The 131,306-nt window shown below is 35.0% G+C and overlaps 12 protein-coding genes and 1 pseudogene across 13 annotated transcripts in view; 10 read left to right on the plus strand and 3 right to left on the minus strand.

Moving 5' to 3' along the window:
- LOC18613347 (mavicyanin-like) overlaps positions 1–684 on the plus strand; it is a 2,398-nt gene extending 1,714 nt beyond the window's left edge. The window contains exon 2 of the mRNA XM_018115099.2: positions 145–684. Coding sequence (XP_017970588.1) covers positions 145–527 — 383 coding nt within the window. The 3' untranslated portion in view covers positions 528–684. The remainder of the gene's footprint in view (positions 1–144) is intronic.
- Positions 685–28,526: 27,842 nt separating this feature from the next.
- On the plus strand, positions 28,527–29,208 carry LOC18613351 (chemocyanin-like). Its single transcript, XM_088810331.1, has 3 exons — positions 28,527–28,695; positions 28,794–28,942; positions 29,047–29,208. The coding sequence occupies exons 1-3, from the start codon at positions 28,527–28,529 to the stop codon at positions 29,206–29,208; spliced, it is 480 nt and encodes a 159-aa protein (XP_088666457.1).
- A 3,410-nt stretch (positions 29,209–32,618) lies between these two features.
- LOC18613353 (mavicyanin pseudogene) lies at positions 32,619–33,744 on the plus strand (annotated as a pseudogene).
- Positions 33,745–36,502: 2,758 nt separating this feature from the next.
- PLP9 (PATATIN-like protein 9) lies at positions 36,503–38,286 on the plus strand. The gene is made up of 2 exons (XM_007050547.3): positions 36,503–37,588; positions 37,810–38,286. The coding sequence occupies exons 1-2, from the start codon at positions 36,659–36,661 to the stop codon at positions 38,032–38,034; spliced, it is 1,155 nt and encodes a 384-aa protein (XP_007050609.3). The 5' UTR covers positions 36,503–36,658; the 3' UTR covers positions 38,035–38,286.
- Positions 38,287–53,161: 14,875 nt separating this feature from the next.
- Positions 53,162–58,280, plus strand: LOC18613355 (ARM REPEAT PROTEIN INTERACTING WITH ABF2-like). Its single transcript, XM_018127290.2, has 19 exons — positions 53,162–53,472; positions 53,575–53,729; positions 53,836–54,008; positions 54,090–54,210; positions 54,288–54,362; positions 54,448–54,542; positions 54,674–54,749; positions 54,906–55,013; positions 55,219–55,347; positions 55,442–55,510; positions 55,685–55,744; positions 55,904–56,027; positions 56,160–56,299; positions 56,832–56,895; positions 57,045–57,124; positions 57,352–57,416; positions 57,502–57,619; positions 57,723–57,847; positions 57,959–58,280. The coding sequence occupies exons 1-19, from the start codon at positions 53,229–53,231 to the stop codon at positions 58,053–58,055; spliced, it is 2,118 nt and encodes a 705-aa protein (XP_017982779.2). The 5' UTR covers positions 53,162–53,228; the 3' UTR covers positions 58,056–58,280.
- A 386-nt stretch (positions 58,281–58,666) lies between these two features.
- Positions 58,667–62,823, plus strand: EMB3129 (GTP-binding family protein). Its single transcript, XM_007050553.3, has 9 exons — positions 58,667–58,958; positions 59,049–59,177; positions 59,291–59,407; positions 59,515–59,658; positions 59,749–59,835; positions 60,239–60,354; positions 60,842–61,023; positions 62,007–62,064; positions 62,315–62,823. Exons 1-9 carry the CDS (start codon positions 58,803–58,805, stop codon positions 62,436–62,438), a joined length of 1,113 nt encoding a protein of 370 aa, XP_007050615.3. The 5' UTR covers positions 58,667–58,802; the 3' UTR covers positions 62,439–62,823.
- Position 62,824: 1 nt separating this feature from the next.
- Positions 62,825–65,456, minus strand: CYCP1;1 (cyclin p1;1). Its single transcript, XM_007050554.3, has 3 exons — positions 65,053–65,456; positions 63,771–64,183; positions 62,825–63,452 (listed from the first exon to the last, which is right to left on the minus strand). Exons 2-3 carry the CDS (start codon positions 64,169–64,171, stop codon positions 63,197–63,199), a joined length of 657 nt encoding a protein of 218 aa, XP_007050616.3. The 5' UTR covers positions 64,172–64,183; positions 65,053–65,456; the 3' UTR covers positions 62,825–63,196.
- Positions 65,457–73,711: 8,255 nt separating this feature from the next.
- On the plus strand, positions 73,712–77,735 carry RANGAP1 (RAN GTPase activating protein 1). The gene is made up of 3 exons (XM_007050557.3): positions 73,712–73,871; positions 74,109–74,184; positions 75,755–77,735. The coding sequence occupies exon 3, from the start codon at positions 75,766–75,768 to the stop codon at positions 77,377–77,379; it is 1,614 nt and encodes a 537-aa protein (XP_007050619.3). The 5' UTR covers positions 73,712–73,871; positions 74,109–74,184; positions 75,755–75,765; the 3' UTR covers positions 77,380–77,735.
- Positions 77,736–78,232: 497 nt separating this feature from the next.
- On the minus strand, positions 78,233–80,576 carry CSP41A (chloroplast stem-loop binding protein of 41 kDa). 2 transcript variants are annotated; one of them, XM_007050559.3, is made up of 6 exons: positions 80,120–80,576; positions 79,892–80,013; positions 79,467–79,569; positions 79,245–79,383; positions 78,775–79,031; positions 78,233–78,570 (listed from the first exon to the last, which is right to left on the minus strand). In XM_007050559.3, exons 1-6 carry the CDS (start codon positions 80,495–80,497, stop codon positions 78,388–78,390), a joined length of 1,182 nt encoding a protein of 393 aa, XP_007050621.3. In that variant the 5' UTR covers positions 80,498–80,576; the 3' UTR covers positions 78,233–78,387. The 2 variants fall into 2 exon arrangements, with proteins under 2 accessions (XP_007050621.3, XP_007050620.3); XM_007050558.3 differs by having other exon boundaries at positions 78,775–79,052; positions 80,120–80,569.
- Positions 80,577–81,125: 549 nt separating this feature from the next.
- On the plus strand, positions 81,126–82,910 carry LOC18613360 (GRIP/coiled-coil protein). The gene is made up of 6 exons (XM_018115191.2): positions 81,126–81,262; positions 81,370–81,531; positions 81,643–81,765; positions 81,887–82,123; positions 82,221–82,385; positions 82,477–82,910. Exons 1-6 carry the CDS (start codon positions 81,218–81,220, stop codon positions 82,786–82,788), a joined length of 1,044 nt encoding a protein of 347 aa, XP_017970680.2. The 5' UTR covers positions 81,126–81,217; the 3' UTR covers positions 82,789–82,910.
- A 1,441-nt stretch (positions 82,911–84,351) lies between these two features.
- LOC18613361 (uncharacterized) lies at positions 84,352–86,914 on the minus strand. Its single transcript, XM_007050562.3, has 5 exons — positions 86,753–86,914; positions 85,682–86,101; positions 85,486–85,569; positions 85,268–85,339; positions 84,352–84,744 (listed from the first exon to the last, which is right to left on the minus strand). Exons 1-5 carry the CDS (start codon positions 86,798–86,800, stop codon positions 84,559–84,561), a joined length of 810 nt encoding a protein of 269 aa, XP_007050624.3. The 5' UTR covers positions 86,801–86,914; the 3' UTR covers positions 84,352–84,558.
- An 823-nt stretch (positions 86,915–87,737) lies between these two features.
- On the plus strand, positions 87,738–99,705 carry FZL (FZO-like protein). Its single transcript, XM_007050563.3, has 11 exons — positions 87,738–88,394; positions 88,636–89,189; positions 89,304–89,372; positions 95,098–95,295; positions 96,111–96,242; positions 96,784–96,870; positions 96,986–97,426; positions 97,538–97,705; positions 97,855–98,085; positions 98,672–98,787; positions 99,061–99,705. Exons 1-11 carry the CDS (start codon positions 87,893–87,895, stop codon positions 99,341–99,343), a joined length of 2,781 nt encoding a protein of 926 aa, XP_007050625.3. The 5' UTR covers positions 87,738–87,892; the 3' UTR covers positions 99,344–99,705.
- Positions 99,706–103,147: 3,442 nt separating this feature from the next.
- LOC18613364 (protein FANTASTIC FOUR 2) lies at positions 103,148–104,646 on the plus strand. Its single transcript, XM_007050565.3, has one exon. The coding sequence runs from the start codon at positions 103,501–103,503 to the stop codon at positions 104,467–104,469; it is 969 nt and encodes a 322-aa protein (XP_007050627.1). The 5' UTR covers positions 103,148–103,500; the 3' UTR covers positions 104,470–104,646.
- Positions 104,647–131,306: the final 26,660 nt, after the last annotated feature.

Here is a 131,306-nt window from a genome sequence, read left to right on the forward strand (position 1 = left end):
AGTTACTACCATTTAAAAAAAGTTTTAAGCTTTTGACACCACTTTGAAAAACTAAATCCTTTTGACTTGTAGCTTTGAAAAGACGTTTAGAATTTTTTTAAATTACCACCTAATATTTTATTTGACTGCCATTTTTCCATGCAGTTTTCGCGTACAACAATCAATTCCACAACGTGATGCAAGTGACCCACAACGACTTCCAGTCCTGCAACGGAACATCTGCCATAGCCTCCTACAACTCCGGATCTGACACCGTAAGCCTCAAAAGGCCTGGCCACTACTATTTCCTTTGCGGTGTCCCTGGCCACTGCCAAGCCGGCCAGAAAGTTGATGTGTTGGTCACACCATTGTCCGTAGGCCCAAGTGCAAGTCCGAGCCCTTCTCTTTTTGGTCCAACGCCTGCAAACCCACCTTCAGAAATGTTGGCGCCTGGACCCGCTCAAAGCAGTGCTTCGTCTCTCACCTCCTCCGAGCTTTCCTTGGCATTGGGTCTCGTTGCAGTTTATGTCTTTGGTTTTGCCTTCTAGACGAGTGGTCTTTACTATTGTGTTTGTATCGGGAATGCTTGACATGATTATATCGGCGTAGCATCATTATCATATGGGTCCTATGGTATTAGGCTTGTTTAATTGCTAGATGTAATAAATGTTTAAAAATATAATATACTATAGCTTTGCTTTTTCACCGTTTCTCCATTTTGCATTATCAAAAATTTTTGTCCATTGTTGTGAATCTAACTCATTCATATTCATTCCAATAAAACAAAAGAATCATAAATCTCCAAACACAAGGAACGCTGATAGAACCATTATATTACCTTATCATGTTCAGCTCGTTGGATATTTCATAAGATTTTTATCTTACATTATTTAGGTACACAAAATGTTAGTACTTTATATAAGTAAACTTATTATAAGCTTGTTGTAAATAAGAGAAGAAAGTGGATTTCTTGTTGTTCTGATAGTTTGTGCAAATCAATCGGGAAGAGTTTGTTAAATCCTATCTGATTTGGTATTCTGAATATTTGATTTGGTCTTCCAAAATAACGTTTCAACATTTTAGAATATTTGATTTGGTCTTATAAAATATTTTATCTTGATTGTTTAACGTTATAAAGTATATACCAGCCTTCATTTCATTCTCAATGCACCAACTATTCTCTCTTCTTCTTCTATACTCTCTTTCTCTTCTCTACTTTACTAAGTTCTTTCTTATTTAGAATTTTCTACTGTCCTTGTATCCCTGATAGTTTATGCAAACTAATCAAGAAGAGTCTGTTGAATCCTAGGAGAAAACCTCTATAGTCCTTTTGCATCGAGTTTCATACTATGAAAATTATCTTTAAAGACTCTTCTTTTCTACGTTCTTTCTTATTTAGAATTTTCAGTTATTCTTGTATCCCTAATAATTTATGCAAACTAATTAAGAAGAATCTATTGAATCTTAAGGATAACTACTACAGTCCTTTTGCATCAAGTTTCATATTCCGAAAGGACGAAAATTATCGTTAAGGACAATGTATCACACCTCAGACTAGTTCGAGTTGATATCTACTTTGAATTTTCGTCAACAATTTTAAGGATAATGGATTCCCACACAGACAATGTTAATGCCTTTGTTGTAGCTTCCACCACCATTGTCAATGGTTTTACCCAATAACCATTGTCGTCATTATAAATATTGCCAATCTAATGCCAGATAGAATCCAATATCGTTAACAGAGGTACAATAATAATAATAATAATAATAATAATAACACAATTGGCACCATAGCTTGGTTGGTTGGATCTATAGTTTGGTGAGTGGGTCGCACCAAACTATTTTAGTATAAAAAATGCATGAAATGTGATTTTTGAAAATGTGCAATTGTTAAATGTTATATTCTGGTCCATATGTGAATATTTGTATTCTTTATGTGTGGATTGTGTATAGATTAAAAATATGTTTCAAAAGTTATGTCCTATCATATCTATATACTTAAATACCATGCTAGTATGTAATTGCATGGGAACAAGTGTCGATTTAAAAAAAAATGAGCCTTGTTTGGTGAGTCATTATGATTGAAATATGATGCTAAATATATTAATGTTTGGTTGGAAATATGATCGTGAACATGCTTGAAATTGATAACTTGGTTTTGTTTGACAATTGTGACTAGTATCCAACAAAGTATGCAATGTAAGTGGAATTGGTTAGAAATTGTGTATTATTGAACTTGTATGATCAATTAGAATAAATATGTCTTTGTAAACATGGATTATTTATTGATTTTAAGGTTGTGAGTACGTGTGAAGTCAAAGGAAAATAAAATCTGACCATATATGTCACCCAAGATTTGATGTAACATTGTAATGGCAAAACTAACTAGATAATAATGATATGTGGATCTTGGATGGTGGAATTATAGTTCTAGTCATGTAATCCATAAATTGATATATATATATATATATACATATATATATATATGCATATATCTAGATGTGATGTGATGTGATTATGGTTATGTATGATATCATTCTACATTTGGTTTTAGTGAAAGTATGGTGTTATTCAACTAATGATCTAGATAAAGGGGACTATACCTCTATCTGAGTGCTATGTTTATTGTGATTATGACAATAGAAGTGCTGCACGTTATCTGTATATATTAAATATATGAGTTTGGAATTTTTACTACTCCTTTAGGCATAATGTTGTGAGTTAATAATAATGTTGTACTTAGATTAAATATCAACTTCTGGGTTGACAGAGAAAGCCAATGTTATTTTTGGTTGAAAAATTATAAGATGTGGACGTGACCTAATACTAACACAAGAACATTATATTGAGAGGGTACTTATAAAGTTTGGACATTTTAATATCACACTTGTAAATACTCCTTATGATGCCAATATCCAATTAAAGAAAACTAGCGGTGATAGTGTGGCTCAGTCTGAGTATGCTCAAGTTATTGGGAGTTTAATGCATTTGATAAATTATACTTGACTTGATATAGCTTGTGCTATGTGTAACCTGAGTAAATATACACAAAGTCTTAATCGAGATCATTGGATTGCTTGAGTAGAGTAATGAAATATTTGAAAGATACCATAAACTATGATATTTTATATAATCAATTTTCCACTGTATTAGAAGGATACAGTGATCTTAACCGGATCTCAAATTCAGATAAAACAAAATCCACAAGTGGTTATGTATTCACCCTTGGTAATTGTGCTATAACTTACAAATTAGCCAAATAAACAATAGATGCTAAATTTACAATGAAATCAGAATTTATAGCTTTGGAGTTGGCTAGCAATGAGTCTGAGTGGTTAAGAAACCTTTTAGTAGATATTCCATTGGAAATAAAATTAACACCTTTTGTGTCTATGCATTGTGATTACCAAATGGCAATACCCATTACAAAGAAAAAAACTTTCAATGGTAAGCATAGAGATATTCATTTGAGACATGATGTAGTAAAGCAAATGTTTAAAGATAGAATTATGTCTATTAATTATATGAAGTTAGAGTTGAATTTGGTCAATCCTCTAACTAAATCCTTAGAAAGATAATTAATTAATGATACATCGAGGGGAATAGGACTTAAGCCAATTGAGAAAAATCAACAATAATGGCAACCCAACCTATGTGAGTGGTGATCCTATGAATTAGGTTCATATGGGTAATAGCAAATTATTTGTTAATAAATTGATGTGCTATTAAAATTATTGTCCCTACTATGGTGTGTGAATAGTGCAAGATTACAATGTAAGAAAAATTGAGTTAAACTCTTAATGAATTCCATATTCCTTATAAGTGGTGTATTAAATTGTAGTGTACACTTGATGGAATCACTTATATAAATGTGGAGTGGGGTCGCTCCTATGAGAATAGTGACAAATTCTGTAAAGCACTTATGAATAACTAGGCATGCGCATGCCCTATTCACGTAAAACAGTGTTAAACAATAAAAATTGTGCGGATGTAATGTAATTGATGGAAATCATATTTCACATAAAGAATTTTTTGTTCATATAAGTTATAAACTTCACCTAAATTTTGTGATTTAGGTTTCATTCTTTACAAGCTTGGTTCATAGCTTAAAAAGCACTAGTCTTAATGTATTACACTCGAGTGAGATTATATCCAGCAAAAACTTTATATTATAAAATTTTATGAAATATGTGAGGGATTATTGGATATTTCATAAGGTTTTTATCCCCCATTGCCTAAGTACACAAAATGTTAGTGCTTTGTATAAGTAAACTTATTTTGGGTTTACTATAGTTAAGAAAAAAAAGTAGCCTCGCGAGCACATGATATTGGGCCAAGCCTTGAGAAAATGCGAATTGCCCCTACACGTGAGTATACACGTGGGCTAAGCCCAAGTGATATTTTGTACCTTGGTAGTCAACTGTATTTTTACCTTACCTTGACTCATTCCTTTTATTATGGTAAAAAGAGGAGAATTGGTCTTTGATTCCATAATTGATTTGGTATTCTAAATATTTGATTTGGTCTTCCAGAATAAAGTTTCAAAATATTTGATTTGATCTTATAAAATATTTTATCTTTATTTTTCAATGTTATAAAATATTTTATTATGATTTTTTTAATGTTGTAGAAGGTTCTTTTGGTAGGGATAGAAAACGTGTTACAATAAGTAAAGCGAAATGAACTAAAGGAGATAGAGAGAAAGATTGGAGCAGTCCTTGAAGTGTACATGTTTTGGTAACAAGCGGTTAGGAATAAGAAAGGTGAAGAAAGCAGCAGAGCATGGCAAATAGAAAATACTGAGTCGAAAGAATAGGTTGAAGAGGTTTGAGAGAATTTTGAAGATAATCTCTAATGGGCTTTTGATAATTTCTCATTACCTTCCAACCTCCAAGGCTCTCATATCTATACTAAATAAGAACACTTTCTTAAAAGTAATTGAGGGAACATGTTCAATTATGGAGAACGTGCTTGTTATGGAAGAGCATGTTGAATAATGGTTTCTGGGATGTTAAGAGAATGACCATGTAGTTGGGTAGTGGAGTAGTGACATTTGATAGTGCACCACGTGTACTCTTAAAGAAGAAAAAAAGAAAAGGGTAAAACACATGTACTTCAAGGAAAGATTAAGAGAAAGTTCTCTTAACTATCTCCATATTTAAGCCACCAAGCCAAGCTTTCAAGAACATCCCAAACGTAAAGATAACTCATGAACCCTGCCACTCGTTTTGAGTTACTTTCACTTCCTCATATGGAATAGTTGTTCTATGCTTGTTCCTATTCTGTAGCACAATACTGCAAGAACTAATACTTAGTAAAATTTGGACATCTACATTTTGCACCGTGCATAAAACTTCTTATAAAAAGTTTCATGCATAAAATAAGAAGATGCACATAAAATAAGAAAAACAATACTTTTATATATTTTTGTTTTAAAGAATAAAGAATCGCTTACAAATTTATGCATTTATTATTATTATTATTATTATTCCGTTATGTGTTACGCGCTTGGGAACGTCTTTAGGCGCTTTCATGCTTGAAATGCCCCTAGGCACTTCAGCACGTGGAACATCCTTTGGCGTTTTCGTTCTTGGAACACCCTTAGGCATTTCTATTGGGAATGGTATGATCAGATTAAATGCAGCGGAATGAAACAAAAAATTGTAAATGAATAACAGAAGCATGTTGCACCTACCATGGATCTCCTTGGTGGTTTTAATACAAACAAAACCAGAAGAGAGGAATAATCAGAAAAAATAAAATTACCTTTACCAAGCGATATGGCTATCACGATGGTACCTCTTCTTTGTCCAACCTATGAACACCACAAAGGAAGCAAAGAACCTGAGCCACTTAAATGCTTGGCCTTTAACGGTTGCATACATGGTTGCACTTGAACCTTCACAAAAAGTGAGCTTTCTTAACTATTCCTTTGTACTAGCAAGGTGGATAACAACTTGTCATCTCCACACAATCACACTCATCCTAACCAAACCACAAAGTTGAAAAACTATTTTTCCAAGTCACTTAAAAAAGTGTGCAATGAGGCTTTTCTTGTTAGTTTTTTGACAACACAAAAAAACTAACTTGTCTGTTTCACTTGTATAATGAAGGGTAGCTAAAAAGTGATATTTATATCTAGGTTAATTAACTTCTTAAATTGTAAATAACGCCTTAATTTTATAACCCTTTATAATATTAGCCCAACACTTAATTAAACCTTTTTCAATTAAGTCATTGTAAATTAAAATTAAATTAAATTTACTTTATTTGTTTGCAATTAAGGTTTTAATATCATAACTAATTATAATATTAGCTTTATGCTTAATTAAACTATTTTAACTAAGTTCTTAAAAGTTAAAAATCTAGTGTATGATTTAAGTCCAACTTAAATTATCACACTCCCAAGTTAAGTCATAATGTAACTTATTGTGCATAACCCATTAGGTTCCTAACATGTTTATAATTAAATTGAATTATAATTTTTATTAAATTGATTAATTCAATTTTATAGACCAAGATTTGCGTATAGTAATGCATCATGGCTATCTAATTGTTAAGAGAGTCAAAAAGTTTTTTGATAACCTTTCAATATACAGTCTATCAATTTAATTTATTCCCTCATCGTATATCTCGAAAATGATAAAAGCATGGTACAATATCTACTCTTATTGATTTTCAAATTCATTCTTGAAGTTAAATCATTAGCTTTATAGAGACTTATAAAACTTTTTTTTGTAATCTCTAAGTTGTCTTGGCCAAGGACTTCAACACGTTAATATCAACCAAAAACTGTTATGATATGTCCCATAAATCACTTGGGGTGATGATTCTTTTCTTGACTACTCATTTCCCTTTTCATGCTTCATGCTACAACCAACCATGTCCTGTTTTGGCATCCTTGGCAAGACTCGTAGGGATATGATTAAATATATAGCATTCCACATATAAGACAACTTGATGTATCAAGTTTAAAGAGTATTTGTACGATTGACACATGGAAAATATTTGCATAGACATTAGAGTGAGATACTAAATGCATTTCTCATGTTGGGTCATGTTCAGTGAACTTGTTCATGGAACAAACACCTACATTCTAATTCCAAGCATCTCTATACTTCAATCTATGAGATCAGTTACTTACTTTCCAAGTAAGGAACATAGATTGCACTAATCTTTTAGCATTATTCATGTCCAGTCTCAACAATACATCAACCAGGAACATTAGAGATTATGCTTTGATGTATAGGGATCTTATAATTGTAACATAATACAATTTTCTTGTAAGGCATATTAATCTCATGGACTTCATCCAATAAACTTATAACCAATATCATTGATGTCTTATTGATGAATGAAAACCTTTAATCATTCAATGTGAATGATATGATTGTATGATTGGAACTAAGACTTAATAAATCTCAATTGGCTGCAGGTCTTAGTTCAATAGTTTCTACGTTTAGAACACCTTTGGGCGTTTCAGCAATTGGAACGCCCCTAGGCGTTTCTACAGCATTTCCACGCTTGAAACACTTCTGGGCGTTTCTATGTTTGCCCTCTACATGAAATTTTTTTTATTGTATTTTATGCATAATTGGAGTATTGGATTAATATCAAACCTTGTGGGCAAATAAAGCTATTGATTTATAAAATAAATCCTCTAGATAATAAAGAGTTCATAGCCTTTTAATGATAGCACGTTGGATATTATAGAAATTGATTTGGCGAAACTACTGTGAGACCTCGACCTTCACAGACATGTAACGGAGGTAAACCCTATGATGTGAAATAGAGGTAGTTTGGTCATTTTCTTGACGAGCTCCTAGAAGTGGGTTTTCTAATATTATTAAGGCCTAAGGCATAAATGAATGATGAAAATGAGGATAAAATGACGATGAAAATAGAAATAATGATTATTTCTAAGGTAGGGGCAAAATGGTTATTTTTTATCTAGAGTCTAAATTTTTAAGTTTTCATGAACCTGAGTATTTCTAGACTATTATGGACTTTATCTCAGTGTCAAAAGAGTAAAAAGATTGCATAAAAGATTGGAGAAAGACAAAGCCAACTTGTTAAGGGCATTCTCGTAATTTAAGTGAAGTTTGGATAAGCTTAGGCTATAAATATCTCATTTCTCAAGCAGCTTCCTCATTTTTTCAGCAGTTTCTTGTTCTTCTTCCTCCCATCTCACGTTTCTTCATCTTCCATGGAAGCCTCCCTTAAAACTTCCATGACTCTCTCTTTCTAGCTTCAATTTTCATGCCTTTGAGCACTTTTTCATAGAACCTTTTGTGCTCTATCACTCTCTCACCTTAAAACCCTTAAAAAGTCTTTGTTTAGCATTTTTTTCTCACTAACTGAAAGTTTTAGAGAGAGAAAAAGGGACTTGCCATAGTAGCTTGAAAACTCTTAAAAAGGAGTTCAACTATAAGTCCACCAAGGTTAGAGATGAGTTAGGGTTGATTTTAGGTGGTTAGAGATGGCTAATAATTAGAATTGTGGGCTGTTATATTTTTTATGATTATATTATGTGTGACAGGTTCCAACGAGGCCTCACATGTCTGTTTGAAGCAATAATCGAAGTTAGAGTCAATTAAAGATTCAACAAATATCAGTGAGTGAACTTGCATTTCAAAATTTCTTTGGGAAATGTAAATGTATTTGGATGAAACATTTGAATGATTTTATCCAACCTTTCTTTAAAAATGTGTGCCGAGAAACAAGCTCTTGATAAAATGTTTTGATGTTGTGAAAATGTGAAATGTGTGAAAGGATGAATCCATGTGCTCCTATATTATGTTGATATATATATATATATATATATATATATATATATATATATATATATATATATATGAATATATATTGTGCATTGATGAATAATGTTGTGTGATGATGTTGAAGTGTACGAGTAGGGAGGGCACACATGATGATGTTGAAGTGTGCGAGTAGGGAGTGCACACATGATGATGATATTGCATTAAGCTGAATGTGGTGGGATGGTATGCATGATGATGTATGTATATATATGTGTGTGTTCGTGTGTGTGTGTGTGTGTGTGTTATAGAAAGTTTATGAAACTAATTGTGATTGTGTTGTATGTTGTCATTGTTAATTGCTCCCAAATTGTTTTTCATTTCAACAAGAAAATAGCTTTTGATATAACAAGACCCCTTTTAACCAAATTGCTCTATTTCTTGCTACAGCGAGATTCATTTTTGCTGCAGTGAGAAGCTCTCGGGTTGAAGGGGGGTTACACTGGCCTGATTCTCATAGCCGCGAGAATGTACTCTCGCCGTAGCCAGAAATTTGCTAAAGCTTCTCACTGCAACGAGATTTATTCTCGTTACAGCAAGAAACTCTCAAATGGTTCCAAATTTTTTAGTGCAGTTCCTTCACTTTGACATGGATTTTGACCATCTTTCGGTCAAAACTAGGCAAAGTTGTAAACATAGAATTGTAGCCCAGCATCTTAAGTTTCTAATGGTCAAAAATCATGTCAATTGGACTTTTGTAGTACGAGATATGCTTAAAAAACCAAAACATATGCAAATCAAGAATGTTTCTCGCTGCAGCGAGAAACTTGCTGTCATGCTTGCTATCTTGCTTGTTTTTGACATATTTTTCACCCATTTAACCTTATGGATTGATCATGGGTTTTTGCAACACTATGAGGTTATTAATCAAAGTTTGAAATGAGGGGTTTTTAGTAAGAAATTAAATCAATTGCATTGTTTTGAAACAAGTGCATCATGATTTCCAAGTTCTCCTTATCGATTGCTTGTTCCCTTCTTATATTCACTCACTAAGTTTTATACTCACATTTTTAAACTTCATGGTTTCATATTTGGAGGTAGTTGGGACCTAGATTGAGTGTCCACATATACTCGTCTTCTTGGTAGGTACTATGGCATCTCAGTAGCGGTACCTTCACTTAAAGTCACTCCACTAACGGTTGAAAGTCTTTTGTCTATGTACACATATATGTAATGTAAACTATTAAAAGTCATGAGGAACAAGATCTCATAAAGAGGCTTGCTTGAGCCTAGTGGGCTATGCCCATTAAGCCCATGCATCGATCATGGCCCGAGATTTGGGCTGTGACAACTACTTCATGCCATTAATTTATAAAAAGGTTGAAGGGGCCTAAAGCCAACTCTGTTACATACAACTAGGTGATTTAAACCTAGATAAAGTACTTGAACATTGCAAACGTTTGCCAACAAAGCCAACATTGGAATCTATGGAGTGAATTGTACAAGCTTTGAATGAAAAACAAACAGATTGTTCAATTTTTTTTCAAGGTATTTGTCTAAATTTTACTTAACTTTTTGTTTTCTTTCTGGTGAAGAAGCAAAGTTTTGGAAAGAAGAAATCATGGATCATTTAAGAACCTCAAAGGGAAATATTCAATATAAATAATGAAATAGAGTCATTCTTAGAACAAAGTTTCTAGTTTTGAAGCCCACTAGATTGGGAAAAAATTATACATATGAATAAACTATATATGAATTGGATAAGACTTAACAAAACAGTGGAAATCAAGAAGACTACATACTTGGTAACAAAATGTGTTGTTTAGATACACGGTATGAGAAATTCCTCCACCAACTCTCTTCAAACTTTCTATGCATTTTTTTTTAGTATGATCATAGGAAAAGTTCAAGACAGGAGAGAGAAGTAGAGATATATGTGGAAAAACAACAAGATGTAGAAAAGTATTCGATAAGAAAATTTAAAGTATTAGATTCCTACTAAGAAAATAATTCCTCAAAGACTACAAATTGGAGAGAATAGTTTTATGGAAATTCATAATCAATTTTTCTATAATTTCTTTCTAAGGTTTCTTTAAACAAGTAAGTTCTTTTTACAACAATATTGTATTTTATTTATACAATTTCTTCTTTTTTTAATTTTATTATTACTTTTTTTATTTCATTTGTTGTAATGTAACTTTCATAGGGAAGAAAGGAAAAGAAAAAAATTATTATTGCTGCTATATAGCTTTCCTTAAATAGGAATTTCTTTTACATATATGTTTAGTGATTTATGTATATATATTCTTTACTTGTTTTGTTTGGCATAAAGATAGAAATAAACAAAAAAACAAAGGGCAAAGATAAAAATAAATAAATAAACATGGAATATTACTATAATTTTGAAGGATGTAATAGTGCATAAGTAGGAATGACAATGCATGAATACTTATCTAGTTGTCTTTGCTGTTCGTGTTTGTAAAAATTTTATCACCTCATCTTATGGCCAAGACTTGTTTTACCTCAAAAGTTCGCTATGATGAGCTTGGTAGGGCTACTCTTGGAAAGAAAAGGAAGAATACTATTACAACTCCTCTTTTTAAGAAAATGGCAAAATGGAGAATTGAGATAATGGTGTCGTCAAGGAAAAAGAAGAAGATTGCTCCTCTTTCTAAGAAAATGCTAGTAGGGAGAATTGGGATGAAGTTCAAATTTGAGCGTGGTAAATTCCCACTTTGGGTCACTAAATTTGGATCCAAATCACTATGGGTCCACAGTTAGGATAATGGGTAGAGAAAATTTTGAAGAATTTCATTTACTTGATTGCTCTCAATAATGCTAGAGTCCTTAATGTTGTAAGAGTCACCACTAAATTTCGTATTTGTAGGGAGACTAGAATTAAAGTATGGCATGCTATTTCTGCAAGGTGGAGTACTTTTTCACATACTATAATTATGCTTGAAAAAAGTTTATTTGTACTTTTGAAGACATGTGCATTTTTTTTTTGGAACTTCCTTATGCTGATAGAGACAACTTTTGTTCCATTTTTTTTTCTAGGGAAGAGAAAAGTGTTAAGAAATTCTTTATGGACTTATTTAAGAGCCAAGTTAAAGCTTCCAAAATGGTGCGCTTTTCTAACTAGGTAAGGCTGTTTTATAAGAAGTTCAATATTAAAGGCTAGAGCCATCCTCCTACGTATCTAGATCACGCTCACGAGTTAATGACTTTGTTAATCATATAGTTGACTCCATATGTCCTCCCAAGTTGTCTAAATGATAGGATCTTTTCTTTAGTTATTCCTTATGCGATCAAATTGCTAAAGGTGTGAGCTTTCCTCTTGCTTCATTATACTTAGGATCTTTATATAAGAATATCACTCTAAAACTGCTAAATCAGTTGGTCGCTATAGAGTCTTGACTTATGTGGATGTATCATTCATTTAGATGTGTCTATGGGAAAGATTCCATAGTTGTGCCTCTATTTCTATCGTGCACCAGCCTTTTGTGTCTTCCTCTACAAATAAAGTTTTAAAAAACAATTATAGAGCTTGGACATGGCATAAGCAGACTTATAAAGAGAACATTCTTAAGGTGTTGGATGAGGCAGATCAATATACTACAAGACCTTATGTAAGATCAACCAATGGTTTTAGTGATCCAACAATTTATTACAACAGGTGAACATTTAATGTTGGAAAATTGAGCTAGCGTGGATTAAACTTCTTAATGTGGATTCATTCTTCTTAATTACCTTCCATGATTAAGATGACTAGTTTAGGTGCTGATATGAATTCATTGTCTATCGAAGTATACTCTCCTTATAGAGTGGCGCGTCAATTTGGGTATGATCAGCCAACTGCACCTAAACCCTCTTTTCTTGAAAACTTCTCTTCTTGTACTTTCTTATTTCTTATTGGTGTACTCAATTATAACATGGATAAGTTCAAAAACTACATTGTCCCAGCCTTTGACAGAATAGGTGCCTACTCTGTTGGTTGATATACTTACTGGGGAGACTATCTTTAGGAATGGACCTTGTTTGTTATGCCTAATCCTAAAGTGCAATTGCATGCTCCTTCCATCAGTAAAAATGACGTGTTGCTTCGCTTAATTCTTTAAAAGGAACAAAACCTCTCACCAAGGAAGCTTGTTTCTTACTCTCTTCATCTCCCTTTTCATTACATTCTCACCTTGATATTGAACTCCTATTCTCTTTTTTAAAAAAAAAAAGAGAGTCAACTCTAAGTGCAGAGGTGGAAAGAGAAGATATCTTAGAGTTTAAACATGAAAAAGAATCATGTGACCACACAAATAATTATGAGTTCAATGATGAGTCAGTTGAAGGGAGGCTTCCCAGACATGAATATTTAAGTTTGGGAGAAAGAGTGGATGGTAATGCTATACAAGAAAGTCTAATAGATATGATCGATTTTTTACCTTTTACTATGCAAAATGTTGGTGGTGATGAGGTGAATGCCACTACTAGAGTTGATTAAAGTGTTCTTGGGACTATTTCAAGTAATGTGAGTTCTGATTTTTACTTTGGGATGCCTCAATGTAACAATGCAAATGCCATTTTTTAGGAAACTTTTGGATTTACTCGAAGCATTCATAATAACTTTGGAATTGGTGTTATTCTTGGTGTTGCTTGCAACGTTTTCTCTTTTAAGAGTGTTTTGAATGCTACTTGTAGTGCTTATTCTCTTGAAGGTGTTCCGAGTACTACTTGCAATGTTTATTCTTTTGGAGGTGTTTCGAATACTACTTGCAATGCTTCTTCTTTTAGAGGTGTTCCAAATTCTACTTACAATTCTTTTTCTTCTAAAGGTGTTCTAAATACCACTCACAATTTTCCTTCTCCTTTTCGGGTGTTTTAAATAGTAACTGTAATGTTTCTTCTTCTCCTATAGGTATTTCGAATAACATAAATATTATTTATTTAAGTATTGTTACACCCCTTCTTACTACTCACTATATGTCATCCTTTTTTTTTTTTTTTAGTAACTGAATGTAGAGAAGATACTTCTTATACTCATTTAGAAAGCTTTCATGGCATTCCAGTCTTGCCACAACTCTTGTAGCTTTTGGAGCAAATCTATAATGTAGAAGGTGAATTTTGGCATATTAAAGGCAAATTCATGAACAAAGCTAATATAGATACATTGGGTAGTGCCTTAGAGATCGCTTCCTCCCCATGGGCGACATTTCTTTCAAAGAATTGTAGAAGATGGTGGATCTCATGGAAGATGTCCTCAACTCTAGTTGTCGAATTAAATATCTTGACACTTGTATAGCCAAAGTCAAAAGATACATTATGACGAGGTTTGACAAACCTAGCATAAAGGTAGAGATAAAATAACTTGATGCAAGGAAGATTAGACAACCTTTCCAATTTTAAGAATAATAGATCTTTCTCCTCTCTAAACTTCATACTTAACTAGTTTGTTCTTGTTTTACTTTTTCTAACATTGTAGACTTATTTTCCATGCTAAATATTTACTTTGCTTTCTTCGTGGTTTTATTTGTTCACTCGTAAATTGAGATACACTTTTCCAGGTTTCACTATTTGCAAACATATGAAGGTTTCACAAGTATCATTATGCACTGCCAAAAGGGATTTTCAACTTCACATTAAACAGAATAATCCTCAATCTAGTGTGAAGGACAATCTAGCATTTATAACTGCGACCTATTTATGAAGAGCAAGCTATCGCTAGTAAATGAGCTATAAAACTAGCAGCTAATAACGTAATATCATTACAGTCAGATTATGAGCGTTAAATCTTGCAACTGAAAATGTGAATTATATGGTGAAAATTTTGAGATATAAAGCTTGTGACCAAGTGCAACAATAATATTACAGCCAAAGTAAGAGTGATAAAACTTGCAAGTGAAAATGAATTTACTTTAAAATATCACAAGACAGCCAAAATGAAAACGATAAAGCTACAGCTGAAAATGCATTTACTTTAAAATATACAAGGCAATTAAACAAAAACTTACTCTAAGAAGTCATTCATAAAAAGAGACAGATAGTGGATGGCATTCTCGTACATGATATTTCTTAATGTATTAGAAATTGACTAGTGCTATAACAGAATTGGTCTTTATATTCATTAGTTTGCAATATCCACTCACATTCACCTTATGAACAATGTATGATCCTTTCCACCTTAGACTAAAATTAGCTACTGATATTCCTCTTGTAATATGTTTTGTTGCACAGGGTACTAAGTCACCCACTTCAAAGCTTTTTTTTCCTTACCAATTTGTCATACACTCTACTCCACTTCTTTAATATGTGGAAAAGTTCTTCTTGGCTTTATCCCTCATTTCCTCTAATGTTTCGAATTCCATCATTCATAAAGTATCATTGTCCATTTTAACATTCAAGGCCAATTTTGCTAATGGAACTAGGATTTTTGCTTGCAAAATAACTTCTATTCGATATACTAAAGAAAAAATAATAACATGGGTAGGTCCTCGCTTAGAAGTTCCATATGCCCACAATGCCATAAGAACAACATCATGCTGCATATTAAGATCATCATGTACCATTATATTCAGCATCTTGAGCAGAGTCTTGTTGGAGGCTTCAGCTTGACCATTTATTTTAGGGTAATAAAAGGTTGACTTCACATGGTCGACATCATAAAAGGCTAAGAGTTCTTTTACACTAAAGTTAACAAATAGGATACCATTGTCTGACAAAATACGCTTGGGTATTCCAAATCCACATATGATGTTTTCTTTAATGAAGTTGGCCACAGTCGATCCAATTGCATTCTTTGAGGGAACAGCCCTTACCCATTTGGTGAAGCACTTTGTAGCTATGAGTATCCATGTATGTCTATAGAAAAGAGACCAATAGGTCCAACCAAGTCAAACTCCAAAGTGTGGAAAGGCCAAGGTGTGATGACACTATGAAGTACTACAATTGGAGCATGTATGGCGTTTCATGGACTTGACATTCACAACATTTTTGCATAAATCATCGCATCTGTTTCCATAGTAGGATAATAATATCCAAGATCCAACAGTTTCTGAAAAAGATTCCTCCCCTTTCATGTTCTTTGCTACTTTTGACATGAACTTCTTCCAATAAGGGACTTACATCAACTAGAGAAACACACTTCAGTGGACGTCGTGCAAATGTTACTTAGAATAATTCATTCCTTTTAAGGAAAAAACGTTGAGCTTTTCTCTTCAATTGTCTTACGTTTTGGAAAATTTGTTGGAAAAATTCCATTTTAAAAGAAGTTGATGTAAGGTTTACGCCAATCGTCCACACTTCCTACAAAATGACATTCGTGCACATCTGGAGGTTCTAAACACTTGGGACAAGACTATTGAAATTGAAGCACATCTTTGGACATATTTGGCCAAAAATACCTTGCTTTCTCGAGTAACCGATGCAACAGTGGTCTTTCCTCTCCATACCATTGTGCATACATTTCTTTCAATTTTTCTTCTACTTCATGATTAGAAATGCATCTAGTTAATACTCCATTGCCTGCCTTGTGTTACACACACCATGGATGAGAGTGAAGTACTTTAATCGTGGGGTAGATGTAGAGCTTGGATTAAGTAAGTCTCTTACTACAAATGCACGTCAGTCCTCTTCTTCATAGATGAAGGGTTGTATAAGCTCACTAGATGGACATGGGAGCCTTCTTTTCAATATCGAAATAGTACTTTGATCTTCCTCCTGCATTTGTATCTTGGAAGCTAGAGCAATAAATGTGTCTGCATGTCTATTCGTCAATCTTGAATTATGTTCACATCTCACTTTTGAGAATTTCTTTAAAAGTGACAAGACAATAGATCTGTATAATGCAAGCATAGGCTCTTTAAGAGAAAACTCACCATTTCTCTATTTTACAATGAGATTAGAGTCTCCATGGATGCACAAATCATTGACTCCGACAACAATGCCCTTATACAACTCCAGAATCAAGGGTTTATACTCTGCTTGGTTGTTGGTGCAAGGGAAATCTAGCTTGAAGGCCAATGAGATAGGATCTTCTTTATTAGGTATGTTCACCTTTTACATCTCCTTTGAATGAGCTTGACTGTTGTAAGAATTGAAGGATGACTCATCTGGGACAATGTATCCTTAAAGACAATGTATCACACCTCAGACTAGTTCAAGGTGATATCTGCTTTGAATTTCATCAACACTACTCATATACAATAATTCACTTGTCAACTAAAAATGTTACGATAGTTTATATTGTGCGATGAAATTAAAAGTGAAACCAATTTTATTATGAACAATTTTGTTTAGGTTGGTGATCCAATCATACGAGGTAAGAAACGGTTCAACACGTTTGTCAACCTTTCTGTTTGGAAAAGCTGCATTCCTTTTATTTATCAAAACGAGCATTATATTACTCTCATCTTTGAAGTACTCATCTTACAACTTGAAGGCAATTTATTAAAGGGGCATTTTAAAAAATAGTCCTTAAAAATAAGATATTTTTAAAAATAACTCTCTTTATAATTTTAACTATTTGTAGTCAAGTTGGACAAAATTATCCTTAATGAAGTTACACGCTATGATGTTACACGCCATGTACAAAAATCTATAATAAGCCATGGTTAGCGTGTTACACGCTATGTACAAAAATATGTGACACACCATGTACAAAAACCTGTGACAAGCCATGGTTAGCGTGTTACACGCTATGTACAAAAATATGTGATACGCTATGTACAAAAACCTGTGACAAGCCATGGTTAACTTGTTACATGCCATGTACAAAAATATGTGACAAGCCATGTACAAAAACCTGTGACAAGCTATGGTTAGCTTGTTACACACCATGTACAAAAACTTGTGATAAGCCATGGTTAGTGTGTTACACGTTATGTATAAAAATATATGACACGTCATGTACAAAAACCTGTGACAAACCATAGTTAGCGTGTTACATGCTATGTACAAAAATATGTGACAAGCCAAGTACAAAAACCTATGATAAGCTATGGTTAGCTTGTTACACGCCATGTACAAAAACCTGTGACAAGCCATGGTTAGGTTATTACACGCCATGTTGAAAAAAAATACTGTTGTTACACGTCATGCAAAAAAACATGTTACACATCATGGTTAAAAAAGGTTGTTACACGTCATGTTGAAAAAAAAATATTGTTGTTACATGCCATATTGAAAAAATATTGTTGTTACACCACATATTCAAAAACATTTTGTTACACTTTAATGCTTAAAATGTAGTTGTTACTTACGAACCAAAACTTCAAATCCTCTCAACTTTTTTCTTTTTTTTTTTATTTTTTTGATAATTTGGCACAGATTAAAGTGTTTCTAACATGTTTTCATAAATTAAAATACAAATATTTTTTTTATCTAAAACACCTACTTTGACTAAAAATAAAAAAAAAATCTTTGAAAACCTAGATTTATAAATTTCAAAATTTTGAGTTTATTGGTATCTAGGTCCCGAATTGATTCAAGTAAAAGCTATTTCATACATTTGTGATTATTTCTATTGTTTTAGTTTTATCGAAAATACCTAAAAATCGAATTTCCCAAATAGTCACCTACCCAAGCACGTCAAAACTATTGCTTGATGTCTTGAAAGCATAAAAAAGAGAAATCTGAAAACACGGGAGAGAAAAATTGAAAGCATAGCAGAGGCATGCCAAATAGAGAAATCGATAAAATTTGAGAGACTGGGATGGTGAGAGAGAAATTCGAAGCACAAATGGAGAGAAATTGAGAGAAATTGTGATGAATGGTTTAATTTAGAGAAAATTGTGAGAAAAAAACTTCGTGATAAAGTGATTTCAAATATAATCGCCCATATAAAGTTATCTGTTTCTACCCAAAAATAAACATGAGTAGACCAAAATGCCCTTAAAAATATCGTTTCAAATAAATGCTAAACTGTTTGAGCTATCTACCTCCCGCCAGAGAGAAAATGAAAAACATTAAAAATAAATGAGCGCAGCTGTTTGGGCTCGGTCATCTTTCTCTGTCTCAACTCTGGCAAGTCTCTGTTGAGCACCATCGTTGTCAGCTCTCTCATATCTCTGAACTGTATGAGCTTTGTCAACTCTCTGTTGAGCACCATCGTCATCTGGTTGTGGTCTATCTCTCGGCATCTGGCCACATTATCGTAGATTAACACACCCTATAGCAGAGATGGCATCAAGGTACCTGTTATTGGGTTTATTTCTGCAACACACTTAAATTTTTGAAACATTTGGTGTAAATGATAAGATGGATTAGAAACATTACCTAGAGTTGTTACACACCATGCATTTATAACATGAGTGAAGAGTTATTTTAGCGTGTCACGACTGTTACTAGCGTGTTGTGGGCTAACTAGTTATTTGGGTTGTTAGCGTGTCACGGCTGTTCCTGGGGTGTGGTGGGTTAACTGAATTTATGGGTTTTTGGCGTGTCATGGCTATTCCTAACATGTCATGGGTTAACTAGTTTTTTGAGTTTTTAGCGTGCCACGGATGTTGGTGTAACTAGTCAGTAATTACAGTGATGCATGGCGTGTCACGACATTTAACTTGATATGCATGAGGGGTTACAACATTTTACGTTATATGCATGGCGTGTAACAACACGACTGACAAATTTTTGATCACGGCATGTATTATGTAAAATGATTGACAATATTTTTTTCAACAGACATATGAACCAAATACAGCAGATTCACCTAGGAGCCCACGCAGACTTTATGAGAATAGGGCCTAAGAAATGGGCACGTGCATGTTCACCGGCAAGGAGATACCAAATGATGACATCCAACATTGCGGAATGTGTTAACTCATGCTTGAAGCATGCAAGACAAATGTCGATCACTGTTTTGATCAAGTTCATCAGAGACATGTTCCAACGTTGGTTCCATGAACTTGATCAACCCTTGGGTTGCCAGGCAGTTGAGTAAAAGGTTCAATGATGCACATCGCTTTCTAGTTAAGCCTATCAATCGAGTGGAGTTCAAAGTTAAAGACGGGAAGATGGACGGACTTGTAAACCTATCCAGGAAGACGTGTTCATGTTGTGAGTTCCAAACAGATTTACTACCATGCAACCATGCCATTGCAGCAATAAGGTCAGAATATCTTTATTTCTTATTTGAACTGTAATTGACATAGCATTTACATTGTGCTTGAAGATTGAGTTTTTTGTGTTTTTCAGTAAATGCAATCGTGAAGCCATTGAATTCTGCGCTGACTACTATAAGACAACCGTTTTTGTGGAGGGTTATTCAAGATCCATTAGGTCGGTCGGGCATCCTAGTGAGTGGGACATCCCCCCTCATGTGAAATAAATTGTCGTCTTGCCCTCACCTTGGCGAGGCCAAGCAGGAAGACCTAAAAGGAGAAGGATTCCATCAGCTGGTGAAGGTAGTCGAGCACGGAGATGTTCGCAATGCAAGAGGTACGGGCATAACAGACAGAACTATCCATCCCCATTTGCAGTTTCATCCACAAATTCGGCACCATCTCCAAGTCAATCGCTGACTCCACAACTGCGTCGACCCAAAGCATGTTCAAGTTGCAGACAAATCGGTCACACAAGCAACAACTAACCAATACAAAGGACAATGTCTGAAAATGTAGGGTGTGTTGTGAATGAAGACAACCTGACCGCCTAACTAAATGTGTCTGAAAATCGTAGTTGAATTCGTTTTGCTTTACGGATTTGTCTGTTCGATCATTCTATGAGGCACTTTTAGTTACGGACTTTGTTGCCAAACATTTCAGGCAGACAAGCATGTCAAGGCCTCTGTCTGATCAAGATCATGTTAAAGTACATTCTTACATTGTTTGTAAAAATTTTTTCGATTACAATCTCCATCAGACAGGAGCCATGTATTTGCTTATCTGCCTGAAATGTTTGGTAACAAAGTCTGTAACTAAAAAGACCTCATAGAATAATCGAGCAGACAAAATGTCAAGATCCTCATACTGTATGCGTTGGATCTGCAAAACATGGCATAAATGCACCAGTGAGTTAAGCCATAATGTGCAACAAGGTATACAGAAGAAATAAATAAGGAATAAATGTGAGACACGCCATGCATAACAAGTAAAATGTTGTGACACGCCGTGCATATCAAATAAAATATTGTAACACGCCATTCATAACAAGAAAAATGAAATGACACGCCATGCATAACAAGTAAAATGTTGTGACACGCCATGCATAACAAGTAACATAACAAGTAAATTGTGCTGACACGCCATGCATAACAAGTTAAACATTGTGACACGTCATGCATAACAAGTAAAAGGTTGTGGCACGCCATGCATAACAAGTTAAACGTTGTGACACGCCATGCATAACAATTAAATTGTTCTGACCTGCCATGCATAACAAGTTCTGATGTGTAAATTTAGATGTATTATTTTATAATGGCAGGATAGAATTTTGGCCTGAAAACAACTGAAAAAATAAGGGAGGATGGATACAGAACAATTTCATGCTGGAAACAATTAGATGGATGGAAAAATCTATATATTCAATGTTAATCAATGTAATGTTGGGTTGGTGCAGCCGGTGTGCCTGGAAGAGAAAGACGACGAACCTGAAAATTAATTAATGCCAACTTGGGGTGACACGCGATGGCCCAATTCTTATGACACGCCTACTAGAAGCAGATTAATGGCGTCACACGCTGAGTATCTGGAGATTTATGGTGTGACACGCCACAACCCAATTGTTCTGACATGCTGAGTGGAAGTAGATTTATCGACTGACACGCCGAGTGTTAGTGATTTACGACGTCACACGCTGACTTATTGTAGATTTTTGGGGTGACACGCTGAGTGCAAGCATATGTATGTTGGGACACACTGAGTGGTACCATGTTTAAGGCGTCACATGCTGACTTCTTGCGACTGTGTATCAAATTAAATATATTGTATATAGAAAAGGAAAAAAATTATTGGTATCAAATTAATTGTGTATAGGCAAAAAAGTTAATTGTGTATCAAATAATTGTACAAAGTATATTGTGTATACAGAAAGAATTATATCTGTTTACAATGAATTGTATACAATAAATTACGTATACAAAAAATGTGTATAAAATGAATTGTATAAAAAAATTTATGTGTACTAAAAAAATTGTACAAACAATGGCCTATATGTTCAGGGTTCGCTCTCACAACTGTTGGAAAAAATTTTCAGAGCATATTGCCGACGCATATTTGTAATCATATTCTGCTTAATTTCGATCTTTTCTGATTGCAAAATATGCTCGATGTACCTTATCATGAACATATCGCAGCTGACACTATCATTCTGCCAATACACTTTAGCTTTTAGTAAATGAATATCCAATGGCATCGCGTCAAATCCCATCTCTTCCGACGTATGTTGTTGAAATAACAGACTTGGTGGCAGATGAATGGCATCATTGTCGTCAAGGGTGTCATCTGACCTGCACGAACTCTGTTATCCTTAGCATCCGAAGTTCTTGTTGAGTCCACCATCTTGATCGTCCACCTCACCAAGTCGATCTTCGCAACCACCCAATGCCCACCAACGTTGCAAGGCGCAATGATGAAATCAACATCTTTCCATTTTTTGGCGTACGTTGGCCTTTCACCCTCCACATAGCCCTATAACTCATCTGAAATTTGCATTTTGGCTCGAGCATCTTCTGTTGGAAATTCAGTGTGTAGCATACGGATGGTGTCCTGTGAAACATGTAAACATTAGCTTACACTTCATGCAATCAAAAACTTAGTATTTATAGAATTGAACAATTTTCAAATAAACTTACGAAGAATATCGTGTCAACCACGCATGCACAGGTAGTGTACAGCTTCAAATTCGGCCCTATCATTCGCTTGCAGAGTAGGCTGAGGCATGCGTCGATATGTTCACTTGTCATTTCCTCATTGGGATCCTCTAAGGTTATGAAAAAGTCAGCCCCTTGATCCCCTAAGATACCGACGTTATGCCTGCATATGTAACATAATTAATTTCATAAGTCTTGGTGGATAACTGTTTTATTAAAAAAACAATATTTGCAATTTTATTTACGAGCTTACCTCGCGGACTCCTTTTTCTTGAAAGCTTCGTAGTCTTCTACTATTTTATCCCTCACATCTCGACGGGTCACTAAGGGGTCGACGAATGGGCTTTCCATGTATTTGCTAGCCATTTTCAACCGTGCCCGTTCAGTTAGGTTTGAAATTTCTGCTGCACCATGATGGACAGCAGATGACTCTGGTGACGACGACCGTATCTCAACTGCATCAGGAGTGCTCTCACGATAAAGAACAATAACTCCTGCTGCTGCGTTGACGAATGCATCGGTCGGAGCAAGATGCTCTCCTTTAGCATCATATGACTGAAGGGTGACATCCACTGCCACAGCTTCTTCGACGACATCATCTACATGAGTTACGTGCTCTCCGTCAGCACCAAGAACGTCATCGTCAATGTCAACACCAGGTTCATGATGCTGTCCATCATCGTGCTCCAGACCAGCACCGTGAGATGGACCGCCTTACAAAATTGGAAAAATCATTAGTTATCTCATAAAATACCACAAACCATAAATAGTAAAATGTTGTGACACGCAGTGCATACCAAGTAAAATGTTGTCACACGCCATGCAAAACAAGTAAAATGTCGTGACACGCCATGCATAACAAGATAAACTTGGTGACACGTCAAGGATAACAAGGAAAATGTTGTGACATGCCATGCAAAACAATTAAAATGTTGTGACACACCATGCATAACAAGATAAACTTGGTGACACGCCAAGGGTAACAAGCAAAATGTTTTGACACACCATGCATATCAAAATCAAACGTTGTGACACGCCATGAATAACAAGAAAAATGTTGTGACACGCTAAAGCTGACACGGCAATAACTAACTATAATACAAATGTCCTGACCCGCTAATGATCAAAAACCAGTTAAACCACTACCACTTAACCCAAAAAATCATCAAAACCATCAAGAAAACACAGTCTAAACAGTTGTTAAACGTAAACCATCAAAATACAAGCGAAGATAGAATAATGTACTTGTGATTTAAGGCCGTCCAGAATCCGACCAACAATACGGTCCTCAATCGTCTGCATTACTACACTCAATGACTGAATTGAAGCCTTCAACTCCAACATATCTTTTTCATGCTTGCGCATGATCCGTCGGAGCTGACGGGTTGTGATTGCTCCGTCATTGACTGTTATCGACTGGGTCAACTATAATAACATATATAATTGTGTTATTCAATAATCATATATGAAATTATTGAATATTAATCATTACAACTTTAATATCCTAACCGGAGGCTCATTAGCAATCTGTGATGGAGCCGGACAGATGGGTGCTTCAGGACCTATCGTCGCTTTCGCATACTGCAATTACATATTTAACTGTGTTATTCAATAATCATGTATGAAATTGTTGAACATTAACTGTTACAACTTTAATATCCTTACCGCCAGCTCGTTAGCTATCTGCGGTGGAGCCGGACCGATCGATGCTTCAGGACCTATCATCGCTTCTGCAAACTGCAATTATATATATAACTATGTTATTCAATAATCATGTTTGGAATTGTTGAACATTAACCGTTACAACTTTAATATCCTTACCGCTGACTTGTTAACTGTCTGCGGTTGAGCTGGACCGATCGGTACTTGAGGACTTATCGTTGCTTCCGTAAACTATAATTACATGAATTACTGTGTTACTCGATAAACATATGTGGGAATGTAGAACATAAACAGTTAGAACCGATCTTACCGATGGATCGTTTTAACTTTACATCTGAGGAGGACCCGTGGGTGGTTCTAAAGCTGTCGACCCATGGTCCAATTGCAAACATAGAAATGTTATTCGATAATCACAAATAGAATTGGAGAACACAAAACCGTTACAATTGTCCTTACCGGCTGTTCACTGCCTTGACCATGGTCATCCTCTTCATCCATCAACTCATCAACTAAAGCAGCAACGGTGCGCATCCGTTTTGTGCCACCAAAGGCTTTTTTCTCCTTCAAGCTTCTCTTTTTTTGCCTCGCACCTAAGCACCAATCTGACCGATCCTCCATGTGCCCTATTGGCACGTACTCGTGGCCTTCCGATAATGGGACATCAAGGTCCACAAAATACTTTCAGAGGGCCTCATCCGCGGTGAGTTCCAAAGTCTCCAATGTCCACAATTACAAATAAACAAATAAAATGTTGTCATTATCGAATAGGAAAAATTATTTTACAAATATAAAGCAAAAATTAGCAGTTGTTCACTCACTTGGTCATATGACTCTAACTTCTGAATTGCCTTGTAGAAGTCTTTTGGCTTCTGATTACAATCCCATCTGCACATTCGTGGGTGGACGTTGTCTTTTGGACCAAAGGGGGTAACTATTTTTCGGAGGGTCAAAATTGCCTCTATTGCCCAGAACTGCATGTCAAATGTAACCATTATCAGACCGTCAATCATAAACGACTGCACCCATAAATTTTTTGTTCGAAAGAAAACTGAAAAATGTTACGTTTTAGTACTTATATCACCCATGCGAATCCATAAATGTTGTAGCGTAATCGAGTTTCCTTTGTCACGCTCAAGTCAGGAACTTCGAACCCCTTCAAAAGGTAGTCCAAGGTCAGCTTCCAAACATAGTGCTCCCATAGGAAGACATTCCAAGCGTCGATGTCCTCCACCAATGACAACAACCAAGGCGTCACCCGTCTATGGTAGTTTTGACCAAATAAAATGTTATTAGCGATCAAGATGAGTGCCATCTTGGTCTCGTCTCCTGGTCGCTGAAAGTTACCCCCGCGGAAGGTATCAAGCAAAGCCTACAGCTTAACGTTGTCCTGCCCGTTCCAGTATCTTGCATGAATTCCATCCGCAGCAACCTCGTACGGTCGTCTGAACTCATCGAGCATTGGACCAAACTTCAACTCGATGATGAGGCAGAACTCCTGCTTTGATAGCCGCGCCTTACTCTTGCCAATGGCAAACCATAGCTCGTGGTCCATTGATTGCCTCTCAGTGATCCGGCGAATCATGATGCTATGCAAGAGACAGGTGCAAAAGTACCCCTGCGGATAGACGTCCAGGAGCATTCCAAAGCAGGTACGCTTTACTGGATCATACTCCCCCTTCTGTTGGACAATCTTTGTGATGTAATGCAGCTGCGACCACTTACAGTGAGTGTTAATTGCGACGTTGAACGCCCACTTCTCCCTCGGCACGATCAGCAAACTGTCAATATCCTCATACTGTCTGCGCTAGATCTACAAAATATGACACACATACACTAGTGAGTTAAGCAATCATGTGCAACAAGGTACACTGAAGACATAAATAAGGAATAAATGTTGTGACACGCCATGCATTACAATCAAAATGTTGTGACACCCTATGCATAACGAGTAAAATGTTGTGACACGCCATGCATAACAAGTTAAACGTTGTGACATGCCATACATTTCAAGTTAAACGTTATGACACACCATGCATATCAAGTAAAATGCTGTCAAACGCCATGCATAACAAGTAAAATTCTGTGACACGACATGCATATCAAGTAAAATGCTGTGACACGCCATGCATATCAAGTAAAATGCTGTCACGCGCTATGCATATCAAGTAAAATGCTGTCACACACTAATAACTAACTATAATAACAATGGCGTCACACGGTAAACACCCAAAACCGCTAAAACCACTACGACTTAACCACAACAACCATCAAACCAACAAGAAAACACAGTCTAAACATTTGCAAAACAAAACAAAAAACCCGAACATATCAAACAAACCCAAGAAAAAATCAAAAAATTAACAAACATAAGAATGTTGCGAATTTGAGACTCACTGACCTCTTCATTCATGGCCGACATTTTTGCTATTACTATGGTTTCGTTTCGCTTGCAAAAAGCCTTCTCGAACACTCCGATACCGGCGAGAATGAGAAATGAATCACACAAACGTTACGAATTCTGAATAATAACTGTTTAAAATGAAAAATGGTCTTCTAATATTCTTATTTATTCTGAAAAAGGGAAATTAATTCAGTGAAAGTCTAAAGGATTACCACGTTAACTGCCCGCTTTTTTTTCCTTTCTCTATTTCAAACCATGATGTGTCAACTGCTCAAGCACTACCGTGTCACACACTCTAAACATGACCATGGCATGTCACCAACTCTAAACTCTAGCGTGTCACAGATTCTCTCTATGGCGTCTCACCAACTCTGAACGCTAGCGTGTCACAGATTCCCTCCATGCCATGTCACCAACTCTTAATCTGACGTGTCACAGATTCCCTCAATGGCGTCTCACCAACTCTAAACGCTATCATGTCACACATTCCCACCATGGCGTGTCACCAACTCTAAACTCTGGCGTCTCACAGATTCCCTCCATGGCGTTTCACCAACTCTGAGCGATGCCGTGTCACACATTCTCAACATGACGTTTCACAAACTCTAAACCATGCCCTGCAACAGCCATCTAACATATGGCTTGCTATAACAGGACCATTTCCTGCTTTGGATTCACATCTTTCTCCTTTCAATTCACCACCGTATCAAGGATTTCTGGTTTCACATCAGTAGCCAAGCTTTTCATTCATGACGACTTGTTCCTCATTCGATTTAATATCTCTCTTCTCCTATTATCTGAATGCTATGTCCTAAATCTTTGAAAACTCATCTCATGCAACATTATTTTGTTTTGCACAACCTTCGAAAAAAAAAATTTAGGTATTTTGCACGACCAATCTTTGCATATTTTTTTTTCTCTCATTTTTCGCCTGTTTGAGAGTGTACGCTAACGAAGACGGCTCATTAAGGGCATTTTTATCTCAAAATCTTTTCTGTTGGCTAAAAACAGTTAAAAGTATCTTGACGTTTATTTACAAAAATACGTTATTTATAAGGGCTAAAAAAAATCCCTTTTAATTTATTTGAAATAGTTTAAAGGGTATTTTCGTCAAGTCAAAATTAAATATGGTTAAAAACAGTTAAGCTTATTTTAATGGTTACTTTTAAAATATCTTTATTAAGAAAGGTCATTTCTCACAATTTTCTCTTTATTAAATATACAGAGTCTTTTAGCGGTTAGGAATTCCACTAAATTAAGCCAATTAAAACAAAAGGCCCAGTGACCACATATTGGGTGATTACTCAAGTAGTATTATGCGTTTGTGAGAGAACGATTGTCACAATGTCAAAAACCTGAAATAATACAAAGAGTTTTTTTATCCTTCTTAGAGTTAGAACGAATGTTGCTTTAAGAAAGAGAATGCATAAATGCAAATTATTTATACCAAGTGGAAACCTAGCTGGATCTGGAATAAGCTTCAACTTGAGCAATTTGGAGGTGATCAAGCTAGTAATTGGGCTAAATTTGGTGTTGTTACGACAACTAGGCACTGGAGAAGGAAGGAGCGGGCAGATGCCCCCTCTTTCTTTCCTTTTTTGGCTAAAAAACCAACTTCCCTCGAACTCATTTGGGCCCCCAAGTGGTAACCATTTTGATTTTTATTCTTATGATTAAATCCATGTCCCCACATTAATAATATCAACCTCACTAATGGGCCAATAGGAACGTAAAATATGTATAGTTTGGTAAATAAATGTTGTTTGCTATAGAAATCCGTAGAAGATGCATGCTGCTCCATATCTAGAATCGAGTCTCCCTTGATTAAAATCAACACAGTCCCTCGGCTTATATATTAAGGTTGTATTATTCACATATGCACTCCATCATCAATTTCTTTTTAGTTTCAAATCCCTCACACTTTACTCGAGCCATGGCGTTTGGTATGAGTACAGCGATTTTCCTCTTTATGCTGGCGCTTTGTGGCGTCTCCATGGGGGCCGTGCACCAGGTCGGAGACTTTGGTGGATGGAACATTGTTGCTCCAGTTGGTTACCAAAAGTGGGCTGCAACCAGGAACTACCACGTTGGCGACGTTGTTGGTAACTAATTAAGCTCCCCGATCCTCTGGATTTATACTCTTTTCCACTAGTATTTGATGATTTGGTTACATGATAAAGTTGGTTTAATTTGATTGCAGTTTTCAAGTACAACAAGCTGTTCCACAACGTGCTCCGTGTGACACACCAGAACTTCAAGTCATGCAACGCAACATTGCCGATTGCAGTCTACTCCTCGGGTTCTGACACCATGACCTCACAAGGCCCGGCCACTTCTTTTTCATCTGCGGTCTTCCTGGCCACTGTCTAAGCGGGCAAAAGCTTCACATTGAGGTCGCTCACGGCCAGGAAAACCTTCCACCTTTTGCTTCCGGTGTTAATCACTTACCACAGTCAGGCTCAGTGTTTTATCAGGGGTTGGCACCCAGTTCAGAGAACATAGAACCGATCCCTGGCCCAGCTCAGAGCGGTGCTCCATCTCTCAAATTGTTCAACGTCTGGGTGGCTCTGGCAGTCCTTGCATTTGGATTAGGTGTTACTGGCATCGGTTACTAGCTGATTGGGTTTCATTTTTAAGTAATTGTGCCAATGTTACAGTCTTCTATTTATAAATAAGCTTAAACTGACGACAGGCATGTTTGAAATACACTATAATGTTACTCTGCTCTTTTGAATTGATGAAACAGTGTTTGAATTGAACGTGATTGGTAAAAAACAATGACAATTGTTAGAGAAGAAAAAATCTTATATAATATACAATTATATAAGTTATAAAAGATCTAAATTGTATATTTCGAAATCTAAATTATGTATATATTATATAGATAAATAAAGTATATATATATATATATATATATATAAAGTTAATCTTAATTTTATTTATAGTCAACTCTATTTAAAATATTCTTATTCTAATAAGATAGTGTAGTCTAATTAGATAATATTATTGTATGATAACTCTAACTAAATAATTTGTATAATTATCTTTTATATATGGCTAATCCTAATCTTATTCATAATTTAATTCAAACTAACAAACAATATTACAGTATAACTCTAATAAGATGTTATAATCTAACTAGATAATAGTATTGTATAATAACTTTAACTAAATAATTTGTATAATTATCTTAACATTTTCTTCAAAATGATATTATATGCAACTTGAGTTTGGAATTAAACTAAGATAAACTAATTCTTGAAATCAATTAAATGTTGCATGACGTGATGACATGGCGAAACACGAAACATGTGACAGATTGTTGTGATGTCAAAAATTTTACAAATAAAAGGAACTCAAACTCAATTGGACAGTCAAGAAAATTTATGAAAATATGACATTTTGGGATTAAATGTATGCAAGTATTAAGTTCTATTATAACTAAAACAATAATATTATATATATATATGTTATTGTTCTTTAGTGCACAAAAAGGAGAGAAATTAATATCATAATGTTCAAATTTCTCCATTTTTTCTGACAAACATCATAATAGCTTTTCACTCAAATGAATTTGAAAAATTATGACAAAAATTAATAACTTGTTAAAATTTTTCAAAGATATTAATAATTACCTTTTCAATTAAAATTTTTAAATATTTTTATAAATAATATTTCAATACATCGGTTTTAATTCTCAATTTTAATTTTCATAACTTAATTTAATTGACAACTTTACCAAAATTTACTTAAGAAAGTTTACGTAAATCTTATCTTCAATTCTTTTTTTTTTTATCTTGCCATTTTATCTTTTAATGTTCAAGCGCTTAATTTATTTATAAAAACTATGATTGAATGACTACATTATCCATAGAAAGGATACAAACATATTAAAACTTTAAGACTTTTATGTAAATATATCTTTTAAATTTTAGAGAAGAAAAAAAAGTAAATTTTGTTTAAATTGGAAAAATAAATAACCAATTAAAAAATAACAATAATTAATGTCAAAAGTATATCGTATTTTTTATTGTTGGCATCCGTTTCAGAATACAAATCCCTTTTGGTATGGGAAAACCCTTTTCATGCAAAACTTGAAGAGATACATGTATTTATAGAGCCAGTCAGCCAGCACCGTGGCTTTTCTTCACAAATTAACCAACTCGTTGCAAACGCTATCTTTTACAGTCTTGCTCTCTCTGTTGCTTTCTTGCTCTTCAGTTAATTGATTTCTTTTGATAATCGTGGTTCGAGTATGGCTTCTGCTAAGAGAATCCTGGCTTTCCTTTTGATGCTGGCTTTCTCTGGAGTCCTCCTTGGTGCCGTTTACAAGGTCGGCGACTCTGCTAGTTGGAGTATGAAGAGAAATATTGATTTCTTCTTCCCCTTCTTCAACCTCCGATTCAGAGCAAGTGGGTCAGCGACTTTCTCCGTAAGTTTTCTAAGCAATTATCAATTTTCCTCTGTTTCTCCTTTTCTTCTTTATTTTTTTATTTTTTTGAGAGACTCTGCTTCTTGGTGTTGTTACGATATATACCTTTTGCTACTACATGACCGCCTTTTCTTTATCACGCAGTTTTCGAGTAAAACAGTCAATTTTACAATATGAAGCAAGTGAGTTTCAACGATTTCCAATCATGCGGCGGGACTTCCGCTATCGCCTCCGACACCTCTGGTTCTGACTCCATCCCCCTCCCCTCGACAGGCCCGGCGACTACTTCTTCATTTGCTGAGTTCCTGGCCACTGCAAGCCGGCCAGAAAGCTGACGTTTTGGTCACGCCATCTTTCCTGGGCCCAAGAGCAAGTCAGAAGCCCATCTCCTTAAGGTTTGCCACTTGCAAACCCACAGTCAGAGATGTCGGCACCTGGCCCAACTCCTTAAGCTTCCCTAGGCATTGTGTCTTGTTGCATTTTGTTTCTTGGTTTTTGCTTCAATAACTTTGTTCGGGCGGGATTTTTTTTTTTTTTTGTTATTTAATTTGGACTTGTCCTATGGTAATTGGCTTGTTTAATCGTTAGATTAAACAAATGTTCAATCAAGTAAAATACATCGTTCTAATTTTGCACCTTACATGATTTTCTCTATTTGTACTATCAAAGGATTGGCGTTTCTTGCGAATCTAACGCATTCAATTTCCATCTAGAAAACCAAATAAATATTAAACCTCAAAAACAAAGGAAATATCAGAAATACAGCCACATTAAGATACTTTTACCTTTTTTACATCAATACTTCCCACCAAAAAGGGAGGAAAAACTAAACTTTCAACCCATTGCTGAACTCTTAATATAAAGAAGATAGGCGAAATAACCTACAGTAATCCCATTGTCTTCTAGTTGTTGTGATAATTTATTTAACAGATCATTTTCGAAAAATAAAACGAAAGCAACATTACGCAGGAAAATAAAGCTGGAAAAGAAACTGGACGGAAGCTTAGGCACTAATTCTAGTAAAAGACTGTCAACGGGACAGAGAAGGGAGGAGGTGAGGGCAGAGGAGGTAGTATTAATATTTCAAGTAAAAAACATAGGCGAAATTAGTTATAGCAAGTAGTGCAGTACCAAAATTGAAATGGGCTTCAAAGATTTCTTGGGAGGGGAAGCACCGAAAATATGTATATAAGATAATAAGATTGTGATTAATACATTAAAGCATGTAATAGGTCAAGTCCAAGCTATTTTTATATGGTCCTTTTAACTCTTTAATTTAATTCTTTCATGGTCCGAGGTTTTTTATTAACATTTCCTTTATTAATTTATCAAAAAGAATCACAATTAATTGCACTATACCGCATTAATTCTATACATTTACGACACTGATTGCAAATATCCTAAACGTATTCTCCTCTTCTTCTTTTTTAATTGTTTCCAAAAGAATCGTTTCTTTCCCTAATCTGGCATCAGACATGTTGCTGTAAATAGGGTAACTTTTCCAACAACAGATAGTCAATCAGTCATCAATCTGTCATTAATTTGCCCTGAAATCCCTCTGCCTCTCTCAGCCCCACCTCTTGTGGTTAAGCCATGGTTTCTGCTAAAAATGCAATGTTTATGTTCACGATAATTGCTCCTTTTGCTATCTGTTTTGGGACTGTTTACAGGGTTGGTGATGCTTCTGCTTGGCATCCAATGTTCGATTACCAAAAATGGGCATCTTCCAAGAAATTTTGTGTGGCTGACACTATTCGTAAGCTATTCTTCCGTTTCTAAAACAACTTGTATTTTTCTTTTGGTGTTCTTGTTCTTTCTGTTTACCAAATGCCGTATGTTTGTATGTGTAAGCTTGTCATTTGCTTTTTTATTCATTTGTTAGGCTATACGACTAATATATTTGTCTAAAATTAAGAGAAAATTTTGATGCTTACAACAGATGGACCAAACTAAGGGGAAAAGCGATCCATTTACCTTTATATGATTTATTGCATTTCTCATTCTCTTTGCACTAGGCCTTGCCCATCCTAAACCCTTGTCTCATGTCTAGCAATATCTGCTTTACATTTGTTTCAGCTCCTAATTACATTAATCAAACATAGACAAAAATGCCTTTGATTTGTCTTGGTTTCTACTCTAAGACTGCTTGCTACATAAATTTTATACAAGTCATTCCGTCATTCGTGAAATAACTACCCCTTGCTCTTGTTTCGTCTGCGGCTGAACTTTTTAGTGCTATGATTCAACCCCTACTACAACCACGCAACCCAGACCTTTTTAGTCTTTAGCTCTACAGGAAAATACAGCTTCTTTGATAGGGTATTAAATAATTCACTTTGCAGGTTTTGAATATAATGCTATCTTTCACAATGTGAAGGAAGTTACTGAACCAAATTACCGAGCATGTAATGCAACAAATCCAATTGCAACCTACTATACTGGCAATGATTCGTTCACCTTGAAGCAGCCTGGCCACCGCTACTTCCTTTGCGGCTTCCCCAACCATTGCAAATATGGGCAGAAGGTTGACATCTACGTCCATGAAGTTTCCAGCCCCAGCCCTGCTCCAGCTAATTCACTTCCATTGCCACCATCTCCTGCAGCTGAGAATCCAGCTACAAGCAGTGTTCGTACCAATAGTGCTTCATCAATCCATATTTCCATTGTTCAGATTGCCATTAAATCCGTGGCTATGGTTGTCCTTGCATATTTTGTTTGATTATGTGTTAACTCCTCTTTAGATTATCTAGCTTGTTGGAATTTCATTCATCAGAAAACAAGTTTGATTGGATTAAACTGTCTCGCAAACGAGAGACAAACTTTCAATAGCACTGTCTCCGTCACTATAAATCCATCTCCTTTAAAAATGCTTTGGAATAAAAATTGTTTTCCTCAAAAAAAAAAAAGAAATAAAAAGAAAACGTTGTTAAAAGTTAGATCCGCAATCCTCTCAGCCGGCCTCTCACTAGCCTGGTCTCTCCTCTTGAAAAGTGATGGCCTTAAATTCAATGAATTAAATGTTTGCAGTAACCTACCTTCCATTTGACCTTGAATTTCAATCAATGGGTTGCTATTGTTTAATGGCGTTTCACTGCAATGGTATAGCATCATGGCTAATCTGAAAGGGTGGACGTGAATCTTGCTGTGGCCCTAGCTAGTTCACCCTCACCTAAATTACTGTTGCATGAGCATGGGTGGCAATACCCAAATACCCAGTAGGCTTGTAGAGATGATGCATTATGGATTTACGGTTTCAGTATTTTACTTTGTACCTTGATAATCCAATTGGAATGAAGAATGTAACTTTTTGTATTGGTTATTATTTATGCATAGAATCCATGGGATAAATGCCAAAAATGGGACCAACGTCCATAAATTGAGTGGAAATTAATTCCTCCAAAGATATTTGACGATTTTTCCTCCCCATACTAGAAAGAAATCCAATGGAAGAGAGACATAGTCACTCAGGGAAAACATTTTTTGTCCTCCTTCGCTTGTCAACTGGGCATATGCCCCAGTTGCCAACAAAATCATTGCAGATTTCTCTGCCCTTGTAATTCCGTACAAATCATGGACAAATTTTGATCGAGTTTGATTTGAGAGTGGGGGATGGCCGTTGGCCCTTGATGCACATTCTCAAACTTGCAGAGATACTGGTCGAGCTCCCATCATGAATGCAAGAATACTTCTCATGGATGGTTCACATTAACTGCTAGGGGCAGGTGTCCTCTCCAAGCCCAAGAAGATGCATGTCCCATATAAGCCAAATTTATCGTACCTTATGGGTTTATTCCATATTAAAATGAAAATGTTGGGGGGGGGGGGGGCAGAGATCAGGGTCAGAGAGGGTTTTTTCCCCTGTTTCCTTTAACTACTAGTTTGGATGACCTGGTAAATCACATTACAGCTAAAAATAAACCTTTATTTATGAGAAGAAAACAATTGTCCTCAACAATTAAAACATAAAATTCTCACTCAATATTTCAACTTTGAAACTTAAAAGAAGGGAAATCATTGTAATGTGTCAACAACTTTGATGGGAAGGTTATTTGTGTTCTTAAGGAAAAATTGAAAAAGCAGAGAGAGACGGATCAGATGAGTGAATTGCAACTTTTTTTCTGCTAGTATTGTTGGGTTAAAAAAAGTAGATGGTAATATTCATATTCCACATGAATGCCTTGAGTCTTGACCAAATGTATCTGCTTTCATTTATACATCAGCTTTAAGACTAAGAGTTACAACAGTGAGCCTTTAAGACAACAATTTGAGTTAGAATTGCCATAATATATGTCTTGGATACCCTGTGACTGTGCAGGGTGTGTCTGGCAGGCATCTTAACTTGGAGAGAGATGTATAAAAGTATAAAGGAGGCAGCAAATTCCTCCAAGGCCAGTATTTTGTTTAATTCACTTATTTAGGCGTTTCTAACCAAACCTTCATCCTACTTTCATAACAAGGAAAACGAAGTAATGTTGGATGAAGTAATTCACCATCGATAAAGATAATAATAATTGGGAATTAGAACACCAAAAAAAACAATAGACTGAAATAAAAGGTCACAGGCACTTTAGTGTCTCTATTTACTTATTTTGGCATAGAAAAATAGTACGGGATTTTACTCTTTTTATATGTGTATGTTGGATTCAATCAACTGTGTATGAAGGAATAACTTTGAGCTTCCTCAATCCTGTTTTAGCAAACAGAATGCAGCCGGCTAGCAAATTCAATCACACTATCATATTCTTGCAAGCCATTGATCCCAAATATACCGTCTTAGAATTTAATTACCAAAATGGAAAGTAATTAGAAAAATGAGTTCCAAAACAACTAAGATTGAATAGCGACTGTACCGAGAAAATTAAAATCAAAGGCATAAAACTTTATTTATTAAGGAGGTGCTTGCATGGACGTCCAACTCTGTTCCTACATTGATTCAGTTTGAGAATTAAAAATGGAGAGAATTCAGAGAAAAGAGTGAAGAAGGAAGTTGCAGTAGCAAAGAAGATGGGAGAAAGCATTAAAGAAGGAAAAGCGGGAGCCGAGCCGAGTAAGAAGCCGAAGTTGGCGCTTCCCATAACCCCAAAAGAACACGTGCAAGGACAGTCCAAACAAGTAAGACTCTCACTACCTAATTAGAGAAAGTAAACTCTCAGTAAAACCTAAAAAAGTAATTTAAAAAATAAACGACAAAGGGCAACTGAAGAAGCACACTGCGAATATAAGATAACCACCACCACCAAAAGGCCAAACCATCCGCTTCCTATTCCTCTCCTCACTCACTCCCGGTTTTAACCCTCTTTGCCTCTCATCTCAGAGCCCAGTAGCCCGCAGAGAAAACTATAACATCTCGCTCTCTCAACTTTCACTCGTCAGGCCACAGAGATTTGAAGTGCGAGAGAGAGAGAAAGAAAGAGCGTGCAAACATTATATTTTTGCTTATCGCCACCATTAATGCTTATCAGCAACAAACCGTGACTTGAGCCAAGCTCTCTTTGCTTTTTTCACGGACTTGCCAGACGCCAGAAAGCAATCAATCAAACCAAAAGATTAAAAATTATTAAAATCTCCAAGGCTTTTTTCTCTTTTTTTTTTTTTTTTTTTTTTTGAGGGGGCAAAGAGTGGAAGTGCCTGAAATGGAGCTGAGTAAGGTAACTTTGGAGATCTTCACGAAACTTGAGCAAAAATGGCTATCACACTGTGAAACCACTAAGAAGATTCGAATCCTCAGCATCGACGGTGGTGGAACCACCGGCATTGTCTCTGGTGCCGCTCTTATCCACCTTGAAGACCAGATCCGCCTCAAAACTGGTGATCCGCATGCTCAAATTGCTGATTTCTTTGACATGATCGCAGGCACCGGTGTCGGTGCTGTTCTTGCTGCCATGCTCTCTGCCGACGATGGTACAGGCCATCCGCTTTTCACTGCTAGAGAGGCGATCAAGTGTATCACTCAGAATAACTCCGAGCTCTTCAAAGTTAATAAGCTGGCCGGAGTTCTTCACCGGCAGAAGCGATTCTCCGGTAAGAGCATGGATAAGGTGCTGAAGGAAATGTTTAAGAGAGAAGATGGAACGGTTTTAACACTGAAGGACACGTGTAAGCCTCTCCTGGTTCCTTGCTTTGATCTCAAGAGTTCAGCTCCCTTTGTCTTCTCTCGCGCCGACGCGTCCGAATCACCTAGCTTCAACTTCGAGCTTTGGAAAGTGTGCCGCGCCACGTCAGCCACTCCCAGCCTCTTCAAACCTTTCGCATTGACGTCTATCGACGGTAAGACCTCCTGCTCCGCTGTGGACGGCGGCTTGGTCATGAACAACCCTACAGCCGCGGCGGTTACACACGTGCTCCATAATAAGAGGGATTTCCCGTCGGTTAACAGCGTGGAGGATCTGCTGGTTTTGTCGTTAGGCAACGGTCCGTGGTGCGGAAGGTCAAAGGTTCGCAATAACTGCGAGTGCTCAACTTCCTCCGTTGTTGACATTGTGCTGGACGGAGTCTCGGAGACCGTAGACCAGATGTTGGGGAACGCTTTTTGTTGGAACCGTACGGACTACGTTAGAATTCAGGTATGTATATCATAATATTTTCTTTTCATGTATCGATGCTCTGTTTGGTTCTTAAGAAAATCGTTAATCCGTGGTTAAAGTAGTAAGACTCGATTCAAGTGTGAGTCTTTTTTATAATTTTCCTCGGTCTTCTGAATGGCCAAACAGATTTCAACGATTTTAAGTTTTCTTTTCCTTCTGGACTTAATACAATTTGGTGATCGACGGTTTGGAACGTACAGGCCAACGGACTGGGGAGAGAAAGGATGGTGGGGCCGAGAATGGAGGAGGTACTGAAGGAGAGAGGAGTCGAGTCGTTACCGTTTGGCGGGAAGCGGTTACTGACGGAGACCAATGGACAGAGAATTGAGAGCTTTGTGCAACGTCTTGTTGCCTCCGGAAAATCCAGCCTTCCTCCAAGTCCCTGCAAGGAATCGGCCGTTAGCCAACTCGCAAACGGCCGTTAGCAACTTCCTTTTTCTTTTTCTTTTCATATATTTTTTTTTTTTGTCCTTTCCTTTGTTTTTACTTTTATTTTTGTTTTCTCTCTTAACCCTTTTGTAAGTTACCAACCTCGAGTTTTAATTTAACCGTGCCCTACATATGGGGCAAAAATAGCTGCTGCTAATTAGTGGATGTCTGGGTTGTGGCGGAATTAGTGTAGATTAATTAGTATTAAGTTAATGATGATTTAAATGACATGCCATTATTATTACCAACATTAAGTGTATCTCTTTTATGATTAACTTTGCCCGGTGGACCTCTAATGCCAAATTCAACCGACTTCTTTTTGTTCCCATACAAACATTGTCATGCGCAACTATTTGGCAGCAGTATTATTATTAATGTTTTTAAGTCCAAATTTCAGTTTTTTGTGCATTTAAACGGTTAATTCATCCAACTTTTTCCAACGGAGAATGCCACATTACTTCGTTGGTGCATTGTTTCTTTTTCATTAATGAAAAATTTTAAGCTCAGCAATTAATGTGACGCTGTTAATTTTGAAAAAAAAAATATCAAATAAAAAGTTTTAAAATTACTTCAACTAACTAAAATAGAAATCAAATAATATTGCAAAAATATCTTTCACTATGTATATATAAAAAGGATACCTATATGATAGCTTTCATTTTCCCATCTAAATGTACCAAATGTGAAGGGTAAATAATGAAAATTATCAAGTGGTCCTCAAGCAATAGGGATTCAAGGTAACTGGAGAGGCAGGAGTTTATAAGAGAAGCTAAATTAGTGCCATCACATGTCTACATTCCAGATATTGAATCAAGGTCCAAATTCCAAAGGACCACCCAGATCTCTTCCTAAATGGCTCCATAACAATTTGTGAATTGAAAGCCTTGCGAAAATCTCTAGCTTGTGCAATGCAATAAATTTCTATACCATTTGCAGGAAAAGCGGTACACTACTCGAGTTCAACATTTTTACACATCTATGAATAGAAGCTTTATCTTAAGATTGAGGTAGCGCTGAGCCTAAGCTACCATGACAACTCAGAACAATTTTCATCCGAGCAAATTGTGAGATAAGTTCACGCAACCAGAGAGGGGGGAAGGGGGCCCTGCCAAACAAAAACCATGGGATCCAACTTGGAGAGTGGGGCACATTACTCCTCCTGCATTAAATAAAATTTCCCTTTTAACTATGCCCTTCCCACCCCTTTTGTAAACGTTGTAGCTGTGGTTACAAACAGAAGAATAGACACGGAAAAGGAATCAAATCCTCTTACTGTTAGATGGATATCTTACACTGTCAACGGCCAAAAAAACATCTAACATCAGTCAGTAAAAAGTATGGAGGGAAAAAAAATAAAACTTTTTCTCTCAATGATTTCAACGTTTTTTTAGTTTTCATTTATAACATGCTCCTCTGAATTTTCTTTGTTCCCTCTTTTGGTAGGTAAGTTCGGTGGAGGATTGGAGCAGCATGTACTTCTCCCACTCCCCTTATTTCTCTATCCACTTGCGAGTTGGCATGAGACAATCCCAGTATTCACCTTCACTTACTTGGATTTAAAATGGTCCCTGATTTGTTGCCTTGTGGCTTCCCATTTGGTTTTTTTGGCTTTATGAAATTTCATATTCTGAGAGGGTGGGATACTTTAATACCAGTTGGGTAGAATATACTTCACTCACCTCTCTAGTATCTTTCGATTTGGGGATGATAATGACATTAGTTAAAATAAGATTTACAGCCGTAATTAAAGAAGACTGGATTGTTTTCACCTTTCACTTCCTGGATAGGGTCCGAAACCCGCCACCCCCCCCCCCCCCCCCCCCCCCCCCCCCTTCTGGCTTGGCCAACCTGTTTGATGTGGACTCTGCTGAGCTCTCAACCCCCCCACGGCCTGGCCCTACGGTGGTGTGGGGAGGGAGGAGGACCTCCAGTCTAGTTATTCTTTTTACAATGGTAGGGGGACCTCAACCGTGACTAGCTAGCTAGTTAATTAATTCCAATTCCATTTATCTCAAACAAATTATATATAGGGAGTGATTGTGTTTGTAAACATGATTTTTGGAAATTTTCATTTGGAAGCAAATTATCTACTGTATATTTTTTCATAGGAGCAGGCATACGTGTTTAGACCTCACATGAGTCGATCAAGCACTCAATTAATGTAATCGCTGATTCATTTTTCCTTTTTAATATGTTGGCTGAGTACGAGACAGCGCTAGATTTGTACCAAAACATGGAAAAAGACAAGTTGATTCTCATCCAATTAACTTTTATATACAAACTAAGAAGCTGCTAATCAACCGGGGATGCTTGGTTAAGGAAATTGTTATTTTGGCTCAATAATCGTACCATTATCTGACCCCCTGCTTTGCTTTTTTTTTCCTTCATCACTTGGATTAAGTTGACAAGATTTGTTTTTCATGTGTAAGGCATTATTATTAATTAAATCTTCCATTGTTTCATGCTTTTACTATTTGTCTTTGTTTTTTTATTCATTTTTCTTTTTTTTTTTACCTTTCACTCTTATTTTGAAATTAAATGGGGAAAATGAGAAGAAGATTCGAAATGCAATTTGAGGTATTTCATCAAATTGTAAAATTGTCCAGCTACAATATTTTTATGGTAAAAATACCATAACATGCAAAAATATTGGTGATTTTGTTTTCAACAATGTGTATGAAGAATTAATGAACACATGTAATGGAAAAATTCACCTAATTTTCAAATTTCTAGTTATATATTTCTGTGGTACATAAAAATTCAAGGATAAATAAATTATTTTATCTTTTAAATTTAAATGAGTTATGTCTTACAAAATTATATATTGAAAATTAATGTCAATAAGACATCATCGATAAAATTCGACTCCAAAACTATTTATAGAAACAAACAAACTTACTAATTAACAAATTTAATAAATCTTTAGGTCACAAATCATATTATTACATGCAAGAATCAAGATATATATATATATATAGCTTGCATGTGACTATGTAATTTGAGTATTGATAATTTCTTTCACCATCCAACACCGACCCTCATATCTCAATTCCATTTTGACATTTTAATTGATTAAAATTCCATTTAAATGACTAAAAATAATATAAATTGCAACCAAGAATATGATCCATGGAGATCTTGATCAACCCCACCATTGATATGTATGCAGTTGGAGCACCCTTCAAAAAAAAGGGGGGGTTCTCTTCTTTCTCGAACAAGGAACAACCTCCATCTCCCACTCAAAGATATATTTAAGCTTTGTAGCCCCAATCCGTATTTAATCCCTTGTTAGCATTTGTTACAACAACATACAAACCTAAAAATCTTCCAACCTAGGCTTCGCTTGGCAGGCAACTCGAAAGGCATGGTAGTAAGCGGCTCCAGGCTCCCCACTTTGCTAATGCCATAAACCCTTGCCCAAGCCACACCACCTGAACCCGACAAGATGGAGTCCCCTGCCTTTTGGACCCATCTATCCCCCACCCACTCAAAAATTATAATTTATACTAAAACCCTTTTGCTTGCAGCTTTGGCTGGTCACCTCTGTATTGTTTTACGTGTACAGAAAAGTTTATGATAATACTACTGCTGCGCAATACGTGGCTCAATGCTTTTCCTGTTTAGTGTTAGATTCCTTAATTAATATATTATTATAGATATTTTTTTGTACTATACTTGCTATAATATTGGTTGGATTCTTTTCTAGTCACAAACCTGAAACAAGTGGTTAGAGTGCCCCATTCTTTTTTAAGAAACATTAAATAATGTGCTGATGGTATAAGAATCAATTCATAGTATTATACACAAATAATCATATATAGAATTGGCAGAAAGTTAAAAACCACAGTTGCCCTTCGTTTTTTGGCCCCGATATTGGATGCAAACTCTATCTCTTTCCTTTTATCAAATTCAGTGCTCTGATTCCGTTTCTCATCTTAACTCTCTTCCTTTCTTTTTCGGGTACAAATAATGATTTGCTGTGAATTATTGGCATTTTGTTTTTGAGTAACATACAAGCATTAACTATTTCTAATAGAAAGCACCTGAATATTTATTTTATTGGTTGATGTATAATCTTTTTGTCTAAAGAATAGGGTTCGAATCCCCCCTCCTCTAATTATAAAAAAAAAATTATTTTTAATAAAAAGATGAGAGATATATAATCATATAGATATATATTATATATATGTTTATATGCTTATTATAAATAACATTAAGACTACAAACCAAAAGAAATCTAAGTTATACACTAAATTTTTTGTTTCTCACCCTTGGATTTAACATCCAACGTGTATAATACTTCAAGTCTTCAACTATATATCATAGTACTAAATTTAACACCCAATGTGTATATTAGGGCATGTCATGATCACTTATAAGATTCTTGCAAGGGAAAAAATCTAGCATTAATGATAAGATAGGGGCACAAGAGTCTTCCTATTTTACACTGATATGCAAGAGGGCCTCCTTGGGAAAAGTAGCAACATCGATCCGAACTAATTAATTAATACCAACTAACTTTAAATTTGTCTAAAAAAATGACGAATCCACTAAGCACTATGGTAAAAAACCTAGATTCTACCCTAGGGAAGCTCCAAAGTTGGTATATATGTAGGATTTAACTTTAACCTTGTTCCCAGTTAACAATACGGTTATGGCCATAAAGGTTGAAAAAGCTTAGAGTAGCATCTCTTTTATCGTTAGTAGACTTTTCTGGTCTTAATTGTTGGTTTTCCATCGGGTGCTTATTTTAAGGGGAGTTTGTTTCTTCTTTTAGTAAAGCAGATTCGAGCAACCTTGCTCCATAAAGATAAGCTTAGGAAACCAGTTTCCCAAGCATATTAAGAGATTTAGTGGATGATAAGTTGGTTTCTCGATCTATCCACAATTTGATTAAGTTCTCCAACATCATGAAAAGGATAAGAGAATCAAGGGTTTAGGTGTCTAGCTAGGCCAAATCATATAATCCCCAATCATTAATAAATTAAATAATTAACCACCTCCTTGATACAAACAAAGAGAGAATGAAGAGTGAGTGTGAGCTTTTAAGTGGTTGGTGGCCGATCGTATTCAATTGAGGAAGACCACGTAATCTAAGAATTCCAAATTGATTAAGACCCAAGTCACCAGTGGGAGAACTAAAAGAGAGGAAGAGTGGTGTAAGCTTCAAGTGAACAAAGGGCAATTAAAGAAAGAACCCCCAATTAGATTAAGACCCAAGTTATACTCTTGAGAATCTTTCGCCACTACGACGGAGCCAAGCAATGTAGCTCCTTTAAACCTTTTATTAGCCCACTCAAAAATGTTTCTTTCATTGACACCTTTAGCTATAATGAGCAAAGCATAACAAATTTAATTAGTGCCACCAATCTCCAAATAGACGACGACGCCGAAAAGGTTATTGAAAGACAGTGATGTACAAGCGAAACGTGCACCGCATGCTTGGAAAATACTTCAAGCTAGCTGCCCGCATTGGGTTAGGGAATGGCCATTTAAAGTGTGTTCAATTATGCTTGTACGCACATTAATTGTAACTAAAAGCTTTTATACGCTACATTCTTTCTATCTCGGTTAACTTGGGATTAGGGTGAGTATGATCTATTGGTGAATCGTCCTGAAGTTAATTATATTGCAGACAACTTATGTAGGATTTAGCTTGAAATTTTGGATCATGGATCCATTCATAACTTTAAGACCAATCATACGATACGATGTGATCCAAGATCAAATCTTAAATCTTATAAGTTTTTTTACAATATTAATATTTCATTATTATAAGTGTAGATTACTATCAAATAATACACTAATTCATAAATATATTACAAGTAAACTCAGACATTGACATTACAATTCGCATTATAATTCATTTATTTTTTTAAGTTTTATTACTTCTAAAATCTTAACGTTTTGTTTAGTATATGTTGGTGATCATCTTTTCTTTTTTATTTATTCATTAATTGTTTATATATATATTGGATATAAACGTTTTAGATATATAACTGTTTAATTTACAGTTAAGATCTTTAAAGGTATTCTTTTATGCCTCTAAGTCTTACAATTAGTAAATATTTAATTTATTTTATATATAATTTTTAAATAATCATTATTGTTTAAAATTCGATCCTATAATTAGTTCATTGATGAGGGGTGATCAGTTGGTTAAAATCATGAGCTAACCGTTGCTCACCCCCTATTAAGTACCATGCCAATCTCTCCTTTTGGTGCTATTGGCAGCATCTACATGAGGTGGTGTAGCTTGAACTTTAATTAGTCCTATGGTTTCCCCGCACTTAGGAATTAGTACAAGAATTTGAAGATTTAATGTGTAATTTTTTTTTTTACCCAAAAAGGCAAAGCAGGTCTGAATTTATGAACCTTGCGAAATGTTGAAGTGGCACTTGAACTTGACTCGGACGGCAAAACGAGATGAACTTTTATCTCATTGATAAACCAAAAGTAGGTAGTCGACTTCAATATATATATATATATGGAAGGAAAGATTGTGGCATAAAACAAATAAAGAAGAGGTATTTTGTTCATTGACTTTTCAGCTGATCTGGATCAGGTTTGTTGATCTTAATTATGTCACCTTATCTCAAGCCATTTAAGATTTGTATGTTTGGTGTTGGCATGGCGGCTCTTAGTTTGCCATTAATAAGCTACTTTATGCATAAATGTTTAGGGTTGGCGGCTCATTCTAATTACTTGAATCTAATTTATTGGAGTTGAGAAAATTGTCAATTTGCTTTGCCAAATTCACCCACCAATGGGTTTTCCGTATAAATTTTACTCATGTGTAGTCGTGATCTGTTATAGATTCGACCTGATTCGGCTGGCCGGCCATGCTAATTCGGTCCTGCTCCTAGCAATAGATAGGTCGGTTCGAAGAGTAGGCCTAAGGAAAATTGCACTTTGTACTCATTGCACGGCTGCCTTATAAATGAAATCTGTAAACAGTAGGTATAAATAAGCATGGGGTCTACCATATATAGCCAATCACTCTCTGGTTATTTTCATGTTGGGAGAGATATTCTCATAGTAATTCTCCCCCTTGCATTGCCCAGTCAAGTACGCGAGTAGCAAGCTGTCCTCTCCCTGCAAAAATATCATCTAATGCAAAGGGCTCCACGCCCACCCCTTCCTAGGCTTCTAATTAAACTTCAGCCTAGTTGGTAAAATAATTTACTGTTTTTGAACATCTCAACTCACCCACAGACAACCACCGTGATCTAGTAATAAAGGATGAATTTCCACTGCCTACATAATAATTCCTTGCTTTTTCTTTTGGTTATATATAGCTCTGCAATTATGACACACTCAATCAATTATGTATGGAGTATGCATTATTGGTTGTAAAAATTCAGTTGAGTAATACATCTTCTGTTTGTTGCAGCTAGCCTTGCAGGACGCCTTCAATGGTTTCCATTCAATAATTATCTGACCTTCCAGGTTCAGTTGTATTAGTTACATATAGAGATAGTGCTCGTTAGACTTAATCCACAAACTTTAAAAGTAATTTATATCCTAACATTTCACACTTCTCAACCCCTTCAAATCAAATTATTCAAAATAGTTTTATACAGATATTAACTTTTGAGATGTTCTCTAATCTCTAATTATATCAAAACGTTCAAATAAACTACTGTTATATTCACTAGTTAATACGTATAAATGGTTCATTAATTTCCAGGATTAGTACAATGAGGTTCAACCATATATATGTGCCAAAATAAAATTAAAAAAAATGATTATAGCTTTATGTTGCTATAAAGAGGATTTAGCACATATCCCTGAAACAGAATTACCGAAAATGGTCCTTTGCATACATCCTTTCAATTGCAATTACTGTTGAAGCTGTATTACTCGGAATGGACATTAATGTGTGTGTGTGTGTGTTACATATATCTATATATTTAGTAGATCACCTGCCTGGCTGGCTGGCTCTAGTAGACTCTTTTTGACTCAACAAAATAAATAAATATTATCAAACATTTGCCTTCTGTAGACTCTTGATGAACAACAAGAAGCACCAGTTGGCAACAATACCCATGACGCCATGTCTCCTCCACATCTCTTACGCACACGTGTGCCCCCCTCTCTTTCTGTGTGCGTGTGAACTGCATGTTTATGTATGTATAGATTATACAGAGATTATGATAAGATCTTGTCTGCTTGGGTTAACTATCTCCTTTCCAATCTCACCTTGTCTTCTTCTTCCTGCACAATAACGACGAAATTCAACTGTCTACGTAGTAACTGGACGTGTTGTTTCTCTTTCCCTCAATATCACTTTACTTGACGATTTCAGTAGATACATAAAACGTGCCATAAGCTATACTCGCGACTTCTCAGTCTTGACCACGGGATCCAAAGTACGAACGAACCGTACCCCACAAACACATTGATCAAGCAAGCATATTTTCCGGATCTGTTCCTAACCCAATTAATAAAGTGGAGAAAGTGACTGGTTACCGGATGAAATTTCTAGCATACATGGGCAACATGTCATTTAGATGCTGGAAATCTCTTTGGTGTGGGGGTATTTGTTTGTTTCTGTGTCGATCGAAAAGGTGGAAACCTCCGAGTTTATGTAAAAGCCACTTAGATGGGGATCAAGGATAGAGTTAAAGCATTTTAAAAGGAAGGTCAAATAAAAAAAATTAAATAATTAAAGAGAACTTTATATATAATTCAATTATCATTCATTTAAAAACTTGAATAAAATTTAAAAGATATTGAATATATAAAAAAATGTGCATTAACTGTAATGATGGTGTCATTTATATATATGATTGAATAGAACTATAAAAAGAGTCTCTCTCTTTGTATGCAAGAGTGAAAGAGAAAATAATTTTTTAAAATTAAATGAATTACCTATTTATTTCGTGTGTTATAACTCTCTTCTTATTTTTAATTTGTCTCTTAAATTGCTAATTAACATATAGAGTTATTGAATTGAACTATTAAGATATAATATATTATGATACGCTATTAGATAAAACTGTTAAAATATAGTATGTTATGATAAATTTAGATTTATATTAAAACTTAATAGGTTTGGATAAGTAGACTCACTTTTTATTTTTTTAAAAAATTTGATAGGCTTAACATATTAATTTAGAATTTATTTGTTGAGCTTACCTAGTAATATGCTAACTATAATGACTTTAATTTTATCAAATAGTTTGAAGAATAAAACTAATTAATAAATAAAAAATTATTTTGAAAGCCATTAAAAATAAATATAATAAATAAAATTGTATTGAAACTAATTATTAAATAAAAAATTATTTTGAAAGTCATTAAAAATATATACAATAAATAAAATTGTATTGAAAGAAATATAATTATTTTATTCTATCAATTTATATTTATATCCTTGTTACTTAAAATTTGCAACATATATGCTAGAATGAATTGGTTATTCAAAATAAAAAAAATATTGATGAAATTCTAAGTAATAGTGCAACACTACAACTTATATTTGAAAATTACATAATAATTTATTTATTTTCAAAGATTAAAATCATAAAAAATAAAATCCACATAATAGAAAAAAGAAGTACATGACAAATAGAAGATAAAATTTACATATGACATAATAAAAAAGGAAGAAAAAGAATATGATTGATAAATAAAATTATAAAATTGTATTGAAACTAATTATTAAATAAAAAATTATTTTGAAAGTCATTAAAAATATACATGATAAATAAAATTGTATTGAAAGAAATACAATTATTTTATTCTATCAACTTATATGTATATTTTTGTTACTTAAAATTTGTAACATACATGCTATAATGAATTGGTTATTCAGAATAAAAAAAAATATTGATTAAATTCTAAGTAACAGTATAACACTACAACTTATATTTGAGAATTATATAATAATTTATTTATTTTTAAAAATTAAAATTATAAAAAATAAAATCTACATAATAGAAAAAAAAAACATGACAAGTAGAAAATAAAATTTATATATAACATAATAAAAAAAAGAAGAAAAAGAATATAATTGATAGTTCATAAAAATTTTTGAAAAAAAATTTATAGAAATTTAAAACATATGAGTAAATAAAATATAAATAAATAAATAAATATAAAAATAAATAATAATATAAATTAAAAAAATTAAAAAGAACTTTAAAACTGAATAAAGCCTATAAAGTTATTTTGTTATTTTTTATGTTTATTAATTATTAAATAAAAAATTATTTTTGATGGCCCACAATAAGGGGACTCCGCCTCTGATGGGGATTTTGCAGTATCTATAAGGAGTGTCACGAGATTCCACAAAACCTTGAGATACGGAACAGAGAGTAAAACAAAGAACCGCTGAAAACCCCATTTTTTGTTTCTGCTATTGTACATACGTAGTTTCCAGCTCAAGTTTCACTATTCCACTTCCTTTTCCGCTTTTTCCAATCACTTTCTTATCATGAGCTGCAAAGCCACTAGCTAGCTAACCATGCGACGCATGGTGAGTAAATTTGGCCATGTAATTTTGGATTTGTTAAATCTGTAAAGAAAATGGTTGTGTATTTACTATTTAATTTATAGGTATGCGTTTTCATTATGTTGGATATGGGTATTACGAGGAAAACAAAAAAGGTCGAGACAGGCATGGTATAGTCTCCGTGGTTGTTGTTTCAAGTAGTCAACTCTGAATAAAAAGTCTTAATAATGCCCTTGGACCTTGGGAATCCGATTAAACATGTTATTCCGTCCATGGAATCTTTGAGATTGCTGAAAAGAATTGGGCAGCTCTGCGAGGAAGAAACTGATCTCCGCTGAATAACATTTATTGGATCCTTAGTTTATGCCATCCAAGTTCACCACACGGGAGCACTTGGCACCCATGCGGGGGGCGGCGGATCGTGGTTCGATAGACCTCGTGTGCAATCTTATACAGTCGATTGATGCTCAATTAAAACATCAACTTCCGAATTACTTGATCATAATATTTAAATGGATTAACCCTTTGTTAAGAGTTATTAGACGCAGAACATCATGTGAGCAGGTTGTAGTTTGACTGGCAAGATCTTTTTGGGTCTCAACCCAACTGGCATTATGTCAAACTATAGGAGAGTATCTAAATGCAAGATAATCTTTGGTGTTAAAACAATTAATGCAGCGTAGACCACAACTAACCCCAAAATTAAGCTGGTTTGAGTGGCTCTTAGCGATAAAAACAATTCAAACAATTTTTGTTTATAGCAGTAGTATTACTTAATAAGTACACATGCTTTACTAGTTTTTTCTTTTTGGGGGGAAGAAGGGAGGGGGGTAGACCTTCTTAGAACAAGAGTGAGTACAGCTCCAGTACTAGTGGCAGTAACACTGGACAGTACGAGTCACGTGGCCAGTAGATAAGCTAGATGGTGTATAAAACACTCATATTTGTGCATAAAGGTGGAGCCCGTGAAGGTTGTGGAGAAGGGGCCTAAGGATGGTGAAAGCCTTTTCACTATTTCCAAGACAAACACCTGGCAATGGTTCGATGTGATTGACTTTTTTGTCATTTTCGTGTGTGAAGAAAGAGAATAGGACTGTTGTACTGCTCACAAGGAAAAAGAGGAGTGCTGCTGAGAGACTGAGAAGGATATTATATAAAAGGACAAGACTCCTGAGTTGTTGAACATGGCAGCAAATGCGCTGGTGGGAGAATCTGAAGGGGGCCATGTCTTTAGGAAACACCGCGGGAAGGTTCTGATGCCTATTTTCTACTAGCATTACTTGTTTACACCGCCGACAACTACTTCTTTGTGCATGGTAAAGGGTCTTAGTGGTACTGCTGCCGTATGTATTGTGAATTTTTTTTTTTAATTTATGCCTTTGAAATTGGCAAGATTCTCATGATTCATTTGCCTGTTTGTTTCCTGGTAAGAAAATCAGGAAGTTGTCCGGACACAAAAAAGGTTGTATTGTGAGAAATTGTTGGCTGTATATGGGCCTGCTCTGTTCAGTTTCAACTTTAAGTTGGTTTACCACGTACACCCTTTGTCTTAAGGCCCAATTCCGTGATGGGAACGCCACACCACACATATTGTCTCAAGACCCAGAAACAAAGAGAAGAATCCCCACAATCTTCGTACAAATACGGGATGTTCAAGTTTCACATCATATACTTCCTTTATACTACTGTTTGAAACTTGTCCATTCCATGGGGTGGCATCTTTGACCTCATAACAGGAAGGCCTGTTTCAAATTAAATGCCTATTTATGGAACAAAGATGAGATCATGATTCATGACAATAGGCTTAGCAAGAAGGGATGCTGCAGCTGGCTCTTAATCAGATTAATAATCTTTCGTTCTTTTATTATATTGTTGGTCCCCAAAGCAAACATACAGTGAACACCTTACAGTTTACCTGATCTGACGTTGGGTAGAAATTTATTTACATTGTATGTATCAGATTTTCGCGATTCCATGATATGAAGATTTTGCTCATCTCTATATTTTTACCATAGTCCGGCGGTGAGATGAGATAAAGATAAAACGCCCAGGCTCCTCACAACGTGACTCAGAAAAGTCAAAAGAGTGCCTACTATAGCAGAGAAGTGAAACGATCCGTCTTTATCTTGCTTCGTCGTGACCACAGCTCCTGACCAGAAGTTGGGGCGTATGGCAACTGGCATCATAAAAGAATAAAAAGTCATCCACCAGAAATTAATGTTGCTTCTTTTACAGTTTTTTAAATACAAAACATTGTGATATTATTTCCTTGACAAATGCAAAGAACTATTACGTACAACGCCTATTGCAAGCTTGTTTGAGTATCTGTTTCCACCTCATGTGGAAGATCTTTGAGCTCTAAATTCCCAAGAAGCTTGGCCCAATGTCTCACGAGAGGGTAAAAAAATGAAGAACATATGCACAGCCCATAGGATTGTGGGATTGTCAGTGATAGACTAATCCCATAGTCTGGGCTGAAATCGTTATCCAAGGCTTCAAATAGTGTTTGGAAATGTAATTGAGGATTTCATGGCACGTTGGCTATGGAGGAATACTTTAGTCAACTCCTTATTCTTTTCACATTTTTATTCTTTAGTTGGTTGGTTTTTGAAATCCCCAAAATTTTGGTTTAGCCATTCCTCACCCCTCCATGTTCCTCGCTATTTCATGATTATGGAATACAATCAAAAATTTATTGAACAAAAATGTCTTTATTTATTGAAAATAATTACAACTTATAAATAAAAAAAGAAAAGAAATTAAAATAAGAAATTATATTAATAATTTAATAATAAATTTTTAACATTTAAATTTTTAATGAAAATAGAAATCAAAGGATTAAAAAATACAAATACAAATAGAGAAAAAAAAGTAAAAAGAAATTAAAATAAAAAATTACATTAATAATTTAATTATAAATTATTAATATTTTAAAATTTTAATGAAAATAAATATTAAAATATTTTTAAATTATAGTAATGAGTAATTTTATTTAATTTACTAAATTATAATAAAAAGTAATTTTATCATTTTATTATTTATTCTTTAACTATTCCAAAACTAATCCTATCAACCAAACATCATAATGAGTTATAATAACAATTTACATCTTATTTCATTTTATGAACCAAATCACATAATAATTATTTTATTTTATTACTTTCAGGCATCAAATTTTAAAAATTTTGTAATCGGAAAGCCAATTAAAAAATGTATATAATATAAAAAAATTTTAAAATTTTTGATGGCCACGGCTCCTATAGTGATGGGACGCTCCGTCCCTGCTTTCAGGCATGGGTTTAGTCTTTTTCGTCTTCCACTCTAAACGTGTGGCTTGAGCTCTCCCACGTCTATGTTTTTCATTTTTTATTTCTTCTATTTCTCAATATGATCGCCATTATCATCTTTATTCTCTTCATCTATTCTTCTATCCCATTTAAATTTGTAAATTTCTTTATCAATTTTCTTTACTTTATGTTTAACTATAAGGTTTTAAACAATAGATTGGATACTTGTCTTTTGCCTCGGTCAAACTTTTTTTTAACTTGTAAAACCATATTTGTTGGGTTATAGGCTTTGAGGTATGGGCTACACATTATTGTTTACCCAAAAATTGAAATAATGGAAGTTGGATGAATGCATGGCTTCTCAGCTTGGTAGTTAATTCTGCTAATTGCCTCACACCTCTTTTGCATCCACGTGAGTGTGGGTCATTTTTGCTCCACTATTGCCAATAGTACTTTTATTATCTGCTTTGTATGAAATCCCAATGTAGGTAAATTATCTTCCAAAAATTGTTTACAGCAATTAAGTTGTTTGAATCTTGTTAACGAATGTTTATAGATATTAGTTAAACATACTCGTATTTGAGTATTTTATTTAATGGTTAGTGCAATACAATCACTCACACAATCCTTTTAACTCTTATATAATATTAGTTTATAATTAAAGTACATCATAATTTTCAAAAAAAATTATATCTCGTAACTTTTTTAACATAACACTATAAAAATATTCATATTTATCAATTATGTAATACATTTAAAACTTGTATTTATATGTATTCAGTATACAAATATCAATATTTATCAATGTATAAAACATTCAAAACAAATACTTTTATGTTTTCATTTTATTATAATTATTAGTAAGATTTATTCAATTTATAAATAAAAAATTTAATTGCATTGAATGGTTTAATTAAAAAATATTATTTTATTTTAATAGTATTGAATAATTTAAATATTAATATTTTTTAAAATAAATTTAAGTTAAATATTAACATATTTTTATTTTTTTAATAATTTAAATTAAATATTAATATTCATTAAATATATTTATTGAACTTAATATAAGAGTTTTTTTTCCTGAATCAATGGTTATTTTTCTCATTAATCCATAAAATATTTTATCTTTAAAATAAAATTTTATTCTTCCAAACAAGTATAAGTCTTAAAAATATTTTACATAAAAAAACCCATTTTTAAATCTAAACTGAAGCCCAAATTAGGCAGGCGCAAGTTAGCGTAAGAAAAAGGCGGGAGCGCAAGTTTTGAAAACAGTTGGCGGGCTCCCTTTTCCCAATTTCTACTCCCCCAAAACAATTTACCGGTATAAGAACCCAAATCTGAAACGCGCTTGTTTTGAAAAAAACAAATCTTCCTCCCTATATTTCACTTTCCCAAGATTACACTCTTCGTTTCTCTCCATTCTTCCTCTGGATTTCTCCAAATGGATCACCTGAAGAAGCCCCAAACACGAAGAAGCTTGAAGCGGAAGTTGGAGCAAGATCTTGAAGAAGGCAAAGCAGATCGCTGCAAGGTACCGGTCGTCGAATCTCGCCTTACTCACCAAGATCTCCTTCACGAGGTTCGCCTTTACGTCGGTCTTCTCAACTCCACTCTCTCCTTTTCAAAAGCCGATCGCGCCGCCGCCAAACGCGCCACTCACTTCCTCTCCGAACTCGCCAAGAACGGTATGTTTTAATTCTCCATTTCTGTTGTTTTAGTAGCAGTTCGTTTAGAATGTTACAAAGATTTCGTTGTTTATTTCATTATATTTTCTTTGGCGATTGCAGAGGATATTGTGAATTTGATTGTGGAGTGCGACGCGGTCCCTGCACTGGTAAAGCATCTTCAAACGCCACCACCGTTGAGAGAAGGCGACGCGATGCCATTAGAGCATGAAGTGGAGAAAGGAAGTGCGTTTGCGCTTGGACTACTCGCCGTCAAGGTTGATTTTGAAGACTTTTAGTTACTTGATTTCGGTTCAATTACAATGTTGTTCTTTTCCCCACTTACATTGGTAGTTACTCTGTTTGCTATTTCATGTTAAGTAGCCAGAGCATCAACAACTCATAGTTGACGCTGGGGCCCTGCCCTATCTCCTGAATCTGCTAAAAAGGCATAGGGATGGTTGTAATTCTCGAGCAGTCAATGGAGTTATAAGGAAAGCTGCTGATGCTATAACAAATCTTGCTCATGAAAATGCCGACATTAAAACCCTCATCAGGTTCGCTTGTTTGGATATCTCTTCTCAATTTTCGTACTATTAATCATCACATATTGAATGGTTCTTTTTCTATATGTTTAGGATTGAGGGTGGAATCCCACCGCTTGTTGAGTTGCTTGAGCATCATGATGTAAAGGTGCAGAGGGCAGCTGCTGGGGCCTTAAGGACCCTAGCATTTAAGAATGATGAGAATAAAAATCAGGTAAAGTTATCTTTTCCAATATGTCGTATTATTTTGGTGCTCTATTGTGGATTTGAATATATTTTGCAAATTTGCAGATTGTTGAATGCAATGCTCTACCCACCCTCATACTAATGCTGTGCTCTGAGGATGTTTCCATTCATTATGAAGCGGTTGGTTCTCATCTAAGTGTTTATATCTGCAAACACATGTTTTGGAGCTCTATTCCTGTTATAAACTCACATAAAGGATGTTCAGGTTGGCGTGATTGGGAACCTTGTCCACTCCTCTCCAGGTATAAAGAAACAAGTTCTTCTTGCTGGAGCACTGCAGCCTGTTATTGGATTACTAAGGTAATCCTGAGTTTTACATTGTGTTTTCTTTTTTGCTTAGGAGAATCGTGTCTTTTATTAGTCTCATAATATTTCTAGTTTTAATCATATTGCAAGTACACGCTCATTCTAAAATGTTACTTTGCCAACAGTTCTAGCTGTCTGGAGAGCCAAAGGGAAGCGGCTTTACTAATAGGTCAATTTGCTGCTGCTGATTCTGATTGCAAGGTCGGTTAAGATCTTGGTTCTAGTTTGATACTTGAATTGTGCTCATAGGTGAAGGATATGGATTATTATTTGTTGTTGATTGTCTGTTTTAGGTACATTTTAACACAGGGCTTATGTGTTTTCTTGCTAAAAGTTAAGAAGATGGAGATCTTGCAGGTACATATTGTCCAAAGAGGAGCTATTCCTCCTTTAATTGAAATGCTTCAGTCTTCAGATGTGCAACTCCAGGAAATGTCTGCATTTGCACTTGGACGTTTGGCCCAGGTTTGTATTTCTTTGCTGTTATTTTGTATTGGTTTGAACAGTTTATCTAGATAAGAACTTTAAGCATTATGTCTGTCGGTGGACTTAAATTATCCCATCAGTAATTTATTATCTTATGCTATATGAATATATGATTTAATTTCTTCCCCAAATGCTTAATAATAGTTATTTGAAGTATGCTTAATAATAATTATTATTTTTTCAGGACACACACAATCAAGCTGGAATTGTGCAAAATGGTGGATTAGTGCCCTTGCTTAGGCTTCTTGATTCAAAAAATGGACCTCTGCAACATAATTCTGCATTTGCTCTATATGGTCTTGCCGATAATGAGGTAGCCATTGGTCTGTTATGATATATTGAACTTGAACTGCAGTTTTTACTTGCACTGGGAGTCTATTGAAGTTTACATGTGGTTTATTCTGTAGGATAATGTTGTAGATCTTATCAGGACTGGAGGTGCTCAGAAACTCCAGGAAGGGGAGTTTATTGTCCAGGTCTGCTTCTTTAATTTCTTGTGCTTTTGTATATGCTGATGTTCATGGTTATTGAATTGTTTCATTCCTTTTACATACCCATAGAATTTATAGTTAGGAGAATTATAAATGTTTCTAGCCCATACATTTTTGATTATTTGTTTTACTCATTAAGGCACTGTGTAATACTTGCAGCCGACTAAAGATTGTGTGGCAAAGACATTGAAGAGGTTGGAGGAGAAGATTCACGGACGAGTGAGTTTATTTATTGCTAACTCTCGACCTTTTCATAGTTGTGTGCTTGCAGTTTGGGTAGGCCTGTTGTTTGTTAAAAGTTAGAAAGTGGCATTTATCCAATTGTGAAAACATTTACAAGTCATAGTTTGGGAGATTAATGCATCATTCTCTTGACAGGTACTGAATCACCTATTATACCTGATGCGTTTAGCAGACAAGGCTGTTCAAAGACGAGTTGCTCTGGCTCTTGCTCATCTTTGTGTCCCTGATGATCGGCAATATATTTTTGTTGACAATAATGGTAAAAAAAATTTTCTGTTCCCATTCTTGTCACCACTTTCTCTTCTTGCAAAATGATTGGCTTTAGCAGTTTTTCTGTTTTTGAATTTCTAATATCTAATTGCTTCTCTGAATGCACATCAATGTTTTCCAGGACTGGAGCTGTTACTGGGCCTTCTTGAGTCTACAAGTTTCAAACAACAGCAAGATGGTTCAGCAGCCTTGTATAAGTTGGCCACTAAGGGCAATCCACTCTCATCTGCAGATGCAGCTCCACCATCACCAACTCCACAGGTAATTTATGTCTGCTAGCTGGTCTATTGTGAGAACATTTTTACATTCAGTTTTGTTTTAAACTCTTCTATGAGCATAGGATGATATGGATGCAGATTATTGGTTGCTTTTTCTTGAGAGTGGCATGAACGATTCACTAGCAGGATAGGATTCTTTTTGTTATTATAACCACTTTTTTGTAGTTAATTTGTCATGATCTGTATCTCTGTTATTATTCATATTCACCTAAAATGTCCTAAATTTCAAATTCTTTTGTCTAATTATTATTGTTTATAAGGTCATGGTTTATATACGAGGTTGGTAACTAATTTTTTTGCCACCTTTTTCTTTTTAACATTAGATCCTACATAGCAGTAATTTTTTATTACTTTAAGCAATGTAATCCTTGGGTGGCATTATTTTGCCTAAAAACTGATTAAAATTTGATGCTCTAGGGGTAATTCTTTATTAGCTTGGGATATGAATGGTGTTAAAAATGTCCTTCCTGATAGATTAAGCGTTCTTCTCTTGTCTTTAATTTTTTGGAATGCAGGTGTACTTGGGTGAGCAGTATGTAAATAATCCTACATTATCTGATATTACTTTCTTGGTTGAAGGTACGGACATTTCTTATGAAATGATTTTGCTCTTTGCTTGTTATTATTCTTAATTCAGTGTTTAAATCTTTATATTTCCTCTTTTATGTTAAGTTAAAAAATTGTTGCTTAAGTTGTATTCACCTGCAATTTGCATATTCTTCTTTCAGGTAAACGATTCTATGCTCACAGAATTTGTCTTCTTGCTTCTTCGGATACATTCCGTGCAATGTTTGATGGTGGTTACCGGGTGAGTTATACAATTCAAGTATATTTTTTCCATGATCTGTTTTTAACTTATGCTACTTTGTTGTCACCATCCATAGAAATAGAAGGCATAACATAACTAACAAGATGGAAAAAGAAATCATAAGTTTGAGGATTACATCACTAGATAGTACAATAAATAATTTTTAATATTGTAGATGTGAAGTAACTCAAGGTATTGTATTAAGAACATGAAAATTGGCGTTGCAGGAGAGGGATGCCAAAGATGTGGAGATTCCAAATATCAGATGGCATGTTTTTGAGTTGATGATGAGGTAGAATTTTGAATTTTCCCTTACAAGTATAAAATGAATTCCTTCAAACAACCTGACTTGTATTATTCTGGTCTTGTGCTTCTAGATATATATACACAGGATCAGTGAATGTGGAGATTGATATTGCTCAAGATCTTCTTAGAGCTGCTGATCAGTATCTTCTTGATGGCCTTAAGCATCTTTGCGAGTATGCTATATCCCAGGTGTGTTTTAGTGTGATAATTCTAGTACTTGGATTATAACAGATACATGCTGTTTGTTATTCTGATGACTGAAGAGAAATGGCTTTCTATTATCCTTCTTAAGGATATTTCTGTGGAGAACGTTACGCTGATGTATGAATTAGCAGAGGCCTTTAATGCCATGACACTGCGGGAAGCATGCATACTTTTCATATTAGAGCAATTTGAAAGATTGAGTACCAAGCCGTGGTATGTTATACCTTCCCTTCCCTTTTATAATAAGAGGACAAATTGTGTTTTGTTGTCGAAAAACTTGTCAGGCTATAAGCTGTTTCCACTTTCATGGTTCGAATCATGCAGGTATTCTCGTTTGATTCAACGCATGGTTCCAGATATACGGAATTACTTTATTAAAGCACTTGCGAAGCCTGTTCAAATTGACGCAACACAACTATAAATGATTCGGCCTTACTTTTGGACTAACATTAGAGTTGGAACTTGGAACACCATCTACACGTATAAATAGTTTAGGAGTTAGAAATTACAGGTCGATCTGATGTAAAGAAATTTTGCTGACACCCTTTGTGCATTTTGTTCACTGTAACTAATAACATCTCTTTTATCTGGATTAAGTAAAAAAAAAAAGAGAAGAAAAACATCATTCCAACGCCATACTTCTTTATCCTGTGCTTTCAGGTAGGTTTATTAGCCATTTCAGCATGTAAGTCCTGTGATTTGTGATGCAAACTACCATTCACGCCTCCCGGTTCAAATGCCATGTATCATGACAAATCTATTTAAATCAATGGGGACAGCTGCAGATTGAAAAGCTTGGCTTTGGGGCCTCGCCTATGGCCTATGGGTTTTGGCTGAAGCGTAAGTTGTGGGTAATAAAAGAACTGGCCAGCATTAGGTGGGCCGGTTCATGGGCTCACCCAAAATATCAATCCACTTATAGCTTTTTCCATGTTATGAGATTTTTTTAACTTCTTGGCCCATTGCATCTATATCTTCATTCTCCGGTTGTTGTTTTACCACTAAAAATTTATATTTTTATGCTTCTTTCTCGAAAAACTTATTCATAGGCAAAGATTCAGTCAAAACAGAACAGTCCATAAGATGCAATAAGCTAATAAAATAACCAGTCTTCCATACTTATCTAAACGGAACTCGAACTGAAGAGCAGCTCTGTAGAGATACACAGATGACCGTACAGCTATCAGGACTGTGGTTGTCCTCTCCCAAAATCCCTATTCACTTTATTCAATGCCCAACTTCTCCAAGCCTAGACCCCAAACTTTCTCGAACAACAGTTCTCTCAGCCACCGCTTCTCTCTCCTCGCCCCCTCCCACCATCCGGGCAAGCTTGTTCATCTCCCAGAACTAATTCATAATTTCATGTTTTCATTATGTTTAATAACTAATCCAACTCAATCCCCAAACATTGCAGATTGTCGGTGGGAAAACTCCGATGTGGCGTGACAATGAGAATGTCGATGGCGCGGTTGAAGATGAAGCTGATTGGGTTGAAATGGATGCTGATCTTTGCTACTGGACCAGGGCACTGCGTCCAGTCCAGGTATAAGTAGGTTGTTGTTTATTTTGATTAAAATTCCTGATGGGCATTAAAAATGATTTTCTTTATTTTTTGTTGTTTCTTTTGGGTGTTGGGTATTCTGGCACATGGTACAGTGGTATCCTGGTCATATTGCAAAAACAGAAAAAAAACTAAAAGAGCAACTCAAGTTGATGGATGTTGTTATAGAAGTACGAGATGCTAGAATTCCATTGTCTACTACTCATCCCCAGGTTAGCCTTTTCTGTCATTTGGTTATTGCGTTTTCAGCAGAATTGCCACTTTCCTTTTTTGGCTGCTTTTGTTAACTTGTTATGTGTTGAGTTTGCAATGAGCACAGATGGATTTATGGCTTGGTAATCGAAGGAGGATTTTAGTTTTAAACAGAGAAGACATGATATCTACTGCAGATAGGAATGCTTGGGCAATGTATTTCTCAAAGCAGGGGACGAAGGTTGTCTTCTCCAATGGGCAACTTGGAATGGTATTCAAATAAGATATTCTCTTTGAGCTTTTTCCTTTTGTAGTTTGAGCATGTTTTGGTAAATAACTTATCTAAATTTGGCAAACACAGGGGACTATGAAGCTAGGTCGGTTGGCAAAGTCATTAGCATCAGGTGTAAATGTTAAACGCAGAGCCAAAGGACTCCTTCCTCGTCCGGTGGGTTTTTCTGCATTGTTAGCATGCCTATTTTTTAATTCTGGAGTTGTGTCTTAACTTCTTTTGTTCACTGCATTTTGCAAGTTTTCTCTCTTGCTTATTTATATTTTCTAAACTTCATTATGAAATATTCATTGGGCTTTATTGCAAGTTTTATATGTCCAAATATGACTAATGAATTTTGAGCAATAATGAGTTAACACTTGCTGGACTTGTATGAATTAGGTCTGTAAAACTGGTAGAATTATTTAGATAATCTCTTTAATAATGCTTATCAGAAAAAGATAATATATCAGTATAGATTTTCTTTGGAATAACCAGTGCTGAATGCCTGAATCCATTTTGTAAAGCTTCACATCAAACGCTAATATGCTTGTTTATGTTTTTATATATTATTGTCCAGGTTCGAGCTGGAATAGTTGGGTATCCAAATGTTGGGAAATCATCTTTGATCAACCGTTTGCTGAAACGAAGAATGTGTCCAGCAGCTCCTAGACCTGGAGTTACAAGAGAACTGAAGTATGTATTTTGGTGATTTTTCTTTCTGTTTTGTCGTTTAGATGGAAACTAGTTATGAAGAAGATGAAGGGGTGAGAGTTTGGAAAAGCAGAGCATTCAATGAGTATGAAAAATGTGTAATCCTGCACTGTGAAATACTAAGAAATTCAGACTTTGTCATTGTGGAAAAAATTTTATAAAAAGGTATTTTGCCACTTTTTCTTAAAAAAAAATGTTGAAATGGTGTGCAATTAATTTACAGTTGTTCAATGGTTTGAAATTTTGTTTAGAGTTTTATTGTATACTATAAGTATTTCTTTTCTTGGATAAATATAAATTATAAGAATTTCAGAATTAAAGAGTTTTGGTATTATTCCATCTTAATAGAACTAATTTTTGTTTTTCCTTTTGTGGTGACAAAACAACATTTCCAAAGTTTATTTTAAGCTTGGCATTATAAAACATATTTCTTATACTCATTTGTTTACCTCTTTTACTTCTTTGAAAGGTGGGTTCGGTTTGGGAAAGATCTTGAGTTGCTGGACTCTCCTGGAATACTCCCAATGCGAATCAGTGATCAAGCAGCTGCAATAAAGCTTGCCATCTGTGATGACATTGGAGAGAGGTCATATGACGTTGCTGATGTTGCAGTCATTCTTGTGCAGATGTTAGCAAAGCTTCCAACAGTAGGTATGCATGATGGATTATGTTTTGCTCATTTAGTGGCTTTGTTTTTCTTTTTCTTTTTTTTTTTTTGCAATAAATGTCAAGAAAATACTCTAGTTTCATAGCTAGGACTTTCATGTCAAGTGAATTGTACTACACAATGTCAGTTTGAATCACATTTTGCAAAGGACTAAATTGATAGGCTGGTCAGTATTGGCACCTTTTATGTTAATGAGAGAGAGTTAACATATAACTTCTGTGGTAAAATCATAATTCAAATTATGGATGGTGAGAACAAAACCAAATTTTTTGGATCAAGATGGTGTAACAAGCATTAGATAATCTTAATAGCTGTGGGAAGCTGAACTGACAAAGTTACAGGAGAATAGGGATTCAAAATGGGGACAGGGTATCTCAAGAGGGCCATTTCATAATAAGACGTTATACCTCTTTTTCCTTGTTTCTCAACCTTATACTTGGCCAAAGACATGCTAGCAACCATGTCAACAAGTTTTATCTATTGCTTAGATCCCATCAGTGATGGATGAAACCCTGATTCAGGTGAGAAGCTTTTGACTTTGGGGCTAAAATTTTCTAGCCAAATCTCAACGTATATGGAGAATTTTGAAGAAAAAGCAATGAAAGCAAGTGATTTTTAGTAGATGAAAATCTATGTAGTTATTTCTTTTTAGACAGTAAACCCTGGATGAAGAGCTGGAGGGAGAGTTGGCAGAATTAAATTATTTATTGAAACTGATAGATTTAGCATTTTTGTTTGTCTAAAACTGTTGCTTTTTCTGGACTGTAGAAACAATGCTCTGTCAACAAGTAACACTTATGCTCCATGAAAAATTTGGTATAGTCATGGTATTCTATAGCTAGGAAACTATTTAGTTGATTGTTTGATTCCAATTCTCATTTGCATAAATTTTACTTCTACATTTTTCCTTGAGGCTCTTTTGGCTGAAACTAGCTGCTGCTAACAGATTTTAATGTTTACTTTGCAGGGATGAAAGCTCTTCAAAACCGCTACAAGGTGGATGTGGATGGTCAGTGCGGAAAAATGTATGTCTTAATCTGGCACCTTATAATCTTCACTTGAAATGAGCTGATGATCAGGAAAAGATTCCAAAAGAGCAGTCAGGAAGAACGAAAAACCAACCAAATAAATTGCCAGAAGCAAATAAAAACCTGTCCTATACATTCTGATTAATAATATGGCTCTAGGAAGCTTTCCATGGAGTTAAAAGTCATCCTGGCATTTCCTTTTACATGAATTCCAGATTGATTTGGTTGTCAATTTTTTGACTTTCAGATTTATTGAGAAGGTAGCCCTTCGCTTGTTCAATGGGGATATCCAGCAAGCAGCATTCCGCGTCTTGTCTGATTTTCGAAAAGGGAAGTTTGGTTGGGTTGCACTGGAGAGACCTCCCAGATAATGCCGTTGGATGTATCTTGCTGGCAAGTTTAAATTGTCTAGACTTGAGGACACAACAGCTGTCAGAAACAGACTTCAGATACCTATGGCTTACTGATGTTGGAAAAACCAGGTGCCATATAGAGGAGACAGCTTTATTTTAGTGGAAATCATAACAACATTGATTAAAGAGATGCAGCTGGGCGGTTGAGGAATTTGTGAATGGCTAAATGTGCAAGGAGTCCATTGAAAACGTAGATTCAACGTGAGGACAATTTGCTAATCTTTGCTACAATAACCTCAGTATGATTTTGTATTCCTGATGTATAGCAATTGCTTGTAAACTACACCTCTTAATGACAAAAAAAAAGTGGCTAAATCCATCCCAAGAAGAGAATTGAATCGCAGTTTGGTCCAAGCATATGATTTAGCTTTTATCGCAATCACATACAGAGGGGAGGAAGCTCTAGCAGCTAATTTTCATGACCACAAAGTCAATCTTTAATGTACATGACTTTTGCACGAGGATACTGAAAACACAAGATGCAACGCCGAAAGGTGCACGCTAAGAAATAAACAACAGCGTGGAACATAAAACAATCATTGCTAAGTAATGGCACAAGGAAAAAAAATGATGCAAGGGAGCAAGCTTGCGGCTTCTTCAAGAATCATCACTAAAACTACATTTGACATCTCTATTCATCATCCAAGTTCTCTAACTTCAACCGTGTTCAAGCATCACGTGGGATTTTACTTATACAACAAGATGACTTCATATCTTCATCTCGCAATTGTAGGAGCGCATTGCGTATCACTTTTGCTCGGCCAACTCTCTTTAATTCCACAGGCTCGGATAGGCCTTTCAATTTGATGCCCTTCCGAAGATTCCTTTTGCAGCTGAGAACAGTATCTTTGAAATGTGTTGACACTTACTTGAAGTCTGAAATCTAGACTAAACAAAAATTTCATCTCCAACCTGTTCAACTCGGCTGTGCTTATCCCTCCCACTCTGGCATAATAGGCATTGTTGAAAAACCTGCAAAAGATGCGTGGAATGAAATGCTGCAAAACCGGATATACTTTTCTTCTAACCCAAATTTCATCTCATATTAGGAGGTACATGCTCAAAAGGATATATACAAACAGCGTCGAGACAATCTAATAGATATTTCTCCTTATAGGACTATCAGCCCATAAAATCCCAACTAACCAAACAAAAAAGAAAAGGTACCCAAAATCTATGTGTAATTTTCTATAAAAGTGTTATACATTTCCACCCAAGAAACCCTAGTTTTTAGAACAGTGGTAAAGAGTTCAGCATCAGTAATCAGTTGTGAGAAAGATTACTACTTACGCATCATCAATAAATTTTGCTGCTACCATAACACTTGTTATAAGGAGCCGATGAACATTAAGGGAAGTCAAATGCACATCAGTTTGTTGAACAAATCTATCCACATAAATGTATGCAACAACAAAGCACGAAGGGCTGCAGCCAGCATACTTGAAGATGCGATCAATATACTGCTGGATGCTTATAGTGGGAGCTCTTAACCCATGAAAGATTGCAACACTATCTTTAATGTCTACTGTCTCTGATTGCATCTCATTTTTCTGGACAGATTTCTCAAGAAGTGAAGAAAGAAGTGATAAAATCCGTGGAGTTCCAATAGCTCTTTTACCCAATTCTTTGAGTCCCAAAGCAAGGTATATATCTGAGTCTACACCCTCCATATCAATTGCAAGAGTTCCCATAGCTAGCCTGAACTGCAAAAGATCAACATTAATGAGCTCATTAGTCTCAAAGAGTGATAAAAGCATCATCAAAGTATGAGACAGCGAGAGATTGAATAAGAATAACACCAAGTAATAGCAGTATTTACCATGTCGATTGTAAAACAAATCGATATTCTTTTGGACAATAAAAAGTACTAGTAAAACTTTTGAATCAAACAGGGCAATTAGAGTAGAAATATAAGAATGTAATGGAATGCAATTTCTTCTCATATCAGTAGCAATCTACTTGGTGGGAAATTTTATTCAGTGCCCCCTATCTGCTGGATCAACAAGTAACCTACATAAACATGGAGTAGGAGGCATGTTATGAGGTTATTTGCAATGCCATAAAGAGGGTACCAAGTCCATGTTGCAAAAGAGGACCTGCAGCTTCGCGCCACATTGATCTTCTTCCCATGGACCAAGTTAGGTATCAGATCTCAGTGCCCTTTTTTCATTCCAACCCAATATCTGATATGTTGAAATATCTTTCACAATTAAGTAATGTATAAGCTTTTCAAGCAAGTAAGCTCTCCATCCTCACAAGGTTTGAATTTCAATACCCAACAACCCCCAAAGAAACAAATTAACCAGCCGAACTACCGCAATTCTATACAAATCCTCTGAAAATTCGCCATGCTTTGTTCACAGAATAGTAGAAAAAGAAATATGAGAAATTAAGCAAAACCCATCGAATCAAATCTGATTAAAACACACTATTCATCAAAACCCAGCTCAAAAACTACAAAACCAAACCCAAATATAGAAAAGAACAAGCTTTTAGCACACATGGCAACCCATTTCCATCAAGGGAAAGAAAAAACACTGAGCTAAACAAATAGAGGTCATAAAGAACTTACAGAATCTTTAGAAACCTCTTCACAAAGTCCTGGAATCTGTTTCTTCACACAAAGAAGATAAACGGAAGATGTAGGGAGAGAGGAAGAGATCAAATCTTATCCTTCCATAAACTTAGCCATTTTGTCTCCTCTCTCTCTCTCTCTCTCTCTTTCTCTCTCTGTCTCCCTCTTCCACTTTTTTCTCAGAGACAGAGAGAGGGGCAGAAAAAATTTGTTCAGGTTTTTTAGCTTACGAGTATTTTAACTTCCTTCCACGAGTCTCTCTCTAACTTTGTTGCTTTTATTGGGAAGTCTGCGTTGGTGTCTCAATCTCACCTTCTTTCTCTCTCTTCACTGTTGATGTGTTTGAAGCTTTACACGGAAGATACTGTCGGTAGTGGATTTCACCATTGATAAGCGTACGCTAAGAGGATAAAACTCTTACTTTGTTCTTTATCCTTCTCAATGCTCATCAAGCTTTGCCTGTCCCTTTGCCTTAAGGTCCCGGCCCCACATTTGTCACGTCATCGTCGCCGTCCATTGTGGATTAGTTGTATTTTGGATTTTTCTATAATTTTTTTTAAATTCAGAAGAATAAGATACGAATTTAATTTTTTTTAAATAAAGATCATACATAAATTAATAAATTAAATGTTAAAATATAAAATAATTTTATAATTTATAAAATTATATTGCAGTGTATTTACATCCAGTAAATTTTTTATATTTACATTTTTCTCTGTGTTACAAGTTAAAATTTGTAAGTATACATATTATATTAAACACTATTGCAAAAAGAATAATTAGTAAACTTGTGTTGCAGAAAGACAAAAGCCTAAAACTAAGCCCATTGAAAGATTAGTAAGCTGATATTAGATGAGCCGTAATTTGCATGCAACTTCAGAAAGAAGGAGAAAAAGGGTGGAGCTGCATTCACTTGTAATTTACTAGTATAGCGGCAGTATTAAATTATGCCGCAAAATTAGCCACCGTCAGTGGGGTTCACTCCTCTTTTAAAAAATCATTTCTTTTCTTTATTTTCTTATTTGACAATGCATAAATAAAATAAACTATCCATTGCTTCATTTCCTTTTATTTTATTTTTTTAAAATTTGAGTTATATTTATTTATTTAGTTTGTCAATTTTATTTTTTAATTATTTTTAAGTAAATTTAAAGATAAAATATATATTTTTATTTTATAAAAAATTAAATTTCATATTGAATATGATTTAAAAGTGAAATTTAATTCGAGTCAAATATTTTTTTTACACTTGTGGATCCATAATTGAACCAAACTGAGTATGAAAGTAAAAATCAATCTAAATCGAATGAAAGGTTGCGAGTTGAACAAATTTTAGGGTTTCTTGCTTTTCTCTAAGCCCTAGCGATGTTTATTTATTTTTTTTTTTTTCCTTCTTGTGAAACACCACCCACTAATTAAGTTGAGAATAAAAAAATAGTAGTCAGTACTACACTATTTTGTTCGTGAGGTGTTGTGTTAGCATTAGACTTTAGAGGCTTGATTAGGCCACTCCGACGTAATTGAGTTGTTTTGGTGTGAGCGTTTTGAATTAATTTGTGAGAGGGAGAGAGAAATGCTTTAAAAAAATATATCGTTTTTTTTTTTTTTGCTGCATTGAACGAGAAAAAAAAAATAAAAGAAACTGGATTATTATAAATGGCCAAAGCACATGCAATGTTTTCATGAGCAAAAAGACAGTTACGCGTTTCGATAATACACATTCAAGGTAAAACATAGGAGAGGCTTTTCTTAATTAAATTTAAAAAGATAAAAAAAATGGAAACATTAATTGTGGCTATATGATGCCAAAATTTCTTATAAAATGAAAATGTGTGTTTACTTTTTTTTATTTTTTGTATTTTATCCAAATTAAGGTAAATTAATTTTTTTTTTAATTATGAAAGGGGATTCGAATTATACTCTTTAAGTAAGGGATTATGCATCAATCAGTAAATCAAATGTTCAAGTGTAAATTAACTCTCTGAATTGTAAACATATTAACTTAATAGTTAATTTAGTTAGTATTATTTTTATTATCAAGTCATGTATTAATAATTAAGTATGTTAGTTAGTATAACAACTAATGGACCAAGTAGACGGAACAACTAGAGTGGGTGCTGGATTTATCATAAGAAGGTCGAATGGTGGTTTTCTTTGTGTTGCTAGAAGGAAAATGCAGTGTTGTGCAAGTGTAGAGGAAGCTGAGTTAAGGGCTTCGGTTTGGGCTTTAATTTATTGTGATAAAGAACATATTATGCTTACTGATATTTATCTGGATAATCAGGTAATTACAAGATGGATAAATAGAAAGCAAAATACTGGAGCTTTGGGTCACTTGATTGAAGATTGTGCATTTTTTATGGAGAGGATAAACTGTGAAGCCATTGATTTCTGCCCAAGAGATACCAATCGAACAACACATTCGATTGCCCAAACAGCTAAAAGAATGGACGATGAGATGATAGAATGGAAATATTTATCAGAATTACCAGTATTAATCCAGAAAGCTGTTGATAATGATAGAAACATGTTCCTAAGACCAATTGAATTTGTATAAGAAATTGTAATATTCCATAGTAGATGAGTACTCTTTTTTCCTTATCATAGGTTTGTCCCACAAGGTTTACTATGACAAGGTTTTTAACGAGGCTCAACTCCATGGGATGAGAAACATAAGGGGTGGGATGCTTATCTTCGTCTAATATTGATTATCTCACTGTATATGGAATTAATGATGTCAAGCCCAGCTCTACAATATGTTTATTATGTCATTCTTACATAAGAATGCATGTTTGCTTACTTGGGTATCTCGAAAATCGTTAAAGGATGGTAATGTACCAAATGGTACAATTAAGTTGAATTAAGTTTCGAACTAGACCAAATAGAGATTTTAAGATGAAATTGAGAATTTTAAAACCCCAGAATGACTTAAAATAGTGATTCGGAGTTCGAGGACCGATTTGAAGTCAAATTAGAATTTTCATGACCAAGGGGCAAAATGATCATTTTACCACCCGAGGTTAAAATTGTAATGTTTGAAGAAGTTTTTGATCAAGATTGACTATTTAGAACATAATTTGAGTTTGAGAAGTGAAAATTTTAATTCCGACATTTTTTCGAGCATAGGGGTAAATATAATTATTTTGCCACCCCAAGGGCAAAATTGTAATTTTACACCACCCAACACTTGTCCAGCACATGAATTTTACCCAATATTATCATGGATAATTAAGAAAATTTAAGTGGTGTAGAGAGATTACTTAATGGCTAAGTATGACACATGGACCAATGGAATGGTAATATGTGTCAAATTCTCATCTATTTATTATTTTCCTTATAAATTAGCATAAAAGCAGCCTATTTCTCTTCATATGGCTGGCCAAAGGAAGAACAAAGGAAGAAAAGAATAACAAAAACCCTAGGTGGAAAAATTCAAGGGAAAAGTGTGAAAATTCAAGAAAACAAGTGAAAAAAGATAAGATTTTTCAATTCTAGCTTGTGATCTATCTTTCCTATGCATTCTTTTTCATTTTTCATGGTTGAGAAACAAGTTTGCATGAGGATACCCTTGCTGGCCGGACATGGGGGGAGGAGTTTTGATGCTTGATTTGGTTAGATTTTAAGATATTTTAGTGTTTTTAGTTAGTTAGTTATGTGTAGCATGAAAAGTCAACAAGAAAAATTCATGTTCTTCCATCACCCATCATTGGCCAAATTCTCCATGTGGAATATTGATAATGATTTTGATTTTATTTCAAGTGATTTGGTTAGAAATTAGTGATTTATGGTGTGAGAATCAAGTAGGAAAAATTATAGTGTTGATGCACCCACCATGGCCAAATTTTCCAAGAGAAAATGTGAGGATGATTTTACCATATTTCAAGTTATTAAATTGTGTTTGATGATTTGGAGTATTAGGAGAAAAATGAAATTATTTAGAGTTAAATTGGACATATTGACCAATTAATCGAGTGATAGATCGAATTAGGTCAATACCGTTTTATTTAGATACACAATTGAATTTGTGTAGAACACCGTGCTTAGACAATAATTCGAATAATTTGCATTCCATTTCATACATTATCATAAAACCTGAATTGATTTTATAACAACTTAGCACAATGTAGTAAATGGTTTATTGTGCATTATATCTAGGTGGTGAGCATTCTGGCAAAAGTAAAGAGATAGTACCCGAGGATCAAGAATCGGAGTACTTGGAATTCGACTCCCGAAATAGTAAGTAACCTTATCATCATCTTAATTATCTAAAGTATGTTTTTATTCGATTTTATGAATTTTATGGAAAATGAGTTTAAATGATTAATTTTTAGGTTTTATAAACAAAATGTGTTTAAATAAAATGATTTTGTAAATGGTCTTGAAATTGAATGAAGGATTTGAAAATAAAGTAATTGGAGACCATTTGATGTATTGTGAATTTATGGTTCTACTTGAATGGCTTATGACAATAATTGCATGAATAGTTGAATTAATATTTGTGTTGAAATGTATGAACTGTGTATTTAGCCTTGAGATGCTATAAAATAAAATAATTGCCATGTCATGTTATCGCAAATTTTATTGTATGGTGGATTTAGCTTGCTACAGTGGGCGAGTTTTCTGTGGATCAACCTATTAGAGGGGCACGAAATCTCGTTATATTTTACCTCGGTTGGAGATGTGAATAGAGTAACTCATGAGGTATAACTTTAGAGTTTCACTTCACGTAAAACCACCACGTGAGGGTGAACTCAGTCAACGCCAATGAATGACTATGTTTTCAAAATAAAAATATGATTTATGCGTATATAACTTTTTAATAGCCTTTACGGTCTCAGTTGGGATAGCCCTCGGTCAAGGTATCCCTAATAACTGAGTATGAGAATAATTTTGACATGAGCTAAAGTTTTAAGAAAATCATAAGCCATATTGATTACTCGATTTATATGAATTGATTTTATTTAGTTGAAATGAGTTGAAAGGTGATGAATTACAGTATGTTAAACTATTTTATCTGTCTCTATTTACTCAGCTTTAGATATTTTATATGGTATTTGTTTACTCACTGAGATTATATAATCTCACCACCATCCTTTTCACCCATTTCAAGCTTAGTATAGGCTATAGATAGCTGATTTCATCGAGGTTACCTTTGGATTTACATCCTCTAAACTGTACGGTCACAGTCTTCCTTACTTTTGGTTATTCAGGGGCCCACTGGTTATTGTAAATTAAATTAAATACTATGGTTTACTGTATTACAATATGTATGAATTTATTTTACTTTTACGCTGTAAAAATTATTTACGTATAACTCTAAAAATATTATTTTATAAGAAAATAAATATTTTATTGAATATTTCTTTTATTTTTTTATATCCAAATAATTATAATTTTATTTTAAATGAAGGGTTTAGATGTTTAAACTTATTTTTGATCATGAATTATGTGTTTTGTATTCGCATACTACATTTTTAGCGGATTTCAAGATTTTTGATAAAAAATGACCAAAATGCTCATGTGAAAAAAAAATTATTTTTCTACTATTTTGATTTGAAAATAGTTTATAATATCTTAAAACATGATTTTAGTAACTAATACTCATAGGGGAAACAAAAAAAAATTGGTGTTAAGCCTTGGAAGGTTTCGATTGACATTTCAGGTAATGAATGTCTATCAGGACGTCGCGACGGTTGTTACGGGCTCGATAGGAATTCTGAGTCATGACAAATGAAATGTATTTCCTATCCAAAAAAAATTAAGTATGTTTTAAATTCATGTTACAATAAATTTTGAATTAATATAAATTAATTATAAATAAAATTTACTAATCATGCAAATCATTGAAATATTATTTTGTATTTGATAATTAAGATGGCTGGATGCTTTTTAAAAAGGATTACTGCATTTTTTTTCTTCACTTATATCAGAATTGTAGGAAAAAAGAAAAAGACGTTGTAGATGTTATTACTTGTTGATGACGATATATATATATATATATATATATATATATATTCACATGATTTATTCTGTATTAACAAATAGCGAGCAAACAAACAAAATACAAAATGGATGTGAAAAGAAGAAAAGGTGAAATAGTTGACACGTCCATTTCACCAAAAACCACGGCCATACATTGTCTTGAACAAGACCACGTTAGTTTACAGCTGGCAATGTGTCGGTTTTCATATATGATCATGTCAAGCTTTAACTATATAAAATAATATTATAATATATTTTAATAAAATAAATAATGCTAATGCAACTTTTTTTAGAAGCAATGTCATAAACTGTTCCCCAAACAAATGTTGCAGCTTGATCATGAGATTGGGCACCCTAAAAGCAACATATGATTTGGTAGTTGTCAAGTCTATGTTCGGTAAGATTGAAGCTCTGTTTTTGTTTTTTTTTTTCATCTAATTTTAGCATCCAAATATTAATTTTCACCCCAAAGCAGTTTCTCACTGTCCGATGCTACTTGCGTGACTCATCAACTTCTATAATAATGCTGCGCTGCTCATTAATTGGATAATTAATAATCGTTCACCTCCATACTTAATACTATGATAGCATGTTTGGTTGGGGGAATGGCTAAGCCATTCCCCCTTTATTCTCAAGGAATTTTTATTCCTTTGTTTGATTGAAAAATGATCATTCAAAATCAAGAAATAGCTAATACCACCCTCCCCATGGTATTAGCTATTTCATGGTTGAGGAATAAATTTAAAAATTAATAAAAACAAAAATACCCCTTACAAGTTTAAAAATTTACAACTTTATTAGTATAAAATATTATTTTTTTCTCTCTCCTCTTTCTCTCACTTGATTCCAATTTTTAATAAAATATTAATATTAAATTATAAATAAAATATTAATATTTAAATTATCAATTATTAATAAAATAAATTATAAATTATTCCTATTTAAAAACAAAATAAATTAAAAATAAATAAACATAATATCATTTAAATTAGATAAACAATATTAATAATTAAATCATCAATTATTAATATTTAAATAAGTTACCAATTATTAATATTTAAAAAATAAAATAAAAAATTAATCATAATAAAATTTAAATCAAATAAAATATTAATATTTAAATTATCTATTATTAATATTTTAAATAAATAATCAATTATTAATTTTCAAAAAAAAAATAAAATAAAATAATTGATCATCATAATATTTAAATTAAATAAAATATTAATATTTTAAAAATAAATAAATATTAATATTGAAATTATCAATTATTAATATTTTAAATAAATTATCAATTATTAATATTTTAAAAATAAAATAAAATAAAAATTAATCATAATAATATTTAAATTAAATAAATGTTAATATTTAAATGATTTATTATTAATATTTTAATTAAATTCTAGATTATTAATATTTAAAAAATCTAATAAAAATAAAATATCACATAAATAATAAAGGGTGTTTTTATCTTTTTATTTTCTATTCCTTTCTTATTCAAAAATTATTGTTACCAACCAAACACTACAATAAGTCATAATAATTATTCCTGTTCTATTCCCTTTGTCATACCAAACTAAGTAATAACTATTCTATTTTATTCCCACTTCATTCTATTCCCACATAATAACTATTTTATTCCATTCTTGTCTATTCCGTCAACCAAACGTACCATGAATCTATTTGGTCCAGTTAGAACTTTTATAAAAGATACAATTCCACTACAACTGTTATACAAGTGCTATGAAAAGGAATTACTCTAGCGTTTGATACATTTAATACATAAATGCTATAAAAAGTAAAAACTATCTTGATAATATTTTTAATAAATAAAAAAAAATAAATATAAATTTTATAAAAGAAAAAAAGAAATAAATGGAGTTAGTAGAAAAAAGTTGAATCAAATAAAAAATAAATGTGAAAAAATATAATTTTATAAATTATTGAAAGGTAAAGTAAGCGAGAATATAAAAAAATCTCATTAAATATTATTATTAGGGATTAAGATTTACGGAAAAAAGTTTTTATTTGCAATTTCATCTAAAAACTAAAATTAACTATTCACATAAAAATTAAAATTTCAAAAATCAAACACCTTACTTTTGTTTTTACAATAAAAGCTCTTTCATAAATTGAACGAAACACTAATTATGAAGTACTCTTTCCCTAGTTTTTTCTTTTTGAGTTTAGAACGAATGGTTAAACCATTAATTATAACTAATCATGGACATGATTAATGGTTGAAGAATCTATGATTGTCCTCTTAAATAGTAAGACTTGATAATAATTAAAAATCAATTGTCATGATCACAAGAACTTATTTTGTGTTACAATATTAGGTATAACTTTGACAAATTTTGCTTTATTTGTTGTTTTTTTTAATATACTTACCTGTTTATTTAATAATGTTTGTCATAAAATATAAAAATATAATAGAAAGTAAAATTATACTATTTACTTTTTTTTTAAATTGAATGGAAAATAAATAAACAATAAAAATTTGAATTAAATGAGATATAGATTGAATAATGCCGTTCAACAAACTACACGAGTTTTTTGTTTTTTTTAGAAACAGGGCCAAGCCCAAACACAAAAATACACGAAAAAGTAGGGGCTAATATAGTAATTTCATATGAAAATAAGAAGCGGAAATCCTACGCACCTTTGGCTCTCAAAATAAAATTTAAGCAAAGCCATCATTTCCCTCCAATTCCCGCACGCACTCTTTTGATTTTCCCTCATCACCATTTTCATCATTACTTTACTCTGCACCTCTTCACTATTAAAAAACCTCTCCTCCTTTCTTTCTTAAATTTCAAAAATTAAAAAAAAAGGTATTAACTCTCTGCTCTCAATGGAACCCTTCCCTTTTTTTTTTTTTTTTTTCATTCTAGGGTTTGTTATTCTTATTTTGTTTCTCGGCAGAAAAGAAACAGTGTAGCGTTTTTGTTTTTCCTTTTTTTTTTTTTTAAATTTTATCGTAAGGTTGTTTATTTGTTTAGTTGGTTTATTGAATTCCAAACAACTTGAAAACTAAGTGGGTAATCATTGGATTCTTTTTATTATTTCAGGTTCCTGGTGAATCAGCTAGTGCAAGATTCAAGATTTTTTTTAAAATTTTTTTATTAAGTACCAGGCGGTATACAGGTGAGAAATTGAACGATATTTTAAATCTATTTTTTATTCATGGGCAATCTATTATGTAATTGGTGATTTTGTGAATTGGCATTTTAGGGTTTCGTGCACTATTTCCTTATTTTCCGCTTTGTTTATAACGTTTGTTTTTTTCCTCTTAGTTTCTCAATGTTGAATTGGACGACATTAACTTTAATTTTTTTTTTCATAAGACTTTTTTAACTTTTTTTTTTTTCATTTCTGTGTGATCTCGTAGCAACCTAATGATGGATTTTAGATATCTTTAATTTCTGCTTTTGATAGAAAAAATTATAAGCTGTTTTTGGGGCGTGGGGAGAATATTGTTCATAATCATATTTGTGGGGCATTAGTAGACAAATTCTACATTAATTGAAATAGGCTGAGATGATTTTTGATATAAGCAATCAATCATTGGTGTTGATATCTTTGCTCAATAGCTTCAAAATTTGGGAAGAAGGATTGTATTATTATTCCACCTCAGGTGTGCACTACCTAAACTTTCCATTATTGATTTGGTGATTGGTTGTCAAAAGCAGAAGTTTTAACATGTTGGTATAATGTTGCTACTGAAAATGTTTATCGAACAAAAATACAGTCAACCTGGATCAATAATTAAGTTTGTATATTGGCTAGTTCAAGGTTTTAGCTTAAGGGAATGTAACATTATTGACTTTCCTCCAGAATTATCACCGCCTTTATTGTTGTTCACTTTCCATCAAAACCTTGGCTTGTGGCATCTCGGATTTGCCACTCTGCCATCATTGACAATGCTTATCCTTTTGTCCAATCTTTTGATGGCCCTATGCTATCACCACTACTACTTGTAACACCATTTTGGTGATTGCTTCTGTTGAAACAATCTTTGAAAGGTAACTGATGCCTTGTTGCTTTAGTTAGAATTAAATAAGATTGCTTCTGGTTAATTCTTTTGAAAGTTGCTTGAACTGATTCTATAGTAATTGGCTAATAGATCTATCATGATAAGAATTTCATGGCACTAACATATTTGATGCTATTCATAGGGGATATATTTGTAACTTAAAGTCTTTTTTTTTAAAACTGTAAATTAAAGTCTTTTAGTAGTGTAACAGGAATTAAACAAAATTGTTGAGATTTTGATTTCTTCAAAATTATTTTTGCTATGCCCTTTTTTGGTGTTGTAGTTAAACTTATGGTTTAATTATGTTGTACAATTACTTCATGTAAAAATAGTTGCTTATTTTGAAGTCCAGCTTCATTGCTCTTTTCGTATGGGTCCTTTATTTTGGCATTTCATCTTTATTGATTGTTTTGTTTCAGTCAATGTTATTTAAGAAATGTGTTGGCTAAGTGGCCTCTTAGCTTTAGGTGGTGGCATGAAAATTATTGAGCACTTAGCAGTTCGACTTGGATGATTATAATACTGCATTTCTGAAATTATGGTATATAGTTTTGAGCAATGGTTACAGATCTCTTTGGCTATCAAATTGAAATGGTTAACTAACTTGTGCTTTGTTCTGTTTGTGCACTGGCATGTATCCTGGTTTTGTTATAATGTATTTGTAATATGTGATGCTCCTAGGTTAATTAATAATGGAATCTGGATCACAAGCTTTACAACACCGCTTGCTGTCAGTGAAATTGTGGCCACCTAGTTATAGTACAAGGCTAATGCTTGTAGAGCGGATGACCAAGAATCTTACAACTCCATCCATTTTCTCTCGAAAGTATGGCCTACTAAGTAGTGAAGAGGCTGAGGAGGATGCCAAGAAAATAGAAGAGTTAGCTTTTGCAACTGCAGATCAACACTACAAGAAGGAGCCTGATGGTGATGGAAGTTCTGCAGTGCAAATATATGCAAAAGAATCCAGTAGACTGATGCTGGAAGTTATTAAAAGAGGCCCTACGGTAAAGGATGGAGAGTTAGCAGATAAAAATACTGCTCTCCATGAAACTGTCTTTGATATATCTGGAGGTCGGCGGGCATTTATTGATGCAGAGGAGGCCGAGGACCTTTTGAAACCACTTAGACAGCCAGGAAATTCCTATACTAAGATATGCTTTAGCAACAGAAGTTTTGGCTTGGATGCAGCAAATGTTGCTGCACCCATCTTATCATCCATTAAAGATCAATTGACAGAGGTAGACCTTTCAGATTTTATTGCTGGAAGGCCAGAATCAGAAGCTCTCGAAGTCATGAATATTTTTTCTTCAGTCCTGGAAGGTTGTCACTTGAGGTACCTGAACCTTTCGAACAATGCCTTGGGTGAAAAGGGTGTCCGAGCTTTTGGGGCACTCTTGAAGTCACAGAATAATTTGGAGGAACTTTATTTGATGAATGATGGTATCTCAGAAGAAGCTGCTCGAGCAGTTTCTGAGCTAATTCCTTCTACTGAGAAGCTGAAAGTTCTTCAGTTTCACAATAACATGACAGGGGATGAAGGTGCAATTGCTATCTCTGAGATTTTGAAGCGCTCCTGTGCATTGGAGGATTTCCGGTGTTCTTCTACAAGAGTTGGCGCAGATGGTGGTGTGGCTCTAGCTGAAGCACTAAAGACATGTACCCATTTAAAGAAGCTTGATCTGCGTGACAACATGTTTGGTGTGGAAGCTGGAGTTGCTTTGAGCGAAGCTCTCTCCCTGTTTGCGAATCTTACTGAGGTTTACCTCAGTTTTTTGAACCTGGAGGATGAGGGGGCAGAAGCACTCGCCAATGCTCTGAAAGAGAGTGCACCTTCTCTTGAAGTTCTGGAAATGGCTGGAAATGACATTACAGCCAAAGGTGCTGCTTCTTTAGCAGCCTGTATTGCATCAAAACAATTCCTCACAAAATTAAACTTGGCAGAGAATGAACTCAAGGATGAAGGTGCTATTTTGATTGCTAAGGCAATAGGAGAGGGTCATGGTCAGTTGAATGAAGTTGATATGAGCTCAAATGCCATAAGGAGAGCCGGGGCAAGGCTTTTGGCTCAGGTTGTTGTGAAAAAACCTGGATTTAAGTTGCTGAATATCAATGGAAATTTCATTTCTGATGATGGGATAGATGAGGTGAAGGAATCATTTAAAAGTTGGCCTGATATGCTTGGTCCTTTGGATGAGAATGATCCAGAAGGAGAAGATGATGAGGATGCTGAAGAGGAGAATGCAGAAAATGAGAGTGAACTGGAATCCAAGCTTAAGGATCTCAAGATCGAGCAAGAAGAATAGTCATGCTGTGTATGTCTGTTGTTATTGCTATATTCAGCTGAAAATCATTTAAATAATCTTCTACTTTCAATCTTGCTTATTATAGTCTAAGGTACAAAATTAGTGTGGGAGATCCTACCCAATGTAGGTTAGGTTTTTGAAGACTAATTCGTCAAAGTCAGATAATAGAACAGTCTGAGTTTAATTGTTGTAGCTCTAATTAGCTGGAAGCTGAATTAAATTTAAATTTACTCAGCAACATACTCTTTGGACAGCATGTTATCATTCCTTTAGTTGTAGCTGTAATGTACCTGAGATACAGCAGTCATCTGTTTCAGATATCATTATTCAACAGTTTAATATGCAATTTTTTTTTTCAAATGTTTCTGAGATTTCATATGAAGTAGCAAGTAATAGTTAATTCACTTGCACTTTCATGCATTTTATTTTGAATCTTTAAGAGAATTAGTATGGTGGCATTTTTTTTTGTTGAAGTGTGTTTGTAATATGTTCTTGGATTGATCTTTACTCGTTTTCCGTTGTGGACTTGGTATTTTGGTTTTTGACTGCTTTTGAAGTGGGACCTTATCTTGACGTACAAGTATATCAACCCAATGCCTTTGGGATGACCCAGTTGTTCTTGTTAGTTGTTATGCTGTTTGCATTCATGTGTGTTCTGGTCATTGCTTTGATTATAAATACATGCCTGGTAGGGTCTAGTAATGAATATACCCTTGTCCAGTTCTGGCAGGCTTCTTGCAACGAAGTTTACCTTAGCTACCACACCGTAATATTAATATGCAATGCTACCTATGTGATTCGGATTAATGGTTTTCCAATGTCATTAACCTTCGTCTTGAAATGCATCATGAGGTTTATGGAGAGGTTACAGTTTTTTTTTTTATTATGAAAAGAAACGAATATATAAGATTGAGATGACATGCAGGGGAAAGAAACATGAAATTGCATCTCGTACAGTCTTGTCCAATGGACTGGTTTGAGTTAAAATTGACGCTTGATTTTGGTTGATCAAACAGCTACTGCAACTTTAAGGGACTCTAGTATCTTATCATCAAGCTCGAACTGCATAGGTTCCTTGTCTCGCCCTATCTTTACATACTCCTCGAATCGCTCTTTCAAGTCTTCTGGAAGGTTTGTGGTGCCATTCCACCCCAATATGTCCTTTGCTGCTCTTGGCTCTGAATAAAAGTGCTGCACAATGACAGGATGATGGTAACTATACTACAGTTCGCAGAACTTCTGGATTAGCAGTTAGTTTACAGTATAGAATACATTGTAACATTCTAAATCGGTCGACCTGAGATGAAGATAACCCATGGTTTATATTGAGCGATTGCAGATTTTGCAGTGAAATCAAATTTGTCTTGGAAAACAGTAAACAAAATACGATATTACCATATTACGGAAAGGAAAAGCTTTCTTTGCATCAATTCCAACAGCTTTTGGATCATAATGAGCAATTTCAACTGGTAAGCCAGCAGCTTCAGCACATAATCTGGCCATTCCATCCAGAGTCACCGCTCGGTCGCTGACACAGTTGAAGATATTAGAAGATGCAGCTTCTGGTTTCTCAACAGCCAGAGTAAGCATAGAGGACAAGTCCCTAACATGGGCGATGTTTGTAAGTTGCATCCCTGAGCCAGGGATTGGCACTGGTCTCTTCCGGACGATTCCTGTCGAGAATAAATATCATGCACTTATTTAACACCTAAAACAAGGAAAATAAGTAACATACTAACACTGATACAACAGTTTTTTCGGAACCTCCAAGAAAGGGGAATGAAGCCTTAAAAGAGTTCATGGCAATATATCTGATGGTGAAATTGTTGTATGGCTTAGGAAGCTCAAAAGATTCCTTCACTTACGATCAAAGAACCACTCCTCACAGTCTTTGTTGTTTCCGGATCCAATCATGTATTGTGGCCGGAATATAGCCCAACTACTAAAAATTTCGGCTATGTATTTCTCAACTCCAACATGACCAGCATCAGCTTTAACAACATCCTGCAATAATGAAGATTTTGCTTGAGTCGATTCAATAATGTTATTCATGCCTGTGGCATTATAAACGCATTACTATCTTATACCCCTTCAACATGAGGAGGCTCGTCGGTAGGCTTATAGATTCCAGCACTGCTGATGTACAAGAATTGATCCACCCCAGAGCTTTTGGCCCAATCTATCACAGGCCTACATGAGAAAATTGAAATTAGAATGGCTACTGTTTTGTTTTGGCCATAATGAATTGCTTTAATTAAATTACATATAGGTTTAATTTCTTACTTCCTTTCTTAACTATCTAATGGTTGGTCCAAGATTTGAATATCTTTTCCTTAATTTTGAAGGAAAATCTAATCCTGATCATCAAAATTGTGAATGCAAATTGAAACCACGATTAAATATTTTGATCCATGTACTCTACTGAATGCCTAAAACTCACCATATCCGCCGAGTCTATCAAGCAGAATATGGTGAAAACCATCATCACTTATACAGAATTAATGCAACAAACCTTACGGTGTCCAAGTCCTTGCCATTGTTATCTAACACCACATCAAATGTTGCTCCTGCAACAACCTTCCCAACATCTGCCGGGTCTCCCCACACCGTTTTCCCTCCAGCACTCACAATTTCCTATAAGCATTCTCAAATCCCATAAAAAGGAGAAGAAGGAAAAGAAAAACTCTAATTAGAAACCAATGATTACGAAAAGCAGAAAACAATGGTTATTTGATCTTACAGAGAATCTGTTGAATGGGGGCTTCTTCATTTTATCTGAGCCCTCATCTCCGACAGTCAAGATGGTGACCTCATGGCCAGAACCCAATAGCTCTTTTGCAAAGTAGAAACCAATTACCGCATGCCCACCACTGTTTGTATTAACTATCAGGACCTTCTTCTTCTCTCCACCACTGGCCTTGACAGTGAAGGAAGAGGGAGAGTATCTCCTAGAGCTCGTGGGGTAGGCAAAGAAGGAAGGAGATATGGAAAGAGAAGAAGAGAGAAAAGAGGAAGTGGAAAGAGACAAGCGAGGAAGAGGATAGAGAGAAGGTGAAGGAAGCTTGGAAGGAGGAGAGGAGAAGAGCAGAGACGAGGATGAGGAAGCGAGAGCAGCCATTGACCGTTACTTTTGGTGCTTGTTTCAGAACCAGCAATTTTTGGTTCAAGATAAAGGCAACGGTTTGGCCCCCTTCATTTACCCCACGACAGTTTTTTCTCCCGGGTGATTTTGGAACTGGGGTTAATGAACTTTCTAAATGTCAAAAATCATTTCTTTTGATTTTATTTAATGAGAATTAGTGTAGATTAAAGTTTTTTATGTTGCATATAGTAGAAGAGCAAAGGCAAGCTTTGGGCTTGAGCCCAAACGTTTGATAAGTCAAGATTCCAGAGTGGCAAAGCAATAAAGAAAGAGAATGGTCAAGACTGGAGTGAACAATGCTCAAATTCAAAGAAGGGTCTGTTGCCATATCTGCAAACAAACCAAATCCTAATTCAAAAACACTTTTAGAATCTTGTGGATGATAAACAAACAAAAAAGTTGGTTACTGCATCAAATCAGACTACACCCAGAGTTAAATCATTTCAACTTAAACCCCCAAACGCATCAAGAAAGCAGGGCCGTCAGATTCTCACCAGGTCCCTACTTGACGCGCTTTTTTGAATGATCTATTAAAAGCAGTGGACCCAACTTAACTCTTGCATCAGATTAGATTTTAGAACGTTAGCCCCGATCGGCGCACCTTTTTTAAATTCCCAGAGTCCAGAGCTCCCTCATAAACTAGCCGTTACCCTTCGCTGCTCTACATCTGTCTTCTCTCATATTGCTTTTCCTTCCATGGCTGCTTCAGTTGACACTCCATCTCCACCTCATCTCACCAAGGTCCTTTCTCCTTTTCCACCTTTTTTCCCCCTTTAATGGGGGTGTTCTTTTCCCTTTTGTCCCTTTTCTTCTAATATATCTTTTCTTTTGTTTGGATACATTAACAGGAGCCCACAAGCTCGATGGCTTCTTCATCTCCTCTCTTCAGTCCAGCTTCAGACAAGGGTTTTTGGAGCACCCTTCGTAACCGGGTCGATGCTCTCATCGATGATCGGAATGCCAAGTTCTCTACCGTCCAAAATATTGATCCGTCTTTGCCTACACAGATTGTAAGTTTTCTTTATTCTTCAACTTCTTAAAGCTAATTGCTATGCTATGAAAGTTTGCTTCTGGGGTTGGTGTTCAATTGACAAGGTTTCTTATTTTGATATTTTGGGCAGAATTCAGGAAAATCCAACAAAGCTAAGCGACTGAAGGAGGATTCATTGCTTTTGCTAAGAGGGTTTGATTCCATCTCACAAACTCTCTCTCAGCTATCTAACAATCTCGACAATGCTCTTCAGGTAATCTAGAAAACGTCCTTTAAATTAAGACTATGAGATTATCTTTAGTTTTGTAGCTTTAGCTATAAGAAATTTGCAAACTTGATGAAGTTAAGTGTTTTCTGTTTGCTCTGTTTTTAAGGGAGCTAGAGAGCTAGCTAAACCTCCCACATTGACCGATATATTTCATAGTAACCTGAAGAATTCAGAGGCCAAAGAGGAAGATCCAAAACAAAAACGAAAGGAAGAAGACAGGAAGATAGGTGTGAAGAGGAAATTTGATTCCAGTGAATTGTCAGATGATAACAAAGGAGATGATTCGCAAAAAGAGAACGAACAAAGCCCCAAAGACAAGAAGATGATAAAGAAAGCCAAAAATGTTAGTTATTCCTTCGTTTGAATCTAATTGACTTGATCAGTACCCAAGTAGTACTCCTAGCTCTCCGGTTTCTAACCCTCCCTTTCAATTTTCGCAGCTTGCAATTTCCATGGCGACCAAAGCCGCTTCACTTGCAAGAGAGTTGAAGTCCATAAAATCTGATTTATGTTTTGTGCAAGAGCGTTGCGGTTTGCTTGAGGAAGAGAACAGAAGGCTTCGAGATGGATTTGGTAAGGGGATCCGACCCGAGGAAGATGATCTGGTAAGTTTCTTATTCACTTGAGTAGAAACAAAATTTTTGTTATCTTAGCACAGTGTATAGTTCTGATCCAAATTGATGTAAACATTGACAGGTGAGGCTTCAACTGGAAGCACTGCTTGCAGAGAAATCCAGACTAGCCAATGAAAATGCAAATCTGGTAAGGGAAAATCAGTGCCTTCACCAGCTTGTAGAGTACCATCAAATGACCTCCCAAGATCTCTCTGCATCGTATGAGGAAGTAATAAGAGGAATGTGCTTAGACTTTTCGTCTCCTATAGCAGAAGAAGAGGAAATCGATGGAGATTGTGACGATGCTGACAAGCGAGTTACACGAACACCTCCAAGGGATATCTTCGGCTTATCCACGTCTCTTGACGACTACTTCGATGAAGAGCAGCAATAGGTCACGCGCAATATAGGTGGAAGTTTAATGTCTCGTCACTGGAGCTGATAGTTTGGCTGTAACAAGAAAAATTTTATGATTAATTACTTAATATCTCAAATAATATAACTCCTGTTTTCTAAGGTTGCCATTGATACTATGAGAATGTGATTTTTATTAAAAATGGAAAGAATATAAATTTTTCCATTATTTTGGGAAAAATTACACTATTTTTCTTCCCAATTTTTTCTTTTTATTCAACTTCAATTGAATTTTCCGTGCATCAAGTTTTCCATATTAATTTAGGATTTAAAACATAAAATTCACTGTCTTTTTCTTGTAACTTGCAAATAATTTTTTTAAAAAATATTAATCATAAAATAGTCGCATTAACAGTTAGTGTAAACTGATCAAAGCAAAAATACAAATCGATGAAAATTTGCTGAAAGCCAAAAAATCGAACCAGAGACTGGCTTCTTAACGATACCTAAGCAGTAGCAGCAAAAGCTGTCAAAACTACGTCGCATCAGGACAATGGAAACTACGTTAATTTTTGCAACCTCTAACTGAAATTTCCATCGCTTTCTTTTCTTATCTTTTCATTTTTTTTTTGTTCCTTAGTAATAACAAAATCGCCAACAGCTTAAAATAAAAATTTAGTTCTACGCATTAGTATAAAAAATAAAAATTTAGTAACTTCACATATTATTAACTTCACATTTAAATTATTTAATATTATTATGTTATTTTTGTTAAATTATTATTTATTATTTTAAAAGATAAAATTTAAAAATTTATTTTTTAAAAAAGTAATTTTATTAAATTTTAAGATAAAATACTCTATCAGTCTTAACTTTTAATCATAATTACACATGAATCCACTAATTTGTAAAATAAACTCTTCGTCCTTAACAATTAAACGGTTTTAATATTTAAATTGAAATGTCTAAAATATCCTTTTCTTATTTCTACTTTTTTTTAGACTGATCGACGATGTTTCTTACCTCGACCACCTGTGATCAGATCTGACTCAGATCCGGTCCGATTTCTCAAGAAGCACCAGTTCTGGTGTTCCCAAAAACCACCGAGATCGGTACTCCTTAATGAGCACTGTGAAGATAAACAACTCTAAACGGGATCTACTGACACCAACATCTGTGAAGATAAAGGATGACCGAGATCGAATGGTATCTTCACGATACTTTGAAAGAGGATGGTCTTTTGGAAAGTAAGTATGTTGTGATGATTAAATATCACTTCGCTCATTTCTCCCAACAATAACAAAAGTCACCTAAAGGTACCATAGCATTAGAGAACAAAAGATTGTTTTTCATCAGCTTCTAAAATTCGTTTAGCACCACTGCAACTGAATCAAAGTAACTTCACAGAACTACGGCAGCATTTCCGAAATATCTCTTCTAAGATAAGTTCAAATCCCCAAACGTCTAACAATTGAATCTAATTTGCTTGTAAAAATGTAAAAGCAATTCAGATGCAAATTTTATATTCCATTTTAGTTGGCAAGATAGAAATTGAAGACCATAGAGCCTACGAACTTGTTATATGCTTTATAAGTTCAAAATATTTGGCATCATCAAAACACAAGTCCTCTGAGTACTTAGCAATTATCTAAACGCAAGTCAAAGTGCGGACAAGGTAGCATCATACAGACAAGTTCAACAAGAAAGCATTAGGATAGAGTAGCATCATAAACTTGTACAGATCTTCCATACCAATCAAAATGCTTACAGAACAACTAAGTTTCTCAAGTATAAGCTCAATTTTGCTTCTTTATTTACCAGCAAGGACTCTCTTTCTTTTAGCACCAGTTTTTGCCTCAGCACCAGCATCCACTGAAGTAAAGGCTTGAGAAGATAAATTCACTGCTCTTTCAGTTGCTTTTGCCAGATTTGTGACCAAGATCATATCCTTCAGCTTATCAAGTCCTTCAGAAAATACATGGGCCCCATTCTCGTACTGCAAGAAAAAACAAGATGTTATTGGTTTCCATCGTAGAAGCACCATATTTTTTATTTTTAAGAATAATTTCCAGAAATATCAAACCCCAACAAGGTTTAAATATGCCTAGAAAGCAACATAGGAACTGAACATGTGATTGCAACTAATACATCAAAAGTGAAATAATTCATTTAAGCTATAATATTGCTCCTTATACATAAAAGGGTCAAATTTTATGACTCAGCTGTTAAAGGCTACAAATAATTACACATGACAAAGAAAGACACTTTGATTTGGCAAAACAAAGTGTGTATCCTGCCTCTTGCTTCATTGTTACCACAAGGGATCAAAGTGATGCCTCTATGCTGTAGATATCTACTTGCAAAGCTTACAGTCAGCACCACTCTAGTACAATAGACTATAAAAGAATCTAACAAATATTTATGTATGAACTGTATATAAAGAGATCATTCTTTTCTCGTGATGGTAACAGAGCTCTATGGCTGCCTATTTGAGCTAAGATAGTGTTGTAGAGACATACTGCTTCAAGCTTGCCAAGAGCATGCTCCAACTTGAGAGAAAGCTGGCGATTTTCATCTGTCAGGGCTTCAATCTGCATTTAGGCAGGATAAAAGCACTTCATAACTTAAACCTCAAAAAAAAAAAAAAAAGTAGCAAGACTTCAATCTCCAGTTAGGGGGAAAAAGCATATAACTTAAACCTTCAAAAGAAAAGCTAATATAGCAGTCAACAAGTCACCTTCTTTTGGGAACCAAAATACAAGTTTCTGTATCTGGTATCTGCTGCCCTAGGGCTTCCAGTTGGGGAAGAATCTATTGTAACCTGTTTCAATGTCAATAAAACATTTTATTAAAATTCACAGGTTTTTGCCTCTAGAAACATATTATGATCAGCAATAAACCGTTTACATTTAGGCAAAAGAAAGACTGAATACCCTCAATTTTAATTCTTCTATGGTCTTTTGTTGTTCTTCAAATTGTTGTAAAAGATAGTCAACTTTTTCTTCCAAGCTCTTATTTGTCAAGGTTGGCTCTGGTAGTTTCCCCTCCTCAAAATTCAATGGCTCCTCATCCTTCTCACTTTCAGTCAGAGTCATCTCTTCAATTACACGATCAATATCCTTGTCTTGAGGAGTACCTGCACTATAAAGACGTCCAGATCTCCTAAGCTTAGTACCAGCAATGTGTTTCTTTGCCTTTGTTACTGAAGATAAATCAGCAGATTTTGTCTGTGGTTCTATCGTCTCCAATTGAGGATTCGTTTTCTCGAATTGCAATTCTTTCTCTAATGAAGGATTGGAGCTTTCAGGTTGCTTTTCCACTCCCCCAGAAGGGTCCGCAATGTCAGGCTTAGACTAGAATTTTGTAATGATACAATAAAAATGAGAAAAGAGTCCTCTGATCCATTTCACGGGAAAAGAATTTCTTCTCCAAATTCTGAATTTCCTTGCTAATGGAGAACATAGTAGCAAGTAAAGCACAGGAATAGAAAATACGAATACCAACAAGGATTCAGATACAAGGAGAACTTGTATGCACAAATGAACACAAATCTACATGCAAAACCACTTTTCTCGGATCAACACGCAACTGAACCTATGATGTTACTCTGTTGACAAAACCCAAGAGTCCAAGGGTACATAGGATTTTTTAGACAGATAGAGCCCATAAAGATTACAAGTCGGAGCTTAGAGCAGAAAAGGCCCTACAATCTCAAGAGTCATTGTCATGGTGAAAAAATAATTAAATGACAAGGCACCTTCTGTTACTCGCGCAATCATTTATCATCAAAATCACCCATAACCGTAGACAGTCTCTCTTCTTTTATATCTTGTACTAAAAACTACTCACACCAAATACAAACGAACCCACAAGAACATTTAAAACAACAATCGAGAAAACACCCACAAAATGAAACCAAGAAAAGAAAAAAGAAATAACTTTGTTAACAAAATATTATGCCGTTTAAAAAAAATAAAAAAAAGTAAAAGTGAGTTTGCTTTTACCGTGGTAGCCTTTCTTTGAAGCTTTTGAGCAAGTGGCCTCCTACCCATTTTCTCTCTGACTCTGACTTGAAGCTACAAATGACTGAAAAGGTTTAGAGAGAGAATGAGGAAGATGAAAATAAAGAGGGTTTTACATGTTAGGGATATGTTTTATTATGTAAAAAAGATAGTAATTTTATACAAAATTGAGGGTATTTTTGTTTGGAAATTTATTTAACAGCGGAAAACCTCGATAATAGTTATTTTAGTTTTTTCAAAAACGACCAGCTCATACACCAAAGAAAGGAAAAAATCAAGTTGAAACTAATTATTGAATTTTAGAAAGTATTATAGTAATAAATAGTTTGTTAAAAATGATATATAAAATAAAAAATTATTATTTATAAGTAAATTCAAATAATTTAAGTAAACTCATGACGAATTTTACTTAATTTGCTCGATAGTGGAAAGTAGTTGATTATGATGTATCTATTGCTGCTAATAAGATATGCCATTAAGGCAACGTGGCATGTTGTGAAAGAAGCAATTAAGCATACATTTTCATGTTTTGCCATGAAGACGTTATTTGACAAATATAACAATCACATGTCATAGAAATAACAGATTTTAAAAAATTTCATACAAAATAAGAGTTTAATTAAATAAAAATAATATTTTAAAAGTTCAATTAAATATAGTAAAAAATAAAGAGAAAATTAATATATATATATATATATAAGCTTATAAGAGAAATTTGAGAAAGTAGGTAATTGTTTTTGTTTTTGTAATTTAGCCTTGGTTTTACAATAAAAATAAAAATGAAAAGTTTGGCTACGTTGGAATAAGGAAAAGTCACTGGATATAGGAAGGAAGAAGTGGTTAGAATGACACCAAGGAAGGGAGGAAGGGAGGGAGCGGGTCCATATGTAATAACTTTGGTGGATTCGTGAAAATCCGAAGTGGGGTTCATCGGTATCACTCATCACTCCTTTCCTTCTCCGCCCTAAGGATAAGAAGATAACATACCACATCTCTTAACAATCAGCGACTCCACTCTATCTCCTTTTCCTTCTCTTCCCATCTTTTCCTTTCCCCCCATAACCCATATCCAAATACTACGCACTAACAAGAATCCCTCAAAATTCCTATTTCCAATTTTCCATGACCCCTCTCTCCCTCCACTCCCCTGCCTCTACCTCCGCCCCTTTTTTCCTCTTCACCCCTTCCCCTCCCCATTTCCCTCGCTTCGCCAGATCCCCTCACCGTCGCTTTCTTCTTCCAACTAAATCATCCCTTTCCAACAACCCTTTTTACTCAACTTCCCAACAACTCAGTCCCCAAGACCCTCAAAACCAGCAGCCTCCCAGAACTCTATTCCCCGGCGGCTACAAGCGTCCCGAGATCAAGGTCCCTAATGTCGTTCTCCAATTGGACCCCGAGGAGGTATTGGCAGATGGCAATGCGCTCGATTTCATTGACAAGGCCGTCTCCAAATGGGTTGGTCTTGTAGTGCTCAATGGTGGCGAAGGAAGCGGCGGCAGGGTTTATGAAGCTGCCCGTTCGTTAAAGGCGGTCGTTAAAGATCGCGCTTATTTTTTGATCACGGAGCGCGTTGATATTGCTGCCGCTGTCCGTGCTAGTGGCGTGGTCCTCTCTGATCAAGGTTACTGTTGCATTTTTTTTTTCCTTCTAAACTTTGCTCATTCAAAGGTCATTTTCTTTAAGTAAGAATGGAGAAGGATAATCGAAGTTTGATTTTTTTTTTGAAAAAAATCTGATCAGAATATAGAGTAAAACTGTTTTCAAGATGAAATTGACCCGATATTTAAAGCTGCTAAAGTCAATGCATTGATATCCATATCCAACATTGTTGTAATTGTTTACTGGAAATCCTTCTTTTACAGGCCTTCCTGCCATTGTTGCAAGAAACACAATGATGGATTCAAAATCAGAATCAGTCTTTCTCCCTTTAGTGGCTAGGACTGTGCAAACTGCAAATGCTGCCTTAAATGCTTCAAGTTCTGAAGGTGCTGATTTTCTTATATATGATCTGGGTGAAGAAGAACATGTTGATATAGTGGTGAAGTCTGTTTTTGAGAATGTGAAGATACCAATTTTTATTGTAAATAACAATTCACAAGGAAAGGCTAAATCGCATACTGAGGCAGCAGAGATTCTCAAATCAGGTGCTAGTGGTTTAGTTGTGTCATTGGAAGATTTGAGGTTGTTTACTGATGATGTTCTGAGACAGTTGTTTAATGTTGTATCTGCAACGAATAATAAGCCTCAGGATGACAGCCTGGATGACCTAAATATGGCAGATATCGATCTTGTTACTCGCCAGAAAATGGGTGTGGCTGGCTTTATTAAAGTGGAGGATAGAGAAAAACAGCTTATTGAGAAGGAAACATCAGTATTAAATGGAGCGATAAGTGTCTTCCAGAGAGCTGCTCCCCTGGTGATCTTTTAATTAAGCTTTGGTAGTTGAAGTTATTTCCATATGGTTATGAGATTTATCAATTCTTTTGTTGTTTACTTTTTTGGTTGAATCTCTGTGGATTTTTAATGACAGATGGAGGAGATTTCACTTCTTATTGATGCTGTCGCTCAAATTGATGAGCCATTTCTACTGGCTATAGTGGTAATTGTGTGCTGAACTTCAACAAATTCTGGTTGCAGGGATATGCATTGGTATTAGCTCTAAATTTCAAAAGAATGCCTACTCTTTATTTGAAAACATATACCAATACGATGACTGTTTATCTTCTATTTACATTTGATTTAAGGAAATGTTAAATTAAGGAATGCTTAAGTTTATGGCTTCTGTGTTGGTTGATATGCTGCTGCATATACTTATCACAATGGCTTCAGGAAATGGTTTCATATCTCATAGGGATTTAGATTCAATAAAACCTCACAAGACACTAGAATCAACTGTACTATGTTTATCCTTTCCGTTATTCTCATGGCTCTTGTTTTGAAGGCCATCACATCAGCCTTGCTATCCAATGGTTCATTATTGTGTGTTTTTTTTTAATCTTACCCCGTTTGTGTTGAGTAGTTGAGTTTAATTCTCATATAGTTTTATCCTTTTTGCTGTTTTAGTGATAAAACAATGATGCTACTTTTCTATCTTAATTGACAGAATGTCTGTAGTCAATCCTCTTCAAAGTTAGGATCTATTATTAGTTTTTCTTCATGTTATTCGATTACTTGTTTCTTGTCATGTCATTGTTGAGTATTTGTGTATTGTTACTGCAAATAGCTCAATGTGATTGAATCCAAGAGGGGCCGAATTAGATTAGATTTGTAATTTTGAAAATCTTTTTTCAATTTTGAGAAAGTGAAGTTCTTTAAAAAGGAAGTTTCCAATTCAGGACATGAACAAGATGGATGGTTTCTTGTAAAGTTGGAGAATTTGAAAAGCACAAATGATAATAAGCAAGTGGAAGGAAGATGAAAATCAATACACAAATTTTATAGAGGATTGGTCTCTTTGCCTACATCCTCTCCTTTAGATTCACTAAAGAATTTAAAATCAACTATTAAAATAAAGTTTACAATAATACCTTTTGTGGATTAAGCACAACCTTGCAATGCCTTTTTGTTTTGGTTAAAGTACAACCACTCTACCTTTTCAATTGGTTAAGATATAATCACTTAAGGTAAGAAACAGGAAGATAAGATTTTAGTTGAAATGCCTCTAAAAGGCTAAGAGTCAGATTAGGTACAATGTTTAGTGAATAAGAAAATGAGCAATAAATGCACTTTGTCATCAATGGTTGGGTTGATGATCAAGTGGAGTACACGATCGTAAAAGCACAGTTGAGTGCAGTTGGAACTGCCTTTGTCATTTGGGGGCGGATAGATAAAGACCTCTCGAAGGTTGCCATCATAAAAAATGTACCGGAGATCATCTTGGCGGGATTGAGTGCGAAGGATCATATCAATGGGAGCACAAGTGACAAGTATACGTTTGCCCATGACGTGAGTGACAAACTTGTTGTCATGGGAGATTAATTCATTAGACTTTGAATCAGGAAATTTTTGAGTGGCGTTGAAGTAAAAACCCTGACCAAGTTTTCATAATATTTTCGATTTAATTTCAAGTAATGAGTCTAGCCTTGATATTCGAGATTGCTAAGATATGGAAAATTAATTAATGCTAGGTAATCAAAATCAATAACAGACCTGGGCATTACCTTCTGTTTGGCGAAGTTGTCGCTAAATTTTTAAGCATGCGACAAATGGGTGAAGTTTCGAAGCAAAGAGCTCTCGTCTGGGGTGGAGGAGGACTTGGCTTCAATAAGGTCACCGAACACCCGACAAGCGGTGACCTTGGTTCATTTGGGCCTCGGGCTCATGATGTAATTTGAAAAAGAAGATGGAATTTGGACTAAAGATTTGATAGAGAGGGTAAGGGTTAAGAGTAGAGAGAAGAAATCAGAGGGCTTTGCTACAAATTATGATGAAAGGTCGAATAAACAAGGAGAGAGAGAATTGAGGGTTTGGGGATGGTGAACGGAGATGTTGGTAGGAGTTTTGACTGGATTTGAGGAAATTGGTTGTATGTTGAGCTGAAAAAGATGGAGCAAATGCTTGGATTGAAAGAAAAAGGGGGCGAAAACAGATAGTGAGTTGAGACACTATGGGAGGGAGAGGGAGGGTAAGGTCGCAATTTTGAAAAGAATTGAAATATTAGAAATGTTTAAAGAATCGCATCTATAGATAGATTTTTCGAGAATCGTTTCATGTTAGTTCGGGTCCTCATCTATCGATAAATAATGCAATCTATCGATAGATGTGGTGAAACAATCTTAAAAAGACCACGGGACTTCACCTATCGATAGTTGCTTTCATCTATCGATACATGGTGTTTAACACCAAGAATTTTTTTTTGTTGCATCTATCGATAGACATGATTGATCTATCGATTGATTGGGCACAAGAGAGTATATATTGGTCTTGTTAAGCGATCTATTGATAGATATTGACAATCTATCGATAAATGTTCATCTGGGGCCTTAAAAAATTAGAGTTTTTGTTTTAAAAAACGTATAAAAAGGTCCAAAATTGAATATTTGATCAAAAATTAGTTAAAAAATTTGAAGAAAAACATAACAAATTGTAGTTTGGACCAATGCAAGTGACATTTGTAGGATCAAAGAGTTGGAGTTTTCAAAGAAAATGATTTCTTCAACATTTTAGTGAAATGCTGCTAGAGTTGGATGGTTGTGTATGTGTATGCATGGTTGAGTGGAATGTGAGAACATACATCTCATAATAAAAATCAAACATGAGGCAAGAAGTTCATCTTCATCATCACAAAGTCAAGAAATTTATAAATAGACAAGTATATTGGTTTAAATGTTTCACCTCAAGATTCATCAAGAACATCCATTTTTCATTGTCTAATTCAACTAAGGTGCGTTCATGATGCCTAATTCACTTCGTATATTGCAAAATGGTTATCTATCAATAGGCTTGGTAAAGATATTAGCTACTTGTTCCTTGGTACTAACATACTCAAGAATAATGTCTTCTTTCCGAACACGGTCTCTAATGAAGTGATGCCTTATTTCTATGTGTTTAGTTCTTGAGTGATAGATGCGGTTTTTTGTGAGATTTATGGTAATAGTGTTATCACATTTAATTGGAATTCTTTTCATACTTAGTTCATAATCCTCTAATTGTTGTTTCATCCATAGCACTTGAGCAAAACAACTCTTGGCAGTCACGTGCTCAGCTTCGATAGTAGATTAAGTTACACTATTTTGTTTCTCTGAGGACCAAGAGATTAGCATACTACCTAAAAATTGGCATGTACCGGATGCACTCTTCCTATCTATTTGACACCCACCAAAATTAGCATCCAAATATGAGTGGAAATCGAAAGTGGAACTCTTTGGATACCAAATTCCTAAACTAGCTGTGTCTTTTCATTACCTAAAAATTCTTTTAACAACACTTTAAGTGAGACTTTTTGGGAGATGCTTGACATCTAGCACATAAACTTACGCTAAAACTTATGTCCGATCTACTAGTAGTGAGATAGAGCAAAGAACCAATCATAGACCGATAGAGCTTTTGGCAAAGGGTGTACCTTTCTCATTCTTGTCAAGCAATGTTGAAGTGCTCGTTGGTGTGTGATATGTACTTGTGTTTTTTGTATCAAATTTCTTGAGCATGTCGTTTGTATACTAGGCTTGACTTATGAATGTTCCATCATTCTTTTGTTGGATTTGCAATCCAAGAAAGTAATCTTGCACGCCCATCATGCTCATATCAAATTCAACTTGTATAGTCTTAGCAAACTCTTGACAAAGAATTTCATTAGTAGCACCAAAAGTAATATCAACATAAACTTGCACAATTAACATGTCTTTCCCTTTGCTTTTGATGAAAAGAGTTTTATCAACTTTCTCTCTATTAAAATTATTTTTGATTTAGAATTGTGATAAAGTTTCATACCAAGCTCTAGGAGCTTGTTTTAAACCATACAAAGCTTTTCTTAATTTAAATACATGATTTGGAAAAGAAGGGTTTTCAAATCTAAGTGGTTGTTCAACATACACTTCTTCATTTATAAGTCCATTAAGGAAAGCACTCTTAACATCCTTTTGATATAACTTGAAGTTCATATAACATGCAAAGGTTAAAAGCTTTCTAATGGTTTCTAATCTAGCTATTGGGGCATAAGTCTCATCATAATCTATTTTTCCCTCTTGACTATATCCTTTTGCAACTAACCTAGCTTTGTTTCTAATTTGTCCATTTTCATCCATTTTGTTTCTAAAGACCTATTTGGTTCCTACTATTAGATAATCATTTTGCCTAAGAACTAATTCCCACACTTGACACCTTTCAAATTGATTTAATTCTTCTTGCATAACTAGTATCCAATAGTCATCATCTAAGGCTTCATCAGTGTTCTTAGGTTCAATTTGTCAAATAAAGGCAACATACTTACAAACATTTTGAACCTTGGCTCTAGTTCTTATTTCTTGATTTGGATCACCAGTAATTATGCTTTTATCAACTTTTTTTCTTACCATTGGATAGCTAGGCTCACTTTACTCACCAATTTGTTCAATTTTTTTTTCTTCTTTTTGTGGTGCTTCTTCATAAGCAAGTGGAAGGAAGATGAAAATCAACACACAAATTTTACAGAGGTTCGACCTCCTTGCCTACGTCCTCTTCCTTAGATTCACTAAGGAATTTAAAATCCACTATTAAAATAAAGTTTACAATAATGCCTTTTGTGAATTAAGTACAACCTTACAATGCCTTTTTGTTTTGGTTAAAGCACAACCATTCTACCTTTTCAATTGGTTTAGATATAACCACTCAAGTTAAGAAATATGAAGATAAGATTTTAGCTGAAATGCCTCTAAAAGGCTTAGAGTCAGATTGAGTACAACAAGTGTTTAATGATTTGAAAGTGAAATCTTTTCTTGGAGTTGTGTTTTTAGATCTTCCAACCTTCATAAATGTTGTGGGAGCTTGATTTTATAGTTGCTAAAGCTTTAGAGGTAGTTAGGAGTGTATTAAACGGGAAAATAACCGTTTAGCACGCTATTCCAGACTCCAACTCTCATCATCTACTGATAGATTGCCTTCAATATCATTCAACTTCGATCTCATCTATCGATAGATTCACTTCAGAACTTATTTTTGAAATCCTGAGGTGGCTATCTATCGATCGACGCAAAAAATCTATCAATAGATGCAAGCCAGGGTCCTTTTCAAAACTTTCGGGTGTGTATCTATCGATAGATGCGTGTATCTATCAATAGATTGAAGTTAGAATCCTTTTGAATTTTACTTCCGTATGGCTATCTATCGATAGATGTTCACAGTTTATGTGGTCCAAGTGCCAAACCATTCAACTATCGATAGATGTTCTTCATTAATCGATAGATGGACTTATCTATTGATAGATTAGTGACATTTTTCAAGATTAAAGAGCCTTTTTGCTTGTTTTCAATTTAGGGTGCTTAGCTCTTTTTAATTTACTATTTTAAAGACTGTTTGGGCTTGTTTGAAAATCTGAAAACAATTTTGATCACTTTAGTTTGTCAAATCAAAACTTGGACTTAATTAAACTTTTAATTTTAACATGTATAGATTTGATTTTTTTTCCTGTTTTGTATGAATGTTCCCTAATCATTATCTGAAAATTTGCAATAGTATTTCCATTCTAAAGATATTGACCTTATATTAAATCAATAATATCTTTTTGTTCTGCAGTGAGGAAACTAAACATTGTAAATTGTTCTTTTATTCATGCCATAGACTGTTGCTTGATCATGTTAAAGGTTTCGGCTTTGTAATGAATTATTTTCTTATGTCATTTGGATTCTCAGGGTGAGTTCAATTCTGGTAAATCCACTGTCATTAATGCTCTTCTTGGGGAAAGATACCTCAAAGAGGGGGTTGTTCCTACAACTAATGAAATCACTTTCTTGTGCTACTCTGAGTTGGATGGCAAGGACCTACAGCGTTGTGAAAGGCACCCAGATGGTCAATTAATATGTTACCTTCCTGCTCCAATTCTCAAGGATGTGAGTCCTTTTGGTTTTTCCTAATTTCTACTCCTGAATTTAAGTTCAGAGATCCCTTCTGGTTATGTCAGTGGTTGTTTTCTCTGTACCTATTAACAATACTTCTTGTATTTGTGCATGCATTTGCATACAAGTGTCCGAAATATTTGTTAGTTTAGAAGCATAAATTTCATGCAGGTAGTTGTTAGTTGATACTTCAAAATTTTGATCCTTTCATGTGTATGTGTTCTTCATATTAAGTTGTTGCTGAAATAAACTTACTCTTCTCTATATGTTATAATGGTTAATCTTGTTGAAAGCTTATATAATCACCATATACATCCACCTAGCTTATTTTTATTGAACTTGCTGATCTCATTCATGCCAATTTGCCTTTGGTTTTAAAAAAAAAAGGTCCAGAATCTGCTTTGATGGATTGTGCATGATTCTTGAATGTGACATGCAATTTTAATTGTGAATAAAACTTTTTGAAGATGCTATATGTGTTTATTACATGGGAAAATGATCACTCACAGTTTTACTTATTAAAAAAAATCAAGCACAGTAGTTCATAATGATAGTTACTTATAAGTGAACTTTCAATCTATATTATAAATGAAAATTGGAGATGTGTGCTGAGAATCATATAGGTTGAGCATATCACATGAACAATGAGAAAAAGGCAAGATTGATGAATAGAGAAGTTTAGTGAAAGTAAACACCATGTAGATAGCAGATTATCTTCTGCTGCCTGTTTTCCTCATTGTATTTGCTTTCCTGGAAATAGAACTGTTTATGTCATAAAACTAATTTTTAATAGTTCCTCTTGAAAACAGATGAATATTGTTGACACGCCAGGGACAAATGTGATTCTTCAAAGGCAACAACGCCTGACAGAGGAATTTGTCCCTCGTGCAGATTTGCTCTTTTTCGTTATTTCAGCTGATCGCCCATTAACTGAGAGTGAGGTATGGTTAGTTTTGCATGCTTCTTTTTGTTCTCATTAGTTGTGTGAGACAATAAATTAAAACTTTTGTAGTCACTGCTGCTTGTTGTCTAGGAACTCAGTACTTAACACTATATGGAACTGGAAAAGTTCTACCATGATATGACCATTGCCATGCAAAAAGGTCTTCAATCATTTTGGAGTTCTATCAAGAGTATTTTCTTATGACCTCTAGGGGAATTTTCTTTGACACTTTTAACTCTCTTTTTCCTTGATATTATTATGTAATGAATCCAAAGGCTCATTAAGTGAACGCATAAAGCTAGTCAATATATCAAAGAATATCCTATGAATTACTAAGGTTGCTTTTGGAAATGTTGCAGCGTGATAGATGCTTTTCATTTGGCTTCACGAACATCAATCCTTTTTTTTTTGTCACTTTACCCTTTTGAATTTCAGAAAAGTTTAAACATGGATTTTGCCAACTGAAATAGTTCAATTGAAGATTTTGTAAGTTGATCTGAAGTGAACTGAATGCCTTTAGCACGTGCTGTTTTTTTCAGGTTGCTTTTCTTCGTTATACTCAGCAGTGGAAGAAGAAAGTTGTGTTTGTGTTGAACAAAGCTGATCTTTATCAGAATGTTCAAGAGGTTTAATTTTTCACCTCGCACTGATTATTGATGCTACTATTAAGTCAGTTGCTTCATTTAAGTTGTCCTACTAAGACAATTTCTGAGTGTTTACTATTTTCTTTGTTCACTGCAGCTAGAGGAGGCAATATCATTCATCAAAGAGAATACGCAAAAGTTGCTAAACACAGGAGATGTAACATTATATCCAGTGGCTGCACGATCTGTTCTTGAAGAAAAGCTCTCAGCATCTTCTGGTGTTGGAAAAGAATACAGAGAACTATCAGTCTCTGATTCAAATTGGAGAACCAGTAGCTTTTACAAGCTTGAAAACTTCTTGTATAGTTTTCTAGATGGATCAACTAGTAAAGGAATGGAGAGAATGAAGCTCAAACTTGGAACACCAATTGCAATTGCGGAGCGAGTACTTTCTGCTTGTGAAACTCTTAATAGAAAAGAATGCCAGTCTGCTGAGCAGGACTTGACATCTGCAAATGAAATTCTTGATAGTGTGAAAGAGTATGTGATAAAGATGGAAAATGAGAGCATCTCTTGGAGAAGACGAACTTTGTCAATGGTATAATTTTAGAAATACTAAACTCTTTGAGTTGGAGGCAAGTAGGTGACTTTGTTTTTTACATGGTGTTGTCTATATTTATATGGTGTATTCTTGTGCATGGTTTTGCAGATTGATACTACAAAATCACGTGTTCTGGAGCTCATAGAATCTACACTACAGTTATCAAATCTTGATCTTGTTGCCGCTTATGTACTCAAGGGGGGTTCGTCTGCCACACTGCCTGCCACTTCAAGGGTTCAAAATGATATACTTGGTCCTGCACTTGCTGATGCACAAGTGAGTTAATGGCTCAGACCTCTTCATGATCTAGGTTGTGTGGAAAGTATATGTCTATTTATGGTGTCAAGTTAATTGGGGCGCATCTTTATATAGCTGCATATACAAGTTGATTGCTTATGAATTTATTGTATGTAATTGTATAACAGAACTTGCTTGGAGAATATCTGACATGGTTACAATCGAATAATGCTCGTGAAGGAAGGCTGTATAAGGAATCTTTTGAGAAAAGATGGCCATCCCTTGCCTATTCAGACAAACAGCATCATCTGGAGACCTATGAACTGCTGAGAAAGTTGGATCAACTCAGCTTGAGAGTGATTGAGAACTTCAGTGCCAATGCTGCTTCCAAACTATTTGAGCAAGAAGTTCGTGAAGTGGTGAGTTAAGAATTCCTCACAATAAAATTAAAACTTGCCCAAACTAATAAAGTAAGATACGATAACAGGGCAGTAGTCTCTCTGATGTCTAAATGTTAGGCATTTGAAAGAAAAGCTGGAACCATAATAATATTGGAAGGGTGGCATGCATGCATGTCATAAGCTGAAACTGTATCTCTCCTCATTCTACCTTTTGCTTGGTTATTGTTGATAGTCACCATTGTCGGTGTGTCATTATCTTTCTATGTTGGATGCCTAGGAAACAAAAAAGTTTGAAGCAACTTCTATAAAGAATGATTATTTACTGTCCCTAGAAAAACCCCAGGTGGCCTATTGTTTTTGTTTGGGCTCCCAAGGGGCCCTGTTTTATTTGCAGAAGTTTGTTTTTTCATTTTATGATAATAAATGAACTAGTATATTTATGTAATGTTTGGGTGGTCAGAAAGATTACGTTGACAGTTGTTTCTTTGGAACTCTTTTGAATTTGCTCTTTTATTGTTGTTATATTTGTATAATTTTATTTTTCAATGTTAATTTGAATATGATTGAATTCACCTGAATTGAAATGTTTTTACTTCAACCTCAGTTCTTGGGGACTTTTGGTGGACTTGGAGCAGCTGGTTTGTCTGCTTCACTTCTAACATCTATATTACCTACCACTTTAGAAGATCTTCTTGCTCTAGGCCTCTGTTCTGCTGGAGGGTATGTATCTTTTTGAATTTGTGTTTTCTTTGTTCTTCATGATTTTTTTGTTTTCTTCAAGCTGCATGCCTAAGTTTTCCTCAATAATGAGTAATCTGTGACATAAGGTCTCTATTGTATAAAAACTATTGGTCATTCTTTGCATTAATCCTTTCCTAAGTGACGGCCGGACTTCATTTTGTATGGTATTGGATTTTACATTCTTTTGACATTAATTATTCTGAATATATTTCGTGTTTTGAATCAATAATTGAGTAAATACTCTTGTGATAGGTTTATAGCCATTTCAAATTTTCCAGCGCGGAGACAAGAAATGATAGAAAAGGTGAAAAAGACAGCAAATGTATTGGCACGGGAGCTTGAAGATGCAATGCAGAAGGATCTCCTAGAAACTACTGAGAATTTGGGAAAGTTTGTAAGAATAATTGGGGAGCCTTATCGAGATGCAGCAGAAGAGAGACTGGACAAACTTCTAGAGATAAAAGATGAACTATCAAACGTGAGGGAAACACTTCAAACGCTACAAGTGGAAATACAAAATCTTCATGTATCATGACACCAGTTTAATGAGCATTCCGCTTTGGTAGTGGAGGGAACGTTGTTGTCCCTGCGTAATAACGTCTCTATCCCGAGTTCGTGGGGTCGGGTGTACAATATCATCACGTACTAATAAAAATAAGCAATGGCAGATAAATTTTCCAGCATCTTCAAGCTGGTCAGCAGGTGTTATTGAATGTTGTAACGGAATACTTTAGGAATTGTATGCAGCTGCAGATGTAAGCAGTGCAAGCAAGCATCTTATGCTGCTTTTACGTTTTATATTGGATGAGAGGTTTTAAGTAAAGAACAATGCATCTTCCAGTTAATTGTGTATAAGCTTTGAATTAGAATTTGATGAAAGATTATTCCTTTTGTCTATTTTTATTTTTCTGTGTTTTTTCCTGCGAAAGTCGTTCCTCTAACTTTGTCGGCTAACATTAAAATTTTTTGACATCCATTGTTTGAATCTGAACCAGTAATCGCACGTTAGAAAAGCTAAAAGGTTTCTTTTAGAGAAATACTAATTATTACAAGAGCAAAAGTATAAATCATGATTTAGATAAATAATATATTAAGTTATTACTAGGATTAGTATTGTATTATTATATTTAGTGAGTGCTAGTTGAGATTCGAGATTAATTGGTCAACAATGATATCTACACACCGTCCACAAAGTTTGTTGTCAGCCCTTTATAGAAAATCATGGTAATTAACAAAGCTGCAACCATTGACGTGAGGGCACGTGTACATGGTTTCAACTTAAATTGTTTTGCTAACTTCTACGAACAATGGAAGAAAAAAAGGGGTGCTGAAAATAGTCAAAAAGTTTATTATGTACCAGGGTGCGCCTCCTGTCCTGGGTTGACATGTTTGCATAGGCCGTGGATTTGATTCCATCATCTTTCTTGGTAATGATATTTAAAGTGGAAGAAGACAAATCAATAAACATGACTGGAATGAGGGAAAGAAAACAGACCAACTCTAAGGTTTTTCCAATGGAGACCAATGGGGCAGGGCCACGCATAGAGTCTTCTTTTCCGTTGGTTGGCCAACCTTAAAAGAAAAGAAACACGAGAAAAAAAAAAAGGGCAGATTTCGAAAGCAAATTCGATGGTTAGGGCAAAGAGTGTGTGCAACTGGCACATATTCTTGTCAAGCCGGCCTCCCTAGCAAAATTCAAAACTAGGCTAGAGCCTGCACTGTAGACTTCTTTACTTGGATACATAGTAGACCTTTAAAGCATTCCCTATTAAGGCTAGAACCACCAAGACTGCCTAGGCAACTCTACAGTCCTATCGTTTTCCACTGGTGTTGGGTGTATATAAAAGAGGAAGTAAGGATTGGAATTCAGACAGAGACCTTGGACCTAATCTTGGTGCAAAGAGGTCTAAGGCGTACTTCCAAATAATTATATTATGTCTCTGGTTTGGAAGTTGTAAGTGTCACAAAGATGATAATTTCTAGTTACCACACATCAATATATTTCTAAATGCGTGCATATGTCCTAGCTAAGTATCTTAAAGGGATGGATTTGGTACATGGATAATGCTGTAATGCATTTGCATACACTGCTTCTTGTAAAGTTTGATTTACTTGTTTTGGAACTTGGGTCAGGTATCAGCTGCCCTTCCATGTCTGCCTCCCTCAGACAAACTTTTATACAAAGATTGGAATTCAAAACCAAAGGACAAACAACAAATGCTTGACAAGGATGCGGGGAAAAACTTTGATGCTCGCAAATCTCATTTGTGCATTTCCTGCCTGTCTGTCTCGTTAAATCTGTATGGACATTTCCATTGTTCAACTTGGCATTCAGGCATGCAGCTAATTTTGACTTCCTTTTGCTTCAACTGCAACCTTGTAATAATTAATTTGGAGGTAAAAGGAAAAAGGAATTACACTATTAAGTTTGTTTAAATTAAATTCATAAAGTTCTGCATTAAAAAAGATTAAAATTTATAATCGAGATGAGTGGAAATTACTACTTACGAAGAACAATAAATTGGAAAAGCAAAAGGTTGTAGTAGTACAATTCATGATGTAACAGAGACTATCTATCAGCACAAATTGCTTGGCCAGATGAGGATGATCTATTCAAGTAACTATCTTTTTAATTTGTTTGTTCTTTTTTGAATTGGGTGGTTAATTAGAACAAAAGAAAGAAGAAACAAACTGTCATTCATTATGTCAGTTGATACTTGTGCATAGCAAATCTTTTCCTTCCCATTTGCTATATGCTGGAAAACTGATCTTAAGCGTATATTTTTCCCCATTGTTTCCTCATTAGTGAACAACAGCATGACCTATTGGATGATGATTAAGTCTACAACAACGAGGGTTTCCCTATTCATGGATAAATAATATAAGGACCAAAAGACAAACAGATAAAAGGAGGGGTTGCAGCTCCATTATTAGAAAAGGATCTCTTCAGTTCTTGAATAAGGAACTTGCTGTCTTTCAATGGAGGAGGGATTGGAGACAAACATTCATATTTCTTGCCTGTTCCAAGTTGTTGCCAGGTAGCTCAATTGAGAAATTGTAGCTTGCTAGCAACAAACAAGAGAAGGGAAGTGCCAATTTGAGGTCCATCCATCCATCCATCCATCCATCCATTATTATCCCCTTGAATGTACTTATTTGCCGTACATTTTTCCCCTCGTCTCTTTAATAACAATGTGGGGTTAAGCTTATAATTAGAGCAAAGAAAGAAATTAGTCTCCTCAACAACCGAAGCAACGCAGGAGTTAGTGGGAAAGATTTTTGTTGCCCTTATGCCAAGGCTTTTAGAAATAATGTTGTACGAGACACAAAATTTTACTAATATCTTAAAGGCAAACAATCCAGTCCGCACCATTTTTTTGGCAATTACTTAACAAATAAAAATAAAAATAAAAATATTATATTAGTCCATTATAAAGGTCAGAGATGTGAAAAGCAAGGTGATGTTGCTTTCCTTTGCCCCCATATAGAAAAATAGAATTAATGTGAAGTGAGATTTAAGGTGTGCATAGTAAGCTTTATGATTGCTGAATGAAAAGTTGTAAGACCTCTTGCCTTAGAAGACATTAAAAGTGAAGGTTCATTCTTAAAATTTAGTATCATCTGCCAATTAACTCTTCTCCTTTGGTCGGTTGTCTTACACATAATTTCAGTTAATTACACTAAAGATGATCATTGATCTTATTCTTGAGGACCCAATCTAATTAAAATAGAATCTTGCAAACATCACTCAATCCTTTACTAACTTGATTGAATAAGGGTGAATGCAATTGTTAGTTATTGGAAGAGCAAAGGATTTGCAGGTTTGGGTGTCCTTTCACTTGAATGCTGTGCTATGTTTGGTTTGTTTCACTAGTTGGGAGTGCATGACGACTATGAAGAAAATTAGGCAAAGCTAAGACAACTTCAAGCAATGGTTAAAACTTTACATAAGTAGAATCAATACTTCTCTCCCTGGTTGCTATGTTTGGTTTCCTTCTGATAGCAAAACAAAACCCACATCTCATAATAACTTATTTTGGTTAACATAAAAAATTTTTTAAAGTAGAATTATATATGTACATAAGTAGGGGTTTGGGTTTGGTCGTTTTAGCAACTATTTACTTTGTTGTGTTTTTTATCCTGAAACAAGAAACAAGTTAACCTCATGATCATTTATAACAGCAAAGATGTCTTTACCTTGTTTCGATAAAAGTTTAAATCCAATATAAATCTACTTTATCTCTTTATTTTTTTTATGCTTTCTAACGTGTGGTAGAGTACAGAGTTCGTAAAAATTTTAGTGGGCGTAAAAAGGCCTTTCTCCCTCATTCCACTGTGGCTATGACCTTCCACCCTTTGTCTCTCACTTCTCCTACTATAAATCATCCCCCACCCCATTCACTTCTTTCATGTTCACTGCTTTGTTCCTTGCCAATTTCTCTCCCTCCCCAAAGCCACCCATCTTCATTGACAATCAAAAACCGATACATTGGGGGGTTTTTTCTTTTTATAAAAAGCTTTCTCTTTCATCTGCATCCCCACCTCTCCATTTGATCTCAGAAAACTCCAAAAAGGGGTGAGGAAAAAAGAAGGATTTTTTTTCCCTTTTCATTTTTAATCTAAGAAAGCAAAGCTCCCCTGTTCCTCCCCTGTTTCCTCTGTTTTTCCCAACATTTTATTGTGGATAAGAAAATGTCCTCAAATGTCTGTCAAGGGTTGCAATCATGCCTCGAGCCAAGGCTCGTCGAATCACGTTTTTTGAGGCTTAAACTGGCTCCACCAAAAACGAATTTTTCTGGCTCCATTGTTCCTAGGCCCTGTTTCACAAACCCTGCCCTTACTGAGACCAAGCCTTCGCCCTATAATGAAGAAAAGAACACCTCCATCACCCACAATGAGAGCGACACCAATGATTGCAAACTGATAGGTGGCAATCAAAATGTTGACAGGGGTGGGTGGAGTTTCCTGCAGTCCCTCGCCGCCAACGCCAAAGATTCTACGGAGAATGACAAAGTTTATGTGCACCCTCTTGTTAAGCGTTCAGCATCTATGCTAAGTGAAAAGAGTCTTGAAATGTGCACCGAAAGCTTAGGGAGTGAAACCGGCAGTGAAGTTAGCGAGAGCAGCGATGACATTTCCTTGCTTTCATTGGAAACCGTGGTTTGCAATCCATCAAAACCAAGGGAAAGTTTGGTGGCTAGAAAAATGACTCGTAGCAGCAGCTTTCCACCTCCTTTGACATCCATTAGCGGTTCCAATGGTGTTCAAGTTAGGTCTCACCGGGAAGGCGGCCGCCTAGTTCTTCAAGCCGTCAGCATCCCTCCTTGTCATAGTTACTTCCATGCAGAACGAAGCGAAGGGAGGCTTAGGCTTTCCCTTTTGAAGGATGCTACCCCGATTTTCGGCGACGAAGGCGGCCAAGAGGAAGACCAAGAAGTAGTAGAGGAGGACGAACATGGTGAGGTAGTTTACGAAAAGAAAGGAGTAGAGGGAGAAGTTGAAGATGAGGAGTGTTATTGGGGAGAGGGTATGGAAGGAAATAGTGGGAATGTTGGTGGTGAAATTGGGACAGGGAAGTTGCCTAGGCCAAGCAGCTGCAAAGAAAGTGGGCGTGGGCACAAAGGTTTGCTCAATTGGGGGCCATTCTGGGTGGCAACTTAAAAGCTAAAAGGTTGAAGATTTTTCTCAACCCCGGAGAACTACTATTATTGGATTCCCTAATTTCCATTTTTCTCCTTTTTTATTTTTATTTCTAATTTTCAGTTATTAAAGTTTGAGATTTCCGTACCATGGATTTCCTAAAATATGCTTATGGTAGTTATTATCGTTATTGGACCACCTCGTCTCTCTCCCTATCTCCTGTTTCAGTCTTCTCGATCATGTTTTTTTTTCCTTCTTTTTAATTTATATTTATTTCATGTTTTTTTTTTCTTATCTTATTATCTTTCCAAGATAGTACGTACCCTTCACTTACCTGATATATTAACAGTAATTCCTTTAAGCAAGATTTACACAAAGAAAGGACATCTTTCTGAATTAAACATACCGACATAGATCAAGGATTGGCCTAATTTTTCCAACTACCGAGTATAGTGACTTGGCTGGTCCCAAGCACAAGCAATTAATGGGTTTCCTCTTATTTCTGTGCTCGTCGCTTTCATTGGTCACACTTTCTTGGACCATCATTGAAGACAAGTATATAGGAAATGGGGAAAGTATTTATGAACCTCCAAACATATGGTGCAAATTTGTACTTGCACATCGTAAAATACTACTAGTATGACACCTTAACTGTTAAACTTTTAAAATAAGTTAACTCTATAAGATTATGTAATTTAAAAATATAATTGCTAGGTGACATTGAACATATGGCTTAATTACGATGACCGTGATTGGGGCTAAGAGTAGCTCGCATTTTCCTTACTTGATTGTTAGAGGTACGTACTGGAATAAAACTGTACGCGACCGCAAGCTAGCAATTCAAACGTGCTTTGATAAAGTGGTACTGAGCGGCATTTGCCTTTTCAATTTCCAAATGAAATTCGCGTACAGAAAGGTGTATATGGTGGTTTTGTGAAACCTACTACACCATCAAATTTCTCAAAGAGTTGGTAGTCCTTCAATTCGATTCATTATTCATCAACTGTCAACGAGCTGGGTGATGGACGGTTGGGGTTGGTTGGGAGAGTCAAAGCAGGGAGTCGAACGGTAGTAAATGACAGTCTAATGCGTATCGGAGAGTAAGAAAAAAGGAAAAAGAATATTGGTGAATGAAGATGGTTGGCAGGGGGTGGGGTTGTGGTAGTTAATTTACAGTCTGGGGAAGGGGCAAGTTGGGTGTACGACTGGGGAGTACGAATGCCTGGTAACTGTCAAAGTTTCGGACCCACAAAGGCAACATGCAACTGACCTCATTACACATGATCATCCATGTGCTCCGGTAGCTGCTCTCCCCTATTTTCTCAGATTCATAGCAGTTAACTTGTTTCTTTCCAAGCCTTTGCTGACGAGGTTTTTCTTCATGTGACAGACAATTTCACTTCAAAGCTGGCCCCACCTCTTAGCTCGACTTGAGAAAATTGTTAAACCGCATGTCCTCTTTTTCGCTTTAAAATTGAGAAAGATAAAGTGCGATAAGCCACAAGGTTAGGAAATCCGATGAAAGATGAGGGGAAGAATCAAACATAGATTGAAAATATGATTTGTACGTACAGCAAAGAATGAGGAATGGGGTCTGTAGCCTGTAGCCTTCATAATACCAATTAAATTCCGGATGTGAAGAGAGAGGGCCGGGTAACTTTAGGGATACGCGCAAGGGCTAGGAATTGATTGGAAGAGATGTGGGGGGTGGGTAACATTCCTTAAAAGAGGAGGGCAGTGTCCCATCGTGGAGTTTGGGTATCCATACATTTTAAGGTTCTTTATTTATTTTTACTAGATTTTTTTTTGTGTTTTTTAGCAGGGGGATGCAGAAATTGTCAAACGATATTTCATATGCATCATTGTGTCTTAACATCATGTGCTTTGAGAACCTTATAGACCTCCTTTAAGCACATATTCTCTCACCGTATCACTCCACAAGTAAGCAAAATCTTTAGGCAATCAGCATGTCTCCACATTTTTTTTACTGTCACATGGGAAAAAATTTGTTTTTGTGTTCGCTATAAAAATAAAAGATGCTTAAGTGATATAAAGACCTCTTCCTCCAGCTATATAGCTACGCAGGGATTCGACAATTTTGTACTGCAATCTTTGATGATCATTCACTTTTCTTTTCAACCGTAGGATGGTGCAACTTGTGGAGAGACTAACATTTAATCCGTTCGATCAGTTCAATTTTAAAAATTTAATAACTGAAATCAACTGATTATGTGTAAAATATTGAGATGAATAGATATTTATTCAACAAATTAACATTTATTCAACAAAACATAAAAAGGAAAGTTCAACATAAATATTTAAGATAAGTAAAAATTCATGAAGCAAGATCATACTTTGATTGTTTGACATAGATAACCCTAAATAATAGGTAGAAGTTTATTATACTTCTAATCTTTTGATGTCAAAATCAAAAGGCGACGAGAGTAAAGACAAGCTTTATGCTAAGATATCAAGGGCAATGGTGATCCACACAGATCCAAGTAGAACAACAGCAAGGGTGATTAGGATTTGCTTTATGCTACCCATACTAGTGCTAACGAGTTAGAGGCTCTCGGTTTCTCTCTTTTCATTAAGGAGTATCCAAAAACCGATCAAGAACAAAGGAAGAAAGAACAACCAATGATAATTCCACGAATGGAGCACCAAAATCAATATACAGGGTTTTAGAGGTGTAGCCAATTTCTAGGGGTTGTCTTGCGTAGCAAAAGTATATATTTAAGAAAAAATTGTGAGAAATAACCATCTTCGTAAACTCAATTCAAAAATATCTTTTATTATAATTTAAATTATTTTTAGTCAATTTTTTACATGACTTGACAACAATGCCTTTTATATAATTTTAGACAAAATTAAAATAATTTTGGTTTTTTTTGTCCCACCATCCAAATAAAAATTTTAAAATTAAATTTTAATTTCTCTCTTTTACCAAATATTGTCTATCTCACCATCTAGCTCTTTCTTAGCATCCTAAAGAGCAGCGATGATATCAATGTATGTGTTTTAGGTTCTTGGATTTATTGATTTATTCATAGAACTCTAAAATTGAAGAGTTGAAATTAATTAGACATATCTGTAAATTAGAACACTGTATTACTTTGGTAATTTAAACCTAGTTACGAGCAAGCAAATCAATTAGTTATTAGCTATTGCATCACTAATTTTTAGACATTATGTCACTAGTTTTTAGGTATTGTGAGATTGACTTTTAGGCATTGCATAACTTAATCATTACATCTCTAATTTTTAAATATTACGTGATTGGTTTTAGGCATTGCGCAATTAATTTTAGGCATTGCATGACTGATTTTTGGGCATTGCCTAAGTCATACAATGCCTAAAAACTAGTCACGTGATGCCTTACTAACCAATTACACAATGCATATCAACTAGTCACGTAATACCATCTCAATCAGTCACATAACACCTAAAAATCAATCACGTAATGTCTAAAAATTAATCACGCAATGTCCAAAAATCGGTTACATAATACCTAAATATCACCAAAACTATTGAATTTCATTTAATAAAATCAACAATTTCAAACAATATACCATATTCCATTTAACAATATAAACAACAAATATGGTTACTTGGCGAAGAATGCACAAAATGATCAATGGTTTTTCTTCATGCATAAAAAATCATTCCAAAATACTTAAAAATGTTCAAAACGCTCAAGGTTTTTCTTTTTGTGTCAAAAACCATTCCAAAATACTCAAAATGTTTAAATATTTTTTTTCTGGAAAGGAATACTTCAAAGATGAATGGTTTGGTGAGAAAAACTTAAGGATATGAGTCAGTTTAAGTCGCAGACCTAAACTTATGGGTCAGTTTCATTAAGGGTAATTTTATCTAAAATTAATTTCTCTTGATTAAAAATAGTTAAAATTATAGAGAATATTATTTTCAAAAACACCTTATGTATGAGGGGTATTTTTGAAAAGAAACCAAGATAAAATGTATAAATCATTAATAAAGAAAACCTTTTATTAATGCATTTCATAAAATCAATATCAATGTTTCTACAGGAACTCAATCTTTATGTTACCAAGTGACGACACAAAGAAAAGGTGAAATAATTTCAGGGTTTCTCTCTCTCTTAGCCGAACCATTCTCTCTCTTTTTTCTATTGCCTCTTAAGTGTTGTCACACTTGGTTGAATTTTGTGTTTTGTACAGGGGTTAATTTTGTTATGTGATGCTGCCTAGACTCTAGATTATCTCCGATTGTTAGGACGAGGTTGTGCTAACCTCTTTTCCATGAAATGGGGTTGTAAATGTTGTTTTTCTGGGAATCAAGGGTAAGTTTAGACTTTGCAGATATATTTTTGGTTTCTGCAGGTTTGTTTCTGGTGGTGGGGGTTTTGATTATCCTCTTGATATTGTTGTAATTTTGCTATCTGTGATGAATGAATACTAGCCTTTCAAAAAAAAAAGTGTCTTTTGAAGGCAGAATAACATAGTTTATATAGAGGCAATTAGGTTTAATATAAATTTTATATTAATTACAAAAATTTCTCCAACTTAATTGAACACATTCAATTAAGTTTTTAAAGTTTATAATTTTTTTCAATTAAGTCTAACTTAATCCCCACCTTTTACATTTTTAAATTGATATTTTTTAAATGTGTCTAACCTATTATGTTTCTAACATGTTGACAATATATACGAACTATAATCTCAAAAAAATTCAAATTAGATGAATCAAACACATTTGTATTCATCATCAATTTTCAAATTAATTAGTTCGTATTTATAAGTGAAGATTGACATTTAACTTATGTCATGATTATCCAAATGTTAAGAACAGTTAAAGAAATTTGACTCAACCCTTCAATAAAGGGTCTTCCCCTATAACTAATATCCTTTTATCTACTAACATCTCAACAAAACATAGAACTTGGCTCGATGTCTATTCTGTATTGTCTTTGCCATATTAACACTTAATGCTTCTAATCAAGTCCATGATAAGATTAAGAAAAATCCTTTTTAAAATCTCATTTTGCCTTGGTCTAAAAATCTTTTGAGTTATTACGTATTAAGAAGCAATTGGGATATTCGTTTTAGTATCATTTAGGACTATGAATCTTTTATCGATCATTCGCTGGCTTTCATATTTTTCATGCTATACCTAACAGCTATCTTTTATGAGTATCGTTGAGTAGATCTACTAAAGATAGTATCAAAGTACAACCTTTCACACACAAGGCAATTTGATGATCTCAAGTCGAGGATAAGATTAAAAGAGTTGAATGCAAATAGGAAGTTGGATAGGATGCATGGAAAGGTTTGGTTACTTATGAGATTAGTTAAAAGAGTTGAATCTATTTTTATTAAATTCAATGTGGCCGTACTGGTTTTGAGATTCCACAAAACAAGCAAAACATATGTCAGTGTCTAGTCCATGTGGTAAGGAATTATGAGCAAACTTTCTAGGAATAGTAGAAGTCAACCCCTTAGCTGCTTGAATACACACTACCGTGTGAGACTTTTCCTAAACATGCGGGGATGTCAGCATCGTATAGTTATGGCCTGTTTTCAGGTGATCAGTTACTTTGATATTTTATTCTACCTAACAAGAAGTAGATATATTTCCTTTTTGTAATACCTTTTAGATATATACCATTTGATAATCTAAATATGCTATTAATTACTCCTTTTTTTATTAATTATGCTCATAAAAGCTAATGATTTATTACTTGTTGAAGTTTCGACATCTGAATGATATTTTTTTTTGTATTGTTAATAAAAAATTAATCTAAAAACGAAAAGCGAAAATATCAATGAAATGAAACTTAAGTGATGGGTAGTATTACTTTCAGAAAATAAGGTTAGCCATGCAAAATAACTGATCTGTGCTTTTCCAAGTAGTCGGTGAGTGGTACCTTTATATAGGTGGCATGGAGCCCATTTTGAGTTTAAGAGAAGAATGGTGAAAGAAATTAAGCGGTTTTACCATGCATTAATTGCAAAGTGTCGTAAGCAATAAATTTGCAATCTTATTTTTATTCGTCGTACTACTTTATCCTGCACTGTTGGTGTACCACCAGGCTCATGCTCACCTCCTCCAATAATTAATTCTGACCTCTGACACTTTGCATTATAAAGATAAAACAGAGTTCCAGTTCGGTATTTGATCTAACATGCTTCTTTGGTGTACACCAAAGTTGATCCAATTCTTGGGACAAAACATACCAAGAATGTCATCCCATGGTGAAGGAAGTTTCCTCCAGATTTAAGCCGAGTAGTTAAGTTATATTCCTCTAACAATATACCAGGGCTGACATCAACAAAATTATAACCCAAATGCTAGATTTATTGCTTCTTTAATAAAGTATTCAGTTATCCCTTAACCTTTAAAGAAAATTTCAGAAAAAGTAACTTCATCTATATATAAATTACCTTATAATTCTTACATTGCATATTCAATTGTATTCTTTTTATATTATTACTATTTTTTATATAAAAAAAATTAAACTCAACTCTTTAAATATGGGATGCATGCATCTATTCTCAAATCAAATATCAGATGCAATTGTATTCTTTACGTGGCGTGTATATATCTTGACTTTGCATATGTATAAATCATTTACATTCTATATATTGGGAAATATTAATCATTCTTGCCAAAGCAAGTTTTTTTTTTTAAAAAATACACTTATACATTATTTTAAGTTGAAGATAAAATTAATACAACTGATCTTGATATAAAAACTTTCATATGGTAGGAGGATGAAAATTTTAATATTAACAAATACAACAAATAACAACGTTGTGGAGTGTAATTTTAGTGTTACATTAATCGAAGGCATATATATATATATATGTTAAGAACTTGATTTAAAAAAAAAAATCAGTGAAATGGAAAAGGACTCGTCCGGTTGTCCTTCTGATAAAGACAGCCTCCACACATCGTCTTCAATCTTGAAGTTGTTCTAATTTGTTTTGTTCAAGTATTGATTCCACTCAAAAAATAACAGAAACGAGCCACTTGATTACTATTTTTGTCGTCAAACAGGGAAAGAAAATATTGCCATTAAATTAGTAATGGTCTTAGTCTTTCATATGATTGAATACGTGGTTATTGTGAAATTCTATTGATTTGATTTGTCTCCACTTGAGATTTAAGAGAAAGAGAAACGGAGGTGGCCTCCATGCACTCTGAGACCTTATCCTCCCAAAACTTTTGGAAGATGGAGCTCCAAGAGTGGACAAAAAGGTGACTAGCTATGATAGCGTTGATAATGCAATGCACGGATGAAAATAAACGAATTAAGGAGAAAAGAGATAATATCGAAAATAGAGATGTTTAAATTATATCCAGTTATTTTATAAAATTATTATTTATTGCGTTTTGTATCATAGAGTAGCTAAATAATAAACAAAAATTGGAGAAATTATATAGTATAACTCCTATGGAAATATATAAGCATAATGCCTTAGGTTTTGCTGGGTCAGTTGATATCATGAGTCATATATCAGCATCGACGAGAAAAGGATAAAGCTTTTGCCCTTTTAATTAGTTCGCCAACTCCATCACTCTCTGCAAGGTCGTGGACGCAAAAAGAAACCATGGCCGCCGCACAAAGTTGACGAATAATAAGAAACAGACTTTTGTCTTTGTTTGTTTTGGCTTCCGTTTACAACTCTTTGAGAAGTTTGCTCTTTGTGCTTTTCTTTCTCTCTAGCTAATAGTACAGCTACGATTGAGTTGTCTTTGTCCATGTGCGTGGATGACAAGGCAAGTATATACCTGACATAAACAGACGACAATATATGTTACATATTAAGGAATACTGCACCAATTAAAAACCAAACCTTAATACCTACAAGAGTGAAGAGGGGGACATTTTCCCGTGGTCGGCCTCATCGTGCCAACTCCAAGAATTGTATATCCCCCACCAATTTTTGTGGTCTTCCACTCATGTTACCCACTTTTCCTACGTGTTCAACTTCATTGCTCTCCACATGCACATGATTGCAACGATTTTTATGTAGTCCTTTGGCATCCATATCACCAACCTAATCTAGTTTCTCTCGCTTTAATCCGTTCATATCTAGGATGACCTCAAAGCCTTCCAATCACAACCTTGATGTTTCCTTTTAATTATTGTCTAACTGAAAGTTTTCTTAGACAATCTTTAGAAAATACTGCATAACTCTTAGTTCTTGCTTTTGTGGCCACAACAATAAGTGTTCTTCTGAGTGGTTAAAACAATGTTTCCAAGTCAGTTAAGTTGTAACACAGGTTTGAACTTTAACGAGCAATTCAAACTTTCAATTGATAGCGTCTTGGAAGCGAGAGAGAATAGAAAGAATTGCTGAGAACCCTAAGCCCATGAAAGGGCCCATATATAGAAACAGTGGCTTACGACCAAGGCCACCCAAGAGCTCTTGATGCTTATTATTATTATTTTTTAATGTTATTGCTTGGGTGGTGGTATTTGTTGGTTTTGATTTATGTGAAGCTTGTAAGTTCCTTTGAATCTTAGTATAGGTTAAGAAGAAAATGAAATATATATATATATATATATATATATATATTAACTGAGTGGATATAGCTTTTAGAGAAATTTTTTTTTTTAGCCCTTAAAAATAAAATGCTTTTGAAAATAAGCCTCCAAATAATTTTAACTGTTCTTAACCAAGAGAATAGATTTTTGGACAAAAATGCCTTTAATGAGATATCTTCGTTGACGCGCACTTTCAAACATGTTGAAAATAGAAAAATAAATATGCAAAGGATTTGCGAACATCTAATTTTGTGTAAAACATCCATTTTTTTTTCGCGAAGCTTATGCAAAACAAAATAATGTTGTATGACATGGTTTTTAAATATTTTGAACATGGCATTCAAATAATACGAGAAAAGTGATATTAAACTGAATAAGGAATCGATCGTGATGAATCAAAAGTTTTGAGAATGATGTTAAACAAGAAATCCCTGATATGGTGGTGAAGCAAAAAGAGAAAGATGTGAATCCAAAGCGCGATACAGCAGGCCATATGTGACACGGTAGGGTTTAGAGTTTGTGAAACGGCATGTTGGGAATGTGTGACATGGCATGGTGGGAATGTGTGACACGCCATGGAGGGAATATGTGACACGGTAAGGTGAGAATGTGACACGACTCAGAGGGAATATGCGAGATGACATGGTGAGAATATGTGACACGTCAATGTGAGAATGTGGCACACCATGGTGTGCATATGTGACACGCCATGGTGAGAATATGTGAGATGGTATGATGAGCATATGTGACACGGTTGTGACACAGCAGGATTCAGAGTTTGTGACACGCCATGGAAGGAATCTGTGACACGACAAGGTTCAGAGTTTATAACATGCCATGGAGGGAATCTGTGACATGGCAGGGTTCAGACTTTGTGACCGCCATAGAAAGAATATGTGACACGGTAGGGTTTAGAGTGTGACATGGCATGGCTTGAACATGTGACACAACATGGTTTGAAATATGAAAAGAAAAAGAAGTGGGCAAGTAACGAGGAAACCAATTAGACTTCCGTTGAATGAATGAAATGAATAAATGAATATTATAGGGCCATTTCATTTTAATTAAATATTTTTCAGAAATCGTAAACGTTTGTGTGAAGGAACTCAGAGGGTTTGATTCATTCTTCATCCCCAAAGGTATGAGAGTGTTCGACCTCGTTCTTAGCAAGCTTAGCGACACCACAGCAACAATGTCGGTTATCAGTGAAGATGTCAGTCAGTCTGAAATTAAAACTTTCTTTTGTTCGTTAATTTTTTACTGGGTTTGTTTGATATGTTCGTGTTTTTTATAATTGTTATGTTTAAACTGTTTTCTTTCCAGTTTTATGGTCGTACCAAAGTTTTGAAAGGGGTCTATGTCTGCATATTGTGTAACAAGAACTATAACATTTGATATGGCGTGTAGTGGGTTAATTGCTTTTTTGGGTTTTTAGCGTGTCACGACATTGGTTATTTTAGGGCAGTTTATGTAATGAGTCAGTAATTACACTAATTGGTGTGTCACACGCCATTGGTATTTTAGGCCAGTTCGTGTAAGGAGACAGTAATTATAGTGATTGGCGTGTCAGCGTTGGTGTGTAACAACATTTTACACATGACGTGTAACAACATTTTACGTGATATGCATGGCATGTAACAACAATTGACTTGATATGCATGGCGTGTAACAACATTTGACTTGATATGCATGGCGTGTAACAACATTTTACTAGATATGCATGGCATGGAACAACATTTTACTTGATATGCGTGGTGTGTAACAACATTTATTTCTTTCTTCAGTATACCTTGTTGCACATTATAGATTAACTCATTTGTGCATGTGTGCCATGTTTTGCAGATGCAGTCAGACAATATAAGGATTTGACAATTTGCTTATTGTGTCGAGGGAGAAGTGGGCGCTCAATGTCACTATTAACACCCACTGTAAGTGGTCGCAACTGCATTACATCAACAAGACCTCCAAGAGAAAGAGGAGTACGATGCAGTGAAGCATATGTGCTTCAGAATGTTGTTGGACGTATATCCACAAGGCTACTTTTGCACTGGTCTTCTGCATAACATCATGATTCGTCAAATCACCGAGACAGATTTAATGGACCATGAGCTATGGTTTTCCATTGGCAAAAGCAAGGCGCGTATATCAAAGCAAAAGTTCTGCCTTATCACTGAATGAAGTTTGGTTGAATGCCCGATGTGTTCACATGACCGTATGAGGTTGTTGCAGACGAAATTCATGCGAGATACTGGAATGGGCAATAGAGCGTTAAACTGCTGGCATTGCTTAATACGTTCCGCGGAGGTAACTTTCAGTGACTAGGAGAAGCGACCAAGATGGCACTCGTCTTGATCGGGAATAACATTTTATTTGGTCAAGACTATCGTAGATGGGTGATGCCTTGGCTCTTGTCATTGATGGAGGACATCGACGCTTGGAATGTCTTCCCATGGGATCACTATGTTTAGAGGTTGACCTTGGACTACCTTTTGAAGGGGTTCAAAGTGCTTGCCTCAAACTTGCAGAAGGATACTCGTTTACGGCATAACATTTACGGATTCGCGTGGGTGATACAGATACTGTCACGTAACATTTTTCATTTTCCTTTTGACATAATAATTTATGGTTGCACTCGTTTATCATTTACGGCCTGATAATGGTTACATTTGACTTACAGTTCTGGGCAATGAAGGTAATTTCAGCCTTGCAAAAAATAGTTACCTCCTCTGGTCCAAAGGACAACGTCTACCCATGAATGTGCAAATGGCAATGCAATCAAAAGCTAAAAGACTTGTACAAGGCAGTTGAGAAGTTGGAGTCATCTAAGCATGTGAGTGAACAACTACTAATTTTTACTGTGAATTTGTACAATAATTTTCCCTAAAATTTAATCACAATACCCTTTTTGCAGTTGTGGGCAATCGTGACCTTCGAGCCCACCCTAGATGAGATCAACCGGGAGTATTTTGTGGACACTAATGTTCCGTTATCTGAAGGCCACCAATACGTGCTAATAGGGCACATGGAGGATCGGGTGGAGTGGGGCTTAGGTGCGAGGGAAAAAAGGAGAAACTTGAAGGAGATAAGAGCCTTTGGTGGCATGAAACAAATGAGCACCATAGCTGCTTTAGTCTATGAGCTGTCGGGCCTTAAGTTGATAGAGGAAGGGGATGACCATGGCAATGGCAGTGAACAGTCAGTAAGGACGATTTTAACGATTTGTATTCAATAATTTCATATGTGATTATCGAATAACATTTCTGTGTTTACAGTTAGACCATGCGACTGGAGCTCCACAACCACTGAGAAGTCCTCCTCAGATGCACAAAGCTAACGAGCCATCGGTAAGATCGGTTCTAACTGTTTGTGTTCAACATTTTCACATGTTTATCGAGTAATACAGTAATGTTTATTATTGCAGTTGATGGAGGCGACTATAAGTCCTCATTCACCAATCGGCTTAACTGCACAATATTAATGAGCAGCTGGTAAGGATATTAAAGTTCTAATGGTTAATGTTCAACAATTCCATATATGATTATTGAATAACATAGTAATATATGTTATTGAAGTTGACCCATTCCACAAGAGTTAATGACAGAGTAGTCACGGAATGTCAGCTTCGACGGATCATGTGCATGCATCAAAAAGACATGTTGTAGCTGAAGGCTTCAATTCAGTCATTGACTCTCGTAATGTAGACGCTTGAGGACCGTATCGTTGCTCAGATTTTAGACGACCTGAAATCACAAGTACGTTATTCTACCTTCACTCGTATTTTGGTGGTTTCCGTTTAGCAGGTGTAGTCTTATTTTTTATTCTCGATTTATGTTTTGAGGTATTTTATGATCTAATTGATTTTCCCATTTGTCTCGTTCTGTAGGGCGGTGCTTCATCGCACGATGATTGTGACGACCACGATGATGCTGATGAAGGGCAGTGTGATGAACCTATTGTTAACATTCACGATGATGTTGTTGTTGCTGATGGACAAAATATAACTCATGTCGATGACGTTATCGATGATGTTGGGGCAGGGATGTAACCCTTCAATCAGATGCTGCTGAAGGAGACCATGTTTAGCTGGCCAATTTGGTTATCGATGCATCTGCGGGAAGGAAGGGGGACCTTCACTCAGTTGAGGTTGAAGGGGACCATCTTCCTAAGGCCGATGCAGTAGTCGAGGAGACAGTAGGAAGGGATTGAAACCTTGCATTAGTTCAGGCTGAAGGGGACCATCTTTCTCATAGCGCTCCCGAAGGCAGCGCGTCACGAGTGTCGTCACCGGAGTTGTCTGATGTCCATCATCGTGAAGCAGTGATTTCAGACCCACCTGAACAAGCACGGGTCAAAACGGCCAGCAAATACATAGCAAGCCCATACTTCGACCCGTCAATGACTAGCTAAAATGTTAAGAACTCAATGGTGGAAAGCTACGAGACTTTTAAGAAAGACGAGTGTGCGAGGTAAACTCATAAATAACATTGCATGTATTATTTTTGAATGAAACATTAATCCACCAAGCCTTTTGAAATTCATTCTATTACATGTGCAAGCGTAACGTCGGGATCTTAGGGGATCAAGAGGCTGACTGTTTCACAACTTTAGAGGATCCTAAAGAGCAAATGACAAGTGAACAAATTGACGAATGCCTTAATGTACTTTGTAAGCGAATGACAGGGGCAAAGTCCAAGTTGTACAACCCCCATGCATTTGTGGTTGATACGATATTCTTCGTAAGTTTATCTGTAAAATTTTTAATTCTGAAAATAGTAAAGTTTTTGGGGTTTAAAGTGTAAGCTAATGTATACATGTTTGACAAGACACCATCCATATGCTTTACATCGCATTTCCAACTGAAGATGGCCGGTCCACGATGAAAATTCTAGATGAGTTATGGGCGTACGTGAAGGGTGAGAGGCTGACCTATGGTAAAAAAAGATATGTCAATTTCATCCTCACACCTTGCAATGTGGGTGGGTATTGGGTGATTAGGAAGATCGACTTGGTGAGGTGGACGATCAAGGTGGTGGACTCCGCAAGAACTTCGGATGCTAAAGATAACGGAGTGTGTGCGGTTCAGATGACACCCCTTACTACAATGATGCCAATCATCTACCACAAATCTGGTTATTTCAACAAAACGCTTCGGAAGACACGAGATTTGATGCTGATGCCATTGGAAATTCATTTGCCAAAAGCTAAAGTGCATCGTCAGAATAATAGTGTCACTATGGTATGTTCACCATAGGGTACATTGACGACATTTTGCAATCGAAACTGATAAGAGTTAAGCAGAATATGATTACTAATATGCGTCGCCAATATGCGTCGCCAATATGCTTTGAAAATTTTAGTAATAGTTTAGCGAGCGAACCTTAAACCCCTACACCAAAAGTTGTATGTAGATTTTTTTGTGGATACAATTAATTTTATTAATTTTAATAATATTTGTACATCTTATACGAGAATTTTATAATTTAGACACAATAACTTTAATGCTCAGAAGCTAAGTTAAATTAAATTAAGAGAAAATTATGAGAAATAACCCTCATTATAAGGTGATTTCCTTTTCAGAAATAATAGTGTAACCACGTAACGTGTCAATTCACATTACTGAAACAAGTCAGCGTGTCACCTCATAAATATGCTTGCACTCAACGTGTCACCAGAAGATGTCATGGACATCTAACAAATGGGGCGCAACATGTCAACCCACAATACTTCAACAAGTCAGCGTGTCACACAATAAATCTGCAATGACTCAGTGTGTCATGCCATAAATCTGCTACCACTCAGCGTGTCAAGCCATAAATCTGCTATCTCTTAGAGTGTCAGTCATAAATCAGCTTGCACTCAGAGTGTGACCCCATAAATCTGCTACCACTCAGCGTGTCACCACAAGGTGTCATCGACACATGACAATTAGGGCAGCGCGTGTTACCCTACAATATTGGACAAGTCAGCGTGTCACGTGATCAATCTGCTTCCACTCAGCGTGTCACCACAAGGTGTCATCAACACATGACAATTACGGTGTAGCGTGTCACCCTAATATTGGACAAGTCAACGTGTCACACGATAAATCTGCTTCCACTCAGTGTGTCACCACAAGATGTCATCGACATCTACCAATTACAGCATGTGGCTGATAAAATATTGACAAGACAGAGGTAGTCCCTATACTTTCGCATTTAGTTCAATTTAGTTCTCCAAATAAATTATAAATTTTCCCACCAACAAAAAAATGGGGACTAAAGTGGAAAAAAAATTTTAGCTTAAGGACTAACTTGAGAGAAATTTCAATTTATGAGAACGAAAATATAAAGAACCGACTTCTCAGATTATTAAGTGTGTTTTTCAAAAGTTAAAAACCCTAAATTCCTTTAAGCGAAGATTAGAATGCTGGTTGAAGTCCACAACAAGATGGTTAGACTTTTAGCACAAAAAATCAAAAATCAAAATCAAACACATGTCTTTTTATAAAACAGCCAACACCCCTACACACCTTAAATATTAATAAAATAAGATAGAACTAATAAACTTAATTTTTGTCAAAATGCTAAATTAATTTACATATTCTACAATCAAATAATCAAGTAAAAAAATATTTATATATATTTCCATCACCCTAAATCTTTTACACTTAAATATTTGATGTATTAATAAGCATATCAATAATAATATACTTGAATAGTATAGGGACTTCGCAAGTCTATTCACTGCTCAAAACTACAGACAAAATGAAATGAATAATCAAATAATATATCTACAAAATTAATAAAAAAAAAAGACTCATCCACAAGAGGAACTAACAAACATAAAATATGAATGAATGTAAGAAACTGCAAGAGGAAATTGTCAGAAAGGTATTGCGCATGGCTCATTACATTTAGTTACGCTGACAAGTTGTCTTCATCCACAACACACCCTACATTCTCATACATTGTCCTGTGTATTAGACAGTTGTTATGTGTGTGACCTGTTTGTCTGTAACTTGAACATGCTTTCGATCGTCGCACTCGTGGAAGCGTCGATTGACTAGGAGATGGTGCTGGATTTGTAGATAGAACTGCAAATAGGGATGGACAATTCTATATATTATGCTCGTACCTCTTGCATTGTGAACATCTCTATGCTCTACTACCTTTACTAGCCAATGGAATCCTTCTCCTCCTAGGTCTTCCCACTTGGTCTCGCTAAGGTGGTGGAACCAAGACAATTTGTTTCACATAAGGGGGGATGTCTCACTCATTAAGATGCCCTACAGGGAGAATGGACCCCACATAACCCTCCACCAAAACGATTGTCTTGTAGTAGTCAGCGCAGAATTCAAAGGCTTCACGTTTGCGTTTCTGAAAAATACAATGAACCCAATGTTCAAGCACAATGTAAATGCTATCTCAATTAGGGTTCAAATAAGAAATAAAGATATTTTGACCTTATTACTACAATGGCATGGCTGCATGGCAGTAAATTTATTTAGAACTCACAACATGAACACGTCTTCTTGGATAGGTTTACAAGTCCGTCCATCTTCCCTTTTTTAACTTTGAACTCCACTCCATTGATAGGTTTAACTATAAAGCGATCTGCATCATTGAACCATTTGCTCAACTGCCTCATAACCCAAGGGTTGAGGGGCATGGTGACCTTGACGGCGTCCTCGTACTGGCCATGGAACCAACGTTGGAACATGTCTCTAATGAACTCGATCAAAACAGTGATTAGTATTTGTCTTGCATACTTCAAGCATGAGTTAACACATTCCGCAATGTTGGATGTCATGAGTTGGTATCGCCTTGCCGGTGAACATGCACATGCTCATCTTTCAGGGCCTATTCTCATAAGGTCAGTGTGGGCTTCCCACGTGAATCTGCTTCAACTGGTTCATATGTCTATTAAAATTGGAAACCTTATAGCAATCTCGAGCAAGGGTGAAAATCATAGAAACGTCATCACGCTTGAACCTGTTTTTAAAGTTTTTCTTCAATTGGTAACTGCATAAATCGTGGTACACTTCTGGGTATGCATTTTGGATTGCTTTCTTAATATTGAGATGCTGATCAGAGATTAACATAGTGTTTTCAAGACAACTAACAGCATCACGCAGCTTGCTAATAAACCACGTCCACGAGTCTTCGTCCTCAACATAGCTAATGCCAAACGCAACTAGATATACGCACTCATTCGTATCTTTACATACAACGACAAACAGAACACCTTTAAACCTACTTTTTAGATGTGTCGCATCTACTACAATCGTAGGACGCATTACATCCCTAAACCCACGAACACAAGCCCCATATGATCAGAAACAATATTTGAATCTTTCTACCTCATCAATAGCCACTGCAGTGACTGTGCCGGGATTTTCTTGTTTCAAAATATAAAATTACAAGGGTAGTTCTTGAAATGACTCCTCCGAGGGACTGAAAACAAGCCTCTTCGCATACTTCTGCGCTTGTCAGGCCTTACTGTACAAGCATTCCAAACCCCACTGAACCTTCATCTCACCAATTATGTCCTTAGGTCTCAATGCTACTCCATTAGCCTGAAGCTTGTGTGACATAAGTTCACCAATTATCTTCGCACTCATGGTTAGAAATCATCCTTGCAAACCATCGACAGTACATGTGTGTACTTTGTGGAATGTCCGAACTTGCCAATATTTTCTTTCACGTAACTTCGTTACACGCACACCAAATTTGCATGCCTTGTCCTTGCAACCAACCTCATAACGACCTTTACATGACCTTTTTACTCTTATCCCAAACTGCTCTTTTAGAGCCAACATGTTCAAAGCTCGTTTCAACTTGGCCTTCGAAGAAAACATTCTTCCTTTATATAAGCGATCATCGACACATGCTGACTCCTCGGTGGTAATTGTTTGGAAAAAGAACCTTTCTGCACTTCGAATTACCCACGTACGAGATATCCTTGCATTTCCCCTTTCCTGATAACTGTCATCGAGCAATGTATTAGGGGAACGAATCCCGTTTTCATCAGCGATGGGGTTATTGTATATGGGGTAATCACACTGAGCATCTCCTACATCAACACCTCTAACAGCTTCCGTTTGGCCTTCAACATTATTGTAAATTGGAATGTCACTGTCATAAAGCCAGTCATTGTTTGAACTGTCATCATGCCATTCATCAAGCCCATCATCTGAATTGTCATCAAATTTATCTTCACCGACAGGGAACAAATACTCATTTCCCTCATCAGATGTAGTATTATCATCGAGTGTCGCAGTGTTGTCCTCAAGTGTCGTATTCTCATTTGAAAATGGCATTACACCTTCTACAGTTTCACCTGATTGCCGCATTTGTTGGAGAGAAGCAAGTAATTGGTTCAATGCATATCTTGATCAAAATTGTGCAGCTAATTGTTTTGTAAATGTCATTTGTCTACCGGGTTGCACAAACTCTTGTGCATACGTCAATTGCCATTGTTGTGGGTTATGGACCAAATGTTGTGGTATGTGAAGCATTGTAAATCTCATTTTCATTAAGCTGATTATCATGTTGTTCAACTTTTTCATGTGACATAATATTTGTTTGACATCCCTTAATGCTAACATGCACAGCCTGAACATTCCTCTATTTTAGTAAAATTAATGCAACATCCTTATCGTCCTTGATAATTGGGCGAGATAGCTATCCGGGTGTACTAATCAATGCATGTAACTCAATCTCGTCAATTTTTTAGTTTACCCCAACAGCATCTTCAACCAGCTTCATCAAGCCCGCAAACGACAAATCACTCCTAACCCCCTGCATTCGTGACTCACCACCCTTGTAAATGTCATCCATCCACTGACTACCTTGTCTTATCACAAGTCGCACAATTAGAACCCCACTAAAATTGACGAGAACAAAAAATTTGTCAATCATTTTACACATTACATGCCATGTTCAAAATTTTGTCAATCACGTTGTTATATGCCATGTTTAAAATATGTTACACGTAATTTTTGAAAAATGTTACACGCCATGTTCAAAAATATCACACGCAAGTTGAACACTATGCTATTTATATGCATTGTTCAAAAATTGTTACACGTCTTGTCAAAAATGTTACACGCAAGTTCAAAAATAATTACACGCCCTGTTCAAAAATGTTACATGTAAGTTAAAAAATGTAGCACGTTATGTTCACAATATGTTACATGCCATGTTAAATAAAAATGTTACACGCCATGTTAAATAAAAATGTTACACGTCATGTGCTAATACATGTTATTTCAGTATATTTTTCACACGCCATCTGCTTTATAGACGGATGGGGTGTAGCAACTTTGGGTCAATGTTTTCAATCCATGTTCTAATTTACACAAAAAGTTTCAAAAATTTATGTGTTGCAACAATAAACCCAATAATATACCTTGATGTCATATCTGCTATAAGGTCTGTTTATCGACGACAATATGGTCAGATGTCGAGAGATAGACCACAACACGATGACAATAGTGCTCAAAAGAGAGTTGACAGAGCTCATACAGTTCAGAGAGCTGATGATGATGGTGTTTAACAAAGAGTTGACAGAGTTGATACAGTTCATAGAGCTGAGAGAGAAAGCTGAGTGATCGCAAACAACTGAGTGTTTATTTCGATTTTCTTTATGACGAGAGGAAAACATTGGGAGCTTAATTTGTCATGATATTTTTTAAAACATTTTGATCTATTTATGCTTATTTCTTGTTAAAAATAAATAATTTTATATGAGTAGTTATTTTTAAAATTTTTTTATGAGGAGACTTATTTTTTATAATTTTTTTTAATTTTTACGTAAAAGAGAAAGTTGATCATGCAAAACAAAACATTAATTAATGAAATGACAATCGCAGCAGCAAATCATGATGCGTGCACAATTGGGACAGCCGCGTGGAGCTAGGGGGCTAGCAAAGGGGCAAAGGAGCGCCATTCCATCTTCCACTATTCGAACCAAATTGCCAACTTGTTTTGCGTTATGTTCCACATAATACATACAGCGACGATTTTGAGTGAAGTGAGCAGAAACAGTGAGTACGAGTAGTAGTGGCAGTAGTAGGAAGAGTAGTCGAAGCAGGGTGGCTCTTTTGTCAATGGTGGATTTTCAGAGGATCCAGTCCATCAAGGTATCAAAACAGGACCCACGACATAATCCTGTTACCATTAGATTCTGGATATCCGCCTGTGCGGCTCTTTCCTCTGTTGGGATATATTGGAATGATTAGATTTCTTGTCTTCTTTCGACTGTACTTATTTTAAGCTCTGCTTCTTTTTTTTTTTTCCTCACTTTAATATCCTTCTAGTAATTTGTCTTGACGATGGCTGTTAGACAGGGCCCACTCATATGTAGATTGATGATGATCGTACATTGTTGATTGTCGACGTCAATTATTATTGCTTTAATGAATCACAACCGTCCATGCTTCCCACCTGCTTAACAAATCATCTTTAAATTCATGATTAACGTAACAGACTTTCATATCATATCATAGGCATTTGTTAAGCAAGGTAAAATATTAATTCAGTTCAGGTGCCTAAATAATTACTCCTTAACATTAGTGGAACCACATATTGTTTAGCTAGAACAGAGTGGGGAAGAAAAAACCAAACAAGAAAAGATGGAAAATTGCAATGGTGTTAAACACGTGAGCCTAGGTGATAGGAGATTTTGTTGCATTTCATTGAGGCAACAATAGTAGCAGGAAGCAGAAGACAAAAGATGGTGAGCCATGATCGAACATGATGGTTCGAAATAAAAAGAGTAGAGAAACACAATCCACGAGCACGCGTCAGAAAATCAGAATATAGAGTCGCAGGCCTTCCACCTCTGTGCGTAGAGTAGAGTAGAAGGAAAAGACTGCCTGGGTCAACTCTACTAACGCAGAGAAAGAGACTGGACTATAGACTATAGTACTAGACCAAGTTTCCACCTGGGAGTAATGGCAACAATAATTCCCATGTATCCCTTTTAACTCTTTCTGCTCCGTCTTCATTTAACAGAATCCTACCCTTTCACATCAAACCTGCTCTCTTTTTATGACAAAGTAGGGAAACTTGAGAGACCGCATCTCCTTGGAGATTTCCAGTCATTCGCTTCTTCCAACCTTTTATTATTTTTTTGACCAAATCACAAAACCCTAAAATAATAATACTAAAAAGCACACACACACACACACACAGGTTGTGGGATTTACATGAATTTAGGAGGGATTTTGTCCCCTTCGTAGCTTTTCTCCCAAATGTTTGATACGAGTATGCTTGGTGTTGACACGAAGCAAAGAGAAATGAAACCAAGAAAACTGATAGTAAACAAGTTTCATTTTTGGATTTCAAATTAGAGAGACATTAGCATTATCTATTGTCGGTTCCATCTTTTATCTCTGTACGTAAGTTGATTCAAAAGTTTGAAGGGAAATGAACATTATGCTAATGCAATTCTTCGTGCATGATTTGATAAACTTGTCCGAATTTAATATAGAACTTTAATGGAAAAGTTACATTCCTTCCATGGTTAATGAGAATCACGTTTCTATGGAAGCACATTTTCATGAATATATTAAACCAAATATGAGGATGTGAGACTTTCCAAATGAAATTTAAAGAAAATGAACCACTTCTGTTAAATCAAAAGCAAGCCTATAGTAATCTCATTTTTTTCCTCTCCTTGTTATCAGTCATCTACTATTTAAACCAAAAAAAAAAATGAAATTTAACACATTGCTAATAAATTATCGTCACTTTACTTCTCCCTCCATTACTATCTGGTATCTAAAGAGACTATGAAACCAAATTCCTATGGCTCCCTTATTTGCCTTTTGAACTTTTAGAACGATTTGACGTTCTTAAGTCCTTTTTGGACCTCTTTGTTTCGACCTCGATAAATAAAAAAAAGTAAAATATATTAATATTTTTAAATTTTATCGATAATTTTATACGAGTTCATGAATTTTTGAAATATATAATTTATTTCAAAAATATATATTTCGTTAGACAGATAAATTTAGTTTTTAGTCAATCGTTAATATTTTTATTAATTTGATGACGTAGTAATATTTTTTGGATAATTTTATCTTTCATTAATTTTAAAAATTATCACATTATATGAATTATAATTTTTCATTTTCATTTTTTTCTCCTAATCAAAAAAAAAAAATCTCTCCCTTACCTCTTCTTGAGGCCAAAATGCCAAATCCAACTCTTGTCGAGTAGCACCAGATTTGGCTCCGATCAGATCTCTCCAGGAGAGTTGTCGCCCTCCTCCCCCGCATTCTTTAAGGGAGCCACACCCTCCCCCCACTGACCAAATCCCGCCAAAGAGCGTCGTCGACTAACCTGAGAAAAAAATAATGAAAAAAAGTGAAGAAAGAATAAAGGTGTTTTACACATTTCATGTTTACTGTTAACACTGTGTACACGTTTGGAACGGATTGTTCATTTTGAAAACTACTAGACTCATGTGAAATTATAAGCAAAACTTAGAAGTGTTAGTGAATTTTACTAAAAAAAGAAATTACAATGTACTTTACAATAAACATTTGTATGACCAATCACTCAAGTTTACTTAATTTCAACTTCAATTTTTATTAAAAAAGAAAAAGAAACATACACCTAACCACACAATTTATACAAACTGAATTCATACATCATGATTCAATTAAGATTTTTATTTTTATTTTTTAAAATTTTCCATAACTCTAATCGCAATTTCCAAAGCAAAGGCTTCATCCATGGATGCCGATTTGGGTTAGTTTTCCTTAAATATAACCCTTTTATACCAAGTCATTCAAAATGTTAATAACTTTTTTAAGTTAACTGAGGCGTTATGTCAAATTAATTTTATTAGTAATTGTTAGGATAGTCTTGAATTATAATTTGATTAGGATAGTTTAATTCTAATTAAACTAGTATATCTTGTTAAGATAGTATTTATATCCAGTTAGACTAGAATAACATATCCTAATTGTATTAGGATAAAATTATTGTACTTGGCCTATATAAAAGGATCCTATGAGGTTAAAGAAAAGTCATCACCTAGATTTAGAAAGAGTGATTTGGGTGTACGTGGGATAAGAGATGTGAGTTTGAGACTGTTCTTATAATCTCTTGATTTTTCTCTTAGTGAATCTTTCTCTGCTGCTGTGCCCGTGAACTTAGGTCATCAAAAGACTGAACCATTATTAAAAGACTGAACCACGTAAATTCTTGTATTATTGTGGGTGTGCTTGATTTTTTTTTTATTCTATTAATTGGGTAAGATCTTGGGCAACTCTTTAGAGATAATTCTGTAATTTTTACAACAAACTGGTATCAGAACTTCAAGGTCTTGAGTTAATTTTAATCTCTTGATAGTAACTTTGTTGGCCAAGTATAAGATTGAAAAGTTTAATGGAAGAAATGATTTTAGCTTGTGGAGTGTTAAGATGCATGCATTGCTAGTGCAATAAGGACTGTTGAAGACACTGAAGGGAAAAGATCATCTTCCCTCGAATTTATCTAATGGTAAGAAAGATGACTTTATGAAAAAAGCACATAGTGCTATGCTCCTAGCTTTGTCTGATGAGGTGTTAAGAGAAGTCATGAATGAAGAATTTACTACTGTAGTGTGGCTTAAACTCGAGAGTATTTATATGATCAAATCCTTAACGAATCAGCTTTATATGAAGCAATGATTGTATACTCTCAAGATGTGTGAAGGTACCCTCGTTAATACTCGTATTGACTAATTTAATAGAGTTATTTTTTATTTAAAGAATATCGATGTTAAAATTGAGAATGAAGACTAAGCCTTAATTCTTCTATGTTCTTTACCTCCTTTGTATAAAAACTTTGTGGATACTATGTTATATGACCGAGACACTCTCACTTTCGAAAATGTAAAGGCATTTTTAAATTCCAATGAATTAAAGAAGAAAGTTGGTGGTATCCAGAATAAAAATCAAGTAGAAGACCTGATTGTGAATAAAGGAAAAGATAGAGAAAAAGGCTTAGATAGAAAAGGTAAATCTAGAGCAAAAGGGAAAACTTGCTGGAATTGTGGTCAGAGAGGACACTTTTGTTAAGATTGTACCAAATTCAAGGATGATGAAAAGATTAACAAATCTGATAATACTACAAACGTGGTTGGAGATGACTTTGATACTTTTGAGAAAGCTGATAGTATTCTAGCAATTACTATTGGTAACCTGATGGATACATGGATCTTGAATTCAGCTTGTTGCTGCCATATATGTCCTAAGCGTGATTGGTTTACAACTTAACAATTTATTGATATAGGCACTATATAATTAGGAGATGATTTCTTTTTCTCAGTTGTTGGGATTGACACAATTCGAATTGAGATGTTTGATGGTATGGTAAGGACACTTGAAGTGAAATATGTTCCTGACATGAAAAAGAATTTGATATCCTTGAGTTTGTTAGATAAAAAAAGCAACAAATATAGTGGCCAAGATGGTGTCTTGAATGTATTTAAAGGAGCTTGAATTATCATAAAGACAAATTATCCAGTGACCTTTATCATCTAGTAGGAAACACGGTCATTGAAACTGTTTTCGTAGTCTCATCCAATGATCTTGATGATGATGTAACACGTTTATGGTATACGAGATTGGGTCATATAAGCGAGAGAATGATTAGAAAATGGAGTATGCGTAGTTTACTATGTAGTCAAAAGATTAGGAAACTAGATTTCTCTAAGCAACATACAGTGAAATTTAACATTATAACTCGTCGAACTAAGAGTACAGTAAACTACATCCATTCAGATTTGTCGGGTCCTTCTTTGATGGCATCAAAAGGTGAATTATTATACATGTGGACTTTTATTGATAATTTTTCAAGGTGTGGACGTATTTTCTGATGGCTATGAGTGAAGTGTTGACCACCTTTTTGCATTGGAAGGCATTAATCGAGAAGCAAACTAAGAAAAGGATCGAGAGCTTTCAAACAAACAAAGGTTTGGAATTTTGCAAAGGTGAGTTTGGTTTGTTTTGCAAAAATGAGAAAATCATTAGACATTGTACTGTTGTCTCCACATTAAAACGATGTTGCAAAATGGTTGAAGATAACACTTCTGGAAAGAGCAAAATACATGTTCTCTAATGTTGGCCCAACCAAAGTATTATGGACAGAAGTTATCAATATGGTTTGCTACTTGGTAAATCGGTCACCATCAACTGCAATTGAATTTAAGACTCCCGAGAAAGTTTGGTTTGGTAAGCTTACTAATTACTCTCTATTGAGAGTATTTGGTTGTCTTGTTCATGTTCATGTGAGTGATGGTAAACTTGAGTTGAGGGCGACATAGTGCATATTCCTAGGCTATGCATATGGGGTGAAGGGTTATCGGTTGTGGTGTACTGATTGTAAGTCCCCTAAGTTTATGGTGAGTCGAGATGTTACCTTTGACAAGTCTACATTACTTCGTGGGATAAAGTCTAGAATTATAAACACATCAGACTAGGAAGTTAACAAGCAAGTGGAGTTTGAAATCAATGCTCTCGAGACAGTGCAAGATGATAGTGTAATCTAGAATGAACTACAAGAGGTATAAGAATTGGTATCTCAACGAAGCATTACTTGTATCAACGGTGATTTTGATTCTTATGTTTTATCTGTGGAAGTAAAGATTGATGAGCCTTACTTTTATCGTGAGGCAATTACATATGCCGAGTCTTTTAAGAAGATTAAGTCTCTATATTGGGATCAAACATGGGAGCTAGTGAAAACACCTAAAGGTACTATTAATGTTGGCTTAATGTGTGAAAAAGGTGCAAACATTAGTTGTAATGTGGTTAGCTTCTCCAATTCAAATTTTACTAGTGGTCTAGAGAGTAGAAATATCGAATGGGGTATATGTTCACTCTCTCAAGGTCTGCAATCAGTTGGAAAGTAGTAGTTGCTTTGTCTACAATTGAAGCTAAATATATGGCTGTGACCAAGGCAGTGAAAAAGGCTTTATAGTTTCGAGGCTTGGCTAGTGAACTAGGTTTTGGACAAGCATATATACTTGTGTTTTGTGATAGTCAAAATGTAATACACTTCACTAAAAATCAAATGTTTCATGAGAAAATCAAACACATCCAAGTTAAATGTAACTTCATTCGAAAGATTATTTCTAGATGTGAGATTATAGTTATGAACATAGCTAGAGTTGAAAATCCAATAAATATGTTGACTGAGTCAGTTTCTAGGATAAAGTTCAAGCATTGCTTGGACTTGATCGGTGTTCGTAGTGCTTGAGGCCCTTTGAGGCAATGATGATGTCGATAGAGATTGGTTCGTAAGGTGAAGTTAGGTGAATTTGAGGCTAAGGTGGAGATTTATTAGGATAGTCTTGAATTGTAATTTGATTAAGATAGTTTAATTTTAATTAATTTAGTATACCTTGTTAAAATAGTCTTTAAATCTAGTTAGACTAGAATAATATATCCTAAGTGTATTAAGATAAGATTATTGTACTTGATCATAAGGTTAAAAAATAATTATCATCTAGACTTAAAAAGAGTGATTTAGGTATACGTGGGATAAGGATTATGAGTTTGAAACTGTTAATGTAAACTTCTTATTTTTCTTTTAGTGAATCTTTTTCAATTGCTGTGCTCGTGAACATAAGTCATCAAAAGACCAAACCACATAAATTCTTATGATATTGTGATTGTGCTTGATTTTTTTTATTCTATTAATTAAGTAAAATCTTGAATAACTTATTTAAGATAATTCTATAATTTTCACAAAAATAATTAAAATTAAAAATTAAGAAAATTATAATATTTTTTTTTCCTTCTCCCTTCTTCCTCCCCGCCCCCCACATCCTGATTCATGGTGACTCTGAATATTGTTAAACAAGTCGACCCAGCTAAGGCTGAATGGAGCTCAATCCATTTACTCGGGCTTGGGCTTCTCTCAGCCCAGAAATCCAACAATACTATTGACCTAGTCTATTCCTAAGCCACATTTGGCAGTCCAAATTCGTCTAGGCAAACGTGGTCCCTCAACTTATGTTAACACCACAAAAATATTAGTGCATAAATAAACAAAATTAGTTTAAATTAACAGAATAACGTTTCAAAGGTCAAAATCATCCCTTCCTCGGGCTTTAACGGGAAATATTTTCCTCACCCGCAGACGTCGCCAATGTCATAAAAGAATAAAATACCCCTTCAGTTTCATTTTGCTTGTTTTTTTTTTTTTTTTCACTTTCAAGAAATTTAAAAATATATATATTGAAATTTTAATATATTTTATGTTAAAATTTTAATTTTTTTAATAAAATTTATGTAGCATGATTTTAATTGTCAAAAAGTAAAAAAAAAAACCATGCAAATGAT

Source organism: Theobroma cacao, chromosome 1 (assembly GCF_053813885.1).
Source record: "Theobroma cacao isolate CCN51 chromosome 1, ASM5381388v1, whole genome shotgun sequence".
Taxonomy (NCBI): Eukaryota; Viridiplantae; Streptophyta; class Magnoliopsida; order Malvales; family Malvaceae; genus Theobroma; species Theobroma cacao.

Excerpts from the sequence above, each read along its gene's own strand:
- PLP9 (XM_007050547.3), top strand. The coding sequence starts at position 36,659 with ATGGAGCTGAGTAAGGTAACTTTGGAGATCTTCACGAAACTTGAGCAA. Across the intron at positions 37,589-37,809 it reads CGGACTACGTTAGAATTCAG|GCCAACGGACTGGGGAGAGA; the intron begins GTATGTATATCA and ends TGGAACGTACAG.
- RANGAP1 (XM_007050557.3), top strand. The coding sequence starts at position 75,766 with ATGGAATCTGGATCACAAGCTTTACAACACCGCTTGCTGTCAGTGAAA.
- LOC18613355 (XM_018127290.2), top strand. The coding sequence starts at position 53,229 with ATGGATCACCTGAAGAAGCCCCAAACACGAAGAAGCTTGAAGCGGAAG. Across the intron at positions 54,009-54,089 it reads GACATTAAAACCCTCATCAG|GATTGAGGGTGGAATCCCAC; the intron begins GTTCGCTTGTTT and ends CTATATGTTTAG. Across the intron at positions 57,848-57,958 it reads AGATTGAGTACCAAGCCGTG|GTATTCTCGTTTGATTCAAC; the intron begins GTATGTTATACC and ends CGAATCATGCAG.
- LOC18613351 (XM_088810331.1), top strand. The coding sequence starts at position 28,527 with ATGGCGTTTGGTATGAGTACAGCGATTTTCCTCTTTATGCTGGCGCTT. Across the intron at positions 28,696-28,793 it reads CCACGTTGGCGACGTTGTTG|TTTTCAAGTACAACAAGCTG; the intron begins GTAACTAATTAA and ends ATTTGATTGCAG. Across the intron at positions 28,943-29,046 it reads CCACTTCTTTTTCATCTGCG|TCAGGCTCAGTGTTTTATCA; the intron begins GTCTTCCTGGCC and ends CACTTACCACAG.
- EMB3129 (XM_007050553.3), top strand. The coding sequence starts at position 58,803 with ATGACCGTACAGCTATCAGGACTGTGGTTGTCCTCTCCCAAAATCCCT. Across the intron at positions 58,959-59,048 it reads CGCCCCCTCCCACCATCCGG|ATTGTCGGTGGGAAAACTCC; the intron begins GCAAGCTTGTTC and ends CAAACATTGCAG. Across the intron at positions 59,836-60,238 it reads AAGGACTCCTTCCTCGTCCG|GTTCGAGCTGGAATAGTTGG; the intron begins GTGGGTTTTTCT and ends ATTATTGTCCAG.
- CSP41A (XM_007050558.3), bottom strand. The coding sequence starts at position 80,497 with ATGGCTGCTCTCGCTTCCTCATCCTCGTCTCTGCTCTTCTCCTCTCCT. Across the intron at positions 79,384-79,466 it reads AGCCTCCTCATGTTGAAGGG|GATGTTGTTAAAGCTGATGC; the intron begins GTATAAGATAGT and ends TCATTATTGCAG. Across the intron at positions 79,053-79,244 it reads TGAGGAGTGGTTCTTTGATC|GAATCGTCCGGAAGAGACCA; the intron begins GTAAGTGAAGGA and ends TATTCTCGACAG.
- FZL (XM_007050563.3), top strand. The coding sequence starts at position 87,893 with ATGACCCCTCTCTCCCTCCACTCCCCTGCCTCTACCTCCGCCCCTTTT. Across the intron at positions 96,871-96,985 it reads TTTATCAGAATGTTCAAGAG|CTAGAGGAGGCAATATCATT; the intron begins GTTTAATTTTTC and ends TGTTCACTGCAG. Across the intron at positions 97,706-97,854 it reads CTGCACTTGCTGATGCACAA|AACTTGCTTGGAGAATATCT; the intron begins GTGAGTTAATGG and ends ATTGTATAACAG.
- LOC18613361 (XM_007050562.3), bottom strand. The coding sequence starts at position 86,800 with ATGGGTAGGAGGCCACTTGCTCAAAAGCTTCAAAGAAAGGCTACCACG. Across the intron at positions 86,102-86,752 it reads TTCAAAGAAAGGCTACCACG|TCTAAGCCTGACATTGCGGA; the intron begins GTAAAAGCAAAC and ends ACAAAATTCTAG. Across the intron at positions 85,340-85,485 it reads ATTTTGGTTCCCAAAAGAAG|ATTGAAGCCCTGACAGATGA; the intron begins GTGACTTGTTGA and ends GCCTAAATGCAG.
- LOC18613360 (XM_018115191.2), top strand. The coding sequence starts at position 81,218 with ATGGCTGCTTCAGTTGACACTCCATCTCCACCTCATCTCACCAAG. Across the intron at positions 81,263-81,369 it reads CTCCACCTCATCTCACCAAG|GAGCCCACAAGCTCGATGGC; the intron begins GTCCTTTCTCCT and ends ATACATTAACAG. Across the intron at positions 81,766-81,886 it reads ATCTCGACAATGCTCTTCAG|GGAGCTAGAGAGCTAGCTAA; the intron begins GTAATCTAGAAA and ends TCTGTTTTTAAG.
- LOC18613364 (XM_007050565.3), top strand. The coding sequence starts at position 103,501 with ATGTCCTCAAATGTCTGTCAAGGGTTGCAATCATGCCTCGAGCCAAGG.